Source organism: Falco peregrinus, chromosome 4, assembly GCF_023634155.1.
Source record: "Falco peregrinus isolate bFalPer1 chromosome 4, bFalPer1.pri, whole genome shotgun sequence".
Taxonomy (NCBI): Eukaryota; Metazoa; Chordata; class Aves; order Falconiformes; family Falconidae; genus Falco; species Falco peregrinus.
Genome location: NC_073724.1, coordinates 4901474 through 5045652, shown reverse-complemented (window position 1 = coordinate 5045652; position 144179 = coordinate 4901474). Strand labels below are relative to the sequence as shown.

The 144179-nt window shown below is 43.2% G+C and overlaps 4 protein-coding genes and 1 long non-coding RNA gene across 14 annotated transcripts; 2 read left to right on the top strand and 3 right to left on the bottom strand.

Moving 5' to 3' along the window:
- Positions 1-40066: 40066 nt before the first annotated feature.
- C4H3orf38 (chromosome 4 C3orf38 homolog) lies at positions 40067-48317 on the bottom strand. The gene is made up of 3 exons (XM_055801679.1): positions 48072-48317; positions 45898-46118; positions 40067-42735 (listed from the first exon to the last, which is right to left on the bottom strand). Exons 1-3 carry the CDS (start codon positions 48202-48204, stop codon positions 42169-42171), a joined length of 921 nt encoding a protein of 306 aa, XP_055657654.1. The 5' UTR covers positions 48205-48317; the 3' UTR covers positions 40067-42168.
- Positions 48318-54946: 6629 nt separating this feature from the next.
- Positions 54947-90957, bottom strand: ZNF654 (zinc finger protein 654). Of its 3 annotated transcripts, XM_055801666.1 has the most exons (9): positions 90793-90957; positions 79361-79506; positions 74936-75017; positions 72856-72991; positions 68617-68819; positions 67714-67853; positions 62809-62950; positions 58809-61125; positions 54947-58407 (listed from the first exon to the last, which is right to left on the bottom strand). In XM_055801666.1, exons 5-9 carry the CDS (start codon positions 68731-68733, stop codon positions 58400-58402), a joined length of 2724 nt encoding a protein of 907 aa, XP_055657641.1. In that variant the 5' UTR covers positions 68734-68819; positions 72856-72991; positions 74936-75017; positions 79361-79506; positions 90793-90957; the 3' UTR covers positions 54947-58399. The 3 variants fall into 3 exon arrangements, with proteins under 3 accessions (XP_055657641.1, XP_055657642.1, XP_005239105.1); XM_055801667.1 differs by lacking the exon at positions 74936-75017; XM_005239048.4 differs by lacking the exons at positions 67714-67853; positions 68617-68819; positions 74936-75017; positions 79361-79506; positions 90793-90957.
- A 477-nt stretch (positions 90958-91434) lies between these two features.
- Positions 91435-98775, top strand: CGGBP1 (CGG triplet repeat binding protein 1). Of its 6 annotated transcripts, none has more exons than XM_055801677.1 (2): positions 91435-91507; positions 94028-98775. In XM_055801677.1, exon 2 carries the CDS (start codon positions 94060-94062, stop codon positions 94561-94563), a length of 504 nt encoding a protein of 167 aa, XP_055657652.1. In that variant the 5' UTR covers positions 91435-91507; positions 94028-94059; the 3' UTR covers positions 94564-98775. The 6 variants fall into 6 exon arrangements, with proteins under 6 accessions (XP_055657652.1, XP_055657651.1, XP_055657649.1 ...); XM_055801676.1 differs by having other exon boundaries at positions 91446-91511; XM_055801674.1 differs by having other exon boundaries at positions 91474-91595.
- A 2951-nt stretch (positions 98776-101726) lies between these two features.
- LOC129784290 (uncharacterized) lies at positions 101727-110078 on the top strand. The gene is made up of 2 exons (XR_008746814.1): positions 101727-104716; positions 108361-110078. It is a non-coding gene; the product is annotated as an uncharacterized LOC129784290 (long non-coding RNA).
- Positions 110079-112965: 2887 nt separating this feature from the next.
- LOC114012624 (uncharacterized) lies at positions 112966-140848 on the bottom strand. Of its 3 annotated transcripts, none has more exons than XR_008746813.1 (9): positions 140143-140496; positions 130854-131084; positions 129753-130230; positions 128319-129073; positions 126650-127056; positions 122464-122618; positions 121084-121403; positions 116630-116763; positions 112966-113492 (listed from the first exon to the last, which is right to left on the bottom strand). XR_008746813.1 is itself a non-coding variant. In XM_055801673.1 (5 exons), the coding sequence occupies exons 1-4, from the start codon at positions 140208-140210 to the stop codon at positions 128833-128835; spliced, it is 609 nt and encodes a 202-aa protein (XP_055657648.1). In that variant the 5' UTR covers positions 140211-140848; the 3' UTR covers positions 123051-127056; positions 128319-128832. The 3 variants fall into 3 exon arrangements, 1 of the variants encoding a protein (XP_055657648.1); XR_003555193.2 differs by having other exon boundaries at positions 140161-140495; XM_055801673.1 differs by lacking the exons at positions 112966-113492; positions 116630-116763; positions 121084-121403; positions 122464-122618 and having other exon boundaries at positions 123051-127056; positions 129753-129839; positions 140161-140848.
- Positions 140849-144179: the final 3331 nt, after the last annotated feature.

Sequence of the window (144179 nt, the reverse complement as noted above, 5' to 3'; positions counted from 1 at the left end):
GGTCACACTTGTCCAAGCACAGGAACTACTGCCAGTACAATACACAGTGCTGTGGGAATTGGGACACAGCAGCAAGAGGTGGTGCAACTGGACCAGACAGTTATTGTAGGTTCTTTCTAACTGAAAATATTCTATTCTATTCTAAAACAGCATCCGTGTCCTCCAACAGCAGGTGGCCAGCCTGTCCCCAGGGACAGCTCCAGAGAGTGCTGCCCACAGCCACAGCCCCCTCCAGAAAGCCCAGCTCTCGGGAAATCCTGGCAGGACCTCCCCGTTTGCCACAGCTAGAAAGCCAGTGATACGGGGAAGAGCCTTTCCTTCGGCACACGCTCTTCTCATCCAGCATTTAAACATTAAATTGTCTCACGAATTGCCATTTCTCACCACCGTGGCTCCAGTCGATGGTGTCAAGCTCACCTAGGTGGTGAGGTGGTTCCCTTCTTCCTTCAGCAGAAATCAGAAACAACCTTTGACCTTTCATGTCAGCTGCTAGACAGGCTGTCCCCTCTCCTGATGCTGACACATCAAGGACAGAAATGTCCCCCTCCACAGGTACAGTTACACAATAAAACAGCTGGCAGAGGATGGCTCCTGGGAAGGAGGGTTCCCATGACAGGCTAAACCCCCAAGCTTTGGATGCTGGAAGCCAACTCCAGACATACTTCACATCACTGAGTTCACCAGATTGACACCTGTCCCCTCATCTGCACACTGTGCTTGGACAAGGGTCTTCAGACTTGGGATTTAACTCCTCCTCACAGTTAGTTCACTGACAGCCCTGAAAAACCTGGCAGCACTTCGCAACCCTTGAAACTTTATAAGCACCTTCAGTTCCTACTCACTAGAAATATTTGAAGGTTCAAGAATGCTTAGACTGTGTCCCAGGGCACGCTCATGCCACTGTCCCCTCCAAAACGGCTGGCTGGGGCACTTGCAGGGTGTGGACGGGCTGTCAGACACCTGACCTGGGGCAGAAGCGCCGTCTGTGGGGTACAACCCAGCTCCTGAAAATTGCCTTTCCTTCCAATCTGCTGTCTGCCAATTGGAGCTCGTTTTGAATAACGACACCTCTCAAGAGGTAGAAGGGGAGGGGGGGAATAATTCTGAATCAGGAATATGAAGTTACTGCCATAAATGAAAGGTCATTTTGCCAATTATCTCCTGCGCATATTTTGCATTAAATTCTGCATTATTCATAGCTTCACTGGGCTTTCTTCTGATTGCTGTATGGAGAACTGAATATTTACGCAGAGCATAAGGTTCAATTACAAGTCATTGAAAAATTATGATGATGGATTTCAGTTTAATAAGCAGTGACATAAGGGAAAAAATATAAGCATGTATATATATATATATATATAAAATAAATATACCGTGCTTAATTGAGTGAAAAAGCCTGCTTTCCCATTCTAAGTGCTCTCCCTCCTATGCAAGGAAAGCAGTGTTAAGGAGGGTTTCAGTTCAGAATAAGCACTATCCTCTTTAGTGATTACGCATTCCACATTAAGGCAGTTTAAAAGAGTTTAATTTCCTTTCAGACTTATGTTCTGATGGATAAACTTTTTCTCATTACGTCGTGCCAATATTAAAACCACCTCCATTTACAAATTTCAATACCGAACAGAAGCCTCTGAGGCCATATTTATAGCAAGCATCCCTGCCCCCCAGCCTTCCCCACTTCTTTCAAACCCACCCACCGCCTTGCAGCAGTGGAGCTGGAGGGGACCAGTCACCCGCTCACCTGGAGCTGGTGGTGGCTGGGCGGAGGCCAGGCACGAAGCCCATGGGCTGCCAGTGACAGAGACAGATGCCTCTCTGGAACAAGCACCTAGCTGTACAGATGGCACCAGCGAGAGATCTTTGGCTTCTTTAGCTAGGGGATGTTATCCCATGAAGAAGTGTCTCTGAATAGAGATAAGAAGAGCAGGGTTGGAAGTATCAGCTTGCCTATCAAGTGGGAAAGATTTTAAGCCAGATTGAATAGCTGTAGATAAGAAAATTCGTGTTCTAAAAGCAACGATCTGGCCCAGAGGGCTGAAATCTGGGGAAGTGATAAGAAACTGGAATAGAATCGATCAGAAGTAGCAGCAGTGAGACACTTTGGGAAACTTAACTTAGATGTCTATACAGTAACCCTATGAGCGTGGAAACGAAAGGGAAGGATCAGAACCTCTAGTATCTGAACCAGTACTAGAAGAGATATTCTTGGGCCAACACTGCACAGCTGAGCATAACTTACTTTGTAGGAAGAAAGCAGAAATTTATTACATTAAATGTCAAGAACATATATAAAGTGAAATGGGGGGGGGGGGGGGGAAGGAAGATAAAAAAAGAGAGAAAAAAAACCCCAAAGTGATGTTATTACAGGAATCTTACCATGGCTAGATCAAAAGCTAGAGCAAAACTGCATCAGAACAGAAGCCACTGCTCCCTGATGCGCCGGGCAGACAACTTCACTGAGGTGTGCTGGTAAAGCAGCACAGCACCATGCTGACAGATTGGAATTCAATGGGATAACCTTTCAGCTGGATAACCTTCCCCTCTGCTCCCCTTCGTGTGGCCCACCCCCACCCCCCCAAAAAAAAAAAGGTTCAGAGAAAGTACTAAGTACTAGAGGCGACTATTTCAGCTCCAGTCCTGACTAACAGGAAAGTACCAATAGAGAACTTGACATATGAGTGTAACAAATAACACTTTGGATTCAAGCAATCAAAAAAGTAGGTATATATACATACATAATCATTGCAAGCAAAACAGCTTTTCTTCTGATATAAAGGAACAGAATGTACAGCAAGACCATTGAGACCGTGCCAGAAGGAGGCACTTGAAAACGGAAACATAAATCATATGTCAAAAACAAGTATACATGACTGAGGAATACAGAAGAACATTAATCAAACTGCATTAAAGACCAGGCACAAAGCTAACTAGAAAGGCACAAAAGGCATTAGGAACAACTTTGTTGACATACGATAAGAGGAAACAAAGGAAAGCAAGATCTTCTTCCCAAAGAGAAGATGGTGAAGCACTTACTCCCTTATGCCACGGCCTTCACCAAAAGGGGGAAGCATCCTCAGCCTCACAGGGTACCCAATGGCAGAGGAGACGGAGGGCTGGATCGGTGCGTTCCACACGGGCTGTCGGACACAGACAGCATTCCCCTGGACAGTGTTGGGAGCTGCAGGATGCATCTCCAAAGCAGGTGGAAGCACCCTTACAAGCCAGCAGGGCACACAGAGACTCAAGGGCTGGAGACAGGCCAACACAGCACCAACCTGCTTTGGGGAAAGGGCACCCACCGCTTGTACGGGGACAGCCAGCTGCCCGGCCCAATGCTGCTGCGAGAACTACCTTGGCTCTGTCAAAACCTGGGGCTCCCCATACCTGATGCTTGGTGTGATCAAAGGGGGCAGAACAACCTCTGGTCTCTTAAGGAGGCACGTCACTTTGATAAAACGTGATTGACTCATTTGGTAGAGTCCAACCACTGATAAGCTGGATAGCTTTGCAGAAATTACATTCGTAAATTGGGACAACAGGATATAAAAGTCTTGTTTCCAGGCTTGGCTCCCTCTCTCCTCCTTTTCCTCCTATCCTTTGAAAGGATAAATAGACAGATACTTCTCTGCAGTTCTTCAGCGTCTACTTGATCACCATAGGAAGTTCTTCATTGATATTGGATAATTAGGAAGTTTCATGCTGCTTGGACCTGTAAGAGCACACATCTCTTTCTGTAGCGGTTAGGAAGTGGTAGGTTTGCGCCAATAAAACCTAAATTAGGACAGCGTTCCCCTATCATTATCTTTGACTTCTCTGGGAAACCAAATCACAGAGAGGAAACACTTAACTGCCATCACTAATCCAGCTGTGTTTGCACAACCAAAAAGGACCCAAAGCAGTCTCCCGGCTGCACTCAGGACCGGAGCCCAAACCCCACTTGCCTCACAAACACACAGCATGCACACATCTGGAAAACAAAGAAAAATTTAAACAGCGTTGGGAGGTAAACTACAACCAGTAACAGATCTTAAAGAAAATTATAGTCATATGGGACATGTGAGAAAGCACATTTTGAGACGGTAGAAGCTGCTTTTAATCTTGAACCTCACTGATGCGCAGCTATGTGTTGTTAGGTTAACGCATTGCACATCCAGTGAACGTTACGGAAGGATTTCTGAAAATGCTCCTTAAATTTTAAGCAAACATTAAACTCTTTGGCAAATGAAAATGATGGAGGATTTCCCTACATTTTTTATTTAAAAAAACAGTAGCTTAAATGAGTTTTCATAGGAGAAATATATTTTCATGATAGTAGATAGAAAACATTGGACTGAGTTTATGCTTTGAGCACGTTTAACTATGTTCACCATATGAGTAATGTCAGGAGTGCATCAGAACTGACTTTGTTCACCATTCACAATTTAATAAATTTAAACTGTTGTTATCAAAATGGTAACTATAGCCTCTTCATACTTACTTTAACTTTTCATTTCTTTGAAAAAATTTATTTCATTAAAGCTGTAGCTCACAAACATCAGTTCCAAAAGCTTACAACTGCAAAACGGCTTGATACCATCTGGTCACTAGCAGTTACACAAGGAGAGGATCTCTCATCAGTATCACCTCGATAGCAGTAGAAGGCAGACCAAAGGATTTTGGCACGACACAAGAGGCTGTAGACATTAGCCAGATGATTTCTACTATGCGGTAGGGCATGTGGTCCACACATTCAAGGGCAGACAAGCTTTCATTTGCATCAAAAGACACAAACCCCAGATCTTAGGAAGGAACACCATAAACAAAAAAATAAAATCAAAACCAAGCAGCAGCTAAGGATCAGATCAGTCAGACATCCATCAAGGATGACTTCAGCATACTTGATTGCACTCTGGTGGGCTCTTTTTTTCCCCCAGGTTCCCTCCATCGTTGTACTTTGACCATTCTGCCTCAAGATCTTCTAGAAATCAGGCATGAGATGTTGCGGCTGCAAGCCACAATTAGGCATGAGAGTGGTGACATATGGGAATTGCTTGTCATTATTTGATCTCAAATGATTTTCAATAATGTTTTGCTGTCGCAATAATTTGCATTCTTATTAAGATGAATTAATGTCATCATGTTGTATCATGACACACCTCATTAATACAAAGCAGCTTTGTACCTTTATCAGTAAGATACGTTTTCACAAGAAGCCCGATGTCCTTGCACTAAAAAGCTTATAATGTTAAGTTACCTATTCTATATTTTCTCTGCGTGTGCATGAGAAATCCTTTCTATGGCTTCTTTGTATATTATGAAGTATTACATGTACAGAGAGGCAATGTTTTGCTTAAAGTGTAGTGGAAGCACAAGTGTTGCATTAATACTAACCTTGTACTGTTCCTGGCTTTCATACTCAGAGGTAACACAGTGCATTAACACACTCCAGTGGATTTAGGTTAATATCTATGTAATGAAAAGATAAGCATTTATAAAAACTTGATATGATATTGGATCCATTTGGACCGAGAACAGGTCTAGTTGCCCCATGTGAAAGTAAGCGATGGGGAACAGGAGAACTTGCCTCTACCCCCATACACTATTATGTTTTGACATGGGAACAAGATATAATTTGAAATACACACTCTCCAAACAGCATGATGGAGAAATTTCCTCTTTAAAAAGCAGGAAGCTATTTTTCAAGTGCTACCTTTTAATTTTGAAAAAGACTGCATTCAAGCTAGAAGATCAGCTACCAATATTTTTTAAGTGATCTGAAGCATGACAAGCTTAGCCAGCAACAGAAAACCCATACAATCTATCCTCTATTGTCTGAGGGTTAATATAGTTATACCAAGCCTATTACTTCTGAGCCTCCTAATGAAAAATGTTCTATTTAACAAAATGAACATCAACATCCTGAAGAGGTTCCTCTGCTATCTGTCTTCTACCTTTAATTTTAATTAAGAAAACAAATGGACAGTAAATTTGAAGTGAAGAATCAACATTAATCTCTAAATCAAAAGGATTTATATTGAGATTACAATTAATCACATGCATGAAATATCTTATTTAATAGGGTGATGCCCTCAGTTACTTTGTTTAATCACTAAAACAATTCAATTCCCAAAATTAGAATTTGGAACCATTCCAAACATATCCCATTAAGATTATCAATTCAGCAAGAACAGTGACACTAAAGCTCTGAAAAATAAACTCTTCAAAACTTTTTTATTCCTACACTGAGCAATGTAACGTATGCCCAGACAGAACGACCCTCAGTTAAAAACAGGGAGGGGTAACACAACATCTAATCAAAGATGTGACCCCAGGAATTTGCACTGAAACTTGTTGGTGACATTACTCAACCCCCATTCAAATAAAGGCCATTAGGTCAGATTTTAGCCTCGAGTAAGCAGATGAACTTCACCATATTCCTGGGTTTCCCCTCCAATTACAGTGGATGCGATTTTGGCTAATTAACATAGAAAGGATTTTGCCATCATCCTTAATAACAAACAGAGAGGACACGGTCTTAGATTGACACTCAGAGTTACCAGCTGCCACGTGGGATACTGCACAGGGATCATCAGGTCTTGGCCCAGATGTCACCAAAACATAGGCTCCAGGGTACGCCAACGACAGCTTCTACAGCTGGCTAAGCCTTTTATTCAAGCTCACTTTAAACCTTGTTTTTCAGCCACCTTATTCAAACAGTTACCATAATCATTTTCCATCCCCTCCTGCCGTCAAAGAGGGACGACCGAATAGCCCTAAGAACCCCCTGTTGTCCTCAAAAACACGGGAAGGTGAGCGGTGGGACTTGGGAAGGCAAACCAACACAATCAGTTTGGATTTAACTTAGCTGTAATGTTCCAGCCAGGCACATCAAAACACAGAACACAGAACAATTCACCAAAACATGAATTTACACGCACAGGTCTTTTACCTCAAGCCAAATGCCATAAGTCTTCAGATATTGCCTCAGCAAGATTAACGCAAGACTATTCATTACGTGATCAATACGCCTGTCCTCTTACAGGCTTTTTTCCTCTTGCCCCACTCAGCTTCCACTCTGTGGCAGGGTGGATTTATTTAAAGGTATGATGTATATATTAACTGAAGACTGCTGAATGATTTCTGATCTCCTCTTGTACTCTAGCACTATGTCTCCCCCTTTAAAAACATAAAAGGGGTGGGTAGGGAGTTGTGTGGGGGTTTCAAGAAGAAGCTGGGTTGTGGTGCTTTGGACAGCACAAAGTGTGTTTGTAGGATAACGCCGGTGTCATATTTAATAGAGATGAGCAGTCGCATACTACTTTCTTATTTAAATGGCATTTCTCATTTTAAAAGTCATTCTTCTAGTAGATTTTCTTGCTCCACGTGCTCAGAATCACACTGCCAGCAGAGGGGAACAAGCCCTTCTGGCTCCCTCCCCCCCTCCACTTGCCAAATCTCCAGTGGCACCTCAGCCACCTTCTTCTTTCCCTCCTTCACATGGCTCCAGCCACTTACTGCCCTGCAAACCCACTGGCAGACCCAGAAAAGCCAAAAGTACCTCCAGGTCCAAAGCCAGACCTGCCACTGAGACACCCCAGCATATTCCCACCTCTAAACTGGCCACCGAGACCCTCACTAAGAGACACCAGTTCATCTCTGCCAGGGGACAATCCCAACCACAAAAGACAACAAAATCTACCATTACCCCATCCCACTGCTCAGAATGGGTGAGTGACTTCCTTCTTCCTCTAACTCTCAGGAAAATACAAGTTTACCCACTAGAGCAAGGAGCCCAAAGGTGCTCTGGGACTAGCGTCAGACAAAAGGAGGCATCAGCACGCAGGAACACACTCTGGCTGTTTTCCTCAAGGACATACTTAAATGCACAATAAACCCAATGGAGGTGCCTGCTCACAGAGACGAAGGGACAGAATTGAAGTCCAGACCCACCACAGACCATGACAGATCAGGGCGTCCCTTGCACGCTGGTGGAGGGGGAGGCTGGATCGCAAGGGGGAGCCTCCCCACACCCCACTCTGCAGCTGGAGGTAGGGATTGGAGCAAAAATACTGCAAGCAGCTTAAGCAGCCTTTTTAATACAAGCCTTGCAGGGAAAGCCGTAAGTCATGGTTACCCAGGGCAGGAGCTGAGGGGCTGTGCAGATTACAAGCCTAAGCTCTCACCAAGTGTGTATTGGCTGAATATTAACAAAATGCAAATTGCGTAACAAACCAGATAAACTCGCAAGACCAAGGGACAGAACGACAGACAACCTAGTGAAAAAATCTAGCAAAGACATGCGAGGCTTCCATCGTGCTCAGTATTTCAGTGCTGTATTGCATTCCAGGATTTCTACGAAGCTTCTGTTTATGCATCTTCCTCCTAAAAGCTTCTTAAAGTAAAAAAGTTATTTTTACATCACCTACTTCTCTTTAGCAGTCCTTTTTGAAAAGATGACATATGCCACATATAAAGGATTACAGTTAGACCTCTTCCCTAACCAGCCTTCTCATCCGCTGAGAAATGTTATTTTGTTACCTCCAGGGACACTATAGGCCTGAATTTCCCTGGGTTTCTGATGTGTGTGGAAGAAGTACCAGCAGTTAATGCAAAAATGGGACTAGCTACTGGAGGGGGCACCATTTTAGAGAGGAAAAAAAAAAAAAAGAAAGAAAAAATCTTCTCAGCCAGCTCTGCAGCTTGTCTTCTTGATGTGTCAGCTACCATGTTGCCTTCAGGCAAGAAATGAAGAATATTAACCAACAAATCAAGTGAACACATCATCTTGTGTGCTTTTGGAGTGCATCAAGGTAACGGCTTCCTAAATAATTCTTGGTTTTGCTCGTGTAAAACCAAAGAAAGATATATGAAAAAGCAACCCATCTTACCTCTTTGGAGCACCCACGGCTATTTAAAGGGAGTCAGGAACAAAGCATTAGGCTTCTTTGTTCCATAAAAGCTATTGCGATAAATTCAGCAAGAAGATACAAACATCTGAAACCAAGGGTGGTGACGAGAGGGCAGCCCACTTCATGAACCCGGGCATTTGCTCCAGCAGCATCTCTCATCCTTCCCACCAAGCCAGCATCCCCCCCAAAGCCGTGCTCACTGTAGGCTCCTGGGGGCAAGGAGCAGGCACTGCTGTGTTGCCCATGCTGCTTTACGGTGGCCGTGCTCAGCTGGAAGAGACTCAGCTAGGCAGCCACTGCCACCCCGTGTGGCTTCCTTGTGCCCACAGAGCCAGGGAGGGCTGATTGATCGCATTAATGGGGGAAACAGGACACCTCACACTGGGGAAAACCGATCCTTCATGGTGGCAGTAGAGGCCCTGGCTGGAGCAGCATTGATGCTAAGGAAAGCAGAGTGATTAATGAAGAAGAATTGATCCACCCAGTCCTTGTCAGGCAGCCAACTGCTGCCTTAAACAAAGAGGTCTATGTGTAACACTACCAGGCAGTCACTCAAATCATGCCACAGCTTATAATGCCTCCCCATATATTCCCCCACTTAAGTCCGCCCTTCCTTTTTAACAGCTACTTATGCACTAAACAACCTCCTTTTCTATGCACTTTGAAGACTGACAGTGGAAAAACATCCTCGAGGCATGGCAGCCTTATCCACCCAACTGCCCCCAGATCACATCCCACTTTCTCTTAGGAACAAGGCCATAAAATGTTTTCAGAAAAACACAAGGGAGTCCAGGCCAAAGAATAGAGGAAGATGAAGGGAGGTCTTGTGTCCCTGTTTGAGATAAAGCCAGTCAACAGGTAACAGAGGAGCTGGGAAGGAGGGTATGCATAGCTTTCAGGGCTGAAGCTTATTGTGCCAAAACCTACCTTGGATGAGACACAATGAAGTATTATCGTTGCCTGTTGCCTTTTGGCAGTACATGTCACATCTATGAAATTTATTTTTTTCATCTTGATTCATTTTCCCAAATTAACAAAACCCTTTACTTAATTCCTTGGCGTGGTCGGGCAAGAGAGTCTCATCAATCCCTCCACGAAGGGCAGAAGCACAACTCTCCTTCAGATTTGACCCTCAAATCTCATTAATTGCAACAGCATCCTTGGGGCCCAATGTTTGCACATAATGTCCCTGAATGGGGAAGGGGGGGGAGAAGAGACAAGCGTACCCCCAACGAACAGAAGGCTGACTGCTCGATCTGGCTCCCCTCCACCCCCACTGTAAAAGTCCCCAGGGCAGAGCTCTGCTAACAAAAAGGGGCTTTGCAAATACCACGCTAGATAAGCACAGTAGCATATGCAGCTTTTGGCATCTGTTTATCATTAAAGATAACCTCACCTGAATGGCTGGGGAAACAGCCCACCTGTTTTTAAAAATAGGTTTCATCTTTTCTCACAGCAATCTGCCTGTGCTGAGTGATGCTTTAAAAATACACCAAGACATAGTGCTAACACTGAAGCATTTCCTTACCCAGCCGGGCAGGGATAAGATCTGCATCTCACAAAAGGCCAACATATGGTGCTGATAGCTCCCTGATTATGTCAACATTTATTAGTTAAGTAAAAATCACCAGTCTTCTTTAAAGGAAGGAGCCCAGATGCCTGCAATTAATATTTCTCCACCCCACTGAAGAAACTGTAACATAATTCCTAATGTCTCTACTTGAAAAGGCTCAAAACTCACAAATTATGTCATTAGAAACAGCAACGGGTAACAAGAGGTTCAGTATAATGTATTTTCATTAGCTGAGGCTAATTGGAGCCAAATGAGTAAAACAATGCTGTAAGGGTGAGCAGCAGAAATACTTGGGTCTTTAGGAGACAAAATAAATGAGGGTAATCAGCGGCGTATGCAGAATACTGCATGTTCAATTAATATAAATAGGATAGCAGTCAACTGCGGCGCTCCGCCGGGGCGCAGACGAGTGCTGGTGGGCAGCAGATGGCTTCTATCGTACAAACACAAGCAGTATGGCAGCCTAAACCAGCAAAATCCCTCAGGTTTGAGGGACACCCAAGACATAAACCTGGGGGGTTAAAAAACCCACAAATTGCCACAGGAGGAAAATCTGCTGAGCCAAGCGGAGGTGTTTGGAGAAGCCAACAACGCAGACCTGGGGAGGAGATGGAGAAAGGGGAGGAGGCAGCTGCCTGTCACATTAGAGGAGAGACAGTCGTGGCAGCTCTACCCTTGGCAGCTCTAACACTTGCCACCTGCACACACAGATATTTTGTGGGGGTGGATTATCTGATCCATCCTCCTCCTCCTCCATCTTTTCATCACGTCAATTTAATTGTTACAGTAACGATAGTAAATTGATTTTGCAATTTCAGCTTTCAGACCCTTCTGAAGCGAGAACAACCAACCTTGTCTTTCACTTCAATCTTCTTCTCAATAAGATCAAGGCTGCCGTCCCTCAATTTTCTTTTCTTTTAGAACAGAGAATAATGATGAGATCCCTCTTCAGCATTTGCCTCTAATCTAATCTGTGGTACAGCATGATTATTATTTTTTTTTTGTTCCTATTAGGCAAACCCCCTTTTTTAACATTATCCTTTAGGGTTTAAGGCTTTAGAGATTGTCATTTTATAGCTCAAAAGCCATAAAATGCATGTGCTTTTCCAAGTTACTGGCATTTCAATGCAATACCCGATATTGTTTGTTTGCAATTCCCAAATAGGAATTGCCAATATTTCTCTTAGTGCTCTCCAAGTACAAAGCTCAGAAGTTCATGCCCCTGAGCAGCCAACACTGAAGTCTACTATACAAAAACTACTGAATTTAACCAAACGATGAAAGCTTAGTGCGCTATCTATCACTCACATCTACAGACATCCTGCCTACTATTCATGTTCTGCAAAACAGTAATAACCTTCTGCAAACACTAATAAAATTAAAATTTCATGATCAGGTCCACACTCACTAATTTTGGCTTTCATCATTTAGCAACACTAGACGATGCTCTAGTGACTTAAGCAGTGTACGATACAAGTGTTTTCAAAGACTAATTTTATTTTTTTCCAATTCATTAATTTTTGTCTTAGCATTTGATACACACAGGTTTTTGAGGGGGTTTTTGGTCTTAATTCCAAGATTTCTCCTCTCTACTTACTCTCCCCCAGAAGAAAATAGCTTTCACACTAAAGAAATGTGAGGAAAAAGATGTTAAATATTGAGAAGGTCAAAAAGCCATATCATTATGAAACCGAAGGTGAGTTAGCATTTTTCTTTTGTGCTCTATATTACGTGGCTGGCATCTGAAGATTAAGGCAGACAGCAAATTACACAAGAGCTCTCTGTGCACTACGGTCATAAGAAAAAAAAAATAGTCAAACATACGAGATGGCGTATTGGGAATGGTTTAGGAGAGTCGCATACAGGAGCAAAGAGTTAGAAGTAATTATGTGTAGTAAGTCATGCAAAATTACAGCTGAACATTCATATCCGTAAGCTGTTTAAAATACATTCCAAGTTCCTGAAGTCTGCCTAGACATTTCTCTCTTAGCCCTGTTTGTTGGTTCCAGAAATCTATCTGTCTATCTATACTGAATCCAAAAAAAAAAATTTACTACTGCAAAATCAAACAGCCCTAATCCTGCAACAAATTTCTGGAAGAAGCTTGAGGCTGCATCATCCGAACAATACTTTAAAACCCAAGTAGAGGCCAACTCATAGACACTGCAGCTGCTGAATCTAGAATAATTACATGAAATCCACAGCAAAAAGTTGAAGTCGAAAGAATGAATCCAAGTAATCCACTAAACACTTTGCAGGCAGCAATTGCTGGCGCCATTTTCTTTATTCTGCACCAGTCCAATTCTGCTGAAAGACACAAACTTTTTAGCTGTCCTGTGTGAAGGAAATAGAGTGTTTTATAGGGCAGACTATGCAGATCACCTGAAGTAAGTGAAAGTGCACGTCTGAGCTGACCAAGGTTGTTGGCAGTGCAGACAGACAAAAGATCAGCTCCTTGGATCACTTAGAGATATTACAAAAGAAGCCTGACTTAGGTTTAGATTATTTTTTCATAGGAAAAAAGCATTCCAGGGATATTTCCGTGTGAAATATTGGAGAAAAAGAAACAGACGACTGATATCCATGCACTTTTATTGGTCCTGAAATTGTTAGATCGCCACTAAAAACAAAATAATTCTGCTCCCTTCTTCCTTCAGTGGCTTATGCCAAAGAGAAATCTGATGGAAGATTCCACATATCCAAAAGGAAAATCAATAACTTTTTTTGAAGCTAGAGAAGAATCTGTAAGGATAGGAGAAAAACCTCAGCGCTTATTTGAGATGAAATCCTGGTGCCAATTAAGATAGCAGCGAAACTCAAAGTCTATAGATTTGTCCCTTCTCCTTTCTTGTCCTCCTCCCCACATTTTGAAGTAACTGATCATAGAAATGGTTAAAAGAAAGAGCCTGAAGTATTTCTGTAAAACAAGAACAAAATGCCCTCAAAAGACAAAACCACAAACTCACACTCATTTTAAATAATTAGCATTTCCAAAAAAATCATGACAAAACATAGCAACAGTTAAAAATGTGTGTGTGCATACTTTCAGGTGGACAAACAACTCTGGTGACATTAATTCCCATTTTAGAAATTACTCAGGATGAGTATTTCTAGTAATAAATCTATTTTTTTCAGATGGAGATCAGAAGAAGGAGACCACAAAAAAAATATGTTAGAAAGTGTTATTCCCAAGCACAGGATCTAAACCACCTTCAAAGTCAAATCTTACAGATTCTGTTATTCTCTCAGTATTTACCTTTCATATGAAATAGCTGGAGAAGGGGTAGGAGGATGGTCAGAGGGAATAAGTTGCACATGTTTCAGCACATAGCCGACATCTACCTTTGTAAACACATTACCTTAAACACCTCTGCTCAGTCCCAGCTAGGAGAGGCTTGAAGGAGCTGCCTAAGGTCAGAAATCAGCCAGACTTCAGCTCCAGGAACCAATACAAGCAACCTGCAAGACCTCAGCCCGTCCTGCCCTGGGACAGCAGTGCCCTGCTTGGCACCAGCCTCCCCAGCAGGAAGCCCAGCGAGAGCTTTGAAAGGAAGAGCAGAGAGAAGATGCGGTAAGCAAAGAGAATGAAACCTTATATTTTGCAATAGAGTGCATCTTCCTTCAATCAATCTTAAATCAGTGTGTTTACTACAATAGTGAATGCAACCCAAACTTACTTTTCAGTTTTTAAGTTGCTGCTCTAGGATCTTCTCCCTTCCCCAAAATAATCTTATCAGACACCTCAAGTTTTCCAGACAAACAAAACCTGTTGAAGCATCTCTTCTTCCACAGCATATGTGCAAGTGTGTATAATTAACTTTACTTAGCTTTAACTATATAGGTCTTATTATGTAGGACAAGTAACTTGTGAGCAGGTCACTGTGACACCAGAGGTACTACTAGGCAGTCTACCTGCAGCAATTTGTTTTTACCAACAGCAATCCCATCCCAAAGGTTTATCTGATAGATTGCTTAGGTTAAACTGTACTCCATCTCACATTAATGCACGTGTTTGGGCATCAGAAAGGCTCCCTATTTCCTAGCAGTTCTGCCTCCTTGCCCTATATCGTCTTTGCTGTGGAGGTGAAGGAAAATAGTGTCTTTCAAATACAGCAATAGTGATTTTCAACTAGCATGCCGTCTTCTATCTTGAGCTTGGATATAGCCATGGAAACTACAAGGGCTGGCCTAGTGACCTTCAGCAGCCTTGCATCAATACCAGCTAGGACTGGGATGTTGTAAACTTTTTCCTCCTGGGGGTGGGGGGGAAGCTCTAAATACTACTATTAAACCCAGAGCCCTGTATACTATATAATAGAAGAATAGTGCAGGTATATGGTGTTTGCATTTTACCATGTTGCCACTTCAATGGGACAAAAACCGTCAGTGAGCGTTTCCATTGCACCACAGTCAGAGAAACCCATTGGACACTTACAATTATATTTCACAGCCAAAGAAGATGAACGTACTTAGTCCAGCTGATGTTTCTTTGACAGATTCACAGCTGAGGGTCCACCTCTGCAGTGCCTAACTAGCAAGGCACCAGTGACTGTTTCTCTGCAGATGCTCTTTATTTGCTGAGCAGGAACTGCAGCAGGGTAAGGCCTTCTGGCATGACAAGCTCTCTCGGGCTTTCAGTTTGACTCCTCACATTCCCTTCTTTGCCAGTGAATGCAGAGACACGAGTAGGCTGTGGGACGAGTGCTGTTCCCCAGCAAGGAGGCTTAGAAGTCTCCAAGTGTCCTCACTCTGGTCGTCATTCAGGAGTTGTGTGTCTGATATTTCCAAAGAGGAATATTTCATTCTCCATCACTCATCCCTGGAAATTATGTCAATCATTCACCTTTTCCCCCAAAGGAAAAACATCTCTGCCAGTTCCCTTCAGCACTGCAAGACTAAAAACAGTGTTATCCACAGTTCATTGCTTTGCTTTGACATATTCAGCATTTTTCCCCAGAGAAGAATGTTTTCTTCAGGGACAGGGGGAGACCCTCAGTCACCATGATATCTCAGACACACAGCTTTCCTTTCACAGATCCTTGGAAACACACAAGGAAGCAGTGCTGCTAGCATCACAGGCCATCATGGTTTAAACCCAGCCAGCAATCAAGTACCACGCAAGCTGCTTGCTCACTCCCACTCACCCAAAGGGACAGAGAGGAGAATTGGAAAGGAATGTAAAAGTCAAGGGTTGAGATAAGAACAATTTAATAATTAAAACAGAATAAAGAGGTAAGAACAACAATAACAAAATGGAAAGGTGGGGGAGAAAAAAAAAAAAAAAGGTAAAGCAAAAGCTGCGCACACAAGCAAAGCAAGAAATTCATTCCCTCCTTCCCATGGGCAGGCAGGTGTCCGGCCATCCCCAGGACAGCAGGGCTCCATCGTACCTAACAGTTACTCGGGAAGACAAATGCCATAATGTCAAATGTCCCCCCTTCCTTCTTCTTCACCCAGTTTATATATTCAGCATGACGTCCCATGGTATGGAACACCTCTTTGGCCAGTTTGGATCACCTGTCCTGGCTGTGTCCCCTCCCAATTTCCCGTGCCCCTCCAGCCCTCTCACTGGCAGGGCCCAAGGAACTTAAAAGTCCTTGATTTAGTATAAACATCACCCAGCAACAACTGAAAACATCAGTGTCCTATCAACTTTGTTCTCACATCAGAGCCAAAACACAGCACTGCACCAGCTACTAAGAAGAAAATTAACTCCATCCCAGCTGAAACCAGGACACAGGCATTTACAAGCATGAAGAAAGTCTTAATAGAAAGTTACAGACAGTAAGAAGGGCGATGGGTTTTTTTCCTCACCTTATTACCATCAAAGTGTTGATGAAGTTGCATGTCATTACCACTTTCCTCTGCACTGACTCAGCTACTCTAGTACATCTTCAAACTCCAATGTCACAGATACACCCTTACAATGGAACCCGCACTAATGGCTTTGTTTAAATCTGTGTTTACTACGAATGGAAGACCGTTTTCCTATCACCACTGGTATGCCACCCTTATCCCGATTTCTACCTTGCACTGCTAAGTCCACCTTTCCAGGCTACTTACATTATATGAATAAAAAACACCCTGGACCTGGCTAAGATGAAAGGTCTCAAAACTCTCATAAGCAGCTTCTACCCTGATAAACATTTTACAACTTTCAGGCATGAATACAGAGTTATATTTCACCTGTTGTAAAGATATGTGCATTTCAGCTGCCGTTTTCACAGCTTGTGCTTTAAACACAAAAGCGGTAGATGAAGGTCAGCACGGTTTCTAACGATCCTGTTAGCATACAAGTTTCAACTCTGATTTCTCTCACCTTTCTCTTACAACAAGAAGCGATTCTCTGTCCTTTTTATGTTTAAAAAGGAGATTGTTTTGATCTTGAACAACACCACTCGTAATTAAAGCTACAAAGAGAGTAGAGAAACTAAGGGATGGGAGCAGGAAAGAGAAAGAAAGAGCCAAGACTTTGTGAAGGGACTTACCATAGACCATACAGAAGAGGCATTAAGGTTTTTCAGAAAGGTTAGCAGCTGTGTAAAAGCACCAACACAAACAGAGGCTATATTCATTTCCAAACAAAGCATATAATCAAAAATGCCTCATACTCAGCAACACCAGGACAATAGCAGAAAACTCAGTAGCCACTAGCTAACAAACCCAGAACTTCATTGCATTCAAAAGCACCATAGCAGCCTTTACTGTCATTACTCCAAGGCAGGTATCTCTCACAGCATGTCCTCAGACCTCTCGAATTCAGAGCACTTTAAAAGACAACGTTTTGTGTTTAGAATACACCAGAATTAAGACCTCAAGACTAAGTTTCATTTCTGTAACTCCTAAATAATTTCAGAATTAGCTTATTGCCTTAGCTCGGCGCTGCTAGCCGCTGTTCAGTTCCCTTTTTTCTGCAGGCAGAGGGAGAACAAAAGCTACCACAGCTGCTGCTTGTCAGGCCTCTTCTCTTCAGGCAGAACTTTCACCGTGACAGTGAAGAACAGGTAATCTCATCTCTCCAGCCAGTGCCATCTTTAGCTTGTTGAGCTACGCTTGCAAGTTTTATTCCAATAGCTCACCATAAACCAACTCAAATTTGTCTTTCTCTCGACCTCTAAAAATAACCAAAGGGGCTCCCTCTAGCAATAATCACTTTCCCCGGCCATTATTGTTGTCATCATGTCAATTCTGTTAACCAGACCCACTGGACACCTGAAAGACCAACAAGCAGGAAGAAGCACAAGGCAGCCAGCTCACACAGATGGTGTTGGTGGCTATTGGGCCACGCAGAAGCATTCTTACCACCCACAGCTTTTTCCCCAATCTATATTCAATTCACAGAAATCATGTGGGATGGGATTTTATGCCACCTGAAGTGAGACATCTGCCATGGGACAGGATTGTTCAAAGGTTCAGGCAACAGCTATTCTTTACTCTTTCATTTTTATCTGTACTATCAGATATTGGTATAAAGCATATATATAACGAAATAACCCTTGCACCCCTCTTCACAAGGGTCCCACCCACTTTCACTAACCTTCTCCATGCCAAGGGAAAACCAGGGGGTCTTTCTGCTTGGTGAACAGCTTGCTCCACTCAGACAGGGCATCTTCTAAAAAAGTCAAAGTAAGCCTCAAGAAAAATCTCCTCCTACTCTGGAGGAGAGAAAGAGCTTGACCTTAATTGCTGCTTAATTTTTATACTACACTCCCATCAGTCATTGCTATTGACAAGTCAGCTGTGATTAATCATACATGATTGCATAAACCAAGACACTCTGCAAAATAATAATTAGTAGATTAGCATATACATATAACTTTGCACTCTCAGAAACACTTTACAAACATTAACTAATCAGGGTTTCTTAAACTCTTTTCACCTGTCTCTCACCTAGCTCCCTCCTTCCCTATTTCCCTTCCTCTCTTGCAGAGCTCGTGCTTGCTTGCAGGGAAGGTCCTTCCCCTCCCAGCTGTAAAAAAAAAAAATCTGCATTCTGTCCTTTCAAACCACACCTTTCTCCCCTACTCACTCCCTTGTCTTCTCTTTTCTTCTTTTTCACCCTCAGGCATCTTTGTTCCAATTAAAAAACTCAGCTGGAGCAGCTGGAAGAGGCCTAAATACCCTAATGAACAGTCACATGTAGCAAAAGAGAAATTTACGTTTTATGACGAGGTGAGCAACACAGAGGAAAGGAAATATGAATGACAGAAAGTAGGGTAAGACCTGTTTGCCTAAAAGTGGGGACAGCAGAGAGCTGTGGAAAAGAAAAAATTAGGAGAAAAGAGGAAAAGAACTGTACTCATTAACATTTGTATTTTTTTATCAAGAAGGTTTCAGGCATGGCGAGCTCTCTTGTTGCAAGCTGCCCATGGAGACACAGCACTATGTGAGCCTGTAGCAAAGACCTGGAGCTGATACTGACAGACATGTAAAATGCATGCAAATTCAGTAGCTCAGGTTTCATTATCAATTTCCAGACATCCATGGAATTGAAGTGAGATGTGAATAAAATTCACTTTGCATCCAAGAAAGAAGGAAAAGAAGTTGTAAAATAAATATCAAAGATGCAATTTTTTTTTTTCTGTTTAGTATGGCTTTCTAAAAAAAAAATACAACAGGACAAATTTCAAGAGGGATAAGATTCATTTAATTTGAAGGCAATACATGCACAAAATTGGTTTAACTTCTTTATGGATCAATTTTAAAGTAACCATTTGAAAGTTCCTAAGAATCAGAAAAGTGAAGCCTTTCAAAAAGCCTTTCAAGCAAGATGATAAGGAACCTCTGCTGCATCAGCTCAAGTCTGATAACCTGCTGGAAGTAGTTGTACAGTGAAATAGAGAAATCTATAAAGAAAGAAAGTTCAGCTGGTGATACCAGACCCCCAGTCTCTCCATGGAGGTTCAAAAGCGGATCACTCTTAGTTTCCCCCTTGTTCATGCTGCAATGGGCTTGACACTTCCAGGTGCGCTGTGGTCATACACAGGGTCCAGCACAGACCACGTTTCTTCCCTTGATACATAACTTGGCTTTTTCAAGAAAATTTCAGGGTTTCTGTGAAGTGTTGAAGACTGACCAGACACGTAAGGTGCGAATGTGCTCATTCTCATACTACATGCTTTTGATACTCAGTGCCTGCTTGTCAGGTTTGAGGTAAGGAGACTTCCCGAAGGTGTGAGACCATGTGGGGCGATTTTGTTTTTGACTTTCTTCCACAGGATACAGCACAATTGGATTTCATAGGATAATCTGGGAATTTGACATAGGAAACCACCCATTTTCCCAGGGCCCACAATATTTGTCGATGACATCCCCCTCCTCTGCCCTCATCCTGTGGCAAAAAGGCAGCTGTAGCTGTTGGTCCTTCCTGTGAGGCTTTGTGTGCATTAAAGCATTTTGGAAAACACCATGGAGCTCGCGGAGATGTTCTGCAGTCAGAACAGGAGGAAGGAAAAAAAAAAAAAGAAAAAGAGATGCTCATATTTGTAAAGGGAGAAAGGAAACTGCAAATTCATTTCTATCTGTTCTTCCCAGGCAGCAGGGCAATGTGCTTTGAGCTTCCAGCATATTCAGCTCCGTTCAAATCCGACTCACTTGTTGCCTTTCTGAGGGGCTCCCCTGGTGACAGAGTCCCCAGCCTGCTAGCTGTTCTCATCCCCTGCCTTCCCAGGCGACTGCCACAGCGCTTGCAGCAGCTGGCTGGCTCTGCAGGCACCACACGTATCCCGTCCAGCCGCCTGGAGGTCCATAGACAGGGCTCAACAAGGAGGTAACCTGCTGCTTCCTGGCACTGGGGCAGCACATCTGAGACCTTCCTGCTCTTCCACATGGGTCCTCTGGCTGGAGAAAATCTCCAAAGACACCCACGGCGGAGGCAGGGACTGTATGGTGGAGCAGCATCTGCCCTGTTTGCACAGCGTAACGCTGATTAAAAACCAACGTGTGGGATGGTCATGCTAGCAATGACTTCTGTTTTGCTGGTGATGGGAAACAAAAAGAGTACTGTGGTAAAACTGGCTCAATAAATTACGTGCAGCAGAGTTAATGCAGGTGTGCTTTCTTGGCTGGGGCTTTATGTGGAGCAGGCAAGGGACTCAAGTAGGAACTCTGAGGCAGGGAAATTTGAGATTAGTGGGTCTGCCTTCAGCAGAAAACTGATTATTTGGAATTAATGTTAATAAATCTAGCTTTCTTTTCCTATACTTACCCTCCCTTCTCCCACCCCTTCCACAAAGACTCCCTGCATGCTGCTGGCTGATTACAGTAGCCAGCACAAAACAAACCTCTTTCCTTTTCTTTGTGTCACGTATATCCAATGATACAAAACCTTTGTGTCTCTTGCCATGGCTGACATGCCAGCCAGAGCTAGCAATCTTCACTTGGCAGGAATTTCCATGTGAAAGGAATATTTTGAAGAAAGCCTGTGGGCCAGAGCCAAGGTAAAAGCTCCTCACTCCCTCTAGCAAATGCTGCTTTTCCAGTGTGAAAGCACGAGCCACTGCCCTCCGAACTGCTGTTCCCATGGATTTGCCCCAGGTTGGAGCCTGTCATCTTCACAGCAGGAGCGGGATGAGGGTTTTACAGTGTGATGGGGATCGCCAACAGCACAAACATTGTTTCTTCATGAAGGAAAACAAACTTCAGTCCGAGGTTTCGGCCAGCAACGTCTGCCTAATGCAAACACTCCTCAGTCACTTTGCTCTACACTATATAAAGAGCCGTCAAGAGGAGGAAATGCCAGGTAGCAAAGGGTGACTCGGCTTAGCAGGGAGAGCTTTAATCACAGGCAGTGGCTGGAAGCTAAATCCAGGTGATTTAAAATGAAAAGCAACGTACACATTTTTAACAGTTACCCATTGAAGTGACCTGCCAGGGGGTGAAACTGGGCGGGTTTTGTTTTGTTTTCCTTAAATTTCTCAGATCAAGACTAGATGCCCTTCCCTGTGTCAGAAGTTATTGCGCCTGGAGGAAAAGCAGACCTGAGCGAGGCATGTTGAGTCGCAAATATCCTTGCATGGGGTGAGCCCTGCAAAAGAATGAAGCTTTGTAGAGCCAGGGTTTCAGCAGGAATATTAGAAATGACCAGCACTGGTGCCGCTACTCTTTCAACTTGAGCCATTAGTCGGATTTGGAGTCTTGCCAATAACGTCCCTCAGGAGGGAAAGCAGGCGATGGAGTCAGGAAAGTCTTCACACAGCTTGTCCCTGAGGGCAGAAAGAATCGTGCAAGAGCAGGCAGCGACTTTACTGACGAGCCAAAGCTCTTCCCAGTCACCTCAGCAACAAAAATCCTCTCTTGGCTTTCACTGCAAGCATGCCACAAGCATCACCAACAGCTTTTCTGCCACCTTCTCGGCGCATCTGATACCTGTTGCTCAAATAATCACACTGTTGTACCCCAGGCAACATTCATCCCTAAGTTTGCCTCCAGACTCTAGGGTGAAACTGCCTGGTTTTTTGGTCAGTAAATCTTACTGTTTCAGCCATAGATAGGATCGCAGTGGCTCCCCACTTGCACGTGGAGTGAGGAAGGGGAAGAGGGAGTTACACACACAGCTCCCACTACAGCCGAGCGGAACATGCAGCGCTGATTGAGAAGCTGGCTCAGTGGCAGGCAGCGCTAGACAGACAATTGCTAAAAAAACGCAGCGCTTTTGTCAAACTATGCACAGCTAGGTGCCACCTCACCAAGTGGCTCCCTGCTCCTGTCCCCCGAGGGGAGCTCCGCACACCGCCGCCGTGCGCCCACATGTGTCCTGGTTCATTTTTTCTTCTTAGTAGCTGTGTTTTGGATTTGGGGAAAGAACAATTTTGATAGCACATGGATGGTTTTGGTTGTTGCTAGGTAATGTTTACACCAAGTCAAGGACTCTTCAGTTTCTTGGGCCCTGCCGCTGAAAGGGCTGGAGAAGCACAAGAAATATGGAGGGGACACAGCCAGGACAGCTGACCCAAACTAGCCAGAGGGATATTCCATAGCATAGAACGTCATGCTTAGTGTATAGAAGCTGGAGGAAGGGGGTGACTTTTGGTGTTACGGCATTTGCATTTCCAAGACCCTGTTCCACGTGCTGGAGCCCTGCTGTCCTGGCAATGGCTGAGCCCCTGCGTGCCCATGGGAGTGGTGAATGAATCCCTGGGTTTGCTTTGCTCACATGTGCAGCTTTTGCTTTACCTATTAAACTGTCTTTATCTCAGTCCAGTTTTCTCACACTTACTCATCCAGTCCTCTCCCCCATCCCCCTGTGGGGGCAGTGAGCCAGCGGCTGCATGGGGCTTGGCTGCCGGACGGGGTTAAACCACAACAACATGGAAGATGCCGTGCTGTGGATGGACCCCTGTGACAGGGTCCATGCTGGGTGGGAGGCCAGGGGTGCCATACTCTGTGTACTGCTGCCGTCACCCCGTGGCATGTGCTGTCCGGGAAAGTCAACCCCTCTCCGGGCACTGTCCAGATGCAGGTGGGAAGCGCAGGGGTTGTGGTGGGTTCGGCTGGTGCCCGCAGCAGGGCAGGCGATGCCGCCACACACCCCGACACTCTCTGCCATACCTGCGGCAAGCAAAGCAGCTCTGAGGGCGACTGCCCTGGCACAGGGGTTTAAAACACACACGGCCACTTCCATCCCTCCTTACCCATGGCACACAATTCAACACGTGTAAGGTGGCAGATGCCACAGTTGCACTGTAGATGCATTGTTCCATAAATTAATTACAATAAACACTTTTTATTTTTCCGTGGGAGCCAGGGGGAGGCACACTGCCGGCCCCCCCCGCCCCCCCTCCACACATGGCCCCGCAGCTTCCCCCAGCCCCTCAGGGCCTGGCTCTGCCATGGGTGCGCGGGCGGCCGCAGCCCCTTCCCTCAGGCGGCGGGAGGGGCCGGCCCGCGCCTCCCGCCCTCCCGCCGCCACCGCGGGGCAACAGCGCCGCGCCGCGCCCGCCGTCCGCACTGCGCCGGCACCCGGGGCCCGGCAGCCGCCCTGCGCGGCCCCGCAGCCGCCCTGCGCCCCTCAGCCCTCTCCCGGCCCGCTGCGGGGCCGCGGCGGCCGGTACGGCTGCCGGTACGGGCGAGGGGGCGGCGGGGGGCGGCTTGGTGCTGAGGTGGGAGAAGCGCCGCGTCGCTGTGCGGCCGCCTCCTCCTGCTCACCCAGCCCCGCCGCCTGCCCTGCGGGCTGAGGGCTGGTTTGTCAGGGGTTCTGCAGGGCCCTAATTTTACAGTAAACGTCAGTAAATCGTGGATATCCATCAGCAGCCGGGGGGGTGAACTTTCCTCTTTCTAACTCACCGCTGAGCGTGGCTCTCTGAACTACCCCTTAGCGCAAGGGGCATTTCTTTTCCTGACTCTAATGTTCCCATTCTAGTCTTGTAATCCCGCTTGATTTATGACAAATTGCAGCTGAAAGGCCCTTTCCTGGAAAGAGATTCGTTTCTGTAGAGGAAATTAGGTTATTGCAAGCTTTCTGCGGGCAATTACTTGGCCCATCCTCAAAGTGAACTTTGGCTGCGTGGCATGAGGGTCTTCTGTGCTGGTGGCCGTGGGCATTAGCTCATTGGCCCTGAAAGAGATTGTAGATCACCTTTAAATATGTATGATCACCTGAACCAAGACTTTCAGGGCTGTCTCCTAACCCCTTGTGCTGAGGGACTCTTGCTTGGAGGGTTTTTCATACCGACGGGCTAGCGCAGGTGAAGCAGCCTACAAAAACGCTGCTGGTACCTCACGACCACCACGCTTTCCATCGTCATGAGGCTGGCCAGACGGAAGGCAGTGTCCCACAAACGCACACACCCCGCTCAGTGTAACCCCTTACACACACAAAGGCACAGTGCCCCACCACGACCCTAGAAGCCCATCCCTGTGCCTATTTGTGCCAGCACCCAGCCCAGCTCAGCCTTCCACCCTCCTTCCCCTGTCAGCAGATAACCGGTATTCCTCACCCTTCTGGTTCCTCTGCACCCTACTCCCTTCACCCTGTCAGCCCAGGTAATCACCAGAGAGCTCCTTATCTCTGTGATGATCTCTGGAATTGCCTTTTATCTCCAACAGCTAATCGCCCTGCCCCTCACCTGCTAAGATCAGCTGCTTTTGTATTGGGAAAAAGAATAAAAAATGAACTCTGGGAATAATAAAGAGTTCAGAAAACTTTCAAGTTCAAAAACAAATAACAAAGGGAAGGAGAGAGGGAGAATTGCATGCTTCTTTTGATTAATTCCCTTTCTTCCCACCCCCAAAGACCGTGTGGTAAATAAAATGAAGTACAGCCCCGACAGACACAAACCTTGACTGTCTGTTTATAGACGGCGTGAGTGCCAATATTCCAGCGGGACTGTGCAAAACGAATCTGTCAGTGAATCAGAGCACATGTTACAGAGTGTGAAGGTACATGCTTCACATTAAAAACAAATCCTTCAGAATGTGCAGAATACCCAAAATCTACATCTGCCACACTAGTTATTTCTATTACGTTCTTAAAATTCATCCTGAATTTTATTTTCCACATCTTGGAAGCGTTAGATCTGCAAAGCAGTATTATAACTGCAGCTGTTGTGAAGTTCAGCTCTGAGTAAGTATGTAGCTGAATGTTGGCTGGAATTCTGATTTTTACCTCTGAATAATTTTCCAACCATCTTTTGGAAGCTACCCAGTTAGAGAAACCCATCACTTCTGCTACCACTTCTGCGATCACCAATACCTACCACATTTCAGGGTGATCAGAAAATGCCATTTTTTCATGCTTGGCTGTCCCCAGCTTCATCATCATCTTTCCTACTCTCCTCCTTCCAGTCCCTCAGCACACAACCCCTGTGCTGCTGCTGCTGCACTGCCATTACTTTGGCCCAAAATTCAATGGCATTGATGCCACAGCCATTAGAATTAATTACAAGGAGCAGAAAGAAGCCTAACATTGCCAGGCAAGTGACTAAATTATTTTGTTATATCCTTTGTCACCATTACCACCTACTGACAAAGGAAGCAGACTCGCGGAGTGTTTATGCTGTACAGCAATTTGCAGTGTAAATTAGGAGTAAGGTCTTTGATCATACCAGAACGCAGTCATCTGCATTGCTAGGCAAACACAACACAAAAGAAACATGTCCAATTATAAGATATGGTTCAGTATCAGCTAATAACCCTATTGACTGATTTTTTTTCATAATGAGTAACAGCTACCTTATAGACAGTCACTTGCATTGGATTGCGGTTGCGGTTTGATTTTCAGTGTCATTTTTCAGACATGAGATTTTTATAAAAGCTTTCCTCACAACAAACCCCACACACTTTCTATCAACCTGATAGGATAGTGTCACAAGTTCGTGTCTACAATTCAAAAATAAATTAAAATATTTAAAGTTTTGTTAATCTGCATGAACATGAACGTAGGTTGGAGCACAGCAAAAGCCAAACCCCGCGGCTGTTCAGAGCTACGGAACAAGCCAGTTTCACTCCCTCTGATCCCGTTTTTACTTGGAGGTAGAGGAGAAGACATCTGAGCATTTCTTCTCTGCTCCTACACATCAACAGAGCTGGAAACTATCACCTTCCTCTGGTTGGACTTTGCCAATTGAAATAGAACAAAGCATTTTAGCTCAGCACTCCTACTTTAGCTCGGCACTCCTAGCTCACAGCTCTTCCTACAGGACTTTGTCTGAAAAAAAATCTGTTTCCTTGGGAAAATATTCAACCCTTTCCCACCCTCCGGCTGGAGCTAACAGAACCAGCCAAAGGAATGAGCACAACTTTGCCAGCTTTGAGCTGTGTCTCTGCAGAGTGTTCGAAGTCCTGAAATGAAACAGATCCTAAGAAAATTTTTGAAAAGAAAAAAAAGAAGAAAAAAAAAGAAAGGGGGTGGGGGGTGGGGGGAAGAACCCACCCTCTAACTTGTTGCTATGGTTTCCAAATCTTGGCTCATATATCAATTAGAAAGTATGAAAAAAGCCACATGGAAGGAAGTGCTGGAAAATACTTTTCCCTGACTTCTCAAAATCAAGGTCCCTAGTGCTTACTAAAGTTTTTTATTATATTTTTACATTACTGCATTTTCTCCCCAGCTGTATGTCACAAGCTGAGAGACCTCCCTTGCCCCTGCGGTTCCCCGGGGGTCAGAGCAGAGGGAACCATTCCCTCGCTATCAGGCCTACAGTGGGTCATGGTCCACTCACAATTACGTTCCCACTTTGTTTCCTTCAAGGAAGAGTGATCAACACCCTGACCAAGCAGCCTGCTTCCAGGTTTCCTTCATACTCCAGCATCACCAGGAAAGCACACAGGGATTGCTCCAACGTGCTTTCTCCCGCTGCAGCAGCCTGGGAAGGACTCCCTGCAGCAGCTATTGGCAGCGTATGTTTGTATGTTTGCATGTCAAAGCCTGTTGATACTTTCAGGACAGCCTTTAGCAGTTCTCCCCTACGCACACACCAGGGACTCAAAGGAAAGGCGCCTAGTTCGCCCTGCGATGTTGCTTTCCTGACTGTGCCTTCCTGCGTTAAGGCATTACCTGCACACGCAGTAATCATGTTAGATGAATACTGCAATTACAAGGTTATAAACGTCTCTGTACTGCCCAGGTCACGTTAAGTCAGGTTCACTCCAGCATTCAAACTGGTGTTTGCCAGATCAACAGATATCCTGCACAAAGTGGCCTCACCTTAGTGAGAAAGATCTTGCAGAACCATCATGGATGCTGTGAGAGTGTTCCCTGCCCTGGGTGCATACAGAAGACATACCTGCTGCTGAAGGACAGGAACGGAGGGGTTGGTTTGCTGTCAGATCCACCCATCAAGGAAATACAGAGGTCGCAGTGCTGTCAGAGATGTATCATCGACCCCAAGAAAAAGGTCAGGCAAGGAGTTGTGTGAATAACTCTTCAGGGAGAGCAAAAAATTAGAAGAGGAAAGCGACATGATCAATGCAAAAAGCTATTTCAGTTGAGAAGAAAAAGGGTCACTTCTGTCTGAACATTAAATATGAGAACACATTCAGACACAACATTTGACTTAACAACTAAGACAGCAATCACCAGCGCTACTGCAAGAGACAACTTACTTCCAATTCTACTCAGGTTTTGCAATACACTTCTGGATTTAAAATGAAAAGAAGGAAAAAAACCAAACAACCCCCCAAAAAAACCAATAAGCTTGCAATATTCAGCCTGGCACTGTTCCTTGAGGGTATTGCCTGGTGTGCACTCAGCAGCTGAGGTACTCCACAGGGCACCAAAGGTAGAGGATAGGAGAGTGAGCAATATCCAAGTCAATAAGAAGACCAGAGTGCTGGCCACATATACATCCAAAGAAAAGAATGAACATGAGAAAATGAGAGTTTGAAATTAAAATGTACTAAATACCATAATGCAGGACCACAAAGTTCATTTGACAGCTTCCACCTGCAGAGATCAAACCACACCATGAAAAAATACTTACAAATAGAAATCCAATCTAGCAGTCATTCATTTTTGGCCTGGGATCTGAAGCTGTACTTTTCTGGCCCCATTTTAGTTCTGTTCAAAAACTATAATACTACAAAAGGCGTATCTCTACAGACAGTAGCAGACATAGTACTCACTTTTGTACCTGGCAAGTCTACCTAACCTGCTTAGGATTTGCCAGATTAAAAGCAGACATTGAAGATTTGACACATGGCAAGTGATTCAAGTAACCACTGTCCCCCACAGAAAAAAAAAAAAAAAAGAAAAAAAAACCCCAACACTTCCTTTAGGTGACAGAATTTTTTGTTCAAATGGATCTGGGACAGATATGCAAGCCATTTTCTTACTGGAGTGAACTATGGTCTGCAGAGCAACAGAGGACTCTCCATGTTAATGATGCTGCACCAAGCACTCTGTGCATGGTGGGAGGAAGTGCAGAGCCATCTTCCCTCTCGAGGGAACAGAAAATTAACTGAAAGAAGCAGAAACTTTCTTTAAACCACCACTGGGACTGGGGAAAGGGGAATAACCTTCCAGGACTACTGTTTCTCTTTTGCACACTGAAAATGTTAGTGATTTGCCAACATGGAGTGTATTACTAGCTTGTGGGGACACACTGAGACCAAGAGGAATCTGTGTGAAGCAAAGAGCTCAGCATTTCAAGGTGAAAGGGTTAATCTCCTTTTGTAGCTAAATCTTTCTCTTGTGTTGAAGAGGACAAAAAAAAAACCCCACCACATAGTAAGGGAAACAACCTGGAAATGTATCTAGTATGCAAGTTAAAGTGGTGAGAGAAGATAATGAAAGTAAAAATAACTTCCTTTTAAGTCTATTCCCTGAATTTTAATGCTTTACTTGCTGTAAGCGGGTAGGAAGATACAAGGCTTATAATTCTCTCCAGCCTTCCACAGGGTGTATGAGGTCAAGGGAAGCGCGGGATGGGACAAAACATGTGCTTTCTGATACAAAGCCCAGATTTAGGGCACTCCGTGTGCAAGTGAATTAGACACACACACACACACAGCTGTCCCCAAACACTGCCTAGGTAACAGCACCACCTCCGTCCAATTGCAACATGACATAGTTACTAATTCAACTTCCAAATGCACAGAATGCTTCTGTCTTCCAGGAGATGAGAAATCACAGCCTATTTCTTTGTGCAGAAGGAACCAGTACGCTGCAAGCAAGCTGCAGGATGCTTTTGCTGAGCAACTTCCTGCACGGGGAGTCACCCATCCAAGAAGCGCATTTCAGGATAACCAGACACCTCTGCCCAGGGCTGTCGGAGGGCAGGGTCTGTTCAAAGGAGCTGCAGAGCTGTCTCTTGTGTCACGGGACCACTGCAGGGAGTCATCTACAGACCAGTTTCTTCCTGTGGAACCTTTGATTACATGGAGCCCGCAACCAGATATTTTCCATGACAAGGTATAAGAAAAATGTTATATACATCATACTTAGACGTGTCAGCTGGCTGCCAAAGTTTGTCAGCTATAGCTTGCAAGCATCCAACTTTCTTTGGGCTTGAATCAAAGACCTCTGTTAATGTGTATAAAAACATTAGGGCAAACACGGTGTTAGCACTCATGGTGCAAAATTGCTTGTGGTTGGTTTTCCCTGATGCAAAAGCAGTGTTTGACTAAAAATACTCTGTTAAAGCATTCTACGAACTAATTGTTTGTCACCGCTCGGTATACCAGTGACACTGCTTATGCATACAGGTCCGTGTTACCAGCCAGCTGTAAATGGGTGCCACGCTGGGCTGGAGCGGGTGCTGTCTGTCAGCAGCTTTCCTCTCACTTGTGCTGCAGCCTGGCATCCTGTGCTCCCACAGTAAAACCTGCCAGATTCATAAAATAATCCCAGTTCGGGTCATTAATATGGAGGACCTACTAGCACTGAATTTCAGCTCTTCTGGGGAAGAATGTGCCCTTCTGTTCCTCTGAAAGCCCTTGTCCTCACTATTAACCCTTCACTGACTTCAACGTAAATTGTATATTATTCTCCTGCCCCCAGCAGAGTCCTTTCCCTTTACGTCTGGGGAAAGCTGCTTTTGAAGACCGCTGGGAAGCGACTTTATTATAGTAGCTGCAAAGTCCTATCCCCCATGGTAGCACTCAGTTATCTACCAGTTTCTGTTGCAGGCTCAGCAGCACCAACTTTTAATCTTGTTTTAATGCAGAAATAAGTGCACAGGCAGCCGGGGCAGGGAAACCCACGGCACCCCAGCTCAGACACATTCCAGAGAGCGGCAAGAGGCTGGCAACACCCTGGAAGATGCGGGAGACCCGTGGAAGGAGACATTGCTGGGGACACAGCTGGAGACCCACTTGGAAGGAGGTGCTCCATGCCAAAGCGGGGCACAGCTCAGGGACCCCCGCTGGGGCAGGGGCAACCCTGAGGGACAGCAGCCAGCCCACACTGGGGTACAGACATCCTTGAGGGGCCGTGGCTCGCTGGCCACCCAACTCCAGGGCAGGAGCACTCCGAGGGACTGAGGATAACACACAGCAAAAGCAAGGGAAGGGGAGTCCAGGGAGATGTTTACTGAAGCTGATCCTGGGGAAGGGGGAGGAATGGGCTTTCCCTAAGTGGGTTTTCTTGTTTTTATTTTATTTCTTTCCAACCCTCAAATCAGCAATTAAAACTTTGTGTTAACTGGCACTAAACCCCGACACATAAAAATTCCTCAAGTCAAGACAGTTCTGCCCGTGACTCATAATCCCAAATTAAATTTGCCCCTACCTTAGAAGGCTTCCACCTTATTTTATCCCATTGTATACAAATCTTTTGCAGAGGTGCTAGTCTAACACACACAAAGTATTAAACCACAATGTCAGGCATCAACAAGGTAGATGAGTAAAAGTATTTCAGCTACACATTCCTTTACCGTAGTAGTCAGTGGCTAAGATGCAACAGGTAAATTTGGTCCTTATAACCCCTCTAGCTGAGGCATGCAGCTCATGGTGAGGATGCACACGCCACCGTATCCCTTCGCAACAGGCCAGCACAGAGCTCATAGTTTGGGCACTGTCAGTCTGTCCCAGATGCCGTAACACATGCCACATGCGAAACTGAAAACTGAATCATAAATTGAAAATACTGACATCCTTTTATAGGGCCATAACAACTATTTTTAATAGCAATGTTTAATATGTTTGCATCTCATAAACTGAAGTCTCTCATTTCAGAAAAAAATGGCCATTCATCTGAGCATTTCAGATGCACATCAGTTAGCACGTAACTGAAGACAAAGTGTTTTTCTGTAGTAAACCTCCATAATGAAAACACCAGAGTAAAATCCTAAAGTTCAACGCAATACATCATGCTAATCTTCAGAATGGGATTTTCTCGCCACTAATCTTGTTAGAGCCAGGGCGCTGTGCAAATATATCTGAACCCGTAATTACTGAAGAGATATTAAAAGGATCGATTTATTTCAATAAAAAATGCAAACTTTGAGAAGAATTCATTAATACTCAAAATCCAGCCGTGCAATAAATAATACTAATGAACTGAGAAAAAGGAATAGATGAACAAGTACTGACATGATGTCTTGTTCTTATTGCTGTTAAAGAAGAATTGACAATTACTCCATTTGAAATGTAATTCTAGTAAGGGAAATGCTAGAAAGAGAGAGAACGGCTTGTTAAAAAATACGTATGTGCATATATATACACATTTAAAAATGTATGATGATGGAAACTCACTTAATTTAGTCCTGAGGAGGCTATAATACCATTTCCAACACCCTTAAGCTGTGTTTACATTAGCAAACAGTGCTGTGCAACAGGAGCATGAAACAGCTGTTGCTGAGATGGTGCCAGCACACAAACTACACATATGTTGGGGGGGTTACTGCCAGCGAGCTCCAGGCGGATCCCGAGGACTGCCTGCCTCGCAGCGAGCAGGGTGCCTCAGCTGCAGGGCTGGAAGATCTCTCTAGTATGGTTTTGTCCAAAGGGAACTCTAAGCGCATGCTTCAAGGGCACTCTGTAATGTGAACCAGAACACATAGGCTGTGTACGGCAGCAAATAGGAAATTTTCTTCCAAAATAGCCTCCTGACTTGCACTACAACGCTTCCTCCAGCAAAAGCACTCAGAACACTGTAGACGGTTCACTCTAGGACAAAACCACCTAGACACAGCAGAAACCTAAGTGCAGCACTCACCCACGTTACCTAGATGATCCGATGACAATGAGGGGTATCTAAAACAGCCTTTTCGGTACCAATGGGCTGTGATAGTTGTCAAGACAGAATGTAAACCCATGTTTTTCCATATGCTGGTGAGCTTCTGCAGTTTGCTAAGGGAAAAAATTAAACACTTGGTTTGGTGTTTTGGAATTGTAATATGGCTATTCAAACCACGCACTTGGAGTTAGCCCGGCTGCTTCAATGGATACTCGCAATAATTTTCTATAGGATTCCAGGGCAGACTGAGAAAAATTCCACCAACACCTGAACATTCACTGCTCCTGAATTTCACTGAAGAGAATTTCTGGTGCCTCAATTGTGATATGAAGAGCAGATTCATATCACGACGGGATCTGCACTGGCCACAGGACATGCTTCTTCACAGGAAATTAAAGCTTTGTATACTACAAGACCTGGTCGGCACGCTGTTATCTTTGGGGAGTAAGTCAAGAGAGAGAGGAAGGAGCTGGAAATGCCAACATGCAAAAGACATCTGTCACAATTAGGCCAATTGCCTATTATTAATTTTACTACAAGAGCTGTTTCTCCTCCCCATCCTATTTGTGTAGTTGAAAGGAGGCAGAGTACCTAACGCAGAGTATCTAGGTCTCCTCAAACAAGTCACAACACATCTGAAGACTGAAAATACCTGTCCAGAGTGCTGGGATACTGCGATCTCACTAGACAGGAGAGGCAAAGAAAACAAACGGCAAGTATAGAAGATGCATTAAAAAAAAGGGGAAAATACAAAGATTGAAAACTCTTCCCTGACACTTAACTAAGTGGAAAGAAGCATCTCCTCATTGTTCTCTATCTGCTGCATGCAAGTTTTACTCAATTCCCCAATTCTTACAGGGGAGGAGGTGGGGAGTTACCATTCCCTGCTGCCACCTCTCCTGGTGGAGGAGCCCTAGTCTCTTCACTCATTCCTTGCCTGAAAGCTGCTCCTGCCCATCATTAGGGACAGTAGCTACTCTTTTTTTTCCTTCTTCTGAGGTTCTCGGACACAAGTCACCAGGCTTGTTGCAGCCTTCAGCAGCTCAGGAGGGAGAAAGCTGAGATAAATGATGAGCCTCTCCTTCGCTCTGGTAAGTCATGGTCAATCGATTAAAAATCACCATTTCCTTTCTCTCAGTAGTCTCAAAAGTTGACAAGGCACCAAAATCTCTTTTAGGTGAGAAGCTTTGGCATTTACTGGTTTTAAAATGAGAGATTCTGGGTGGCATGTACACCATGTTACTCCCCTTGCAAATATGCTCTGAGAGTGCAGAGAAGAGGCGGGTGCACATGAATTACACGTCCCTTGCTCCTTCCAGCAGCTGCCTGCCTCTTCCAGAGCAGGGTCCAACCAGACCAAAGAGCCGAATGGAGGAACCACCAGGCTGCACATCATTCCCCCTCTCCTTTCTAACTGCACAAACCTGCCTGGCAAGCTGCACAACTACCCTATACCAAAGCCAACTACAACTACAGCCGCTCTGACAGCTCATGACAGTTGGTGGCTTTCTGGATGCTTTTCACTGCAATTTTACTACTGAAGCCAGTACAGCTTGAGCCGTTGCCTCTGCACGGAAATAAAATTATCACAAAAGCCTCTGCTTTGTTCTAATCCATGTGTCTAAAGAGCCCCTGTAAGGGCAATGACTACTGGCAACATGCCCAATAAGCTTTATACTTTTGTTTCTCTGTAAGTTTATCAAAGCAAGATAGGCAGCATCTTACTTATACTACTCTATGCAAAATGTGACAGGCTGGGCACGTCTAGCTTCTCTGCTCAAACATAATTTCTAATGCATTTAATTTGGCTGTTTCCTTGACTTTTGCAATAAGGGGGGTGGGGGTGGGGAAAGGATGGTACACTTTGAACACAGCATGGCAGAAGGCTACAGACTCTCTGAATGAGGGCGATCCTCCTCTTGTTGGGCCTGAGGGGTGATTAACATTTGCAGGTACCAGCAATATTGAGGAACAGCAACTGGGCTGCTTCAAGATCTCAGCCACTTGAGCCAGGCATTCTGGGGAGAGGGGAAGGGAAAAAGAAGGAAAAAAAAAGAAAAAAAAAAAAAACAAAAAGAGAGAAGCAGATGCCAAAAGAAATGCATAATGCATTTGTTAACAAGTCAGCTGAACTTTTATTGCCTGGAAGCCGCCTTATCACCCTAATGTTTCCCCCTACAACAACAGGTTTCCTGAGTATCACAGCCTGACATCACGGATGGGCTGAAATCCTTAAAACATCCTTCAGATCCTTATCAAGGGCTGAGGGATAGCCTTCAGGCCTTCCTTCTGATCTAGGCAAGGGAGTCACTGGCAACTTCAGGCCATTTCTTTGCCAGCAACGAAAGTGTGCGAGTCCAGGCAAGGGGTGCCTCTGCCACCAAGAGGCCACCGAGCCCAGCCTCTGGACCTCCTGCAGGCAGGCGTGACTATAGCCATGGCTATTGCCCCTACAGTTACACCAGCTCCTTCCTTTCTACTACAAAGAGCTGAAAATTACTTTAAAAAGGAAGGAATCCTTGGAATCGACTGGCATCACGGCGCACTCCGTGTTTACGTATGTAGCATACCGGCTAATTAACCTTTCCAGCGAGACCCTTAACTTCATGTCGGTCACAAACTGAAACTCAGCATCTCAGATTAAAGATTTTAAACGCCGCTGGAAATGTTGTCAGTATACATAAAATCCTGCTCTTTAATGTCTTCCCCTCCTGGATTAATGAGGCACTCTGGCAAGCACTGCTGTGGTCACAGCTATCAGTTGCCAGCTGCTCATCCTCCAGCCTTCCTGTGCATGGGCTCCTATGAATTGCCTTACTTACCCAATTTTTAATCAGTCTTTACTGATGGGTGGACTGAGTTTCTCTCTTTCCTGTCTCTGGCTGCTATGGTCCCTGCTATTAGTAGTGTCTGAATTGCCAGCTGCACTGTAGTCTCCCATCACTGCACAGAAGGTAGGAGAGCCCTACGTTCTGTGCTGGTGAGCGTGTCAGGCTCAAAACCAGAGCCTGACGGTTTGGGGTGAAATACATCTGGAAGAATAGTTGCTGACAGCAGTTCCTGTTAGTTCCAGGCTGGAGGAGAAACACTACACTTAATTTAGATTTTCTACTTTGTATCCTGAAAAAAAATAAATCCACAGTAAGTCTTCAACAACAAAATCCTTTCCACACTGAAGTACATCGCACAAGCTAAAAGCCGTATCCTATGATTTTTGCCCTCTTTACTGAAGGCCTGTATTTTTTTTACAGAACTTGATCACCTTGCAGAATTTAAGCTTCTCAAACACTTTTGGGGAAAAAGAGCAAGCTATCGAGATAGATAAAAGACTGCAAGAAACAGCAAGCAATGCAAAAAGAAGCAGAAGTGCCTTTCCTGCCGTAACAAAGACAATAAGGGAGGGGGGGGTGGGGAGGGCAAGCGGAACAATAAATGCTAAAGTTCATCACCCGAAACACCATATTTAGCTGCTTATGTCACTCACGGTCTTGTAAGTGCTTCAACACTGAATTTCAAACATGAGCAGCATTAGAGGAAACTGCTAACAAGAATGTGGCATTACTTACCCATCTTTAGGCTCCACTCCAATAAATGTGTGACTCTTTAAAACCCATTTGTCGAAAAGTATGTGACACTTGTCCAAAATTACTGGGAATGAGAGAAGAATCAGTATTTCAAGCAAACATTCTTTTCCTCCAGTTCTTCATAGATAAGAGTTAAACCTGTTGAGCTCTCTCAGTTGAGTTTGAAGAGATCAAGAATTTAGTCACAAGGTAAAAAATACATTGCAGCAGGTGATGCCTGAAGATTGATACAAGGAAACACGGCAGTTCCTAGTAATGTCATGCTGGCAAAGTAGCTGCATTTGCACATTATATGTAATATTAGATCTTCACATGTAATAAAATACATAGAGAGGGTAAAGATACAGTACTCCGCAACGGTACAGTCTTGCTGCTGCAATCGCCTTCCACATTTTCTAACGCTAGGATTTCTTCTGCTACCAGTTACTGCCTAGCATCACGCTGTACAATGAACTTACTCTACACATTCTGTCACCATCTTTAGATCTGTTGATCTCTTTAAACAATTGTATCATTCATACTAAATCATGTTCAGCTACAGGCCCCAAAAAGCATTTGATTTACACAAATTATTTCAACTGCTAAAAAAAATGTTAGCAAAAATTTTACAAATAGAGTCAAACTCATACTATTTGAAAAGCGTAAAAGCCATGTATAAGGTGTACCGCATTAAGACAGTTTTCTACAGCCTCTTCTGAAAAAACACAGCACAAATATCTGTTGAAGGGTTAACACAGCTGATTCTGCAGGCTCCTGCCTGCCCCCACCTCCTGCTGCAGGCTTGACTTCTGATCAGCAAAGCCAGTATGACCCCTGGCTGGAAGAAACGTCCTTAGCAGCATTTAGGGTCCGACATCCCATTAGCTTCCCATTTCGAAATAACACCTACTAATTAGGAGATCTGTATGTTTCTGAAGGCATCCAGACAGAATTAAAAACCTGCACTTTCATCGAGTGCTGAGCAGGGAAACATTTAACATCTCTGTCCTGCCTGATTTCAGTTAAAACACATGAAGACGACTGTCGGCACTCCGCAGCCGCTGTGAGAAATGCTACTGCTTGCAAACACTTCAGGTGAGAAAATACCACAATTCCAAACACCGTTTTCCTCAAGCCAATGGTTTAACTGACGTGCGGAATTAGACTCTATAACTCGAAAGTTACAAAGTAGGTATGTTTATTGCGCGCAGATGCACGGGGGATCGCTCCTCCACAAGCGTGCATGCCCGAAGTGACGAACCAGCTCACATTTATACAATGAAACAAATGAATATTCAATTAACGCCTATACATATTCGTTACCTAAACCCCGCTTCGTATGTTAATTAGCTTATCAGTCTGTTTCATGGAATGTGGTGGTCTTGCAGGTTTGTAGGTGATTCATGTCCTTGGGACCATCCGATCTTCTCCAGCAAGGAGACTTAGCACTCCCTCCCTCTAGATAACGTTGGAATGTCTCTCATCCTTTTCTCATCCTTTTTATAAATAGCCCCTTTGTTAGAGGGAGAAGGGTAGGTGTCTCCTCAGAGCTGTGTGCCTATGTGACCAGACACCGCACCCATGGCCAGTCACCATACCCACATTCCTGAGCAGACACATACAATCACCACCGATGTCCATTGTCCCTATTTCACACTATTTCTCCGTATCATAACAACAGAGCTCCTTCTGAGGCCACCACCAGAGGGTATTACAAGAAGTTTGTGAACTCGATACAAAGACCTGCAGCACCCAGCGTGCCCCCTTGCTCTGTGGCTTGGCCGTCGTGCACAGCCCGGTGCGGCTGGTGAGGCTCGGGCAGCACAGCCCCTAGGCACGGCCTTCACCGCCGCGCTGGGGCACCGGGGCAGCTCTGCCGCCAGTGCTCCCCCAACCCCGCAAACTTTCAGAGGCTATGTACCATAAAGTTATACATAGCCGTGAGATTTCCTAGAACCAAATGTCTGGTCCACGCGTGCAGTCGTCTCTCCAAGGGGTCATATGGGTCTCAGGTTGCTGCCATTCTTCTGTAACTTTTTTATCTTTATGGTCCTGCACACCTCTGGAAGGGGAGATTATCCAGGCACCTCCTTAACTCACAGCCATCAGGAGCCTCTTTTGTTCAGCCAAGTATCTAGTGCTCACGAGTTTCCTTGTTCTCCAGGTCTCCTTATCTCATAACCATCCCACAACCATCCCAGGAGCCTCTTTTGTTCAGGTAAGCATCTATGGTGCTTATGCATCTTCCTGGTTCTTGGGCCGTAACCCTTTCAAACCAATAAAGAGATGTGAAAAGGTCTTTCTGGCAGCAATGAAGAACCCACACCTTTTGAAACAGCAGGTGAAATCAGCATTAAGTTCAGGGAACTGGATGTAGGAAGCAAGAGTCCAGCTGACAGCTCACTTAATGGGACATTACCAAATGTTTAGAAAAACACACAGTGAAGTCTGCAAAGGCAATGCTCATCTACCTTTGCAATGTATGAGGGCCGAAAATAGAACTTAGAAAATATTTTGATGAAGTCTAGTCATCAGCCTTAAGATTGCCTCCTCAGATTGCTAAGCAAGCAGAACACAGGTGAAGAATCTTAGGCACCTTTTACAAATTCCTAAATACGCTTCAAGATTTAATTCCACGGGGGAAGCGAGCATCCAAAGAAAACATGTTTCTTTCATTATTGTTACAAATTTGGTAAAGAACATGCAGTTGAGCACCGTGGGATATTCAGACCCCAGACACAAGTCAGAACTCGTTTAGTGCTCTGTGTCAGGTGTCCTTGTGATCACTTTTCTGCATAAGCAGAGCAAGCGCAGCCGAAGCCCCAGCACAGCCTGCGGGGAGGTAGCTGGCCTGGCGGACCACGGAGGTTCTGCTCACACGCTGCTTTAAGACATCAAGCTTCCTACTTCAGAGTCAAAAAAATTAAATCCATCTGGTGTGGCTGATTAGAACAGACGGTCACTATTTCCACTGTTCAACATTTATACAATTCAGAAAGTCCTGTCTGCTTTGTTGCAAGTCAGTATTTTGCTTACGATTCAATTACTTTCCAGAAATAACGTAGAAAATATACATCTAACATTTCAGCTTAAGTAGTAGTGATATATGTAAGAAATTGTTAGCGAAAATATCTGTCTTGAGCCTTGATTGAATAGTGATAGAGGAAAATTGATGAAAACAGTTTTAAAGTTTGTTGTTTTGTTTTATTTTAACGTCCTAAATGCAACTAAAAGGACATTGCTTCCAAAGGTAACCCAGCTAGAAGTTACTTCAGCTCCCAACAGCAGCATCTAGAGGCAGTGATGAAACCACTTCCATAAACATTTCAAGTTTTTTGGCTGTACTCCATTTTAAAAAGTCCTAACTTTTTCCTCAAAGCCAAGGTTAAGCTAAAAATACCTTCTAAAACTTACCCTGCCATTAGTCGTTTTTTACTCTTAAAAAAAATAAATAATTGTGCACGACAGTGGTTTGAAAATTGAACTCTGAACTCCCCGTAAGGATACTTATTATAAACAATAATCAGAACAGCAGAAAAACATCTGTGATATCCTGTGGTTTGGTACCGCAGCTACAACCTCACAACTCTCACGGGGCACGAAACGGACACACTTCTACACAGATGAAACGTCAAGGAGCAGAGGCACCGCCGCTCCTCTGCCTCTACCACAACCTGACGGCGAACGGGTCAGCCTGTGCCGGCTGGGCAGCAGCTTTCCAAACCCAGCTCGGCCTCCTTGCGAGATGAAGAGCCTGAAGAACCAGTATAAAATGGGAATCCTTTTCTTTCAAGTGGAAATCAAACGCATTTAGAAGGCATGAGCATGCTTTGAAAGCAGGCATGCAGGCCTGGGAGAAAAACAGGAACGTGGTGTACCACAGGGTGAAAAGCCATAGCAGTTATTAACCCCAAAACCCTCGTTACCCAACATCAGCTGCCTATCAGTGCCTACCAAATATTCGGGTGGTGAGACAGTGAGAAGATACTGAGTGAGAAGCAGGCAGATACTCAGCGAGGAGCAGATACTGTACCACTCCTGCACTTTGCAGCAGCAGCCTGCGATCACTGCTGCTCCCCAGCAGCCATCAACTGCTGACAGCAGCTGCGACTTGGTAACTGCAACTTGAAGTAACTCCTAAGCATGTGTCAAAATCAGTTGCTGCAAAAATCAGTAATCATTCAGCAGCTAGAGCACAGGCTAATGTACGCAGATTCCTAACAGCCTGATGGACAATGTAAGAGCAGCAACTGCATCAACAGGTCATTAGTAAATCATACAGCACCTACTCCACTCTGCAACAGATTAGCGATTTACACGGAGGTCAGGAGGCTATGACAATTAAACATTTTCTTGCATACTTTGTGCAGGAGAACTGAAGGAGTAAGGACAACTTCATTAGGTACCAGCCTTAGTAAAAAGCAGATTTACAACAACGCTCATTTTATTCAGTATTTTGAGGTTATCAAGCATAAACATTTAGAATGTTAGAATTAACAAAGACTGCTACTTGATCACTTTCTTAATCCCACAGAAATTCAGGTTATCACCAAAAAAAGCAAAGTCTCACTTCTGCTCCTCAAGCTGATGCGTCCTCAAGCATTTGTGCGTCCAGCCTTCTTACAGAGCTGATCAGCCTGAAGGGTCTGGAGAATGAGTGAGTTTTCACTGGGATCAGCCTGCGCTCCCGCTAGCTAAGAGTCAGCACAAGCACCAATGCGGACGCAGACACGGCAGGGACACCACCCGAGCTGAGGAAGGGGACCACCCACAGCGCATCACCTTAAAGCAGTAATGAAAACTACACCCTCAGCCAGGTTCATATTTAACACAGTGACTGAAGTAACGGCTACACTGCTAGTTACAAAGTACAGTTCTGCACAGGACAAAATATTTAGTTGACTTACAGACTGCCCCTCTGAATGTTGAAAAGGCACCCATTTAAGGCCGTTAGGTCGGCTTTTGTCCTCACCTGAAAAGCAATGCAATTCTCAGCGGCATGGGGAAACTACTTCTTCTAATTTTTAAATTCAGGTTCATTTTTGTTCATTTTTGTTCATTACACACCAGCAGCTGAAGAAGGAACAACTCAACTGTTTATTGGGAAAGAACATTCCAACACAGTATTTGAACTTTTGCTTAGAAAATAAATTATTCCAACAACTTTTGAAGAGAACTCAAAATTCAGACTCTTAATAAAAATCAGTTCTGTCCATACCCGAATCTTTTTGTTTCCCCTCACCCACCCATACTTTTACCATTTGTCATCTTTGGCAAACATGGGAACAGTTCTTTTGGTTTTGATATGTTGCAGGGAATGTTTCCATTTTCACAGATTGTATTGGTGAAGCCACAAAATTAAAACAAAACTCACAAACAATCCAAGCAAGCTGCAGAAAAAGTTTTCATCTCGTTTCACCTCTACTCCTTTATAAATTAAATTTAAAAAAGTAAAAAGAATGCAAGTTCTACAAGGGCAATAATTTCAGTTACTAATTAGTAATCACATTACTTATTAAATATCACCTGTGGTTGCTCCTGCCCAGTGTTAACAAACTGACTTCTAGTCAGTGTAATAAAGCAGCTCAGAGAGGTAAAATTCTTATTTTTAGAAAACATACAAAACCCACTACTGTAAGACAGTACCTACTGTAATACAGTACTTACAAGTTGTAAGCATATACAAAATAATTATCAAAGCATTTGGTTCGTACACTGCTGCTGCAAGTCATGAAATCAACTACTTGCTCACAGAGAGCCAGTGCTAGAAATGGATGCCTGGGCAACCACCTTTAATTTGTCTGCTCAGGACATAGAACAGCGAGTTTCTCTGTATTCATTACGAATTTTGAGCCATAAGGTAAAAGGAAAGGAAACTATTGACCAAAAGGAGGAAAAAAACCCCAAAACATGAACAACGTTAAGTTCCCTGCATTGTCCCATTGATCTGTTTCTACTGTTCGGTGATGGAACCACATTTAGAACACCCATGGCAGCAGTCTCCATTCACATTATTTTGTCTGTTCTCTCCAAAAACACCTAAAGCAGCAGATGGCTTTCTGGGGACATAGATGCCCGTTTGGACGCTCAGCACTCCCAATTTCCAAAAGCCAGATGCAATGACTTCCTGTCACAACTCAGATAAGAGTTTAAACTGGTTGACCTGAAGAGAAGCAACTTACACATTCTGAATCCCAAGTCTTCTAGTTCATTACATACTGCTGCCAACCCATATTTAACCGTAACCATGTTTTGTAACCAAGAACAATTGAAGTAACTCTACTCCTAACAGTACAAAATCTGAAGTAATACTCTGAAATACTTCTTAGCTCTTGGAAAAGTGCTCAAAATCACCTGTGTGCCCAAAAAACTATCACCTGATGCTGTATGCACCACCAGTCACTTTAGACTCTGTATCTCAGTTGTCATCCAGCAAATCTGACTCAAAAAAAAAGAGACATCATCACATGGCTGCAACCATCCCTCCCTCAGCCAGTCACTCAGTTATGAAAAAATTGCTGAGAATTTCTAAGGTTCAAACACAGTCAGTTCTTTCCCGTCATACAACTCTTGCAGTTGGTTTGCCTCAAATTTTATGGAAGGTTTTTCAGTTTGCATCCCAGGCTCCAGAGCGTTCTGTCCAACTATTTTAAGATTCACAACTTTTATTTTCCAAGTATTCTCCACAATGGGACAGCTAATCAGTCCGAAAATTTGTTCAAAGATGCCCAAACAAACGTTGTCTCTATGAACCGTGCCAGCCACCGCTACCAGCACTAACCCATGCCGAGACATGGCACATTTCAGTCCATTGCCGTGCAAATTAGGGTTGAATAGAAGACATTCTTCTTTAACCAAGGAGAGCAGACGAAGGCTCACCATTTCCGCACCAACATATTCTTCCCTGTTTTTTTCTAATGTGTTGTAACAGAACTTCATTTTGGCATCCTCCCAAAAATGCTGTGGTCCCCATCTTCCTTCAGATTTTACTCCCAAGGGATGTTGAGAATTCAGGATTTCAAAGAACCATTGACAGAATTCTTCTCCTAGATCATGAATGTCATCGTCTGGTAACTTTTGTCTCTCTCCGTGACTCTGCAATCAAGCACATTTTTTTCTTATAACTATTTAGCCTGAACATACCAGACTACCACTTAAAACACCACCAAATCATGTAAATACTTATTTCAAGCATTTTAAGCCTTCTTCAAGTGCTCTGAAGTCAGTGTGCCTCAAGAAAAACAACAAAGTAAAATCTCATTTATTTTTAAGATCATAATTATCTTACCTAGAGAATCAGGATAGGTTCTTTGAAATACAGTTAGAATAGTCCTTCAGTTTTGTCTCTGTCTACAGCTTATAAACAAAGAGGAAAATCCTGTTTCTACTTAGAAAGGGCAGGGAAAAGATTTTTGAACAACTTCCCTGAGACCAGGATTCTCTGAGACACAAAACTTCTGCTGAGTAAAAAGCACCTGGGCTAGTAACTTTTTACTCCCCTTTACATTTCCGGAAGGTTACAGAAAAACAAAAAGGATACAGACCCAACCTGAAAAGCTAATCCCATGTTAGAGAAGAGCTACTTCTCTAATTGTGCAACTGATCAGTTAAACTGAGATAATGCAACACTGGGATTCGAGGGCTGCAGGGCTTTTCACATAGCAACATAGGCTTAGCCTGGAAATAAAGACAAGTCCATTCAGCCTGTCATAAAATCCTTCCTTCAGACTGTCACAAAGTCTTTTGTTCAACACTGAATTTGCTGAGAAATTATTTTTAAGTAGCGAGACACAGTAAATAAACATTGCTAGCAGACAGCCAAACCTTCAAAGAATATTTTGAAAAGTCTCAAAGATTCCTTAGAAGCCTTAGAGAAGAACGGGCCAGTGAAAGAAAGCATGAAACTATCCAAAACACATTTTCCACTAGTTCCCCATAGGTTATGGACAAGCCACTTGTGCCCTTTTTTTCCTTGTTTTACAGAAAATGACACACACATGCTCCTAAAACACATCTAAAATGTAGGGGGATAAGAAACACTTCAAAATAATATTTAAGTTTAATGATGGATTGCTGAGACTGACAACAGAGTGGTGGGTATGAAGTTTTGAAGCCCAATTCACAGTTAAGTGGCAAAAGCAACTACCAGTGAGGAACCAAGGGTCATGTTATTAAAACCGCATCAGCAGAGGGTGACAAACCACTCCCAACTGTTGTATTGATAAATATGTACTGCAACAAAGCAAGCAGTAAGATTTTTTTAGACACTATTATGAGTCAAACTAAGAAATCTGTTCCTTGCAGCTGGAATTCTTGGTCTGTCTACAACTATGTGTAGAAGAACAGCAAAGTTTAAGCACAAGCATTTAGGAAACAAGTTGCATAGCAATTAGATATTTAAGACAGGTTTTAAAGTGGATTATAAAAAACACAATTGGTTTAGAGGGCACTACTTAATAAAGGAAGTGTCACTGTAAAAGGCAACAATCAGATGCTCAGGTAACAGTCCTGTGAGCCTATTTAATTGGCACATACGGAGTTTGTTTATCATCTGCTTTCTCTTGCAATAGGTAAGATTTTTTTACTTAAGAAAAATCACCCAAACTTTCCAATGTAAAGATACATGACCACCAACTGTAAGGCGCCACATTTTTTGAACGAGAACTAAACGTACAGTTACTTTGCAGGGCTTCTCAAAATTTGCAACTTGACAGCAAGACTTTGAGAAGTAAACCAAATGTCAAGTTTGCTAACACCAAAGTCTAGTAAGTATTAACTTAAGTATGTTTTAAGTAGGTATTAAGTAATTAATTATTAAAAGTTTTGAGATTTCTATATAGAAATGTTGCATTTGTTTCATAATAAACCGTAATTAATTTCTAATTCTGTTACGTAGGTTCATGTTACCTGTTTCGTCAAAATGGTGAGGGCCACAAGAATTAAGAAAAAAATAAAGGCAAAGAAAAACGTGTATGATAAATAAACTAGCTGAATTTGTCATTCTTTGTGAACGTGCTTTAAGTACTTTGGAGAATTTAATTTACCTTCAGTCGTAACACTTCACTATGGGGTAATACTTCGGAAGACTTCTTGCAAGAGCAAAATTCTTTTTTCCCCCCAATGTACACACGCAAAAAAACTGTATTGAAAACAATTCTCAGCTAAATCATCGTTCTCATGCAGAAATCCCCGTGAGAGCGAGCTCAGTGCAACAGGTTATCAGCAGCTACAGAGCTCTAACAGCCCAGCTGGTGGGGCTGTTGCCCGTTAGGTCTCTGAAGTACAGCACTTGAAAGAGCAAGGTGGCTACTGACACGGTAAAAGATCCAAGACAAATAAACCACTGAAAGTTCATTACACCGCGAGGATTTGCTAAATGTCAAAATTCTGAACTTCAAACACCTGTAATTGCCTCAACACATTAAGTTACACTGTATTATGTGTTACTATTATCAAGGGGGGGGAAAAGAATACATGGACCTGGCACTGCTACACACTTTACATTTCAATGATATAAAAATATGCTAAAATCCATTCTGCACTCTAACTGCAAGAGGTAATAAGGAAAACAGCTTACAGAGAGTACGCTACTCTCTAGAAGTAGATGTCTAGCAGTAGATCAAGGCCACTTACAAAAAGGCAGTTTTCTCTCCATTCCCTCCCTCCCCCACAACATTTTAGACCAGAGCCCAAAAGATGTTTCTGGCCTACGAGCTACTATCAACAGCGTCTCTTTGCTCTGCTCTGGGATGTGCCCTACCCGTGCTATTGCTAGTGCCTGGTGTGGCTGCAGGATGACTGGAATTCTACACCAAAAGTTTAAGAAGATTCACCACATTAAAAAAAATGACAAGGGGTGATGCAGGGTTTCTGTACCATTAATACTAGTTTTAGTTGTCCTTGAATCCACAGAATTATTTGTGAATACCCTCTACTTTAGCTTAAAGTACAACTTAAAAATTAAAAGCACGAAGACCCCATACATTAGAGTTCAAATGCACTAACATACTTTGCGAAACAGAACAGAAGACCATGCTCTGCAGGTGATACGTTGGCACGGACACCTTTAAATGATTAATTAAACAAACAAAAAAAAACCCAAAACCCCAAAACAATACAAACCGAGTTAAAGAGATTCAGAACGTCCCTAAATACAGGTGAAGAGCCACATTTTGGATGTACATTAGAATGTTAACACTGGTTATCCTGCAAAAGAAACGCTAAACATCCTCAAGTCTTTCAGAAAGCAGCACTCACCTCTGCGTGTGGTTTTCTCTCCCTTGACTCTGAGGCACATGTTGTGAGCTGCCCGCTCCAGTACTGCTTTACACGATCAATAAGTACGTGTTTGTCAGAGGAAGGAGACACTGGAATTCCTTGTGCTGCCAAATACTTAAAAATTATTTCTCGGTAAACTTTTCTACGTTTCAAAAGTTCTTCTACACTTTGGCTATAAACCAAGACGGCATGAATGGCTTCTGCAAGTAAAGAAAAATTTAAGTTAGCAGTTGCTTCCCTCGTGATCAAAACCCAAACCTATGCCATTTCTTAAACTCCTGACCAGCACCTCCAAACACAGTACAAGACAAGCTTAAAAGAAATGCAAACACTTAAAAGTTCGTTTGTAAATTGAAATCTGACTTAATCATATTAAACACAGAAGATACCCAAAGACTTGGGAACATGTTTAAAAGACTATGCTGTTTTTGCTGAAGAGTTTACTATCTTGTAATACCTACTTCCAGTACAGATGACTACTTGGAACTTACTATGTATTTTTTGAACTTGATGAAAATGATGCAACTTTTTTTTCTTTCAAATAAAATTACTAATATTCTTCAAGTACTTTCAAGCTGTTTAGAAACTTCAAATGCTTCAAGAAGTATAAAGATTCTTGCACATAATGCATTTCAGCTATACTTCCTGAGATACAGCCAGCCTTAACTCCAAAATAAGTTCATTTAACAGGAAATCATCTAGGGCTTCCTGCTTCGTGTCACCATACAGCACCTTCACTTAGCAAAAGCTGAGCTTGGTTTAATTCCCCATTTGAAATGCTCTGGGATATTCCAAAAGAAGCTATCCACCTGTCTTCTTGGAAGCAAGATTACACAGAGGAAGAAGAACCAGACACATCTTTTATGGTTCTTCTGAATATGGAATGTGAACCTTAATGTCTAGATCAAATGGGTAGTCCACATGGTTTGGTCAGAGAACACACTGTTATTTTGAATAATATGTAAGTTTTCAAATGTTTCCTGTGAACAGAAAACTGACAGAAATACAGCAGGGAGGTAACTGAGGTAATCTCTGATTCCTCGTATGTTGAACGAGAATTCTAGCACCAGAAGCTTGCTGTTCTGCAGACCATATGCAGTAGCTTGTGCAAGTGAGGTTCCATCTAGCTTCCCAAACACCGACAGAAATGGAGTTACACCTGTTTTATTTCCACAGTAACATAATTACCAGTCCCAGGCTCATAAGAAAACACCATGTGTTGTAGCACAGCAACAGTACATTGAAATGTAACGTTCCAAAAAAATTCAGCTATAAGGCTCTGTGACAAAATTAGAAAACATGACAAAATTGAATTCATTTTTAAGGTACTTGTGGTAGCCAGTTTTCACCTGAGCTGAGGCTAGGTACTTAACATGTTACCGATAAAACCTGTACATTTAAACAAGACACTAAAAGCTGAAGTAAAAAAAAAAATAAAATAACACCTTTCAATTTAAGTTACAATCACTGCCAAAAATAGGTCAAAAAAAGAAGAAAAATACAGGCATAAGCCCTTTTTAAGAGATGTGTTTGACAAATCTTATGGATCTGAGTTATATCACATGAAACTTATCCAAGGCTTTTGGACGACTATATTTCAGGACAATACACCGAGTAGCCTCAAGTAACTCACACAACATCTTTCTGAAACAAATCTCAACATCTACAAAATCTCAGGGGGTGGTCACACCTGAAAGTGCTCTGTTCTACAAAGAAATACGTTCAATGTTAGACTTGTTTCTTTCAAAACGTGAAAGCAAATGTTATTAGCGCAAATGGCAAGAGACACTTGAGTTTCCAATACGTTTCTCAATACCGGCAGGGCAAAGAGCAGCGGCACAGCAGCGCTGGAAGCTCACCGTGGGGTGGTGGTAGGGGGGTCTAAAAGAGAAAAACAAATCCTGGAGGCCTACAAACGCGCTACGAGCCGCTCGCAGCCGCAAGCTCCTCGGCCAACACAAACCGCAAGCTCTCCGCGGGCAAAGCCGGGCGCCGCTCGGGGCGGGCAGGCCCACCGGGGGCCACCACCCCGCAACGGGCAGCCTCGGCGGGGCAGGGCGAGAGGGCCGGGAGACCCGCGGGCAGCCCAGCTCCCCCAGGCCGGGAGGCGGCCGGGCCCGCCGCAGGAGCCCGCGTTCCCGGCCCGGGCGCACCTTGGCGGCTCTCCGGGTGCACCAGGCGGTTGGTGACGGTGTCCGTCAGCGCGATCAGCTCCGCCGTCTCCAGAAACTCCAGCAGCTCACGGCAGCCGGCTTGCTCCTTCTCGCTCAGCCCCAGCGACGCCATGGCCGGCCCCGGCCCGGCGGAACCGAAGCCGCCGCCGCCGCTTCTCCAGCCGAAGCGCGTAGCAACGGCGGGTTCCGGTACGGCGCCCTACGCGGTCCGCGGCGCCGCGGTCGGCGGGCGCCGGGTGGCAAGAGAGGCTGGCGCGGAGGTTCCGGCCGGAACTGGAGTGAAGGGCGGCGGGGCCGGGCTGGTTCCCCCCGGCCCTGAGGGGAGCTCTTGCCCCGGCCCTGAGGGGAAATGTTCCCCTGGCCGAGGGGAAGCCTCGCTCCAGCCGTGAAGGAGACGTTCCCCTGGCCGTGAGGGGAAACCTCCCCACGGCCCTGAGGGAAAGCGCTCCCCTGGCAGCGAGGGGGAACTCTCTCCCGGGCGTGAGGGGAAGCCTCGCTCCAGCCCTGAAGGAGGGCTCCCCCCGACCGTGATGGAGCTCACCCCCGGCCCCGAGGGAAGCCTCCCCTCAGGTTGGGTGCCATGGCCCCGGGGTGCAGCCAGACGGGGAGAACCCGACAGCTACAGCCCAGCCCACCTCCGGGTGGGGGAAAGTGAGCTTAAACGTGTACACGATGTATACGAAGAATGTGTAGTTACCATCCTTCCCTCCCATCAGGCTGGGAAGCCGTCAGGCAGATACGACTCCGCAGCCCTCAGGCCAGCAAAGCGTTGCCACTGGCCCTGCCTGCCCCCGGGCGCTGGGCCCCGGCCAGGGGTGCTGCCCCTCACCCCTGGCAAGCCCGGCGGCGGATGCGAAGGAGAACAGAAAGCAAACCGCCCACAAGTGTTTAAGGGTGGTTTTCAATCACCGATGCAGTCTCATCCCAACCTGCCCAGAGATGGAGGCCTTACACAAAGCAGGCTCCCAGCAGGATGGGGCTGTGCACCGCGGCCACCATCGGATCCTTAAGGAACGGCTCTGCTCCTCCTAAGGTCCAGGCAGATGCTCTTGGTGGAAAAAGCCTTTGGAGGTCTACTGAGAGGCCTCAAGCTGTGCTAACAGCTACAGCTGTCACTTCAACTGGACTGACTGAGGCACAGCCCCTATGGCGTTGTCTTCCACTTGTGACCGAGGGAGCTGCTGGACATCTTGGGAACTAACAAGCAAGTTATGTGTGTCCACAAGAATGGGAAATCTGACAGCACAGCACCCACCCATGGAAATGAAGCTCTACAAGCCACAGCTCTTTTCCACTACATTCAAGGCTTGAACCTTGGTGTCGCTCCTCAACTTGGCAGTATGTGTTGTGTCAGGGGCAGAATAACCAGTGACGGTCACTTTACAGATCATGGAGAAAAAAGAAAAAGGAGGAAAGATGACTAAAAAAAGGAAAAAAAAAAGAAGATAGCAGAAGCAATCACAGACCTCACTGCGGCAGAAAGAGTCAGCACTCTCAGCAAACCCATGCTTCAATACCGGTAAAATGAGGCCATCTTTTGGTGCTAAAGCTGCCTGTGGTTTCGAAAACCAGAAGACCTAGATTTTTTAAGGACACACAGACTGTCACCTGAAGACAGCAGTTAAAATTACTGGTGATGCTTTTGCAGCAACAATTGAACACTTTGTTATGTTAGGGTCTGTTCAGATCTGAAGTGACAAATGCCTACCCTCAACAACTTGCAAACCTAAGATAGAACACCTACATGAACAAGAGCACACATTCCTACCCACCCCCCATACTACGCGTACCTTTTAGATGACTCTTTTCTCTTTGGGATCTAAAAAAAATGTCCGTGCAGATCTCCCAGGTTCATCAGAAGGAAAACGCAGCACACATTCAGCTAAAGTAACAGCTACTCTCTTGAGCTACAGCAATGAATTCAAAATAAACCAGAAACAGCTGAACCAGCTTTGTCCATGAATTTTCAGTCCAACTTTCAGATAAAAATTAATTCCTAAAGCATCTGGAAAGATTCAACACAATAACGCTTACTGTCTGCACTGCCAAATTTTCCCTCATACGTACATTGATTTAATATTTTTTATGCAGTTAAAGCAACATGTAACAGCTTCTACTGACAAGATCAGCCTCCTGCATAATACACGTGGCCTTGCCACAGAGCTATTACACGCTCTGTAAAACCAGTTACTCGCACGCTCTTCTCATAGAAGGCCTCCCATCACAAAATGAGGGCAGCATTCTGCATATCCGTATTTAGAGTTTACAAAGCAAAACTGGCTCATCAAAAATGGGACTACCTACATACTACCAGTTTTGCTGCTGAAATTTTGAAATTCTTAAAAAGTTAATCCTGCAAGCTTACAATTAGAAAATGCATCTGAGAAACATAAATGACCTTTCCTTCATTTTACCTATGTTTCAATAAACCTATTTAGATTTTTAGCCTTCAGGGAAATAATATCTAACTGTATATTCTAAAATTTGGGGGGAATAAGTCAAGATATCATTTAAAAAAAAAGATTATTTTGAGATGTTTGTTTCCAATGAATATTGGGCGGGACACAGGGGGGTGGGGGGGCACAGGGGCAGGTTGCCTTAGAATGGTTACACTCCCATTAATCCCGAGAGAAGAAAAGTGCATTGTCATCACAGAGATTGGAGACACTCTCTAATACTCAGAACTGGTGTCCTCCCAGCCCACTCTTCTCTTTTTTCAACCAAGGCCAGCCCTTTGCAGCAGCATTATATGTATACCTTGTCAGTGCTTCCCCTTTGGAAGTGGGGGTGGGAAGGGGAAAAACATCTCAGAAGTAGGTTTTATTTTATTTCTTTCTTTCCCGTAACTCACAATTCCCTATAGAGTTTTTATTCAAGCTTTTTCAGTTGACTTTGATCATTGACCAGGAATGTAAACTGGCATTCCTAAAGGAATAAAGAAAAAAATTAATAGCCTATATAAACAAATTCCTAAACAGGAAAATTATTAGCCTATAAAAAGAAAAGGTAAATAGAACTCTTGTAACATGAAACTGCTGTTGTAATTCAAGGAGTCACTACAAGTGATCCTCCCTCTCCCCATTCCGTTCAGAATTTTAATTTATTGCAAATTATATCCCTAAAATGTCAACCATCCTCTTATTTCTATGAGCACAGTGCAGAAGTCAGGCACTGAGACAGAAAGTACTGGATTTAATGATACCGACACATAGGAATACAGCTTCAGGCAGTGCTAGATACTGCTCCAGGTCACATCCAAGACAACTGCACTAATGTATCTGAGGCTATTTGGGTTGGCAGGAATTGAACTGAAACGCAGTTACAGGCTTTTTTGTTCCCCTCCTCCCTCCCTCCCTCCCTCCCCTTCCTTTGAAAGCTAATAAAAATAAATGAGAAATTACTGACTACAACACAACCAACCAAACTACACCTAGAAGTAGCTGTTTTCTAGGTGGCCACTATCGCAAACTGTAACAACTGAAGTATATCTACACACATACTTAAATGACACGGGCCGCTGCGTTAACTCATTTTACCACTGCCATCCTACACTAAATTTTCCAGCGAGTTCGCTAATAACGACGTTGCTTGTGCTGATAGACAAAGATGACATGTATGGCCTGAAGGAATGTTATAGAAATGGAGAACAGGAGCTAGTCACCGTATAAAGCACATGCAGTTTAACCGTGTCTCCCAATCAATTATACTTCATAACCTTGAATTAATATTTTATACCTCCTACCTGTCATTGTTGACATCGTTAATTTTCTTACACAGTTCTAAAAACCAGGAAAAAAAACCAAAAAAGCTTCCCAATCGGACCTTTTCGACTTTAAACATACAAAATCCAAGTACGTGCAAGGTTATCTGTATACTCAACGACCTCAGCGTTGGCATTTGTTTTAAACTCACGCAGGCTATTTTAAGCACCCTTGGCTGTTGGGTGCTTCGTTCACCCTGGCACCTCAGCCTCACCTCAGGCTCACAGCTCGGGATTCAGAGCAATCCAGCTGTGTAACACCGGACACCAGCCAGCTGTGCAGCGGGCCACGGGGGAGAGAGCTTCAAACGCTGCACTGGGCTACCACCTCTGGGTACAGTTCTGCTGCCTGAAATGCTAGCATATCAAAGGAATTAAAACAATATCCAGGGCATAAAAGTTTACATTCGGTATGTTAGTGTATTTTGCATTGAATTTATCAAATGGCTTACATATACGTTCCCATTTTGATACATATTGTGCCTGCCATGTGCGTATGCCATAGTACCAGAGACTTGAGACGTAGACCCAAACTTAGTAACTTTCTTAGGTGAGGAGCTTGTCAAAATTATACAAAATAGAAAATAAGCGCAAGTTTGAAGTTACACCCAAAAAAAAAAAATAAATCACCATTCAAAATTTTGCAAACAGTCAAAATCTGCAAAGAACATTAAGAATTTACAAGACTGTGAATAATAAATCTAAGTAATCCAGCATTTTCAGATGACTGTGTTGTTTGAAGCAAAAAAGCAGTTACACTGCCTTTATCTCTGGACTACAGCATTCAATCAAGGGGACCGAGCGAAGCAATGGAATCCGAGTGTATCACACCAGAGGTTACCATCTCCGTAAGCAGCGTTACCAGAAACAAACATCAGCTCATAAAGTGCAGCAACTTGGGCTCAGCTCCACGTATTAGTACCAACCAATCTTCCCAAGAGGTTTTAGGACAGCATTTGGTACTTGTAATGTGCAGCTGCTGAAGAAATTCAATTGTACGCTGAAGACAAACAGCTAGAAGCAGAGGTCATCTTAAAAACTGCTGCACCCGGATTTGTTTGTGGCCCCAAGCTGGGCTTTCAGGCCCCACACAGGAGGTTCACAGTGGTTAACCTCCCCTGAGGCTTGAAGCCAATTGCCCCCCAGGGGTAAACAAGCCATTAAAATGATCACGGGTGGGTCTGCTGACTTCGTTACGCACCCCATGCAGCTTTTCCTCGCGAGCTTTATTCCTCCCATCCCTGCCGCCTCCGTCCCTGCCCTGCCAGCTTTAGGCCACTCTCTGTAAGCATGTCACCACAGCAGGAGCCCTTTCTCACCATCAGATTACTCACAGGCCTGTCCCCCCCCCCAGATCCTGGGTGATCACTGAGCAGATCCCCATTCCTTCGTGTTCTGATCGATTCCGTTACCAGCAATTGTATCAACCGAACTATACGTGATGCCTGTAAATTACTTGGGTATACCCACGAACTAGGAAGTCTGGTTCTCAGTGCACGTGGTGGGCTACTTCGATAAATGATCTTACGACTGCCAGCATTTTGAGGATGGTTATGATATGGAGAAATAGTGTGAAATGGGGACAATGGACATCGATGGTGATTGTATGTGTCTGCTCGAGGAATGTGGGTATGGTGACTGGCCATGGGTGCGGTGTCTGGTCACATAGGCACACAGCTCTGAGGAGACACCTACCCTTCTCCCTCTAACAAAGGGGCTATTTATAAAAAGGATGAGAAAAGGATGAGAGACATTCCAAGGCTATCTAGAGGAAGGGAGTGCTAAGTCTCCTTGCTGGAGAAGATCGGATGGTCACAAGGACATGAATCACCTACAAACCTGCAAGACCACCACATTCCAGGCAAAGGACTGATAAGCTAATTAACATACGAAGCGGGGGTTTAGGTAACGAATATGTATAGGCGTTAATTGAATATTCATTTGTTCATTGTATAAATGTGAGCTGGTTCATCACTTCGGGCATGCACGCTTGTGGAGGAGCGATCCCCCGTGCATCTGCGCGCAATAAACATACCTACTTTATAACTTTCGAGTTATAGAGTCTAATTCCCCACGTCAGTTAGAGCCGGTCAGACCTGCGGAGTGGATTGCCTGGTGTCTAAGGTTCAAATGCTGGTGGAAGCTGTTTCTGCAGTAGGTGTGTTCTTCACGTGTCCCTGACTGATGACCAAAAAATGCTGTTCCTCTCCCTCACACACAGACATGCCCCTCTCTTCAGCAGTCATCTAGCCGTAAAGAACTTACCAGAATACTACGACTTTTTGAAGGCTTATGTAACTAAGAGGTCCAAATTTACCAGAGCAGGTAGATAATTAGCTAGAAAGAAAAAAAAAAAAGGGGGGGGGGGGGGTTTGGCACGCAGTGGGAGACAGAGAGGAGTTTTGTTTTAATTTCCTTGGTGATCCTGGGTATTCTTGGATTTACCTCACTAGATTTAGTCTATTCAAATACAAACACCCACACACCCCCCTGGAACATTAAGACCTGGCAGCTTTACACAGGTACTGTGCAACAATTAGGTACCAAATGTAACACAGCAACTACAAATATCGCAGCAGTATTTTCAGAGCGAGCCCCCAAAAGACAAGATCGATTTCTAACAACAACAAAGACAATGTTTTATTGAACAAATCTATGTACAGTACAAAAAAGTTTTTAAAATGAAACACTACTGTTGATTTATTGCAGTTTGATGGCTCAGTTTTAATTTGTACTCTTATAGAAAATGCAAAGTAAAATAATTTAACATTCAACAAGGAAGCACAAATTTCCTTTCTTGCTGAACCTGTAACAGCTTTTACAAATTAAAGTCCCAAAATGCATACACTGCATTTAATCAGAAAGGTGTTATACAGTACCAAATAAATTAAGAAAATAGTAACACTACCACCCCCTTTGAGTCTTTTGTCCATAGCACTGGTGTTAAACAATAAAAGAAATGAGTACAGCTGAACCTTCAATGTGATAGTAAAATCACAAAGTTTAATGTTATAAATTATCCAAACTATACAATTTATATAGTTTTAATGAATATGGCTAAATAACCAAAGTACCAGTGACCTTTCCCCACAGATATGACCACTTTCAGCATTTTTTTTTTAATTTTTTTGTGAAAGGTGCCTACCAAGCGGCAACTCTTTGAAAATTAGAACATACATGAGCTTTACAGCGAGCTGTGATCGGGTTAGAGTAGACAGTCTTACAAGGAAAGTCTAAATCCAAGTTATAGGCACCTGGAGGAATGTTACTAGAATAAAATTATCAGCAATGAAATGCACAAACTTTGATCCAACAAAGCCCCTCAGCTCATGTATAACTTCAGGCAGCTTTAAGGTATCTGCATGCTTACATGACACATGTACTTCAGTATTTATTGAATCAAAGTGATACAGCTTGAGTATTTCCAATTATGTCATTCAATGCTTAACGTCTGGGGAAAAAAAACCAAACTCAACAACTTTCAAGTCTAGATTGGGAACCTTTTTTAGCCCGAGAAGTTGTAGACTTAGTGCAGGGTAATACTCAACATACTAAATAAGTCTTTAAAAAGCATGTAGAATTATCCCCTACACATTACAAGTTACCTTTTTGCTCCTAATTAAAGTTCCTTAATATTGCAACTATCTGACAATACCAACAGGTATCAGAAAGTAGTTTAAAGAAAATGCAATTTCTTTTGAAGTAAAAACCCATTACTTAAAACCAGAAATTGTTACCACCCACGTGTAAGTCAATTTAGCATATTTCTGATAGGTGTTAGGTGATGTTAACGTTCCCCTACATAAGAACTTGGCTTTCCAGTTCTCCAAAGCGTATATGCTCAACACATGGTATAAACAAATGGTGGTGTCCAAAAAAACGCATCTTTGAACAAGAATGAGTTTAATGCAGGTACAAAAAATTATGGTCACAGTTTATGCATGTCCACAGATGTACTTATATCTGCACGCTTAAACCAAAGAAAACGCAAGATTCAACCATGTTTTTAAAGCATCTTCAAACACATGGAGCTCCAGGAAAAGGCAAAAAAGCACCAAAGAGTAAAAGTACATTGAAAAGACTTTACACAAACATTTTTGTCATATCTATTGACTGAGCTTTCAAATTTTTAAAACTGTAATACTTTAACTTTTGTTTTCCAAATATATTTAAGCAAATTTAACTAGATTAACAATGTTAAGCAAAGGGGAGCCTGGGAACATTCAAGATGGTAACTGGGTCCTTAAAAATTAATTGGTAACTTGAAAGCAAAAAATGTGAAAGTGCATTTGGCTGGTAAGGTCCCCATCCATTTCACGTTTAAAAACTTCTAATGTATTTATACATGTAAATATATATATAGCGTGTATATATGTATATATAATGAACGATGCATTTAAATCAGTTTTGCAACTGCAAAAAAAATTCTTTGGTGCCTCAAATGTCATATGAACCTCTGAAAGCGGGCTGCTCATCAGTATTAATGTAATGCACACATACCTGTGATCATAATTTTATAACCTTTCACGTTAATCCAACTCAAAGTTAAGGCAAAGATTTTCTAGAATTCCAAAGACTATGGTTTGGAATTTGTGTTCTTTTTACCTCCCAGGAGGGAAAAAGGAAGCAGAATTAATGCAAATATCTGTTTAATTTCACAGAGGATTATTAGCAGAGGCATTACTGAACTATTAAGTTTGAGTTCCAGGACTACTTAACAGCCTATTTTACAATTAAACCCTTAGGTTTGCAAGTGTGAGCCATTGCTACAATGAAGAGATCTTTTAGGTACCTCTTGACTTTTTTACTCATTAATTTTTATATATCTGTTGATTTAAGCAAGCTGATCATCTTATTATGCCATACACACATGGTGATGAAATATTCAGGAAGCAAACTAGCTGAGCGGGAACAGTTGGTCTTCGCTGCCCTACATTTCTGGGACGACTCCATCTGTACACGCCAGTTTTCAGCACTATACCTTCCGTGCCTACAACCGCATTAAATTTTTCAGCTACCCACACAGAACAGGATCCCAAATCAAACATTTTTAGGTGGCAAGACAGTATATGTTAAATTAAGAGGATAAATTAGCACAGTAATTACACAATGTGCATGTTTGCCACACCTCTGTTTGGGGAGGGAAGCCCAAAAACTACAACAGCATCTTTTTGGTTTCCAAACGTCCTGTATTTCAATGTTACAGAGAGAGCTCAACAACTCAAATTTCCTGTCCTCACATTCTGATTGTTTCTATAAACAGTGAATTTTGGATAAAGTGCTTAACATTCAAGTCTAACTCACTCACTAACTTCTGGGAAAGGCTCTCCAAGGGGTGCTACTAGATGGGGTTGTAATGTGTCTTAAGGTTGAGTCGATACATACTTTCTCCCTTCCTGTAGACAGTAAATAAGTAGTTACGGTACTGAGCTGCGACCTACCACCACTATGCAATATCACCTATGTGAAACAGGCTCTTCCGGATCTTTTCGTCCAACTTGACATGTGCTCTGCTTTTGTCTGCCCCTTTTTTTTTTAAAAAAAAAACCAAAACAGGAAGCCATCTCAAGTTCTTTTCAGTCATACCAACAGCTGAAGGACCTCTGTATTAGCATAAAATTAGTTTAACTCTGCCCTGTAGTGCAAGTTTAATGCCTTTCACATTCTGTATTTATTTCAACCTGGTTTTGTTAATATCCACACAATCCGCGCATGTACTGCTTGTATTAGTCTTCCTGCACTTACAACAGATGTTTTACAGGACGCACTTAACATACACCTTTACCATAGTCTTGCAAAGGCCTTCTCTTGTGTGCATCTGATATCCACTGTGTGTAACTTTCACACTTCATATCACATCAACTCACTTTTCCTTGCATGCTCTGTACTTCAGGTTTTTGGCTATTTGAGCATTTCATCCGTCTTGGATTTCTTTCTACATTCCACTTTTTGGATGCTGAGCGTAGGTGTATTAAACGAGCTCCATGCTTTTGAGCAGATAATGGAATCACATACTCAAACTCTGAAAGAAGAATGCGTGGTTCCTCTATGCATTTCTTACCTGTACTATCATAACGTTAACACCTCCTTGAATGATTCCTTCCCAGGTGTGTGGATGGATACCCTTTAACCACACATTTTCCAACTAAAGCAGCTTTCAGAATTGGTTGTTTTTATTTCCATAAGGCAGTTAACACCTCTGCTTTCTCTGCCTGCTCGACTGTATGCCTTATTTTCCTCAAACCTTCACGCTAGAAAGACTGTGCCGCTAAGCTTCAATCACACATTTGGAATGGATGTGGCTTTTCGGATAACTGGTACTTTGGGGATTTTGTAGCAACCTTTCTGGACTCAAGACCTGCAGAGCTCTTATACCTCTGTGAGTTTTGTCTAGAAAATGTGCTTTGTCTCTATCAAGGTCACGTTTTTCTTCAGTAATTTGAAACTGCTTTATGATTAAGGCCAACTGGGGAACGAACTGATGCTTCTTCATGTAGTGTTTTCTTACACCACTCCTCGTTTGATGCATTTTCCCACAAACGTTGAATCAGGCACCTGTAAAAGAGAAGGCATTGGGATCAAAATAACCAACATCATCATCCTTTCATCTAGAACACTGCTTATGATTTTCAACGTTTAGTTTCAAACGTGCAAGGAAAGAGAGACTGAAGTACCCCCTCCTGTTTTACGAGAAGCCTTTTCCATTAGTTGCCTACCAGTCCTCACCTCTTTCTTATTCTGCTCATGACCTCTTTCTTATTCTGAACAGCATGACCAATTTGAACTTCCAATTTAGCACAGTACTGTGACTGAAGCGTCTAAGTTCTAGCACACTACAATCGCTTAGAAGTCGTTTCTGTCTTTAGCTATTCCGTCTGGTTGCCTGTTTTCAAAGACCGTTTTCTGGTTGGTATTTACCTCCAAACAAACCAACCCAGAAGGACTGTAAGACTTACTTTCATCATCTGAATCGAATCCAAAGAGCGTCTGACACTTCTTTTGTGCAAGGTGAGCCTCAAGTGCTTCTGAATTACAGTAGATGGTCAAGCAGTTGCCACATCTAAATCTTTCTGTTGATTTGCTACAAAATTTATCTTGTTCAGAATAAGCATCTACTTCATCATCCAAAATTTTTCTACGTTTTGGCATGCTAATGTATCGTTCATCAAGATAACTTGGAGGCAATGGTCTAACGTACGGTTTTGTTAAGATGACACCATATGAAGTATTCTCTGTTGTTTGATTTGGTTTAGAAGGTGGCTGCGAGGCAGCAGCATTATTTTGTGGTATATCATGACAATTCTGTAAAACTGGTAACACTGACCCATTTTCTGTCCTTGTTTCATCTGCCACTCTGTCCAAAGGTATTTCTGATGACTTAGATGACGTCTGATCTAGGTCACTGTGCCCATTGACCAGTTGGTCACTAGCAACATTACAGTTTTCAGAATTTGGCTGTAACACAGGTGTCTTTTGGTCTATTAAACTTAAAACTGTAGCGCTACCCTCAGATGAGCTTTCATTTCCATTGTGAATTGCATTATTGGCTTTTTTCTCAACACTTTGAATATATGTCTTTGGTTCTGTAGAATCTTTCCTTGACTTCCAAGTTGGAATTGGTAAATCTACGGTTTCTTTTTCATTAACAGATTCATCATCATCTTGGTAACTACAAACTTCTGAAGGATCATCTGAAGAATCCTTTTCACTTGCGTCTTCTGAACATTCTGCTGTTTTACTTAAATAATGCTGAGCCTCGTGTTCATACAGCAAAGGGAGCTCCTCAAACAGCTCACAGCACTCTGCAAAATTGCACTGAGCTTTAAAAACACTATGACTTTTTGTATGTTCCGCAAGCTCAGTTGACAGCTTAAATCTCTGATTACAATTAAAGTGTAAACAAAAGTAAACATTTGGATACACATGTCTCTTCAGGTGGTCTATAAAATGCTGGGAATCAGCAAATTTTCTCTGGCAGAACCGGCATTTTCCTTTATTCCATTTCATTATATGCTGCTGCACCTTCAAATCAGTTGGATGAGATTTTCTTGCATGTTTATTGAGGAATCTTATCTTTTTAAACACTCTAGCACAACCATTAGCAGGGCACTTAAAGCTTCCTTCCTCATCCAGAGCATCAATGTCTTTTTGAGAGCAAAAAGCTCCGTTCACTTTATGCAGAGTAGGTGACTCTTTATTGGAGCTCTCATCATCTTCAGGCAAACTTTCCGTACTTAAAGCATCAGGAACATTATTAAAACAGCTGTCGCTACTATTTTCAGTAGCGTCATCCTGGTCACTCAGATGGTTTTCCACAGCCTCAAATACCTGTTCCGCATTCTCCTCCTCCACTTGGACCACTTGGTCAGCACCCGGAGCTACTGCAGTCTCTGGTTCGTTATCTTTGGAACCATCAGAATTTCCATTTTCAAGAGACGGAGAAGCATCAGGACATTCTGCTTCATTAGGAGCAGGAGCCTGCTGACCAGCCTCAAGAACTGCAGCCAGATGTTGCCTTTCTATCTTTCTGACATGATTCTTTAAGTGCTTAAGCATAAGTCCTTTTTGCCTGAACTTTCTGGTGCAAAGTACACAGGAAAAACTGCCCTTTTTTTGGTGAGCTTGTGCATGTTTCACAATGTGACCAGCAAGAAATTCCTTGTTGCATATCACACAGCGGTGCCTTGGGACATTTTGATCTAACATTTCAGATGCCTCAAGAGCTTCATGGTTCTTTTTGCCATTACCTTTGGACTGGGCTTCAGAGAGGTCTTCAGGGTCAAGCTCCCCGTTGCTGACATCTGTTAAACAGACACGTTCCTCACTCAGAGCCCTATACTCCGTTATCTTCTCTGTGTTTGCAGTAGCGTTTTCCAGTGTGCTTTCACTTAAGCCAACAAAGGCTTTATCCCCCAATAATGCTAAACAATTCTGCTTGATCATCAAGAAATTCCAAAACTCGGGATCAAAAAACAAACCTTTTTTCAAAATTGGAAGCAATTCAAAACGTACACGGTTTTGAACAGAGCTAGTGCACTCATTGTATTCTTCATCTGCACATTTATATAAATGTTCAACAGTGTAGTAAGATTCCAAGGTGCGCTCAAGAAAAAAGATTGAAAGAGCACAAATTCTGAGGATCTCTAGGTCATTTGGCAGAAAATGAGCAATTGCTTTATAAATAAGACTCTTCATGTTGGGATCTTCACGGAGGTCCAACTGTAGAGCACATCCACATATCTCAACACATATCTGTAGACCATCTTCACCAACCTGCAGAGAGGAAACAACAGTGTACATAATTATAGAGTATGCACATTGATATTTTCCTTATGGGCTTACAGAAGTCTAGAGCTTGAATATAACAATTAAAAAAAATAATCTAACCCACAGAAAAACAAAAAAGAACTACTATAAACAATGCCCAAACATCAACTCCATGCATTTATATTCATCAACTTGCAAAACAAGTCAGGAATTCAGGAAGCATCCTGCTAGTAAACTTCACCTGAAGGCACATTTTAAAATAATGCTCAAACAAGACTATGAAATGCAGATACAAAAATGCTCAAAAACAACATCTCATTTGCACTGAGAGCTACACAGCTGCTGTCAACAAAGCTTCAGATACTTTCACCGTGTGCAGTTCGTTCTACAGTTAAAGACTACTAATTATTTGCAGATATAAAACAAGACTCCAGCAAATCATATCCGATCTAGCAGTTATGTTCTGCCTGCATCTTCATTATCGAGGCTGCCTCGCACTTTAACTGGACAGCTGCTCTTTATTTTGTCCCTGTTCCAACTCATTCAACTTGCATTGCACAAAAATACAAGTTATAAAATACTGCCCTCAATTTTGAACAATGACCACCAGGAAAACCGTAACAACCCACGGCCTGAAGGGCCTGACTTCTCAAAATTGACAAACTATCTTTCCAATGAGCAGAAATCCAATTCCACACTTTAGGCTGGGGGGCCCTGCCATGAAAATGTAATTTGGAGGGATGATCAGAAACATACTGCCCAACAGGCAGCAGATGAAAGACTTTCAGAAAGTTTAGAAAAAATTAATACCTACCCATATTTAAATGCGCATAAACAAACACATATAGTGCTCCCCATGTAGTGGGTTATTAAAAAATACAGTCCTTCAGACATAAATACAAATAAAAGTTATTCATGTCGCAAGTATTTTAGAATACATACTGACATTAAAATCTTGAACAGCAGCAACCTTGTTGCATTTAGAATTGTACAGCAGCACCCGTGACAAAATAATTTACCATTCATTTAGGGCATAGAATATGAGAGCGCTCTGTTCAGTCAGGTCAATGATAATAACCAACATTTGTCTGGAAAAAACATGCACTCCTGTGCGCAAAGCATTGCACGTGGCGTCTTTTGCAGAAATTTGTACGGGACACTGGAAGACTAACATCTGAAGCGTGAAACACAATGTATTTTTCTGAAGCAAGATTATGCCTTCTGTCTTAGTCTCGCTTTTCCTTTATGTTACGTGAAGCACTTCAGATCTGATGAGAACTGGTGAAAAACTTAACAGGGTGAAAGGTGATACAACGGCATTACACAAGTCCTATTTCCTTAAGGAGCCAGGCTAAAGGAAAGCAATCGTCTGATCTTTTACGTTTACTCTATGTATTTCCCCATTTATTTGAAGGATTACATTCCTCAAACTTACTGCAGACAGAAAAACTCAGAATTCAGTACAAAAAAAGCCACCAAATCTTCCGAATACACATCAGATCAAGAGCAATCATAATGTTGAAGCACATTCTGGAACATGACAAAATTTTTAAGAAAATATTGTGTCCTTTCCTATGCCCTCTTAACTTTCCACAAAAAGCACTCATTGCATAATATAAACATCACTTTGCTTGACTTTAACTAGTTACAAAAAGCATGGGAGATGGGGTAAAAAGAAACAAAACTTACTTCATCCTTAATGACCTTCATGAAAGGGAAAATTACTCTGACATTTGTAGCAATTCTTAAAAGCTGGTAGCACTGGTCGACAAACACTTGTTTTGATGGGTTAGATTTAAGCTGCAGTTTACTCCAAATGAAGATCAGGTCCCTATAAGTACAGAACAAAATATTTCAATTAGATAAAGTTTAAGAACTCTATCACCAAGCATGATGCATTACTAAGAACAGCTATTTGCATATCCTGGAACTAAAATCATATTTGAGGGCGTACTATCAATCTTGTTAACACCACAGCTGTACACAATGTGCACAATGGAAAGTGCAACTTAATTACTTCATTAAAGCATTCAGGGTATCGCCTATCGCTGAGGCAATTAAATATTCAACAAAATATTAATGTATTCAGCTTAGTATCAGGGAACTGCATAAAATCAGATGCTACAGCATCAAGCCCTTAACGCTACAGGCACTAAGCGTCAGGCTGAACAGCGAGCTCTGTGTGCTCTTGGGATTAAGTTACTTTCACTGCAAGGATGAGGAGTCCTTCAGGAAAAGAAGTGTTAGAATGTGGAAAATGGGAGCACTGTAGAAAGCTAGCTTCTGCTGCGGTCCACTGACAGGAAATACTGATGTTGTCCAGTTACACATATTACAACACAATTTCTCTTTACTGCCGTCATCACTGGTCTTTCTAGCCAATGGCAGTTACATGAAACTATCAGGCTCTACAGCTATTCATACAGCCCTGTGATCTTCAGTCAAACAATATTTTTGCCTGCAACACAGAAACATAAGAATAGGTTGCTAGACATCTGTGGCAGAGCTCCCACACAGGTCATGTGTTTGGTATATAAAATCTAGCTAACTGAGATTTACAGACTGTTCTATGCACTTTAAGAGACTCAGAAAGGCAAGCGGACTTAGAAAATTTGCCCAGCACTAAGATTTTTAACACAAGAGTAGATACAGTTAGGATTAGGCAGAAATCCCACCACAACGTTACAATGCAAACAGGGGACCAATCCACTTCCATTTTCTGAAGGAAGACACTTTTTTATTCTACCAGCCTCCTCCCTCAGAAAACACAAACCCACTTACTGACAAAATATTTGGCTGTTCATCCAGAGTCTCTAGTCTGTGCCAGATACAAGTCAGACAAACCTTTTGAGATTAGGCTTGTCTAGTGAGGTCAGTGCCTGCACAAAGTGACAAAACACAGACTTCCCTTTTAACTTTAGGACAGCTCTACAATTCTGCTTGACATTTTGAGAGCTAGACAAGAAAGCTGGATTGTTTTCTTTCATTCAGAACCCCAAAAAACTGAAGTCAAAAGAACGACTTAGCCTACATGGGGAAAAACTCTAAAAAGGGAGTCCTATAAGCAGCTCTACCCACAAAAAAAAAAAAAAAAGTGTCTTCCAGGTTTTCTAAAGATACAAGCTGTTTATCTCTGCCTTGACCAGGCTGGAAACCTACGTTACTGAAGCCTTTGCAAACTTCTTGTACAAGTTTGAAACTAGCATCTTCGTGCACCAAACCATTCATAAAAATTCAGTGTAATCTCAACCTGAAGTACAAAAAAACCTAACCACTTTTGCTGTTAAATGTTACCAGAATTAAATAATACAGCTTCTGCTTGGCTTTGCCTCATAGCATTTCAGAACAAGCCATTTCAACGCTAACCCCAGAGAATCTGAGAAAACTTGAATTATTCTTCTGAGAGATCAGTGGTTAAAGTGGCTTGCCGTGTGTTCAGACAGGTGTGACGGCTGGCACAAGGAAAGAGCTGAAAAAGGAATGCAGAAAACTGAAAGCAGGAAGAACAGCTCCATGGGTGAAGAGCAAGTTGTTAAATCAGTTCAACCACCACTTGACTAGATCCTGATGTGAAATAGTATTTTAGTCATATTCCTCCATGCAGACACGGAGGTTTCTCCTTCTCATTTTGATAATCATTAAGGATTAAAGCATTCTTGAAGAGCTTATTGGACACTACTTCAACCACTTAAATGCTCTGGATACTAACTTTAAAGCTGAAGTCAGCAGCACTTGGGGTATTCCTGTGCCACTGACCACAATGCAGATGAAAAATCTGAGATAATACAGGCAGGGGTAGTTTTCCATTTGCTTGATTATTCTGGCATAGTAGTATAGTACTTAGTGACATTTACTTCTTGGGTAGTCTAACAGTTCACACTGAGGCCTGTGTCAAAACTCTTGTCGACACGGGCTAGGGCTATTTAAATTATTCCTGTGAGATCACAGAGCTCTGGTACCTCCTCTTTACCAGAGGCAACCAGGTATTCCAGCCTGTTAACGCTCTGCAAAGTACCGAAACCGTTGCGTGCCTCCAGGAGAAACAAGAAAGTGGTGAAGCCACCCTACCTTAGCTAGACCTAAACCTTTGCTATTGTTTGGTAAGTAGAAAGTCTGTCTTTCCCTGGGTATAAATACCACACTTTACCAGTGTTATCCAATTCACAAAAATTACCTAAAGGTGAAAGACTGATGGAACATGTGGGAAAAACTCGGACTTCCTGAACGTACTGCACAGAAACCACCTGAAAACAGCCAAAAGAGCATTTAAAAATTGCCTGACAGAGAGGGCAAGCCATTCTGCCACACCTGTTCCACAAAAATCTTGGCCGTCTTCCTGAAGAGACATCACTTTTTGATACTAGAAAGTAATTAATCACATCATTATGGACTGATCTCTTACAAATACCTTGCCACAAATATTTCTAGTAAGATGAAGCACAGCTTGCTTTGTGATTAATTTGTCAGTGGGCTTTCACTTCAGAAGAATAACTCAGATTATCTGAATCCAGAATTTATTCTTAACATCAACGAAAACAGTAAGAGTTTTGTGACAGAGCTGCTTAAAGTTCAGCTTCCTCTGAGATAATGAGAGCTAATGGCTTCAACTTAAGATTTCATATAGGTCGCTCCACATGAAGCAGTAGCAAGTATCTGCTATTTACAGCTTTCTAATCTACTTTGACATCTTATCGTTGCTAGTAGTCCTTGCTGCTAGGTCCCTGCAAGGTCCTCAATTCCAAACCAGGCAAGATGATTTATACTGTGCTGAAAAAATTAAAAATCTTCTCTAGGGAAAAATACATGTCTTGGATTAATTTAACCTGGCTCCTACTTCAGAAATTTGAATTACAGTATAGTCATGCCTTCACAAGATTTGTTCCAGTTTATATTATCTATTAAGCGTTATGCAGAATTTTCTTGTTGGGTACACAACTGTTAAGGCTCAGCATCTGTAAAGAATGAAACAGCTGTTGTAGTAGCTGCACAGGCATAACTGCTCTGAATGGTTTCAAAGATCCTCAAATTCTACATTCTGAACATAAGATTAAGATACTAAGAGATGCCAAAACTGTTTCCTTGCTGAATAGGTATCAAACAGTACTTTAGCACGTTCTGGAATTTCATTTTTGATATCCACTTTGCCAGAACATAAGGACAGACATCTTGTTTTGAACAGCAATTTTAAAAATGGATGATGCAAAACCTAATTATCAGCTGGGTAAGAACAAAGTTAACATGTTACTACAGCGGAAGATGTAAAAAGTAGGTTTAATTCCAGTATTTAAAATGCATTTCTTAGAAGACTAGATTCCTGAAACACAAAGCACTAACTGTGTCGCTAAGATGTGTAGGTTACATCTGCAAATTTCCTAGCAAGTAAGAAATCGGGAGATGCAGCACTGGGGCAGAAATCAGCAAAGTCTGACTCCATGCCGAAGTTGATGCCTGGCCTCACACAACTATGTACCTTTTCGGTTAACTGCTTCATCTATCCTATGGGGACAGTCACATTCACCTTTTTCTGGACAGACTGAATGAAAAATGCCACTAGGTATTGCCAACACATTGCATTCTAAATGTCTCTCATAATCATAATACCAAAGGTTTTGATTCAAAGCAACCAATTACTCATCCAATAGTTAAGGAAAAAAATTATTAACAAACCAAACGTTATCACTCTGACCTTCATTACTTCCTCAAGAAAAAAAAACAGAAAGGCATTGGGAGACATTACTTTTCAGTTCCCTGAAATCCGGGAACACAGAAATCCTATAATAGGTTTTAAACTCCATGTTAGTTAATTACACAATAATCATTTTATCTCTACTGATTGAAAAAATAAAAATCCTCGCTGACTCAATCTTTTTGCTTCTACTACATAATCAAACAAATAAATCAAGCATACTTTATCAAGAAACACAGATGTTACTTAGGTACAGAAATTATACAGAAAGGCTAAACAGAAGGATCACCTTTCTTAGCCATCTTTCAGCTCTCAGAACGATGAAAGTTTTTTTAACAACACTTTAGAAAATGTTTCTTAGCCATAAAAACTATCAAGATGATTTAGCCTGTATGACAATATTCTTACTTAAATGTTTTCTAGAGGACCACCATTTATATTTTGGCTCCGTTGATGAAGTAAAAGCTTCCATAACAGCACATTTTCAGAACCACATATTCTCTTTCTAGATACACTGGTGACATACTACAGTTTGGTTACTGTAAGGACTTCTCTAAATAGCAGGACAGCAAAATATCTGCCAGAGCCTACAGACCGCATATTGTTACACATTGCTAATAACAAATGCCATATTTCTACATATTTACAGCCTCAAACATGTAAAGGCTCTCCGTTCTGTTACTCTGAAACAGTTGAGTGTTATGTAGTATGTAGGCTACCGCTCTACATGATAGTGTGTAAAAAGGCAAACAGGCATAACAGATGTACTAGGAATGTTTAAAAATCACATTAGAATGTTTTTATTTGGTATTTTAAACTTGAGCTACATCTCAAACTTAGCTGAGTTTCATTTTGGCAATAAGCATTTATTATCTGCTAAGCTGCTTCACCAGAAATAAAGTATTTACCATATACAATACATGTCCCCATTTTGAAGCTGTGGGACTAGGAACGATTCACACAGCTGTAAGGCTAAGGTAGTCTTCCCTTCTTTTTCAGTGTTGCAGATGATCTCAATTCCACTCTTGCAATCAGTCCTCAACAAGTGCTATACAATTAAAATAAAATCAATTTAGATAAATTTGCTAACATGAAATAAAAACCTATCAGACCTTGTATATTAAAGAAGCTATCAAAAACTTCCAGAATCGCTATTAACATCGGATTTCTTTGGAACAGCTTTTGTGTAGGCGTGTAAACTGAGATTTTTGGAGATATTTAGAGCTCTTTCATATTTCTTAGAGTAATGACAGAGTATTGTCTGAGAAATTAAAAGATTACACAAAAGCACTTTTTTGCATGATGGCAGCTTGTTCTAAAACAAGGTTAAGAAAAGCAGTTACCTAGTAAGTGCTATCAGTGGAAAAGTAGGGCCACATTCAGCTACTGTGTTATTTTACATACCGGGGCATCATTAAAAAAAAGACTTCACGGCTTACAAAACTATATAATGTACATAACACGGGACTGACATCAATTAGGCTCAAATGCTTTTTCTAAAATAATAGTCAATAATAATATAGTCAATACACGGAAGTTACAAAATATTAATTACTCAAGTTATTTAGGGAATATATCTACAAGTAAACTTGACCAAAAAATTGTATTTAGGTCAAGCAGATTTGTAGGCACTTAACATTTAACTTTCAAGAGCTTAAGCCAGCACTAAGTTAAGCAACACCGGTGTAGCTGCCTGATTTTATGACATTTTGTTCTACAAAAACAGAGTTCCATATGTTCCTCTTGACAACTTGTATACAGCAAGTATAATGCACCACTTCATTAAGAAAATGTATACTGACAAACAATACCTCCTGGAATAGCTGATCTTCTAATGGTGACATATAAAGACAGGTGAAAAGAGCTTGATGGAAATACAGATCTTTACTGATATCTGGATGATTTATGCAAGATTTGATAAGAGCCATTGCCTCAGGGATGCGTTCACAGGCAATAAGGTATCTGGCACGTAGTTCAAAGAACAGTGGATTTTCAGAGCTTAAATATTTGTTAACTGTACAGAAAAGAAAGATTTAAAGGCAATTAGAATATGAAGTCCAAACAACAAATATTTAAATGTAATGTTGTTTTTAATAGTGCAATGTCAACAAATAATATATAAAAAAAGGCTCTGCTAAAGAAGCTATCAAATGTTAAATTAAATACCATCAAGAATCTGTCTTTCTGCTTGGGAACAGAAATTGTTATTTCTCTTACACCAGTACTCTACTTCAGTATTTTGTTTCTAACAGATGAACACAAGATGCTGCAAAGGGTTAGTATAACATACACTATATAGAAGCAGACACAAACATTTTTAAGACAGAAAATTCCCTCAGCGCTGGAAACTGGGTGATTGTCAGAAGTGTAAGATTGACATCACTTCCAATGCTAAAATTATAAATATTTAAACAACTCAGGATACTCATTACCCATTAAAATGGAGAAGCTTGGAGTGGTGAAAAAGTTATCTGCAATTCACATGCTGTTGCTTTAAGTAGTTTTGAACACCTTGACTTTGCCTGGAGAAGTGGAAAATACACTTTTTCTTCCTCTAACAGTGTTACTGGGCACAATTCTAACATCTAAATCCCTGAATACCTTTGAATTCTAGCCCGTCATTTCTGGAAAACTGTTTTTCAGATCTAAAAGTTAATTTTAAAGCTAACATTTGAATGAAATAGTTTCAACTGAGATAGTCAAAATACTCAAATGTTAAGTAATTAGGAAATTACAAAATAGATAGAAGACACACTTTAGATTTCCATTATAAAAGTTCATATACATTCTAGTATCTCTTATGGTTAAAACTTAAAATATCACTCCAGGCTACAAAATACAATAACGCTGCTTTTTTTGAAAACTGTTTGCACCTTGTCAAGTAAATGCACACCCCAGGCTGTTAAGAGCATGGTAACATTTATGTCAAGTACTGGACAATGTGGCCTGACCTTCCTCTTATACTCTCAACAGCTACCTTAAGAGAAACAGTTAAGATCCCACAATTTCTAGTGCATACCCTGTAGTACTGTACAGTGTTTCATATTTTTTAATAATAAAAAAAGATATTATCAATTTAAAGACAATGAAGGCTGTAAGTGAGCATAGGAAGTTTATACCTTAGAAGGAACCTGCATTAAGAATGTTACAAGCAAATTAAAAGTGACATCTAACAAGATAAAAAAAAAAATAATAGAAGTGGTTACTGGAAACCACAATCTGAACAGCCAAGAGAATTTTTTTTTCCAAAAAATAAAAAAGATTACTTGTATAACAACCTTTCAGTTAAACCTTTCTTTTTTTAAAAAAATAAAAAAACCCCAACGCTTGGTTTGAAACACACTCTTTATGCTCAGGAACAGGATTTCTCCAGCACCTTTATTTTTTGGCAAGCTAATGGTATTACATGCTAATGAACACTTAAGGAATAATATTCAAGGTGATACAAGGTTTTAGATAAGATTTGTTAATAGATTTACCATAAGGTCCACCATACAGAGAAAATCTCATTCCCCCTAACCATTAGCACTTCAAAGTACAAAAGTAGAGAAGTTGGCTTAAAGAAAAGCCAGTGTCTAACAGCAGTCATTAACTGCAAGAAAAAGTGATTGTACAGAAAAAATCCTTAAAGCCAAGGGCCTCTCCTTTTTTGAATTAGCATACTTCAAGACAACAAGCCCCATCATCCGTTTCACATGCAAACATTACCCAACAGATGACTAAATATTCACATGGACAAATCAGGCCAGAAATGCTGCACATCTAACAACTGGCTGTAGTACCCTTTTCCCTCCAACGAGGGAACACAGCAGGCCACAATCCAGGTTGTTAGATCATTCCCACTTTCTACCTGCGTGTGGAACTCTTAGGTCAGAATGCCCCTCTGCTCCGTAAATGAGAATCCCACCTCTGACAGCACCGGTCTCCCAGGGATGGGGATCTCCTACGCCCTCCAATATGTTTTTAAACAGACTGCAAGTTCCAGTTACACCACTGGCAGGACTGTGCTCCCTCCCTGTAGTGGAATGCCCTCTACCCAAGGCAGCATTTATAGCTCTTCTAACCCCTCAAGACAACTGCTAAGTATAGTAACATTTAGCCAAGTCATAGTACATTAAAAACAGCTTGGGGAAAACATCTATTCTTGTCCAGGCAGCGTGTGTGGGGCTTTGCTTTACAGCAATAGATGCCAAACATCAGCTTAGAAACTAATTAGCTGCTTACATCTGAGTGTACCTCTGCCTACAATATCCTCTTCTAGATGTTCACAGCGGGCTGCCTTATTCTCCCTAATCTATTCGAAGTTTATTGCTCCTGTTTCAAACCTGCTATTTTTCTTTACAGCCAAAGACCGCCTCCCTTTCCAGCCATCTCAAAACAGAATGCAACATCTCAGAGTACACTACCATTCAAGTAAAGACAGACACAGAGAGGTTTGTCTTGGCCTAAGCTTCTCCGTGTAATTAACGAATCCAAGACAGGATTATGTAGTTCACACAGCACATATTTATCAAACTGACTTTTGCAAGTAATGGTTGGTGATTCAGCAGTAATAGGCAGTTTTCCTCATTTAAAATAGTGATTCCCGAGGGAACTATATGGCCAAGTTTCAAAACGTACACCAAATACTGCTAGCCTATAAAGCAGCACAGGAAGTTTCACGTTAAGACTTCAGAAGAGTCAGAATTTAGAGGAAGTGAGACAAGAAAGAAAGAGCTTCCAAAAGATATTATGTAAAATAAAATGTTTGTCATCACAGATGAGATATGCCAAGGGGTTGTGTGGGGATATCAGAAGATAAAAGGATGAAAGATACCTCAGCAGAGGGCAAGGAGATGTGGCCTGCAACAACAGGAAACAGAAGCATCATCTAGTGACAACAGGCAATCTCTTTCCTACTCTGCCAGGTTAATACCAAGTAAAAATCCTCAAACCATTACCTAACATAGAGGCTTCATGATGATCAAAGGGAATTACTAAAGCAAAGGACTAAACTATTCTTTGCTGGAGAGATGGAGATTGAGACCTGACCTCAAATCTTAACCACCAAGACTTTTAGAGTTCTTCATGCATTGCAGAAAAAAACCAGGATAATCTCCATTTTCATTTTTCTTTTTCTGTTTGACTAGAAGTTTATCAGATATAATAAAAATCATGGGTAAACCATGTTGCTCAAGTAATTGCTTCACAAGAGACAAAACCCAGCAAAGACTACCCACTTAATCCCATTAATTTGCTATCAGAATACTTTCTCTGGTTAAGGAGGCAGCTCACTGAGCTGTTCAGACTTTATAGTCCTCTTCCTCTACAGAATGAGCATCTCGTCATAAAGACAGTAATGAATTTGAACCATGCATTATGCCACAATAACTGGAGAAGAACTAGTATTTTCTACCACTATCAAATAGAAACAACTTTTAAGAGGTCCTCTGTGAACACTGCTAGCAAATACGTTGCTTAAGATGTTAGTAGAAGACTTTACTCTAGATTGGCAATATTGCTCCTTATGGACTTTCATTAACATTCTAGTAATTTGTTTCCACGTGCTGTATCTTTCTCCTCCTCCCAACTCTAGGAATTACCTAAACAGAAAGCAGCTATCAGGTGTAGTCACAGGCACCATTCTGAACAGAACCAAGAAAAGCCACAAGCTCAAGTATTTACAATTTAAAAGAAAATGAGTCAGAGTACCATGAGACAGATACATCAGGTCCTCCCCTGATCGTATTATTCCAGTTGTCTCACTGAAGTCAAGTCACTCTCCATGCTTTTTCAAGGACTGAACACCTAGTTTTGGTCAATTCCTTTTACAAGTGACTTGCTCAGTAGCCTCCTCAATCTGATCTCTGCACTATAAAAGTAGACTTATATTACCAGCAAAAAGGTGTAGTTTTCTTTCAAATAAAAAAAAAAGGAACCAGTACATTTCACTACAGAAAAATAGTTAAATTGTGTGCAATGCCAGCTGACAACACTTGACCCTCATATCAAAAAAGCATTAAACACATTTTTCAGTACACTAAAAAAATTAACGTGGTAAATGTAAGTACCTAATTCCTGTGACACAGGTTTTGCTTTAAGAATTGCTTGTAATACTGGATCCTCCCATGGTCCACCATCTCGGATGATTCGAGTCACTAGTTCCAGGTTCAAATTCCTGTATCTATTTAGAAGATTCTGACATTCCTACACATAAAAAGAAAAACAATTAGGAAGAAGAAAACAATGTTGTCTAAAAATAAAGTTGGGCCACCTGAAAGATATGAACCAAGAAAACCCATGCACATTTAAGTACCACCTCAGACAACAATTCAAGCTAGTCTTCTATTGCCCAGGCCTACACAGAGCCCTAAAGCAACATCTAATATTCTCTAAAAACAGTAATACAGAACTGTGGAAGCCAGGATGCTCACGTCTTCTAAAGGCATGCAGCAAGAGCCTGCCATTTGCATAACGATGCAAAACCATCTTTCCTTAAATTATAGATACTACTGGGGATACGCTTTGGGAGAAATCTTCGCCTTGCACCAGTCTGCACAGATTTAGACATGTTGATGCTGGATTTCAGTGATGGTGTCTGAATTCCATAAGGGAAAAGCTGAATTAAGCCATGTGAGTCACCAGTCCTCAAGCAACCATTTTTCTCCGAATCTCTATATAAGTTACACTTGTTTAAAATAATCTGGAATGCTTTAGCCACCCATAATTTTCACATATGCCAAGCTCACCCCTGCCCCATGCCTTGTGTAGACATTAAGGTTAATCAACAGTAGAATTTTAATCACGAGGAAAAGGTATCTAATTTTGAAATAAAAAAAATGCAGCTGAAGAATGGTCTATGCATATACAATTAACTTCTTAACATACGCTTTTTTGCTCTAAGTTCTTTTAGGTTCAATTTTTTTCTTTTATATTCAGATGAGTATGTTTGATGGTAAAGAATGGTTAAGTAACTGAAAGAATGGTTTTCGCTACCAGTTTGATTACACAGCTGATTCAGAAATCCATCTAGAAAACTGGGTAAAGATATATTTTAACATATTCATTGTTTAAAAGTCAAAGCAATTGAGAACTGCAATACAAAATCACACTTTTTCCTACAGTCTTTATTGTTCATAGAGTGTTTTTGAAAAACACTTACTGTAGGACTGCCAAAATGTTCAAAGACTCTTATGCAAGAGACCCTACCCATTCCTGAGGCTCCTAAGCCACTCCTTGACCCCATTCTTCTACCAATTCTAATCAAGCACCTAATGGCTGCTGGTTTCATATTTAAGGTAAGCAGTGTTGACATTTAATTTGTAGCAGCAGTAACAGATGGGTATCAACATAAAAATGGCAAAGGGATTGCTATTTCTCAAACTGCAGTTCCATGATCAATATTAACAGAAGAAACAACTCTGGTTTTCATCCTTTCTTTCCCTGTAACAGTTTCCTCTTATGGTGGCACAAGCGTTTGTGTTCCCGTGCAGTGAACGCCAAGTTTCAATCTCAGTTCAGGGGAAAAAAAGCCACAAAAAAAAACAAACCACCAAAATAAACCAAAAAAAACTTATCAGGCAAAAAAAGGCAAGTTTTTAAATCCAGCATCATTTATCTTATACAGCTGTATATAGCCATACAAATTGTCTTGCCAAGAGTATGAGTTTTAAACAACGCAGGTTTATGCTGATGTGAGGAGCTCACTGAGACAGAGCTTAAATTTTAAATTTACTGTTTAACTTCGCAGAGGGAAACTTGAGGTTTCTTGTCACGAACTGCTACACAACACTGGATGACATTAAGCTCTAAGTAGATATAAACAAGCAGAGCTTCCCTCTTCTATATGGGAAATGCACAAACCAAGTCTTTGACAAGACTGGTATTACAAACAAAGGCAAGTTCAGTTTACTTAGTAAAGGTAGATTCAAATAGCAATAGTGATGATAAATCTAAGAATTGATGGCTTCCCCTTCAAATATCCTCCCCCACCACCTTTTTTTGGGGGTGGAGGAGGGTATAAATGTAAGTAAAGCAGTTAACTTCTTCCACTATAATGGCATGTTTTCCCCAGGCTACACATCCACAAAAACTGTCATTACATATACTAAAAAATATATTAAAGTTTTATATGAAAGCAGGCAACACTACCTGGATTGAACCTAAAATATCTTTCAAAGGATCTTCATAGAATTCATCCTTTCCAAAGAACAGCAGCAATTCAAAAAAACTCCTAAAAAACAGAAGTAGTGACAAGTCAAACTAAAAATGTTCATTCAAAAAATGAAACTACCATAAGTCTATTAGTTTTCACAGTGCTAAAACCAAAATCAGGACTTTCCTAAGTTCTAGACCCACGCCACTCACTCTAAAAAGTTTGGTTAACATCCATGCTATCTAAATGCACCTCTATTACAAAAATTTTGTTAGTCTGGTATTTTGTGCTGGATTTTGGCAGTTAGATTTCCCCGCGCATCACGCAGACACACATCATGCTTCTTTCATCTGGCATCAAGTTGCAAACACAAATACAGCCAACAAGACCAAATCAGCAATAAAACAGTTGATACTTAAGCACAATTTCAAATCCCTTCTGCTGTACCTTCTTCATAAGTTTGGGACATTCAGACTCACAGTACCTGCCTCATCATCTCCCCCAAGATTTCTTATATCCTCCATAGTGCTGTTCCACATTCACAACTACAAAGTGAACCTTCCTCAAAAGCCAAAGCATTTGTCAGATATGCAGCAATTTTGAGGAAGAAAGAGGACAACTGTAAAATTACTATGGTATGCACAGTGTATAAGGAGTTACATTCAAGGAATAGTAACTTCACATGAATGCAGATTCCCAAAGATTAATATTTTCATGTATAAGCATTTTCTACTAATACATTTTATTCCATTTCTGCCTGTTTTGCTGTAACGCCCACTTAAGTCTCTCTACAAAGATGCAGGTTTAAAGGTGTTATTGATTTCGTATTTCCAAATAGAAGCCTTCTGCTGTTAAATACTTTTAAAAAAAGCTTTTGAAGATTATTTTCAAAGGGAGAGCTTCTGCACAAATACACAAACGGCACTACATCCACCTTCTGTGTGGCATGCAAAAAAATTGATAAAATTTCAATTTCATCACCACCAAGTTTTTAAGCAAATCAGACCTATACGCAGCAACACAAATTCACAAGTGTTACCTCAAAAAAGGTGGCAGATAAGGGAGAAGGCAGGACTGATCCTTTCAACAACAATCTAGATTCAAACTGACCTGTGGCCTCCGTGTTTTCCATCCTCTTAAAATACTTGTCCAGCATTTTATTTATTTTTAATAAAGTGACTGAGACAAACAATCATGGTAGCAGAATCAGAAAGGATGGGTCTATTTAAGGCTTCATTGACAGAAGCATACTTCCAGATAATACTTGTCATTCAGGCAATTTAATCAAAAAACTACACAGTTGGATCCTATGGATTTGCAAACAGCTCCAGCGCATCTGCTATTGCTCTGCCTTAAGATTCAGAGAAATTTAATTTCTTTTTTGAAAAGGTAACTGCCAAGTACTGCACTAACATAACAACTCTTATCTAGGGCATTTTAGAAGCAGGACTGAACAGCAAAGGCTTTGGTCTCGTAACAGAAGAAAATAGAAATAATTTTCTTTAAGATTATTCCAGACATTTTTTTCCCAATGAACAGGGAGAATAAGGTGGCAAAGAGAGAGAAGGCAGAAGATGACCCCTGAAAGAGGTTCCAGCACCCTTCCAACCTACAGGATTTTAAATCAAGATCTCACTAATGGCAATTTCTTTCCTGACTATACCACTTAGTCTTTTATTGTGACTGTTCTTAAAAAAAAAAAAAAAGGAAGATTTTCATGAACAGATGAACAAGGAACTCTTTTGTAGAACAATTACGTTTACTGCAGTTATTGCCAAATTTAAAGTCAAACTTCAATATATTTGAAGTTAATGCCTGAAGTATTCCTACAAAACCTTTCATTTTTAATAAAGCTAATTCAAAAGAAGTTAAAAGAGCAGACTTAAGGTAATTTTTCCTCTCAACATTTTCAGAAATACTGTGCATTAAAAGATCTTAATATTCACACAAACAAAATGAAGTTATGTGTGGGAATAATGCAAAAGTATCATAAAATTATGTTGTCCTTAGATTATGCTGCAGTAGTTTTTTTCCCCAGCCAGTGACAAGCTATGCCAAAGAGACCTAGAAAATTTAAGATACACAATCATTACATTCAATGACAGAATTTTTCTCCAGATTAGGTCCTTCAATCTCAACTCAGATATGGAATGAAAAAATAACTAGTACCCAAATAAGCACTTCGTTCTGAAAACCATTATCTCATTTCATGTTGGTGTAACAAAATTTTGCAGCATACTTGACTCTCAGGAAAGGTCAGACATGAGTCATGTCGTGATCTAGAAAGCAGCCAAACCGGAACTTAAATAAGACAAAAATAGTTATAAAAATGGATACATGCATCATTTGCTATTTGTTTTGACTGATTTTAAGAGAATAGGATCTTGAAAAAAAATAAATCTGGAAAGTAATAGTGAACCAGTGTAAACAGTTTTCTTCCCTATCAATGCACCTGCTCCACACTCTTATCAGACTAATAAAGGAAGCTATCCAAATATTTCTATTTCCTCATCACTGGTCTCCATTCAGTTAAATTCCAGCTTGGCCCAGTTACCTTAAAAAAGAGCATTGCAATTTGTTTATAATAACGGTGCTTCCAAATTTATCACATCACTACCTTGATATTACTGGCATCAGAAGATTGCCTAAGAACACTAGAATGCTGGCACGATTATTAACCCCCCTGATATTAAAGGCAATACAGTGCTGCTTCATTTGTGCTGAACAGCACGGCCGGTAGTTTATTGTCCGGTTACCAAGGAAATCTCACTCAAGTATGACAATACAGGCAGATTTTTGCTCTCCAAGAACTAGTATGTACACTGAATTTTCAAAAGAGATTCGAGCGATGTTTCCCAGGTAACTGCAACTACAAAGCCCCAGGCCCCCTTTATGGTATCACATGCAAAACTATGCCAGTCGAGCAGAGTCAGAAGAAAAAAGTAAGCTGGCATTCTAGAATGGAAGAAGCAAGTAAATCCAGCTCCAAAACCCAAGACAGACAAGGGTGACAGGAAACCAGTGACCAATTCACTTCTAGACTATCAGGAAGTAACTATGCTACAAACAACAAACATGTGAATTTCTACCTTTATTGCACCCAAGCTTTGATATTTAAAAGTATATAAAAATGTGGTTTGAAGTTTATGAGTTGAGTCACCATGTTTTGATGCAACTGCTAGTCATTCTCCAATACCTGAGCATTACAGTTTTAAAAACTGTGTTCTAGTGAGTCTGTAGAGAGTCCCATGTCTCAAACATGTTTCAAACACACACACAGAGTTACATCTCTTTGGTGAAATCTCACCAACACTTCAAGATAGCATACACTCTGCAAGTGTACAGAATAAGGCCTTGCCCCCTACGTAATTAGTACTAATAGCTCAAGAACAGCTGAAAGGATAAGCAACCCAATCCTCCTGACCAAGTCAACTGAAAGAGGAAGACCAGGACAGAATTCACTGCTGATGACTAGATGGGGCAGAAGTGAGACGTTTCCACACAAAATTCTGGACTGAGATCCTGAGCTGTATCGGAAAGCGCCACACAACAAGAAAGCAGTTTAAACAGCTGGACAAGTAAGTCCAACTTACTCAAACCAAACCCTCAATAAAGCTAGATTTTAGGGGTTTTGTCCCCACCTATTGAGAGAAGATCAGGTACACTGCATCTCTGTTAATGTATCTAATTCGCTGAAAAGATTATTTTTCTTTTGCTTCCATTCAACATCGAGGTTTTGAAGCCTGAAAAGTAGGTTTTTAGAACGAGAAAAAAAAAATAGGACTTTTATATACTGATCATTACCCTGACACTTTCAGCCTTCACATGGGGAAAACGACCAATGCATCAAGAAAATTGGTATTATAGCGAGATTTATGACCCAACATTCTGCAGTTCTTGAAGTTGAATATGACGTTTGGTCGATTAACTGTATAACAGGTCATTCCCACAAGCATTTTGATGACTCAAACATAAAAAGCCATTTTAAACCAGACTCATTTCTTAAACACTAGAAGAAATTTATCTTAATACTTAGCATATTACATCACCAGTGATAGAACAGTAAAAACTTTAGACAAGTTATTTACAATTATGTGCTGTCAAAGGCTGGTCTTCGAATGCTCTACAATAAGATTTTCCAAGAAGTCTGTATAGTGATCACTTATTTCTTTAGATTATTAATTCTGCCAGAAAACCTGTATGACACAACACTGTAATACCCAACTCGAATATTTAACAAGGACATAAAAAGAGTAAACTACATTCTAGGGTTTGTATCCTCAGTCAGCGATTCTTGGTTCCGCATATCTACATCACCTGATAAAACCACTCTTAGAAACTCTGAGAATCTCTGAGACCCTATCACCATTATAAAAGCGACACGGTCTATCTCATAATAAAAAAATTTAAGATGTACTTACAAAGCTAGGCTACTCAAAACGTATTGTACGTGCTCACATTCAGCTGGGAATGATACACAGGCAGACGTGAAACAACAGAGTGCTGTCTGAAGCACCTGAAGCTGAGGCAAAGGAACCTGCCATCTTCCAGCATAGTCTTCAACAACCTAATGACAAAAACATTGAAATATATATTACAACAGAAAACATTCTCTTTAGTCAGAAATAATAAGTAGTTAATACTGTACCTGCCTTATCTCCCCTCCTTCTCCCTCAGAAGTAGGGTTTGCAACCAAAAAAACCTGACCAGTTTGCACTATCAAACTGAAAAAAATAAACAGAAGCTTTATGACCTGCATTATAAAAGATATACCACAAAGGACCTTCAACTCTTCTTTTCAGAGGGTAAAGCAGGAAATACTTTTTTTTCTTACACAGTTTCACATTAGATATTACACACTGCACTTAAACGCAAGTTTTTAATTTTGCAAAAGGACACAAATTATAGAGTCTACAACAATATCCAGACTTTACATCCTAAAACTTTCAAAGAGGGGAATGACCAGCCTGCATTCTTCTAGCCTTTATGTCAGCAGAGAAAGGCACAAACATACCAGTCACACTTTCTTACCTGATCAAACAAGTAAATTCGGCCCTTTTTATCCATTATGATGGAACTAAGGCAATTATGCCCTGATCTACAGTTATGGGACTGCAACTCTATTTATGGAGAAACACGAAGGTGAAAAATAGGTTTTAATGGAGAAAAATCCTTGCCTAGTCATCTAGTCAAATCTTGTTTGTATTAAAAAATGGAAATTTCTGGCACTGCCTATGACCACATTGGGAGGCTCATAAGCCAGCATCATCTGATATTTCTACACAGGTCTCCTTAGACTGAAGTCCTCGGAAGGGCCCAGTGTGTTTGGAGCACTCCACGAATAAAACATGGAGCACTGAGTTCAGCACGCAGCACAGCCATAAAACAGATGTTTGTAAAGGCACCCACCAATTCTGACAGACTAGCTACGCCGCAGTCCCCCAGCAAGCAAAAGGCCAAGGGCTTTGGGTCATCTCCTCCTTTAATCAACAGCTAAGATGTGACTCATGCAGTACTGCAAGCAGAGACTGAAAACTGTATTTTTTCCTTGCTCTGGCACATAGCTTATCTCATTGTGTCCCTTTACTCACCTACTCTTGCCTTATTTTCTTCATCATAATGGCACAGCTTCAATATAAGCAGAAGAGTGGACCAGTTACGCTTCAGGGCCTAGGGCATTCTTCTCCAGCTGAGCAAACCTAACTGAGATCTACATCTGAGAAGGTGAGAAGCACGTGGGGAAACACCATGCCACCAGCCATGTTGTAAAACACTCCACAGCACATGGAAGAAGCAAGTAACTGGCTTCAAGAAAGCTGTGAAGCACCAGTTCTAGTTACACCCGGCCACCTATCTCAAGAGCCAGGCTGGCCCACACAGCACAGACTAAACCAAAAATCAGACATATGTCCTTCTTCAGGATTTCTTTTTAACTCAAAAGTCTGTGAATCCCATTTAGAATTGTCTCACTCCCCGTGAACTAAATAAAGGGTTTATAAATCAGCTTAAGTGGCCTACATTTTTAGTTCCAAAGCTGCATGCCTAACTTTGTTTAAGGCTCTGCAACATGAACAGGCCACTGTCCCATTTCTGACATTTTGATTGTAGCTGCTCCAAAGCAAAACAGTTACTGAAAACGGGACCAGTAACTTTCTCCTCACTAACAAGAGCAAAGACTGATTTATATTTTGTAAGTAATTTTGACTTTCCACCAAATTTATTCTAGTAACTCCTGTTTGAAAAATCTGTTAGCTTAACACAGCAAGTATCTAGGTCAACTGGAAGAAAATTAGCAGACTTGTAGGTAAAATACTCTTCCTCCTAAAAGGAAGAATAAACACTTTATAAAATAGTACTGCCACACACATCTATTGCAAGTTCTCCGAAAGACAAGGTCCCTTGTATAGGAAAACACAAAAGCCTTATCAGAACCAAAGTAGACAGAGAGAACAAACGTCCTTAAGTGCTTTTAGCGTCCAAATGATCAAACAAAGGTAGAAATAAAATATCAGTTCCCACCACTGTGTTTCACAACACTTTGACCTGAAAGGCACAACACAGATATGTTCATGAACTATTTCAAGCAACGAGACAACATATTGTGATGATACTGGTGGGGTTTTTTTTGCTAGCGTAAAGTGTTAATTGCAAAGAGCTTGTGACAGTGCACAACGGAATTCAGCAGAGCCAAGTGCAGTGGTACTTGGGGAACAAAACAATCTAAACGTGACATTAACATGATGGCCTTCAAACTGACAATTGCCACACAAGAGAAAGACTGTTATTATGACAGATGTTTTAATGAAAAATCACCTTAAAGCTCATTTCAATGGCCAAGAAAGCAAGTCAAGTATTAGGCGACTAATAAGACAAAACAAAGCAGAGCATTAACTGCTCAAACACATAGCACATCCCCACATCTATAAAACTGCATGCCTGGTGTGCTGCCTACAAATTCCTCTCTCAAAAGACAATACAGAAGGCCTGGGGGGGAAAAAAAAAAAAAAGCAAGCTTTAAAGAAGGGCAAGCAAGGCAAGAAATGCAAAGTAGAGGATACAACCTGAAGCGTCCTAGTTAGTTGCACAGAAAGAAATGACAAGTGCAGGGGGGACACCAAACAAAGTTGGCAAGCAGGATCAAAATAAGTTGTAGGAGGTAGTTCTTCACACAGGGTGCATTTAAGCTGTGGAGCTCCTTACTAAAGGGATGCTCTGGATGCTGAATGGCTACATGAGTTGAAACAGACTGCAGGAGCTGAAAAAGACATCCACCAAAAGTTACTAACTACAGTAAATTAGCTGAACTGAAAACAGTCAGAGGGGAAAGTTGCTGTATTTGCTTGTCTCCCTCTTTGGTTAGACATATATGAACTTCTGATAAGATTCTGGACCCAATGTCAGTGTGCCACTTCTGCAAATAGTCAGCATTCAAAAGCAACACAACAAGGGCTCATGCTGACATTAATAGACACTGCAGCCTCTGAAAGGTGCAGTCCTACTGCCCACACTTCACAAAGGCCTATAGAGTCCTACTAGTTACCCTTGGCGCACCTACTGCACTCATCTGAACCCAAAGAAAGCTAGTTTAGGAACTAACTGGCAGAGAACAGCCTCCTCTCCCAAAAAAACCATCAGTCACTGTCTGCATCAACTCTTTGAACTGGCCTGCCACAGAAGTACCAGAGATGCACAGAAAGCAAGACCCCACACCAGCCACACTGTCTCAGTTAGGCAGTTGTTTGCAACTCCAACGCATTCACCAAAGATTCACGGCAACCAAACTGTAATGCAACGAGCAAACCTCCCCACCCCAATATGGTCACAAAGAATATGAACAGCATACTTTCCACGCCCCCCCCCCCCCCCCCCCGAGTATGGATACCCGAAACCACACATTCATCAGTCCCAGGGTGAAAGGGGGGGGGGGGGGGGGGGGGGGGGGAACCCCAAACCAAAACCCGCTAAAACTGGTCAACCCTCAGCAGATTTGCAACAATTAACAGTAAAAGATGGGGAGAGGGGGAGCACAACTAAGTACAAAATAAATCCCAAACCACACTCTACACACATTTCATATGGGTGAGTGGGGGTGGGGTGTAACATATGTTTGTTTTTACAATTCTATGTATATTTCACTTGCTGTTTTTAAGTGATCTCATTGAATAGCTTTTCCTACAATAGAAACTAACACTTTTTGTCCGAAATACTTAATATGCCAGGCTTTGAAACAGGATTGTAAACCAGAACATAGGTAAAGGTTTATACTAAAAAGAATCCCCAAACCAAACAAAAAACCTAAATGCTTCATGTAAACTTAATGTTTATTAGCACATTTTTAAACACACACACAAATTTCAATATAATGAAGTCAGCCAAGCAAGAAGCACATAACATTGCACTTGTATTGGACAAGGGACAGGCCACTTTGACAGAAAACCAGAAGGGAGGCGACATTTTTACTTGACTTTCTGCAAAACCTCCTGTCAATAATTCTGTTCGGGTGCAATTTTCATATAAAGACACACCACCCACCATTCCCCCATCTGTCTTTACCTTTTAAATTACTACCATCCATGAAGAAAGAGACTGTGGGGCCTTTTGTCTCCCCTTCCTCATTCAGTGCAGACTGAAATCCACACATATATTTTAAGGGATTAAATATAAGTATCTAAAGTGATTTGACAATATTCCAAACACTTAAGAAAAACAGCATTGCAAATATGCAGGACACAAGAAACACATGTTTTATGCAGTGGCTAGGCCTGAAGTTGCTACAGCTTTTCCTGTCCCTCCCCACAACAAAACAAGAAAGCAAAAAGAAACAAACCCCACCAATTTAAAAGTTTTGCCACAATTAAGATTTTAAATGAAGTTACTTCCATAACATTTTGTGAGATGTAACAGTAAAGGAAATCACCACACGATTAAAACCACAACCATTCTGTGAGTACTTCTGTTTATAGTTTTCAGAAACAGAAAGCTAGTTTGGCAAGTACAGCAATTGTCACAGAACAGAACGAACCAAAAAGGATTTTAAATGCCAAGCTCAAAAAAAAAAAAAAAAAAGAAAAAACTCTCCTGAAAACTAGAAACCATAATTAAAAGCAACACCTAACATGGTTGTCTGTTTAGCAGAAGTACCAGAGAGAACTGCTTGGATACCAAAGTTCAGTTCTAGAACCGAACTTGAGTACCACTAATTTTTACTGTACTTGGAAACATCAAAGAAATAATCACTCCTTTTTTTATTGTCTTTTTAACCTATTTAGTGAATGATGAGCATTTTCATCTGTTTCTGCATATAAACAAGCTGTGCTCTTTCACAAGAAAGGATTGCATTACCCAAACAGAGAGAAGTCCTACAAAATAACATTAAACTTGTATCTATTAAGTAATGTTTTAAATGTTTTTATATAGTGTAATTAAAAAAAATTTTAAAAGTAAGCAAAGGCTTTACTGCAATTCACATGTGAATATTACATAAGGAGTAACCAAACATAATCACACTTCTGGCAAAAGAGAAAAACATCACCCAGCAACAGCATGACACATCCTACAAGACAAGTTTCTGCCAAAGCTCTACCCCTTAAAGCTAAATGCTTCCCCCCCCCCCCCCCCCAATCGCCAAAATCTCATCCACTTCATCAGCCTGCTCCAGGCAGAAATAATATCTAAGCCGAGGTTCCATACACCCATTACATTTAGCTACCCAGACAGCCAATTTCCATACATATTTACAGTCTGTCACTTGTACAAAAGTGAAAAGTATATATTAATTCTACAAAAGCCATTTGGGCTACTTGCAGCACTGTAATGAATGTCCCCGTGTAAGATTTTATGACTGAAAGATAAAAATTTACATTGAAAAGCAGTAATATTTCTCCTCATCTTTTGATTAGCGCCTCTCTGTCAACTAATTTAAAGAATTGTTTAAATCATATATGGAAGAGAACTGACAACCTTGTGAATTCACACATTAATACCTACGTCCACAACATCAGAAATTTTAGTAAAAAACTTTAAATGCTTTTCATATAAAAATTACAATTCCTTCCCTCATCTGAACAACTACTACCCAAAAGGACACAACTTTATTTTTGTATTACCTACTGCAAGAAGTGTGTTTTCTCTAACTTGAAAAAGCCCGTGTAGCAAGGCTATCAAACTTTGCTACAGAAGCATCATTCAATCTGCAACTCCTTTGTACATTACAATCTTGATGTATTTTGCCAAGCAAAAGGGAAAGCTTATTTTCATAAAAAAAGCCAGACTTTGAGACAAGGCATTAAAAACTGGAGAAGTAGCAACCCTAAGAAGCTTGAAAGCGTGAAACAAAAAAGTTCCAAAATGCATTTGTACATTTGTGTAACTTTTATAGTAACTCCTTATTCCCACTTTTTTTAAAAGATGGACACAATTTCTCAGGGCAAAGCTAAAGAACAGCAGGCACAAAACCTGAGAAGCTGGTATGAAGGGAGAAACGAGTATGTGAATAAGAAAAGACTTCATAATGTTAATGACAAAACAAGAACACTGAAGACTGTCTCCTTCAAAGCACCTATCTGCCGATAATGAGGCTGCAAATCCACTACTATAGTGAATTCTCCAAGAGGCTGACCAAAACCAGCCAAGCGCTCCACAAATACCACAACCTCCTCTTGCATGATAGTGGCTTATCAGGCTTCCCATCAAGTGTCAAAGGAAAGAGTACCACCACCTACCTAATCCAGGCCACCCTTTCTTTGCAGACAGGTAATCCTCCACAGAACCTAACCCTCACAACTTTTGTTTTCAGTTTGGGAGTAAAAAGGACCTGGTGCTTGCCACAGCTAATTTGTAAGGATTTCCTTTCAAACCTGAACTTCATTTGAATCTGAAACAGCACAATACTAAACTGCTGTCTAGCAAATTGAATATGCTTGTTTTTACCAGCCATGCATGGAAAAAAGTCCCATTAAATAGAGGACACAATGACAGGTAGAATTTTAAATTTAAAACTTTTCAGGTAGTTATGGCATTCTTTGATACACAGGTAAATTTAGTTACTGTAAAGCATAGCTGGCCCTTTGCAAGTCTTCACACATTTAAAACCAATGTCAGCCAAGTAAGTCAAGAGTGACTTCCAACCAGGCTCCCAAAATTTGAGCAACTAACAGGTATAAACATCTTTATTCAGGAAGATACAAAAAAAAAAAAACAACCAACCAAACCACAAAACAAAACCCTTAGAACACCACAAATGCTACAAGAGAAAACAGGTGGTTAAAAATTACAGATTCTGAAGGTAGAGAGAAAATGAAGGAAATAAATAAGCTTCAAAGAAATTTAAGAGATCACTTTCCACTGCTAGTAGTCATATGAGCTAAACTTTAAAACAGTGTAAGAAAATCAAATATAGAGCCCAAAGGTCCAAAATGTAATAAAAGAAAAGTCTAGCATAACCAAAAGGTTTGTTTGTGGGGCTTTCCGTTTTGGTGTTCTGAGTTTGTTTGGGTTGTTTGGTTTTGGTGGTTTTTTTTTAAATGTAAACGCAGCTTAACTATTGACCTGAAGTTCAAAGTAAAGAGTCAAAAGCAAGTACTTTCAAATTTAAGCATATTACAAAAAGTGCAAAAACGTAACAATCCCAAAATCAGAAGCACAAACATTCAGAGACTGGCATATTTTTCTACCTTCATCCCCACCAAGCAAGGCAGACAACAATTGAGTCATACATCCATGTATTTTTCTTTTTAACTCCACTAAAATAAATCCAGAAATCACTATCTTTTCTAGTGTGTTACTCTATTTTACTTCTTGGCTTTAGGGTTCATAAACCCAAGAATTATTTTTCCGGCGGTGACTCAAGATACCACCGATTAATGTAAGCAGACTAGGTAATCTTTATTTCAAGAAGTTAAATCATACTGGGAGGCCATAAGCTGATGCCACAGTAAGAGTAGATCGAGTAGTGGTCACCCCTCACAGTATTACCTTGGCACTTTAGATCAGAGTGTTTGTTTCTGTCAGTACTGAAAAACATAAATTAACATCTTGTACAGTTATGCAGCCATGTGGACAACTACAGAAGTGCTGGGAGTAAGTTGTAGTATTTTGATAGTACTCAGTGTTATGAGAAAAGATTCTGAAGAGAAAATGCAATTTCAAGCTAGCTGAGAAAAGTATACCCACTTCAAGTGCAACAAAGTATAAACTACTTACATTCTCCAGCTCACTGTCAAGGTCTGTTTCCAAATCAAGTAAATTTGGAAAGTCAACCTTCTACTTAGAAAAGTTCTCCCCCCCCTCCCACACTCATACCAAAAAGTTACCATCTACGCTAATTTCTCCTCCCTCCATCATTTGTATTTCACTCACATAGGAATCACTCAATGGCTCCGGTCCCTGAGGAATCTCATGACAGAATTCCAAATCCTGCATGTAACAAGTTGAAACTCATGAAGCTCTTCCAAATGTTTAGGCTTGACGGGGTTTCTGCTAGGTACCACCTTTCAAATGGGTTTAAACCTACGAAGTAGTTAGACGCCTTGCTCTTTTGCTTGCCAAAGCTGAGAACAGTAGACACTTTTCCCAATGTCTGAGTGGTTTCAATACGTGGCAAACTTCACAAATAAGAAGAAATGCCAGATCAGCAGTTTTTAGTAAGTAACATAGAAACAGCTGATGAGATACATAAGCTGGGCACTTATCTTCCAACTGTCTCTTTTCATTCCCAACCACAGAAATCTTGATTTTTGTTTCCCTCATGTCATCAATCTTAAATACCAATCTAAGAAAAGAATAAATTTTATTCCACTTTGCCTTAGAAGATTCGGGCTGTAATGACTCTGTATAAGCATGCACACCTACAACACAAAAACAGATCCCAGGAACTACATGCGAATTTAGAGACTCCACGTTCCAACCTCATCTTGTACATGAAACTGTGATTACAGATATATTTAAGGAAAACACTCTGCTAATCCACCTTTTGTAACTGTTACTTAATCTACTGTCTGAGAGGTTCAGCTGAAATACTCCAGGCCTCAAGAGCATTGAATCTGGCTGTTTACAGCAACATTTTACCTAACACATTTCAAGGATGAAAGACATGCGTATGCCACTGCTTCTCAAGGTCTAAGCTACTCTCTTACTCTTTACAACCAGTGAAGTGGTCTTTGTGCTTCTATCTACAGACCAAAAAGGCTTTACACTTTGCTTCATTTTTCCTGTAGCCCTTACAGGGATGTGGACGTGTGTACACTTCACACAGCAGCATAACTATAAGCAATCTAAACGATATTCTTTTCAGCTGACACCAAGCTTCATCACTATGACTGAAGCACAGCCATGTTATTTCAATAGGCGGTTATCCAGAAAATAAAAATGTTTCTTTGGGGTAGTTCAGACTCACAGTATTATCACTAAGCAACAATTTCTACAACTGCTGTTCAACTTTTGACACAAAACCAGGAACATAGGATGTGAACTCTGACATTTAGAAATGCCAAACAACCATTAAGACAAGCAAAATTGTGTTACCAGTGTGGACTGGAATGAGGTGGAGAGGCTTGATCTGCACAACAGCCAAACACGACGTTCAGAAGATGTGGATAGAAATGTACAAAGAAATAGGCTCTGGAAAAACTAGAGCTGAAGGGAAGAGTTGCACTAAAAATGGGGGGGGGGGGGGGGGGGGGGGGGGCGGGAAGGGAAGCTAAACTCTCATAAAGTCATTTAGGTGAGGGGTTTTTTTACAACACATGTTATGAGAAAGAGGTGACCTAAGCTTCATGATACTTTCTGAAGAAGAAATTTAAGTATGCTTCATCACTTATTAAAAAGGCTGAGGGCCCGGTCAGCTGTCTGTATGTACAGGTATATATAGACCAGTATAATTGCACCGCTGTCAGTCTCGTGAGGGTAAATGCGCTAATGTAGAGCATGCACAACTTCATTTGTTGTCAAACCACCACTGTCACACAGCTACTAGCTTTTCATACGAGTACACTACACCAGTTAAGAACTTGTATTTATATAATTAAATCAGTAGAAGAATCCATTACTAAAAAACATGTTTAAACAAAACATGGAAGACTATATTTTGAGTGAGCACATGACTGTGGATCACACCAGGCCAATTTTTTTTTTAAAAAAATATCCCTGGAGACAAAGTGTTAATATATTAACTCACTTTCATTGGGATTATTTAAACTATGCATTATTAAAAAGAAAACTTAAAAGAAAAGAAACAGAGCCCTTTATATACTCAGAACATTGGCTGCCCATGTGGAGAGTTCATAAACTCGAAGCAAAACAAAGTAGGGGAGAGGGCTTGGCAATCTTGCTACACAAAAGAAACTGCAGGAGAAGTCAAGGTCAAACGACTTAGTTACTCTACTAGTAATAACTGTTATACAACTATTTTATAGGAAAATTCCTTCCCTGATCTCATCCTCGTCTGTTCCTTACTAACTCCTAGCTATGAAGCTATCACCGTGCCCACAGTTCCTCTTTAACACAATGAATTCAACACACAGTAAACGTAGCTACAAAAATCTAAGATGAAGCTCTGTGTTCAGGAGAAGCAAACATCTTAGCCACATGCCAATTTTATCAAATATGATTATGATTTCTTACAACTGTAGTTTACACTATAATTCCCCAAACATTCACTTCTTTTACTGGCTTCACAATTTTTTTCACACATATTAAGTTTAGAGAAATCGCTGAACAGAAGAAAATATAAAAAGGAACGATAAACCCAAAAAGCAACCTATGGACTTACTGACAGTATGCCACCCGAGATGATTGGTATCATTTATTACAGTAGATAATATTTCAAAGAAATATTTCATTGAACAGTAAAACAGGATGAACAAAATAAGAACATGAAAACACGTTTATTTAAATGGAAGAAAACAATCGGCGTGGCGAGGGAAGCAGCCAAGAAGTCGATGAAATGAAGTAATGGCATGCAAAACACCGCTAGTCTGCCTCGGAAAACAGCAAGTAGAGTGGCTGAAATCCACCCGGCATAACTAATGGTTCATCAACACCTGCTAATGAACGCAACTTGGGAAGCAACCTGTTGGTGCTCTTTCCTCTGCAAGGCACAGATAAAAGGGGCTGCAAAGAGCACGAGAATTCCGGGCCCGCATGAAGAAACGCTGCTTTCCGAAGGGGAAAAAATAAATAAATAACCCCCAACAAACCACACCACCCTGGTGTAATTCAGCAACCGCTACGAGAGCTGATCCCGAGGCCCGCCCGCCCCCCGGCCCCCCCGCCCGGCTGCCCAGCCCAGGCAAAGCCACCCGGAATTGTTTTGCCCGCAGCACCGCCGCCCCCGGCGGCACCGCACGTGTCCCGGTCCGCCGGCCCCGGAGCGGCGGCGCCCACCAGCACCGGCGGGACCACACGCCCGCAGCGCCCCCCACTCCTCCTCGCCCGCCCCCACCCCCGCTCCAGGAGGCGCCGTCCCTCCCCTCCCCCACACAGGCCTCCCTGCCAGTCCCGGCCTCCACCCTCCCCCCAGGCCGGGCCGGCGGCACCCGGCGGCAGCCCCCCGCCGCCTAGCAGCCAGCGCCGCCGTTCCTCCGCCCCGCCCCAGAGCCGGGGAGCGGGTCCCCTCCCCCACTGACCCCGCCGAGCCCTGCCCCGGCACTGACCCCAGGACGCCGGGGAGCGGCCCGAACCCCGGCCCCGACGAGCGCTGAGGGGTAGCGGCCTCGGCCCCGCGGCGTGCCCCCTCCCCGCCGCACCGGGGGAACCCCCGAGCCACAGCGGGGGGACCCCCGAGCCCGCCGCGGCCCACCCCCACCCGCGGGGGGGAGGGGCGAGGAGCGGGCCGGGGGGGCGGGGCGGCACTCACCTGGCAGAAGCGGCGGCAGTAATACTGGCTGTTGAGGAGGGGCCGGCAGCCCGGCCGGGAGGCCCGGCGTCACCAGCGCCTCCAGCTCCTCACTGAGCCGCTCCGACTCCTGATCGCTCTCGTCTTCCGCCATGCTGCTCCGGCCGCCCTGCGCGTACCGAGCACCCCCCCCGCCCCGCCCCGCCCCGCCGGAAGGGGCAGCCCCCTCCCCGCCACCTCACGTCCGGCCACGCCCACCCCCCGCGCTCCTATTGGGCCAGCCGGCATGTCGATCAACGGACAGCGGCGAGGGAACTCGCCGGTGACCTTTGGCTCCTCCCTTTCACCCGGCCCCACCAAAGTGTTCTTCGATTGGCGCAAAAGTCTTCTCGTTACTTTGCCCCCCTCTTGCTATTGGCTACTCACCCCGTCTGTTACACCGCCTTCCACCGCCTCCCGTCGACGACTGGCCGAAGCCCCCGTCCGCTAGACGCCGCCGTCTCCCTCCCGTGCTCTGACTGGCCGGAGGGCGCCTCTATCACGGCACTTACACCCGCCCCCCATTTCTAATTGGGCAAAATAGCCGCCCATCTCCGTGCTCTTAGGCTGGGGAAAACCAATCAGGGAGGGCTTGCTCCCGCTCGGCCGCTATGTGGCGGCGGGCAAGAGGCGGGCGGCGGGCGGGCGCGGCGGTTGCTAGGCGGGTTGCTAGGTCCCGCCTACCGCGGCCGCCAGGGTGGGTAGGTCCGTCTGGCTGCGGCGCGGCGCGGGGCCCAGCGGAGGAGCGGCGGCGGGGTGCGGGGGAGGCCGCGCGGCCGGAGCGGGTAACGGCGCCCGGCGTGGGGCGGGCGGGGCGGGCGGCGCTGCCTCGGCGGGGCCCCTTCTCTGCCGCCTGCGGGGTCCCGGGGGCGGGAGGGGGCTGCGGGAGCTGGCGGCGGCGCCTCCCGGCTCTTGCCGCGGAAGCCTACCCCCGTGCCTAGCCGTGTCAGGGCGGGCCGTGCGGCGGGAGGGCCCGCACCTGCCTGCCGCCGCGGCGGGGAGCGAGGCCCGGGGTGCGGCGCCGGGGGCCGGGCCCTCAGCCCCCCGCGGGGCGAGTGAGGGGGAGAGGCGGGGCCGCCCCTCAGGGGCCCGCAGGGGTTAAATGGCGCCGGCAATCCGGTGCCTGAGCCCGCGGGGAGCCGCTGCCTAGCTTGCGGGTGCCCCGCTGGCAGGGTGCTGCCCAGCGCTTGTTTTTCGCCTACCCTGAGGCGCTGTGGGGCCCGCCGGCCGTCCCGTACACCCGTGGCGGCCCCGCGGCCGGCGGCACGCTGCAGGCACGGCGGGCGCTCCGCCCTGCCCGGCTCCCGCCGCTGGCCCGGCTGCAGCGCCGAGCGGGGGTGCCGCGGGCAGCTGTCCGGGCCCCCCGGGCTGCACCCCGCCTTCCCCGGCACTCCCGAGCCCACAAGCAGTCCAGGCACCGGTAGGCATCGAAATCCACGTCGAAACTTGAGACAAAAAAACCCACAAACCCAAACAAAACCCAGCAGAGATCCTGTGTTTCGGTGGCTGTACTGCTCAAGGAGTTCCTACGGGTTTTGTTACAGCACGAGTGCAAACGTGTTTTGACGTCTCAGAAGCCTAAGCAACAGGTTTATGTTAGGTTTAGACTTGGTTTCCGCTTGATTTCAGGAAAGCTCGCGGGGATCAATTGCATAAAACAACAAAAAGAATGGAATTGGTGCCGAAAAAAGATGTTTTCTTAGTCTGTAGTTTTATGTGGTATCAGTCAAGGCTTACAGTTCTGGAAAGTATTGGATAGTGTAAAAAACAAACTAGGAAAGGAGCTAATGGCAAGATATTCATCTCCTTTTTCTCAGAAGGTTGACATATCTTAGCATAACTTTAAGGAAACTTTGAAGACTTTAAGACAATTTTGAAGACTGAGTTACTGTTCCTTTATTTCCAGACAAAGCAAAAGGCATTCTGGACAGCAGAAACTCCCTTCGGTCCTTAGAGCTGGACAAGCTCAACTTACTGTTAATTGGGAAGTTCTGGTCTTTTAGAGGCAGCTCACACCTACAGGCATTCCGATCTCTCAGTCTGCCTTGTAAGCACAGGCAGTGCAAAATTCTTGAAAGTTGTCCATGAGTAAATGCCCAGGGAACCTATTATATTTCCTCCAGGTATTTGCCAAAATAGATTTTTAAGAAACACCTGTTGCCCCTTTTTTTGTTAAGGGAGTGGGTAGTTAATGTAATGACCATTCATTTTGCCCAGAAAACCTCAAACCTGAACAGACCTGTTTCTTGACTTCAGCTTTACCTTCAAAAGGACTTAAAATATCTTGGCTGAGATTTATACCAGCTATTCCATTTCTTAACAACAGAAAAAGACATAGGTCCTGTTTGATTTTAAGATGGCTTGACTAGGTTATTGCAAACTTTGGTCACATAGTGTCATTCAGAGTGATGTTACAAAGTGTCTGGCTCTCTTGCCCAGAGAAGCTGTCTCTTTGAAAACACAGGTTCTTACTTTGCATTGAAACATATGCAATTTTCTGTTTACATTAGGCTGTTTCAGCAGTCTCTAGTTGCAATGACAAAATGATTTGCTTTTGACTCTTGAGTTGAGACCCAATCTAATATTGGTGGTTTGAGATGGTGCAAAAGGGAGGGGTGTTTCCAAATGAGTACTGACAAAGCTCAGGTTTGGGTCATGTTTTTTGGTTTGTTGGTTTTAGGTCATCTGTCTGTCATTCCCCCCCAGCTTTTGTAAGTGACAGTAATGGCTGCCTTGCCTGATACTTGGACAGCTAGGCTTTTGCTAACAGAATTAATACACATTTTCAGGAAGTAAACAGAAAAATACTGACTCAACGTAACTAAGAAACTGTCAAGTATGTTGAAAATACCAAGAAGAAAATACCCTTAATGCTAAAGAGTAAAGGATAAAAACTGTCTCCAACAAAAAGCCAAAAGCCTTTCTATTTGACTTTCAGTGATGAACAGATTCAGTTTTTAGGGTTCTGCTGAGCTTTGTAGCTGTAGAAACTAAAAAGTGGTTTACTCTGACCCGTGAGGAACTTCAGTCTCCTAAGTTCTTTGGACTTCAAGATGAAGAGCCTTTCAATAATGGTTTCATATTTGTATTTTATATATAATTATCTTTTTGATGTCAACAAGCGCTGTATTGGATATTGACTAGACTGCAAACCAGCTGTTTGGTTGAAAACATTAGCATACTTAAACAGCAATTTTTTAATATTTTTTTTTTTAAGCTTTCAGGTGGTAAAGTTGATTGAAGGCAGCAATGGAACGATTTGGAGTGAAGTCCGCTCCGTCACGTAACCGCTCGAAGACTGCTTTGTACGTAACTCCCCAGGATCGCGTAACTGAGTTTGGCAGCGAGCTGCACGAAGACGGAGGAAAACTCTTCTGTACTTCCTGCAATGTGGTTCTGAATCACGTCCGCAAGTCTGCGATCAATGACCACCTCAAGTCTAAAACACACACAAAGCGAAAGGCAGAGTTTGAAGAACAGAACATCAGGAAGAAGCAAAGGACTCTGACTGCCTCCCTTCAGTGCAACAGTACTGCTCAGACAGAGAAAACCAGCGTCATCCAGGACTTTGTGAAAATGTGCCTGGAAGCTAATATTCCACTTGAGAAGGCTGATCATCCATCTGTGCGAGCCTTCCTCTCCCGCTACGTCAAGAACGGCAGTTCCATACCCAAGTCAGACCAACTAAGGAAAGCATACCTGCCTGACGGGTATGACAATGAGAACCAACTCATCAATACTGAAGATCGTTGAGAATAAAACTGTTTTAATCATTGTTGTGAAGTTTTACATATTGATGGTGTGGTTTATTTTTATATTCATGCATATATACAGTGTTACATACTGGTTTTACAAGCTATTTTGTATTATTGTAGAAATGACAATCTGTTTGTGAACTTAGCGGTATGCCACAGACTGTTGCTAACCCTGCTGTAGACTTCAAAGCTACATTGATGTAGAACTCATGATGAATGTAGGGAACATACCTGGCATACAGCTTATCCGTGTTCAGTCCAGCTGTGACTGACGCTGAGGAAAAGGCACTTGGATGGAGGACCTCCCTTACCTAGACTGGATGTCTGCATACACGAGGAAGATGATGCAATAGGGATTGTTAATCATGTCAGCTGATTGCTTTGTCCAGTATCCTGTCTGTGAGTCACCAAGAAGAAGTGCTGCACATTTGAAATACAAGAAGCTGTAGAATGGTTCGTTAAAACATAAGCGCTTTGTTGGGGGAGGATTGTTGCAAATTCCTATTCAAGTTCGGTTTACATTCTAAAACGGGAATCGTTTTTTCTTCTACAGTACTCTTGTCCTATTTGGTGCAACTGTGGATGTATTCATTATGTAGCTTAAATAGCTGGTCTCTTCTATTGACCTCTGAACTCCGCTATTCTCACAACACTAGGAGTTCTGCAGATTTACCATGCCTGCTTTTTTAAAATCGCTGTTTTCGTTGTCTCAGTTTGACATGTCCCCTTCAGTTTCGGAGACAATCTTTTGAAAGCTGAGTAGACAAACCAGTAAGCAAGCGTGGTTTGCTGTGCAGCTGTTGGCAAGTGAAACTTATATTGGACCAAGATCTTAGTAGAGAGGATTAATGCTTTTTTTCTTACTAGCAGGGCAAAGAATGCTAAATCTAAATTGGGGGTGGGGGAGGCACTAAATTGTGGAGCTGGGAAAGCTTTTTCACAGTGCGCAGGAGAAGAGTCTCCTCCACCTTTCCCTGAAGGTCCTCTACATCTCTGGCTTTGTCCTCAGCCTCTGAGTCAGGGGAGGTCAGGTGACTGAAATAGTTTTCAAAATAGTTGCTGCAAAGGCTGTTCAGCACCTGTAAGCGCAAATAGGAAATGATGTATACTTTGAAGCTATACTGGAGTTACAGACCTGGACTGAATTTCTTACTCTGTGCCAGGGCCACATCTATTGGACTGGCAAAAAGTAAAATGGAGACACTGAAGAATTTCAGTGATGTGTTACCCTCTCCAAAATCTAGAAAACTATTACTGAGCTATTCCAAATTATTATGCCAAATAGTACCCTCGATGTTAAGTGCTCTACGAAGTTTTTGAATGGCATGAGGGAGCATTGTGCGAAGTGCTGGAATATGACCAACTTCTGCCTGCTCTAGATCTGCTCTAGTTTTCCTTGAGGTGCTTTGGGTTCAGGAAGGTGCCAAGCATCTTCTAGCGACACAGAAATCCTCCACTCAGTGGACACAGTGGTGTAAGCATGCTTTAACTCCGTCAGGCGGAGCCAATTCTGTTCAGCTTCCTTTCCCCAGTAGATTTTCACAGTATCTGTTTCTCAATATTTCTTTTATTCCAAATACTTACAGCAATACTAAGTAATTGCTAAAACCAGACAAAATAACCTTCTTGTTTTGTTTCTGTAGCTATTTCCCTAGCTATTTCTAGAGCAGTCTCTTTTGCTGGATTGAGAGAGACTTGCATACTTAATAACGACTGGTTTTTGTGCAATTAGCTTCTATGGAAATGCACTTGTGTTACATTTATAACCATGTCTTGTAGCCTTCTGCCGCGAGACCTGCTTGAGTAAATGCACAGAACTAAAAAGCAGAAGGTTGTGTACCCATGTTTACCAGTACGTGGGTACTCGGGACACTGCTGCACCTTTGGGCCCTGTTGAAGCTAGCGGGACTCCATGCAGTCATAGCAATCCTGCCAATGATACTGGTTGCTGGTTTAGAACTTCAGACACAAATAACGGTAGTATTTTTTTTTCTCTAATTCTAGATATCAAAACATGCCTTCCAAAATATTGCTTGCTATTGCAGATGCTTGGTTTACCTCAGAAGATGATGAACTGCCTTGGGCTAGAACAGTTTTACAAACATTCTTAAGCCAAGTGAAAGGTACACTGCCAACAGCCTTTTTCTGTCCTGACAATAACTGAAAATGTTCTTTTACAGCTGCTGTTTCTTTACAGTGAAACAGCATCCTTGCTTCAATTTTTTATTATTATTTTTTTACCTTGGAAATGCTATCTTAGTGTTGAAGCAAATAGGAAATAATGAAGTATTGAGAAAACAGGCTTCCATTAAACAAAATCACCTAGAGAAGATGGTATGACTGGAAGGTGTGAATTTGGGCTAGTTAGCTCGGTTGTTGATGTGGGATTTTGCAGGCTGCACCCCATAACCATTTTATATAGGATTCAGTGCTGTGTGGTTTTCCTTTGACTGACAAACTGACAGACATTTGGAAAAGCTTAATGGTAACATTAAATAGCTCTTGCACAACTGAAAAAAAAAATCACATTACTTTCACTTATATGGTTTTACATAAAAATGCAAGTTAGCAACATCAGCAGCTTTTATAAAAAAGAAAATCAGTTGTTTTCAATAAGGCAAAGCAGTATTAGGACGCTTAATTTCTAAAAAGCTTACTGTATGTATAAAGCAGTCAGTGTACAGAGCCTCAATTTACAGAATTAATACAATTCTGTAAGTATATTCAGTAATTATTCTAGTACCAATTTAGTTTTTATGCACAATTACTGCAGAGGGTGTAAGCCTGGTGAGGAACCTTATCAGTGTAGCCATACACTGCCAACTCGTAACGATTTGGAAGCAAAAATTGGTCATCAGGATTTTGAATGGAACTGACTTAATTCCAATGCACAGCAGCTTGTAGGACACTGGTGTCTTAATAATAGGACAATTTTGTTTAAAAAAAAAAAGAAAGCACCATGATGCTTTTCAAGCTTTTTGAAAATCAAGATACTTACCCATTGCAACAAATATTCATCATGGAGTAAACCAATGAAAAGTAAAGCACTTGCAGGACATCTAGAAAGAATAATGAGTAAGTGAGTTTGTATTCATGGACGTAACCCAAATCGTCAACAGGACAGTAACACATTATTATTATTATTACACAGTAAAAATGGTTCCACTCAGTCTTGGAACAGAGTCCTGCAAACACGCAAATTCAAAGCATGATTTTGCCAGCGTGGCTATAGTTGGATGAAGCATAACCTTTGTTCAGTTGCTGTTGACCTTAGGGAAGATTTACAACAGAAGTTTTCTGGTATATAAAAGCCTAAGTAATAACTAATTCCTAGAACAGAGGCTGTGATTAAGTTGTTTAACAGTCTCCATGGTGTTTTCCTTTGTCCTGCAAGAACACTGCATTATTTTTTCGGTGTATTTCCTGTAAAAAGTACTCTCACAAGGGAGGATGGTAGCAATGTCTTCTGCTTTTCATTTTACATACGTATCTAGGGACAAGCTATAAGGGATGCTTTCTGCCAGGTGGTTTTCTTAATATATTTGAAGCTCTAAATGTAATATAAAAAAAAAAAAAAATAAATAAATATTTTCTTCTCTGATCATGTACTTATATTAGTTTAGCCAACTCACAGCTAAAATTACTCCGAAATGCTTTTGTTGGAACAACACTTACAAAGAGTAAAATACAAACAGGAACATTCTCTGTTTTGTTACTACTTACTTGTATGCACGTTAGTTTCAGCTTGCATGTTCTTGAAAAAAAACATGAACAAGTTCTAGTATTTTAAAGCACTTTGAAGCCTGTAATTTGACAGGTCCCTAGAGGAGATGAAACATTTGACAAAAGGAAAGGAAAAGCTGTTTTTCAATTGAGAGAGAAGCTTGGTTCTGCAAAGTATGGGATATTCTCATGATAGAAGGACTATTTTTAGCCAGAGCCCCTTTTAGCAATTCTGTTGAACTGAACAGTGAAATGCTTCCTGCTAGGTTTTGCAGCATAATGAGCTGGTTTTCAGGAAAAAAATAAAAAAAAAAAAGCTGGAAGTTTGGCAAGGATAATCTCTATTTATATTTACATATAAACAGAGGCAAGACTCACTGTTGTTGTGTTCACATTGTACTCACTGCTAACTCTTTGTGTAATTTGAGTGCTTGTTGTCTTTGTACAATTTTAAGGTTGTGTCTAACTTTCAAAATAAATTTTTTTTTAACAAAGCTTCTCACTGTAATAATGCTATTAGAGTTTAGTCTCTTTTGGGCTAGTGAAGATGCTTTATTTTTGGACTGGTGGTAGGGATGTTTTGCTGATGGTAAGTGACCACAGAAATGGTTCTTTTTAAAGAAGTGGAGAACTTATGATTAGATACTGGAGTGAGACTGAAAATACCTGGGTCCTGCAGTGCCACAAAACTTCCTGTTAGAACAGTAAGAACAGACTAGCTGATTTAAGTTTTTATATGAAAATATTATTGGGAGAGAAATACTTTACTTTGTAAAGTTTTCACTTGGTAATGGAAAAATGGTTCTTTTTTAAAAAAAAATAAATGAATTCCTTTTTCATAGACTTTATGGATGATCTCTTATTTTGCCAAGAAAGCGGATAAAGAACATTAACATATAATGGTAATGTAAGATAGCAGAAATGGATAGTGACAGGAAAAATTAAAGTATCTACATGCTGCTGTTGTAGTTTAAGGTAGTATCAAGCTATATGTTGAAGCAGTTTGTTGGTGTGTCTGTACAATCACACTGAAGTCTGTTTCTGGACTGGTTATACAGAACTCCTGCTTCCTGTCAGGTGCGTGACTTTCTTCACGGTGACAGAAATTCCCTGGTTATGCCTTCTGTTGCAAGTGAACACCAAGTGAAATAATTGTTACGCATTTTGATATTGCGGTAAGGGATGTGTAGGTATAGGATCGTGCCAGCTCCCTAACGCTTTCAGGAAGGGCTTCTGCAATGTGGAAGAATCGGGTCTTTCCAAACTATCTGCAGAAAGATCACAGTTTCCTCTCTGTCTCCCTTAGGGACTTCATGAAAATTGAGCAAATACTATCAGCCCGTCAAAATTATCAAGTGTAGGTTGATTGTTGACACATTTCTTTTCCTGAATTCTTATCTGACGTGACATCTCACGATGGATCACAGATAAACTTGTGCAACCGCTTGACTCAAATTTATTAATCATTATTACTTTTAGATCACAGCACATTAAGATCAAGTTGCTTTGTCGAATGGAAAACCAGAATAGAAATAGACATACCCTTTTGTAAAGTTTTCTTGTGTGGGCTATTCTTCTCTGAAACAGCTTATGTGTACTGGTAAAATCAGCACACCAGTAAGGATTTGTGTGGAAGGTGATGCAGGATCGGGTGAAGTACATATTTAAAGTGTAGCATTTAGGCCATGCTAAGTTCTTAATGATGACATTTTACTTTCCTGACGGAATCACACCATTTAACCCCTACTCAAGACGCAGTAGGATGAAGTGTACATAACTGCTTTTAGGCCACATCTATACTGATAATGAAGTCTGACATTTGCATTTACATAGGCTGGACAGCAGAGGCTGGAGGATAGACAATCTGTGGCAGTTCTGCTTAGGGCAGGGGAGGGAAATCCCACCCTCACACCACTTTCTTTACAAGGAGTTTTGTATTTGTGGGTCTTCTGGTGGCAGAGGCCACCTCTTTTCATATTGAAAAGCAGGTAGCAAGGTGCAGGCTCTGAGACAGGCTGCGGAGAGCTACCGCAGCTGGCCCTCAGGCTTGACAGAGCGTCAAGGCCCTCAGGCCCCAAGACCAGCGTCACCCCTGAAGCTAAGTGTTACCTATTTAGTATGCTTAATACAGTTCCATCCTATAAAATAAAAAAAGAAGTCTAAATCAGAAATGATAACCAATTGTTGAATAGCTGTTTTGGTCCAAGTTTAGCTTCTAAGTGCCCTAACTCCACGCTCACTTTCGGTTTCAGAAGCCAGAAACATTTGAAGATCCAGTCTGACTAAACCCCATCTATTTTGCTGTAAGATTTCCGCCAGACCTGGAGGAGGATGCGAGGAACGCTACTGGTTTCAGTTGGTACACAAAGCCCGCGTTCAGCTGAGGCAACCAACCACAAGCAGTGTAGATTTATTCGTGTTTTAGATGTATCTAAGCACTTAGCACTCTCTGTGTGTCGTCTTCTGCCTAGTAGTGCACAGGAAGGGGAGGGAAAGGCAGGGGATTACTTAAACGCAGTGCAATGACCGGTACGCTCATGCTATACATACCCCATGAGCACCCTAAAGTAATCTGCACATTCATTAGGACATTTCTACTGCCTTTCAGTGGGTACTTCTATCTTTTCCTCCTGTCTGATCCTTCTGTTCAATAAGAACTACTGTGTCCCTGAGGAAAATAAGGAAATCTTGCATTTTCTCCTAACCTACAGAGTAGCTTACAGCAATGTAGTGGAGAGAGGGTATAATTCAGCAGTTCAGGTCAAAGCTGGGAGAAACATAATTAGGAGCTTTAGAGGTTCTTAGGGGTTTTTTGTATATTGGTTTGCCTGAAGTGTGTGGAGTTTTGGGTTTTGGTTTGGTTTTTTTTTTTTTTTTTTTTTTTTAATCTGTCCTTCAGTGCACAGAATAGCTCCCAAATTCAGTATTAGATTTCACTGCAGGAAATGAGACCTCCTTACCTTAATTCTTTTGTAATTAGCTTTAAATTGCTTCCTCCCTCCCCTTATTTCTAAAGCCTGTCGTTACCATAAGGGGAATCAAATTAACTAAAATACCCATGCTTACACTTAATGTTTTATATACAGCAAACCCCTGGCTGAACAGATTCCTTACCAACTCTGCACTGAGTGAACCGACACTTCTTGCACGAGCATCCAGGTCGGTGCTCAGTCTGTGCTTCAGCACCTGCTTCAAGATGTGTTCTTTGATTTAACAAAGCTTAGCTCATCTCGCTACACTGAAATCGCCCAGGAAAAAAAAAGCAGGGAGATGCAGAGAATCTCATATCCTGAAAAAGGAAAGGGCTTGCATAGAAACGAAGTAGCTGATCTCTGCTTTAGCAGGGAGTCACTGTAGTCAGGCGTGAGAACGGGCTGCGGGGGTCACCCCCCCCCATGCTCCCACAAGCTGCTGGTGGGAGCAACAGGCAAGGAGCACGTTGGGAGACTAAACCGCTGTTGTTCCTTTCAGATATTAAATCTTGTAGTGTTACGAAGGCAATTTTCAGCAGTCTTACTGGAGCCTGCTAGCTAAACCCCGTGTCTCCCTGTGGTCAGAGCCCACTGCCTAACCACCTCCAAACAGGGAAAATGCAAGCCCAAAACACAACCTTCGTCTTGTCAGAAGGAAAACTGAGGTGGAACAGAAGGAACATTGCATAGATTCGTTATTTTGGGTTTTTTTTCCCCTGCTTGCACTCAGTAAAGAAGCAGCAGATGTGACAAAGCTGACTGCATCAGGTGAAGAAAGCTTCTATTAACTGCAATCTTCAGGTCCAAATTTTACTCCATATTTTTAGAGCCTCTTCCCAAAAATAGTATCCCACACCCACAGAACTGTGACAATTGTCGTGTTTGAATTGCATTTAATTCTTTTAGTTCTTTAAGTGCTGGGTGTCTATTAGGGTTCAGCTGAGGTCTGATTTACCTCTAGCAAAGAAGTTGCTGAGTTTCTGCAGGTGGTGGCAATCAGAGCCATCTAGTGACATCTTTTCCTGCCATCTTCAAATGATACCTAGTCTTGAATGAAAAGCATACGTTCCTCCCTCTCCTAGTTACACAGTTTTAGATTGGGACTCTCGTTCCTTCCTTTTAAATAGTGATTTAATTAGTATCTACTATCCTTTGAAATATGCTTTCAAAGGAAAACTAGAATATTGTCTCAAATTCAGGGACCAATTATCTCAAAAAATCAGGTTGCAAGTTGCCACTTGGAGATCTAAGAGATATCATAACTTAGTAATATCACAAAAAGAGGAAAGCTCCCAGGAATGTCTCAAGGAGGTAATACAGTCTTAACAAGAAAATATGAAAAACTCAGATTCTTTGCCATCTTCAGGCATGTTCTCAAAAAGAAACCCACCCAAAAGCACCCCCACAACAACCCTACTCCTAAGCAGAAAGGAGATGAAGGAATGAAGTGTTAGCAGCGATAGTAGAAGTCACATTTGCCAAAGTCTATTTAAGAAAGGGGCTCCAAAATACAGATGGGTGTCCAAGATATTTCCTACTAAAAATACAAAGTGAAGAATCCTCGCAAGCCTCATACAGTATATGGACAGCGAATACACGCTCCGTCCTGCTGCTGTGACCCACCTTGCCTCTCTCAAAAGGTCAATGTATGACAGTACCTGTCTTAGAGTTCCAAACACTTCCACAAAGCTTCCAACGAGGAATTACCCGCCTAGGAAGCCGATCTCGAACCACCATAGAGAACAGACAAAACCTTGTCTTACTAAAAAGCTTCAGTGAGTAGCAACGGACTCAGCACAAACCAGTTCTTGTAATAAGAATACAGAGATTATTAATAATAACCAACTGCTCTTGAATTCCTGGCATGAGCTTTGGGTGACACAACAACAAGACAAGCAGAAAGTACACTGCCGGGAAACGCATCCCTGAAAGATCAATTTTATTATCTAAGCTAGCTTTGCATTCAGCCACTAGATGTCTTCATTCTACAGAAATACAACCTGCGGTACTAGTACTTTGTCCCAAGTGGAAGGTGCTGTGTGTGCAGTTATACTCAAGGAGTTGCCTTTCAGAAATATTTCCCTTTTAGGCTGGATTGTAATTTTTGTAAGGCTTTCAGTTTCTCCCAGATATCAGTATGATTCCCCTGACCATCACACACTTAGCCAGATGCTTCCAACCATGAAATTTTGGAAAGCTGTTCAATTATTTTCTTCAAAACGGTACTTTGGAAAAATCCTGATAATTTAGATTTTGGTTAGAGCTTAATATGCATATATTTTGTATAGAAAGCTTGAAATATTTAGAATAAATAGTTCAGCTGGAAGGCATCTACAACAGCCACGTAGTCCAACTGCCCCGACCACAAGTTATCAGGGGCATTGTCCACGTGGCTCTTAAACACTGGCCGGCTTGGGGCATCGACCGCGAGGAAACCTGTTCCAGGGCTTGGCTACCCTGTTGGCAAAGAAATGTTTCCTAATGTCAAGTCCAAACCTCCCCCATTTTAACTTAGCATTACAAAACTGCATTCATTTCTTTTCTGGACTCTTATTTGTGGTTGCTGGATTTGAATTATAAGAAGAAGAGATAACTGTCATGTACAAAGGTTCTGTTCAACCTTAGTTCTGACTTTATGAAGAAACTCTATTGGTAGAATTTTTGGGAAAGGTTCTGCTAAATGGTTCAGCGTTTTAGAAATATTTAGGGGGGAAAATTATGCTGAGGACATGCTGAAAAAAACCCCACAAAATCCAGACCCAAATTACTTGGCCTTATGTTATAAGGACTAAGTAGTAGAAGAAATCATCTTTTATAGTGCAGATTATTTTAAATTATTCTAAGGCAAATTAAGACCATTCAGACACATTGTTTCTGACATCTACCAGCTTGAGAATAGTGAATTTGTTCAGCTTCTTAATTTGTTAATGTTTAAAGTAATACACAAGGACCAAACAACTTTAAAATACTGTCGTGCATCCCGTCTCTGCTATATCGCTGCTTGGAAAATCAAAACTTTAAATGCAGAAGCAACTTAAAAATAAATACATAAATAAATAAAATCTGCAGTTCTGTTTGCTACACTGTAAGGGGAGCCAGAGAAAGGTGAAAGGTGTTCTGCCTTGAATTGCAGAGGGGTTCTGAGATGATGTGAAATGACGGTTCACGTTTCAACCACACTGAAAGAGAGAGCTGTGTAACCCATCGGATTTTTGCAGATGCTTCCCTGCCCCTTTCAGCACTGTCTCTCTGAAGAACTCAAAAAAACCGGAATCAGATCAGACGTACACCCCAGGTAAACCTGACAGGCTGCAAGAGGCCATCCGAACTGCACTTCTCAAACCTCTTCTCTCTACCATGCCCACAGAACGAAGGCTCCTGCCGGCATGTTGATAAAAGGGCTATTGCCGTACCTCCTTCTAGTAACGCTGGCTCGGAGCAACTGTCAACTTTGCGGTAAGATACGGTCTTATAATTCAACCTGTCTGTAGTTATGAAACATTGCGGGGGGCAGAATGGAAACCAAAGCACTGCTCAGTGTACCTTGGAGATAATGTGTCTTATTTTATTACCATATCAGATACTTCTGTTTGATTGAAGAGGATGACAGTGATAAGAACTGGCAAATACTCAGTAACTGTCTAGACCAGAACTCTGTCACTTGGGGACCAAATCCATCTTGCTTTGTAGCCAAAGATTCTGCCTTCAAGGGATTTGGTAGCATTCAAGCCTTTGCTTGAAATCTGGGAATCCCACTAGCTCTGAGCTAGGTACTGTTTGCAGTCAAATTATCCTTAGCACATAAGTGTACCTTCAATTATTTAGCTTAACCTCGCCTAGTTTTTATCACCCTTTCAACTCTGAATCTCAACAGTTTTTAAACAGAGAGGTGCTCCCGATTTAGACTGATGTGATGACTACACTGTGCCCAGTATACCCCTGATATTTTTACTTCGTTTTGCTTAATGAGATTATTTTGTTTCAGGTTCTTCCCTGCTAATATCATACAGGAGACTGTGTTGGCATTGGAAGGCAGGCAGGCAGACAGAAAGGAGAACAGCTGCTGCAGTGCATGTACTCAGCTGCTGTTGATACATTTCAGATATGTCAACTGATAAACTGATCAGAGTAACACTTGTTATAAGGCACTGCTAAAATTACACAAACGATTTGGCTATATGAAGCCCAGTTGACATGTGTGACTAGCTCTGCACATCTATAGCGTCTTTTGACACTCCTTGTTTTTACGCATAAAACCCATTATTAATACTAATCAGAAAGGTTAAGCAAGCATTCAGAGCATCTGCCTGGGAAGGGAAACTCAAGTGTTTAGTTTAAAAGACATGAATTGTCATGTCAAATGCAGCTGTTTCCTAGTGAGGGTGTGATCTGAGCTCACGGAGGCTACTGAAGTGCTTTACACTTGATTTTCAAACGGATAAACTAACACGCTTCTGAAGGGGGTGTATTAGACCTGACAACCTCCTTCGTACCCTAACCAGAGGCTTCTTCTTTTCTGCTAAAAGCGAATGATGATTTCTGTTCGCTTCAAGCCTGCCTGTGCTCAGTCCCTCACACAATCACCCCTCTGCGTCCTTCAGCGTAGTTCATTAATACATGGACGAACTTCATTTATAATTCAAAGATTAGAAGGCTCAATTTTTAGCTATTATTTTCCTACTAATGGGTTGAGTTAGGTAAAGGGAAAGGTATCTCCATTAAACCTCCCTTGTTTGCTTAAGATGACTATGCTTTCTAGAACATAAGAATGAGAAATATTTTTTTTTTTTTGGTAGAGGAAAGTATTCCCATGGGTCTTTCCTTATTGCACAAGTTATGGGATACACACTTTCTGTTGAAGCCCTTACCCTGGTAGATTTTCCTTACCTGCGTGAGCTAATTCCTGGCACAGCGGAGCCTGGCTGGCTGCAGCCGGTGCAGGAACACACTCCAGCGATCTGAAAGAAAATGGGATTTTAGTCAGCCTGACCCTTGCTGAGGGGCGCAAGTTTGATGCTCCCAGGTGTTGAAGCTCCTGCGTGGTACAGGTCCTTGTACCTCCTTGCAAGCTGCACATTCAGGTATCCATCATGACGCCCCATGTGTGTGACACTGAACACTGAAGACCCTGCACAGGACCTTGTAACTGGTTCTGGTCTCAGCTCAGAACGGTGTTTAACTAAATCTAACTCGGAAAGCACTTGCACGTACAGAATATGCTTGGCTGACGGCGTCTCTACCATTGACTTCTCATAAGCCACAGGAGGCAGCAGACAGAAAAAAAGATGCACTGGCACAGAGAAGCACGCCCAGCCACGTTGGTGCTCATTCATTAAGTTTATTTCATGTTTGTCTTTCTAGCGACAACCAATGAATACGAAAGGTTCTCTCTCATTATCAGGTGTACTGAATTTTTTTCTCCTTCTTAAAAAAAAAATCCCTCCTACTCTAGGATATTACAGTTTACATTGTTACTTAATCCCAAATCTTCACTGACACCTATTCCTGCCAAATGGCCTTTGCAAGAAATCTGCGAAAGATATTTTTAAAGTTTGCCTGAAATATATTATTCTTTACAAAAAAAGGTCCCAAATATTTTGGGGTTTAAAAGGATTTTCTCCACTGGTTTTGATCCACTTAAATTTTCTTGCAAGTGAGGTGTGATTCGAGAGAGAGAGGAAAGGTTAATTAGGAATTTCAGGGCATGTTCATTGTGAATTCCTATACTTAATTAGTAGAAGAAAAAAAGGCTGGATTATAGGAAAAGGCTTTCTCTAGCCCAGTTTTGTAGTTCTTGAAGTTGAACAAAATAGTTCAAACTAAGAATTTCTCAAAGCCTAAGAAAAAAGTTGAACTTTGATTCCCTCATCTTTCTGATGCTATTGTTCTAGAAGGTCCCCAGCCTGATGACTAACAACATTTACCAAGGACCAGGTTCCTTCCTAGTAAAAATTCGAAAACCTAAAGCCCAAATCATTCAAGGCATGGAAATGGACAAAAGCAATTCTGATCATTTTTTCATGCATCAAGAATTGTCTCGTAACAATTAAAAAATTAATTAAAGGCAGCCTCAAGTCAGGTTGCTTTGAGCCTCGAGAAGGAAGGCTCTGTCACAGGCTCTGAGGGCAGTGTGCACATTCCCATACCCCCGAAAGGCAAGCACCACTCATCTAGCAACTAGCTAGAGAGTAAAAAAAAAAAGTTGCTGTATTTGACCGACAAATAAACAAATAAATCATAGAATAAAATAGTGTGTTTACCTAGCACCCACAGGCTCCTCTCAAGGGATCCACAAATGGCAACTAAGAAAATTAAATCCCTTTTTCCATAAGTTAGGTTTCTTCTACCAAGTCTATAGCTACGCTGGAGAAAGAAAAAAAAGGAAACCAAAAAAAAAAAGGGAGAAAAACAGACAAAAAAAAAGGGGAGGAGAACAGACAAAAAAATGGGGGGTGGGGGGAGAAAAACAGACCAAAAAAAAAATATGGAGGAGAGCAGCCAAAAAAAGAGGGGGGCGGGGGGAAAAAAAACTGTCCAAAAAAAAGGGAGAAAACCAGACACACACACAAAAAGGGAGAAAACCAGACACACACAAAAAGAGAGAAAAACAGACCAAAACAAAAAAAAAAGGTAGGGGGGTAAGAGAAACAGACCAAAAAAAAAAAAAAAAGGGGAGGAGAACAGACAAAATAAAAGGGGGGAGAGAAAAACAGACAAATAAAAAGGCAGAAAAACAGTGGAAAAAAAAGAGAAAAATAGAAAAAAAGAGAAAAAAGAGAAAAAATAAAAAAAGGAAAAAAATTAAAAAAAAGAAAAAAAGAAAAAACCACTATAAACCAGAGGACATGGAAGACACGGTTTTAAGGGCCAAGAGGAGAGGATGGGTGCCCCGGGGCTCGCTGGCCGCGGGCATCCTGCACCCGCACGGCAGCAGCGGGACCAGCAGTGGGATGGGGGTGGATTGCCAGCAGCCAGGTGCGGGTGCGGCGCAAGGGGGGCCGTGGCTCAGCGGTGACGGGTGGGCAGCGGCGCTCGTGGGCTGGGAAGCGAGCGTGGCCCCAGTTTTCCCACATCCCAGAACTCAGTAGCATATTCCATAGGTGACCTTTCGGAGAAAGCAAGGCTGTTGGAGGCAGGTCTGCTTGACGGCAGGGAGTTTGGCTTTGGAAACAGAATTTAACCTGATTATCCTGGAATTAATAAGACAAGTGAATGATATAAAAATATACGTGCATGATCACCACCACAGAGGCATGTGTGAAGATGAAGGAGCAAACCCGTGGCACGTGTTGCCATAGGCACTCAAGTTAAAAAGGGAGCAGCCCTATCCGAGCTCCCCCGATGACAGATGTGCTAGCACGGTTCGTTTGGGCTCTTAAAAATATACGATATGAGCAAAATTATACAAGCAATATCAATGCCACCGGAGGTGGTGTTTGCTTTTTTAGAAAACAAGCTATAACCAAGTAAACCGTCTGTTAGCTGTGGAATAGCTCCTCGTGACTTCGCTAGCAGCAGCGCAGGGAGCTGTATGGAGGGAAGTTTCTGGCCGTGGTATCAGTGCAAGCATGTAACGCTTGAGCTGCTTATACCTTCCCTTACAGAGCAAGGGCTGCACAGAAGCTACTCTATATCCAGACCTCAGTAAGGCTTCTGCTTGGGAAATTTCTGTATTCCCACCCAGGACGTGGCTACAGGGTAGTTCAGAACTTTCCGTGCCCCCCCGGCTCACGCCTGTCTCCTCTCCCTGGGAGGTTCTGGAGGTTATGCTGAGGGGTGCGAGACAAGCATTTCTTCAGAGCAATATTTAACAGCAACGAGGCAGTTGCCTTTGCAACTCCCAGTGCAACTGATGTGCCCCGGATTCCATGGGGATCAGCAGCCCTGTCCCAAGTGAACGCTGTGGGGTGTTATAAAAATTGCCCAGTGCTGATCAGGTGATTCTTCCAAAAGTGACGGTGGGCAGCGGTGCATACGTGGTTGTAAAAGCACCAGATGATTAAAAACGAAGGAAAACACGACATCCCTGCGCTGGAAAAAGCTAACAATGAGAGAGGTACAGCAGTTCCTGCGCCTCTCCCTGGTTAATAATGATGCTGAATGAGTAAGTGTCACTGAAATCTGTTTTAAAACATTGAGGGAAATTGGACTTTTTGAACCTAGAAAAGTTTTGGGTTTGGTATTGTTGGTTGGGTTGGGGTTTGGGTTTTTGGTTTTTTTTTGTTGTTGTTTTTTTTTTTTCAAAAAGAGAATTTTGAAAAAGATAAAACTATATGATAAAATAATGAGATGAAGGAGATCAGAAGATATCTATCCCTCAGAGACCTGCACATCCTTCTGGAAATACCTGTTACATAGGATTTTATCAGAAAGAAGGCTGCTGTCAGGGCACAACCTGAGCTTTATAGATACTTCCTGAAGCATTATCATCCATGGCAATCGTTACTCAAATAATTGAAACCTCTACTTTCTAATCTGAGCTTTTAGCTTCCACTTTCAGACTACTGATAATCATCTGTTGCTAGTGCGGTATGACCAAAGTAGATCTGACCTACTTGCCTTAAAACAAATCATGCTCTCTTTTAACCAGAGATGGAAGAGTCAAAGTGAAAGATAAGTGATCCTGCTTCACAACTGAAGTTTGTTGTGCAGAACGATCCTACTCAGGGGGAGCAGAAAAGGGAGTAGATGGCTGGGCAGGGCATGCTGACCCAACACCTGAGTGCTACCTGGTCAACATGGCCAGGATCTACTGTTAGAGCTATTTCAATATATTTGCCACATCATATACATTGCAATAAATGTGTGTATATATATATATATATATATATATATATATATATATATATATATATAATGTGTGTTTAATACATTAACCACTAACTTTATTTTATTTACATTAAATATCATACAATGTGTGGAATGTTATATTAAATATATTGCTATTGCTCCTGCATCCAGATGGATGGTCCCTGGGAGAGTATCTTCTCCTGTACACCACAGATTTATTTATAATCAGGGGCTACTATTGAGGCAGTGCAGAAAGCAGATCATGAGCTTACCTTATGGATCAGTGGAGACCACATAAGAAGTGCTGCACTGCCCGGGCTGGGTGCTCTGACTCTGGCAGCAGCAAGAAAGGCTGTCGGGGGAGAGCCCATGAGCGTGGCCGCTTGCTGTGGGCCCTTCCCCTCCTGCCCCCCCAGCAACGGAACAGCTGCGCTGGGGACATCAGCGTGGACATTCTTCCCAAGTCCTTTCAGTATGCATTGATGGACCTGATTAGTGTGATTTTGTACCCCGAGAAGTTTAAGAGCAGGAAAGATTACAATAGCTTTAAATGATCTTAAAGGTAAGTGGTGCCTTCACGTTAACTTAGGCAGTTGGGATGCCAAGTGTGGATTATGATGAGCGACGTCTGCCCTCCTCAATGCTGCTCTGCAGCTGAACAGTGACCTGTGTGGCCGTGGTGTCCTACTGACCTAGGGCAGCTGAGCCGTAAGGTCCTCAGCTCCTCTCCTGGGAAGTCAATGAACTTCAGAAACTTATTGCAACACGAAATGCTGCAACAGAGGGAGCAACATCGAAACGGATGTGCTGCGCTCGTGATGCGAGTTTCCTTTGACATATGTTCTGCTGATGAATGCCAAAGAGGTCTGAGAGAGATGGCAGCAGGAGACCAACGCATCGTTCCCCCTGCCCCCCAACACCCCACCCTTTGCCTGTCACATTTTGTTCCCTCTTTCACCAGCAGACTGAAGGGGAGGCTTGTGAAGACTTCAGGACACGGTGCAGAGAACACAACTGCAGCGCAAAATGTCAGGTTGCTGTTTCGTTTCCCTATCTTGCCTTTCTCTTTCAGAAAAGCCTGAAAACATTATCACAACTTCACCAGAAAGTAAATTCTGATTATTATTTCCTCTTTAAGAGAAAGGAACTACCTGTCCTGCCATGAATTTCTGGTTAGAGTGTTTTGTGCAGTCAAGACAAATTTAAACTCATTGCTGAACGACAATTACTTTCTTCCCATTTGAACAAAATAGTCTCTCAAGGTCACAGTTTTCAAGGCTAGGACGGTCCAGCATTCAGCAGCACTTGGAAAAAGCCAACCACGTTACCTCTGGGTGCTATATTCCACGCTTCTGACATGCTTTGTCATATCCCACTCCTACATGGCTTACACTTGCAAAGTGTTAGGAATCACGCTATACTATCACTTTAACATAGGCTGAAGCATGGCTTTTACTCACAGTTGGTTGCTGTTCATAATTACAATCGCAAAAAGATATTGGAAGTTCAGAGCAGTGCTCTAATTCTGACCCCTCTTTCCTTCTGCCACGCACCACTCATCAATTACGCTTTCCTGTGCAGTTTTCCTTCTAGTATCCCCATACTTTGGTAGAATGCCCATGGAGACAGGGTTATCTCATGACATGCTGTACCAAGCTGCAGAATGTTTAAGTACATTAAGGAGCCAGTTGCTCAAAGAGATCTAACACTATTAAAAAAAAAAAAAAAAAAAAAGAAAGAAGAAAAAGAAGAAGAAAAAAACCCAAGTCAAATATTTCTGTACGTTAATACACGCTAATGCAATTTTTGATACCACTAGTATCTCAGAAGAGCCCCAAGAACCTGGAAACAAGACACTGTACATCATTTATTCTTCAGCATCCGTGGGTCTTTATTGTCTCATCATCGTCGTGTGCACGTTTTTGTGCCTAAGGAGGCACCACGGTAAGTAGTTTGACCACCTAACCTTTGCCTGGATGCATTTGATTCCACTCCTTCTCACAGCTTCACAGAAGTTGCGTTCAAAGCTCTATGAAAATCCCCATATAATTATCCCAACTGATCGCTGAGACGTCCTGATCGAGTGCACCAGTTAGGATACTGAATCTTTACGAATTTAATTTCCCCTGTGTATTGTTCCCTTCCAGAGACGGGGGGGGGGGGGGGCGGAACTAAAGTGAGAACAAATACAAAGTTCAGACTTCAGAATAATTGGAATTTTTTCTCCTGTTTTGCAAATAATCAAGTTAGAAATAAATAGGAGTCTCAGCCACTCAAATGCAGTCAAGTTCTATCCAGTTACATTTTCTATTCCTAGCTTTCCCTTTAAATTATCAAATAATTACAGTATTAATCTCTCCTGCTTTGCAGGAACTCTCACACAGCTGCTGGGTCCTAAACCAAGAGTGTAACTTGGGGGTCCCCCATATGTTAATTTAAGTGATCTCACATTTTTCTATTACAATCCCATGGATCTTTTTAATGATTTTATTAATTTCTTTTTAGGAAAATGAAATTTTTTCCTCTTCCATAAAATTTGATATGTTTGCCCATAGGATGGCTTTAGGATTTTCCATGCCTTTTTCTCCCTAACTAGTTCACTGAACACAGAGAAAACCAGCCACAAATACACTGGGAATTTTTCTGCTCCTATTCAGAGGACCTCTGCAGAGCACAGGAACTCGCTCTATAAATATAACATTCTGTGTTGATTAGCTTTCATCAGAATAGCTATTCCCAAATCCAGTTTGGAAACAGATTTTTATTCTTTGAGGTCCACTCAGCAATGCAAGGTCTCCTATAGTAATTAATACTCCCTCCATAAGCAGAAAGGCACCTTCTCCATGCTGATTTATTAAAACATCTTTCTTTTTCCCAGCAAAGGAGAACTCCATTAACCCAACAGAGACACAAGAGCCTGGTATGTTTCAATTTTTCCATCACCAAATCCTGACCATGTCCTGCATAACCATGTCCCGAGAACAAAACTTTGTGTAGCACAAAATGTGGTGTAGGACCAGAACTGGACCTAGTGACACCCTCAGTGCCCAGACAGCACGGCTTGCCTGGTGTGAGACATCACCCCGGCTGAGCTGAGGCGAGGAACCAAGGCTCTTCACCACAAAGGTACTGTAGGCACCAAAATTCCTGTTAAAACATATTAATTTGTAAGTACTGTTCCAGTAAGAGTTTAGGCACCTAAAGCCCCTCTCGATTTGGTTCAGACCCTGTGCGTAACACAAAAAATGACCCGCAGTGAGGAAAATGAGTGAAAAGAAAGACTCGCATATGTGGCTAGCATGAACTCACCCAGGTGTTGCAATCAGTTGCAGAGAAATCAGACGGGCAGAATGCAGAAGATGTGACCGGAGCTGTCAGTCCAGGGGCAGGGCTGGGGGGACCAAAGGGCACCAAACGGGTTGCAGAGCTCCCAAAGGGCAAGCTGGAGGAAAGAGGATTAAAAGCAATGTATTCTAAGTGGCTAGAAAAATAGATGGCAAAGGAGGACTTTGTAAGAGAGATGAATTGTTGTGGTTTAACCCCGGCTGGTAACTGAGCCCCACACAGCCGCTCGCTCACTGCCCCTCACCCAGAGCGATGGGGAGGGGAATCAGAAAGGAATGGGAAACTTGAGGGTTGAGATAAGAACAATTTAGTAATTGAAATAATATAAACCAAAAAAACACCACCACAACAACAATAGTAATAACAACAACAACAGCAGCAAAGTTGAAGCGAAAAGGAGGGAAAAAGGGAGAGGAATGAAATCCAAAGGGAAGAGATAAAGGAAAACAAGTGATGCACAACACGATCGCTCACCACCTGCTGACTGATGCCCAGCCAGCCCCCAAGCAGCGATCAGCTGGCCCCGGCCACCTCCCCAGTTTATATACCAAGCGTGGTGTCCCATGCTATGGAACATCCCTTTGGCTAGTTTGGGTCAGCTGTCCTGGCTGTGTCCCCTCCAAATTTCCTGTGCCCCGCCCCCCCCAGCCCTCTCGCTGGCAGGGCCCAGGAAACCGAAAAGTCCTTGGTTTAGTATAAACATCACCCAGCAACAACTGAAACCATCAGTGTGTTATCAGCGTTGTTCTCACCCCAAATCCAAACCACAGTAAGGCACCAGCTACTAAGAAGAAAATTAACTTCATCCCAGCTGAAACCAGGAGATTAATTTATAGATAAATTTGCAGATTTTGGAGAAGGATAAAGATTTATTTGGAAAATAATAAGACAAATAGGTAAGAAGCAAGAGACCAGGAAATGAGAGAGCAGGGGCAATGAGGAAAAGGTAGTCTGGGGTTCAGTGGTGATAATAAGAAAGATTTCATAAACTGAGTAGGGAAATCCTGGAACAAGTGGCACAAGGAGAACTAGGGGACAGCACCACGATCCTGTTATCCCTTCCATCCCAGTTTCACCTGGAAGCCCAGATGTCCTCACATAGGCTGCGTTAAATCATTCTGCTGCTGCAGAAAGATGCCAGAGAAGAGAACTAACTGTAGAAAATGAATTTACAGAACATGCCTGCGTTAATGTAAATAAATAAAAATGGCAAAGACTCCTGCAGACAACCATGGGGCATGCAGCCCCAGTTCTAGCTTCTCACCAGTACATTGTTCCGTTCTCTTTTGGGAAAGCTTCCCTTTCGTTAGGAAGAACCTACGGATGCTCCCCCATAACGGCAGAATTCAAAACACAGCCTGTGTCGATGGGTGGGTATTTGCACTGTGTGTTTTTGTCTTATATGGGGGAATAAAAGCAGCCAGCTTTCTCGTTTGCTTTTTTTCAGGATCCTGTTTCTAGTCTGATTTGATTACGGTTTGAATACGGACAAAGGGGAGAAGGGGAAGGTTTTCCTAGGATACAAACATGTAAAATGAATCCATGAGGAAGACAATACGAGTCAGGTTAATTTCTCCCAAGTAAAGGCAAGAATGCTTGTGGGAGAATTTTTCTTTGAGTTTCTAAGAACATTCTTCCAAGGATTCAGGTTTTCATTCCAGTTTATCTCCTTGCAAAGTTCTTTGAGCACCACAAAAGTCTAAAGCCATCATTAACCAAAATCAAGTGAGTACTTGAGTGTGTGCGTGTGTTTTGTGGAAGACAGGGAAGGAGGAGAAGGGTATTTTCCTTTTACAAAGAATTCTCTTAAATAAGGAGTGAGGAAATATTGAAATATAGCACACACCGGTTTTCTCTTGATGGGATGATCGGTTAGCTAAGTTATCGCATATTGCTTTTGTCCACAATCAATCAATGGAAATAACAAATGATCAGCAGTGACTGACCCCGGCCAAACTCAATTTTATTTTTTTTTTAACAAGTAGCTGTGTATAACTGCATCAAGCTAAGTTTTCCTCCCAATACTGGCACAAAAAAGTGATTAAGCTGCATGCTCAGGTTTGCAGGAAAGAAGATAAAAAGGAGGTGAAGACCAGGGTGCCATTTGAAGTTTGAAAAGAACGCTCACACCCTTCTTCTGCACCACTTCTTCAGCTCTCGCTTGGGGACCATCCATCTGCTCTTGCAAAACACCACTCTCAAAAATTACTCTTATCAATATTTGCACCAGAGGTATACAGCAGTGAGCAGAGAGTCTTGAACTTGCTTAAAAATTTCCATGGCATCTGGAAAGGAAGGATGTACTAGGTCTCAGGCTGCACCTAACACACCAGATGATTTGCACTCAAGTTAATGGAAGAAAATAAGACACTATCTTTGTATTTTATCTTGGTATCGCTCCAGCTAACACCATAGCTGTTACACACGGTGTACATTCACCCTGCTGTTTAGGTAAGCTGAATGGTTTATTACACACACGGTACACTTGCTCTGCCTCCCCCCGACCTTTAAACTCAGTCGCCGTGTCTGTGTACATAAAACTCAGCGGTAATTGTTTCTGCACTAAGTTGTCAGTTCGAGCCATTAGACATGTTGACATTTTAGTTTGGGTTTTGTTGTGGGTTTTTTTGGGTTTTTTGTTTTTTTTTTTTAATATATAAATGATCAATTTGGTAAATCATTGGTAATCCTCACTAAAAAAAAAGGAGAACTGTCTCTTAGAAAAATTCAGTTTGAACTTTTTGTTTTAGTGGGCCAGTCCTTGCATGGCTAGAGACTAATTATTTTAGGTGAAGGAATGGGAAACTTGGAGCAAGTTCGGTATGAATAAGCCCAGAAATCGACCTTTAGTTGCATTTATTGCTCAGCTGATAAAGGTACACTTAGTTTCATAGTCTACAAGTAGCTTTCAGAACAAGAAAAAAAATGTTTCTCTGAAACAGATACTACCTCAGTGGTCTTAAACTGAAAAACAAGGACAGCCATTCAGTGGAGAGCTTAAATGATTTGAACAAAAGGCATGAAACTTCTCCGATTGCTTTCCACGATCTGATACAGCCTTTGCAGGCAGAAGGGGGAAAGTAAAAAGTCCATCCTTCCAGAGAACAAGTGCGTGCGAAACAATACAGTTGGCGAGGATGCTTCGCAATACTCTGCCCATACCATAGTATGTATGAGGAAGGGTCCAAAGACCCTCAGGAAGGTAAGGAGGGGTGCTGGGGACAGGCAGGTTACCTGTCTGAGTTTCCAGCTAGCTCGGCAGTGCATCCATCTGGGCACGTACAGCTTTCCCTCTGTCATCCCAGTGAGCTGAAACCACCAGCAGGTCGGCTCAGAGCAGCCCCAGGATGATGACTGGCAGCTGGGACCTAGAACGAGACCGAACACACAGGGAAGAAGTGTTGCAGCATCCAGAGGACAAAGCCTGGCAGAATCTTCACGTGGCTTGTTTCACCTGTACAGCAAAGCTGAACTTCCTCAGGTCCCCAGGGAGCCAAGTCCGATTTGGACAATGAGATTCTGGTAGACAGGCAGGAAGTACCTCACCACCTCACCGTCAGACACACTAGCATAGACAAGTGAAGCACAGGAGCCTGCGGTAAATTCATCTTTTAAAGCAAACGATTTGAAAGGCTGTGCCTTTTGAAGCAGGGAAACAAAAGGTGTTGACTGAAACCATCTGCCTCTTAAGGTGCAGATGAGCCATTCAGATCAATCACAGCATCGCTCGGTTTTCACCACCTTTTCCAAGAAAAGAAAAAAGTTGTTATTTCCACCGTCCATCGGCTTTAAAACTGGCCCATGAACGGAAGGGCTGTACTATGTCACTTAAGCTGCTACATGTTCATCTCGATCCTCTAGCGCACCTCTCGGTAACATCATGTCACCCCGGAGACATCGCGCCCAACGGCGGCTGTGTTAGGGCTCGGTGGGTGGGCGCCAGCTTCTGCAGAGGGGCAGGACCCCAGTGGGAGCCGGGCAGCCTCGTGATTCCCCTGTGCCCTCAGCATGGGACTGAAAGGAGCCGGTATTGGGTTAAACCCCGCGGTGAAACGGCTGAATCGCGACGGCGCACTGAAGGAAATGACGGCAGAATCGCGACGGCGCACTAAAGGAAACAACGGCAGAATCACAACGGTGCACTATAGGAAACAACTAGGCTCAGGACCCATTCTGTGGGAGGTGTACAGCACCTCTGCAGCCTCCCTAAGACATGGTCAGAGGGCCTCCGATTTATATTACAGAATTTTCTACTTGTCTTTCCTTTGCTGCTTTTGCCCCAAATACGTTGTATGGGTACGGTCACACAGGAAGCCCGAAGAACAGAAACACGGCTCTGCAGCTCTTCGTTACACCCACAGACCCGCGTGGAAGGCAAACAGCAAAGCCTGAGGAGCTGAAGGGCTCAATGCCAGTGAAGCACGTTACTGCTCGTCACTGCCATCTCTTCTTGCACGGGAGGGACACCTGGCTGGTTCCACCCTCCCAAGCACCAGCACAGCACACAAACCTCCTACAAGGCCAGATGAGATGATGAGGCTTGTGGTAAAACACATCAGCCATCCTCATTTTGCTTTATCCGTTTATTCCCCCCATTGTGCTTCCTTATAAAGACATACAAAATTTAGAAGAGCGTGAGGCTTAAACATTTGCCAACTCTTGGCCCCCAAATGCCTATCGGATGGGGGGCTGCTTCTGGCAAACCACAAACTTTTTCATATTGCCAGACCAAGCAGCAGCTCGCCGAGCCTTGCTTCTCCACTTACCTGCTTTGCAATACTTCCCACCACAACCCGGCGGCAGCCTGACCCCACTGCAGCTCACAAGGCTCTCAGGCAGCGAGGAGAGCGCCGAAGGGAGCGCTACAGCGACATGAACGTGAGAAGCAGAGCTCGCGCCTCCAAGAAAAAGGCATCACCCTACGTTGCTAAGTTTCCTGCTGCTTTCCCCCTAAGAGTGTCCAGGGCTGGAAGTTGTAGGAGTGCTCCCAAGGGCAAAGAGACAGGGTGTACAGCCAATGCTCGCCCCTCGCTTCGCCCCACTGCTCCACCTGGGTCCTGCAGTACCTGCGGTACCTGCACCGCTAAGGCAGTGGGTGCTGGAAGAAGGGGCAGCACAGACAGATGGAAACATAGGATGGGTCGGGACTCAGCAGCCAAGCTCCACGCCAAAGCCTTGCTCCCTGCACCCCCTGCCATTCCCCGTGTCGCCTGCTTGGATCTTTCCAGCCTCCAGGCAAGTGCTACCATTCCCTGGGTCTCCCTATATCCCACGTCCTCACCAGGGGATGGAGGATGCAAGCCTGGAGCTGAGCCCCGAGGCTAGACCACAGCACCTGCAGGCTGAGGGAAGAGGCAAACACCCATGTCCCTGGGTGGGCTGTTCCCCATCCTGCTCCTTGCACAGGGTTCCTCATTCTGCGGTCTCCATGGCTCTGGTTCCCTACCCCATTTCACATCAACAAATGTCCGCCCAGGCGAACGGGAACCAGGGAGAGAGGCAGACACACGGATGGTGGCTGGGGAAGAGAGGGGAGCAGATTTCAGAGGGAGACAGACAGCAGGAGAGGAAGACCTGAGCGGGCACCCAGATAAAGATCCCCAAGGAGACCACCCGAGCCTAGGGGATGGCAGAGTTAACTATGAAGCTCGAGATGAAAACAACCCCACGTCCCTCAATACAGAGTGAAGAAATCTCATTTTCCTCTGAGTTTTAAGTGGCAACTACTATTTTGCATTCAAAAAGCCTCCCCCTGGGCCAGGCCTGCTCATGCTCATTCCTGCTCACCTAATGAAAAGGAAAACGCCTGGGAACCAGGTAACTCCCCATTTCCACCCACACAGGTCGGTGGCATGTGTCAGTCACATGAATTAACCGCACTCGTACTCCCTGTTTCCTACAGGTAACCAGACTGTGCCCTTTGCATCACTGACCAACACACCTACATCGCTCGCCCCAACGCAGATTTCCCTTTCTGCCTCCTCGCACGTACACACAGACGGATGGGCCACGACTGCCACAGCCACTGTAGGCAGCCAAAGGAGGAGAGCCAAAGCAACAGGGGATAACCAGGTCTGGAAACACATTCAAGAGGCTGAGCTTCTAACTGTTATGAATCGTGGCCTGTGGGACAGGAGTTATGCTATAGTGGACTTGTATAATTAATTACGTGTCTTGTACAATTGGTTTTAGTCAGGCTGCATGCTCCATCAGCTGAAGTTTGGAGTAAAGGCTGTGCTTGGCATGGGATGTAACCGGACTTAACTGAGAACACGGGAGCCATCGTTTAGCACAAATGAAGAGTAAAACTTTGCTGGCTTTAAGCTAGCAATACGTTGGCTGGGTTTTCATCCAAGTGGCATTTGTTCTCAGATAAACCAACTCAAATTCTCTCTTTAGATGAGATTTTCTAGACGAGCTAGTGCATAGGCACTGGTTTCTAGTTATCAGACGCCCGCACATAGCATTGCCAAGACTCCCCTCCGCAGCAGCACCGCGGTGTTTGCTGCAGCTCGGCCACCTCTGCGGCGGAGACACAAACTTGTCACCTGGCAGAGAAGCACACACCCCCAGTTTTCACCATGCAGCTTGGGAAAAGGGGAAAGGCAACCAGAAGCAGGGGTACTCAACAAGCATGCTACTGATGTACGGAAAGGAACTTTAATTATTGTTGGTTACTAACCACAGTATCGTATCAGGCAATCTCCCCAGTCCACCCCAGCAAGACACATGCACTGGGACTCAGCACTTCCTAAAATCAAGCTGCCTTGGCTAATAAGAATCTCTTGAACTTATTAATAACTACCTAGCTATGTCTTGCGATCTGAAATTGTGGCTAATAATATTTTCTGGGGATGACTTGCCCCTCAGCTGGGTAGTATCTGGAAAAAGGCACACCGACTGCGTGCACAGAGTGACTGCACCCAGTCAGGTGCACCAACACGGGTCTGCACAGCGAGACTTGGGACTGAGACCATGACTCCTCAGGTCTCAGCACCGTTCGTTTTGTGGTTGCAAAGAGCTGGTTTTTTACCCAACACAAAGGGATTCAGCACCATCGAAATCTACAGAGCTACTTCACCTCACCCCACCTGCTGTGTGGGCATTCAGGCTTCAGACGACAGTTCTTCAAACAGAGCTCGAGGTAACCCGTGAAGTCACTACTCACACATTTCTGGCTGTAGTCACAAGGGCTGCACTTATTTTCTCTCACGTAACCTGTTCTAAACCAATGCACGCCTCAGTTAAAGAGAGGGGATAGTTGACTTTCAGTGCTCGCTATGAAACTTGCCTACTTTCTAGTGTTTCTGGGTTATGGGAAGGATGGTGGAGCAGGGGTGGCTTCTGCTAGGTTTTTTTAATTCCTCTTTTACATTGTTAATAGCCAGAAGTCTACTACCTAAACTTTACATCAGGGATTTAGCCTCATGTTGCTGCATTTTCCCAAATCCTGTGGAGGCCCAGAAGCTCTGAGAAATGCCATTTCAATTGCATTTAATAAAAACCACGAATTAAATAACTTGCAGCTCCCTTCATCCATGCCTTAGACATCAACAGTTGTGGTTTTCCGGAAGAAAACAGTAGGTTCAGTAGACCCTCCATTTTCTCAGGAAAATCACATTTAAATGGCTAACTACAGTGGCAACCTCTGTCGTGGTAAGAAAGCCAGACACAAAACTTCACCTTACATGGTTTGTGGTTATAGTGTCACCACCAGCTCCCCAGCTGGGGACCTCACAGGTGCACGAGATGGTCGGCTGCCTTGCTCGGGGGGTGCAACCCCCTGCGATGTACCAGCCTCCTCTTCTCTGCAGGCTGGGAACAGGCGTTACTAGAGCAGCAACAGTGGATCATAAGCAAGTGATGGGGTGTGAGAAGCCTGCTTTGATTTTGGTCACCGACTTGTGATGGAGCAAAGGTTGAGTGGGAACAGCTCTCAATACCCATGCAAGCTCTCATCCTCCAGTGTGTAGTTTCTTCTCTTTGTTGGAGCTTCAGAGCTCGAAACCTGCAAAAGAGAAAGGAAAGACAAACCAGAGACAAATGAGAAGTGTGAAAGTACTCTGGCTGACCTCAAATCGCAGGAGCAGGTGCCAGGAAGCAAGCTCAGTGAACAAAACAAGAGCAAAACATCTCCCTGGGACCCTGGAGAACCTCAAGTCTCCTTGCAGCACTCCTCCAGGGGTGTAGCCCTTGCTGAAGGGCAGGTTTCCACCAAGATGTGGAAGCTGACAAATGCTCAGAGAGAGATTTTAACTGGGTCAGGTGGACATGCAATGCTTCAGTTTCTCATCTTCTAAAGGTTTGCAGCACTTGCCTGTTGGCAAGAGGATACCTGACATCAGAATTAGCACTGCCGCATCTGCCACCAGCACCAAAAGCCCTGGGAACATTCTTCCCTACTCAAAAAGAGAAGAAATTTAAGTCATCTCCGAAGTAGCTTTTGCAGCATATTTCTCCACATTTTTAAAAAATGCACCTGTTCCACATCTAGGAAATGTGAGTGCTGATCGCTTGGAAATCAGACAATTTCTGGCTGTCAGTTCCAATAATGAAACGGAACTGCCTTCCTGAAAGGCATAGGCACACATTTTTGGCTAAATACGATGCATCTGCTCTTGGTAAAGCCACACAGGGCTACGCGTAAGATCACAGCAGATCTCTGTTGGATGGGGCACTTTGGCCACCCCTTTGTCCTGCCTGCACTTTAACTAGAGCCAGCTTTGAAGGCACACGGGCTTGCTCAGGGCCGGGTGCTTTCAACACTCCCCGTTTCCTATTTGTACATGTGAAAGAGACGGCGTTACAATTGCAGAGTAAAAGGCAAGAGAAAGGAGGCTGATCCAGGAGAAGACCACAATACCAAAGCCATCCTAAACAGGCTTTTCTCTGACTTGTGTCTTAAGACCTGTAGTGATGGTCTTGGCCACTCAAGACCATATTCCAGCATCTTATAACCTCTACCAATAGAGGCTTTTCCTAATATTGAGCCTGAAAATCCCTTCACAGACCTAAATCCGTTACTTCTTATTCTATTTAAAGTAGGTGTGGAGAACATTCACTCTTACCCTCTTAACGGGTTTGACTTTATGTATTTGAAGACATCACTTCTCCCAGTAGACTTAACGACTCCAAGTCTTTCAGCCTTTCCTCAGACCAGCAGTCTTGCTGCTGTTCTCCCTGCTCTCTCCAGCTGGTTGACACCTTTCTTGAAGCACAATGCCTAAAAAAAAAAAAAAATCAGACTTGCTACCTTCTCAGATCGTATTTCTCTGAATCAGCAAATACAGTTCTCAAATAATTCCTTGGTTGCTTTACAGGACAGAATAAAATCAAACGGTGCCCTGTGCTGGATAAAAGAGTGTGAATTCATAGATCTGGAACCCCCATTCTCGTTGCAGAAAACAGAGAGGTATTACATAATAGCACCCTAATATCACCAAAACAATCTTAGGGGCATCACGTCAAGGGAAGTATGGGTTGTGAAAACTCTTTATACAGCTAAAAATTGATTTTTGTATTACAAGCATGTATTTTGCCAGGAGTTGTGACAATCCTCAGCCTGAACACACCTGCCAACACCTACTGCAAAGACTGTTGAAAAAGGAGCTAGGAACACATAACTTCTTCCTTCCTTCCCCTGAAGAGATGGCACGGTATCCTTTTACCTTAGGAACCAGAGGTGTGCATCCTGATCAGGCCAAACATAGAACCGAGCTCTTTCGGTGGTGGGTTTGCACGTAAATAGCTCAGCTCATTGCTCTGTGGTTGGGGACTGCAAGAATTCCTTGCACACCCATCCTGACCAAAGGCGATCGAGACACATGCTCTGGCATCTCACTTACATGGGATAGGGTCTGAAGACAGACCAGAAAGAGAAGTTAGCTTAGATCTTTCACAAACTTAGCTAAAATCTGTCAAAGCTCTCTGGCCATCATGCTCCTAGATGTATCGGGGAGCGCGGGGAGCACCCTCACCACAGAGGCAGAGTTAGGAGAGGGTCCCACATGCTGGGGAGGCTGCACTGCCTGGCTGGACGCTGCAGCAGCCACAGCCACCGTGACCGCTTGGCAGGCAAGAAGGAGGTGGCTCTTCTCCCCGTGGTCCAAAACAACCACCATCAGCAAAAAGAGCACCTCTCTGCAAAGAACGGGGAAGGAGCATGGCACCTAATCCATCCACACCACCTGCTGCTGGGACCACAGCCAAGAAGCCCCAGTTCTGGCCACAATAACGCGCGTCCTCTCTGTGTCCTAGAGGGTGCATCCATCACCTGTGGCTTGAACAGTGGGGTAGCAGACCCCGCTCAAGAGCTGACATTCTACCCCTGTCCCCAGGGGGGTGCCTGATGACCAGGGTTGGGGCTGTCCATGGGGCATGTCCATCTCCTGGCTGCCCTGCTCCTGGATGGGGGCTGGGACAGGTCCAGGCTGCCAGATCCTGCCCTGCTGCCCCCAGCACAGGCAGGGAAATCACCTGCCCATCCCACCCCACTTCTAATAGATATGCTCTGATTTCTCCAGGGCGGGGATGGGAAAGGATATAAACAAAAAAGGCAAAGCAATCTCCTGTTTTTACTTTATCTCATTACCACAAAGGGTGAAGTGGAAAGTACCAGACTTTTAACACACACTGTTGTCTTTCCTTTTCTGCACCACTGGAAATTTTGGATGAATGTGTCAAAGCACCCTACTTCCTCTGGGAGGTGGTTTTCCTAAACACCCTGATAATCTGAACCTGCTTGCAAAAACACCACCCTGGATGTTACCCCGGTTAGGATTACTTTCACGCAGGGCCGCTGCTTGTGTAAAAAGCTGAACACAACTCGAAGTCTTTCCAGGGAAAAAATAATACGCTTGAAATCTATTCAACATACCGAAAGTGTACACAGAGAACAACTTTGATAGTCCCCATGAGTGGGTACAGAGGAGGGATGGAACTGTCGGAGCAGCCCATGCACCTGCATTTGCAAGTCACGTTTCTTCTTATTATAAACATTGGCCTCTGAGTTCACCATCCTAATCTAATAGTTATTTCCAAATAGTGAAGTGAGGGTAAAGTCTCACAGAAAGAGTGGATGCCACTGCGGGAACACAGGTCAAATATCAAGGAAGGCCCCGGGGGTGGGGGGTTGCCCTCACCAGGGAACTTTTTCCCAGTGTTTGCCAGTGTTTCACCCATTTGCTGCTATCAGGGAATGGCTGGTAGCAATGCTGGGAGCACACCTGTGGCCCGGCTGCCCACATCAGGGCATTCAAGCCTGGAGGATGCTGCTTCACCCAGTCCAGTAAGGACCAAAGGACCAAAAAGCCTGTACTATCTGTGATATCCCCATCCTTCACTTCAGCGCTGGCAAAATCCCTTAGTTATCCAGCAAGCACCCAAGGTAAAACTTTGAAGCTCTTGCCAGTCTAGACAAGGTCAGAACGAGTGACCAAGACCTCTGGCCGTCTTCTGAAGAGAAGGAAGATGAAAGGGCAGCGAGGAGCGGATGGAAGGATGCAGAAGCACCGCAGTCGCCTGGCTGTGCAGTGGCAGAACGCTCACTGCCTCTCACTGGGAGCATCCTCCCTCACTTCTGATCCTGCCGTAAGATGCTGGGCAGAAGACTACAGTTTTGGTAGACCACTAGATGGCAGGGAACGGCAGGGATTGAGCATCAGCATCCTCCTCCCCTGCGAGCAGGACCCCTTTTTTCGTACCCCCTAGCCCCCAAGTGCAAGCCAAGCCTGCAGACCAGCCCTCCTAAATTCAATGAGTGCATCAAAGCACAGGCACAACCCCTCTACACTCAACAAACCTCATTTTTTCCCCTCCCCTTCTTCTTTTTGAGTGATATTTTGGGGGTTCTTTGGTTTTGCTTTGTCTTCTTACAGTGCTGAAAGAAGACATGGCACCTGCTTCGACATGCCACTGAACTGTGGCACGGTGATGGTGCATGAACAGAGCTTGTTCTTTTTAGGGAACATCAGGTGCTTTTCTGCAATTCTTTGGAAGGAAAAAGTGGTTTCCGTTGATTAAGATCAAAATAAAACCCTTGCACCTTAAATTATATGCTTAATTGCTCACCCGTTTGCTCCTTCTCCTGAAGTGTTATGTGTCCAGAGGGAAAATCCCACAAAACTGTTGAAATTCCATGGCCACACAGGTTTACTCTGAGCAGTTTTCAGCACTACCAGCTGGGCTACAATTTTCATTTGCACTTTTGGCCAGGACAACTCTCAATTTGCTTAACGAAAAAACACCAAACCCATCTCACAATATTTATTCAGTTTCAAGTCTTTTCTCTAAGTCTGTGCTTTTTATTACTCTGACGTCAGTGAAAGACTATATAATCCAAAAAGTTATATTCCAAACAGAAATAAAGCAAAATTCTTCTTAACGGTATCTCTGCTACCTCCTGTCTCTCTTGACCCTGAGGAATGTCCCAGAGGGACAGAAGTTGCCCCCTGTCCCACCCTGCCTTGAGCCCCGGCTGTGCCTGGCCACATGAAGCCAAGGCAGGGAGCTGAGGGTCTTTGCTTTGGGTGGCTCCGCGATTGCCACAGGTCCCAATCCCCCTCCTCAACCTGCTGACAGGCTGCCTCATCTGCAAGGCTTGCTTCTACTTGGCTGTCCCAAATTACCTGCTAAAATAATTGACTTCTTTCTGTTTTCTTAAAATAACGTGGTTCTTTTGAATTCCATTTCTCTGCATTTTCTACTCCCATCCAGCTTTGTCTCTGACAGATGCAGTATTTCAAAACATGCTTATCTTTCTTTGGAGTTTTTTCTCCTCCCGGAAGTAACTAATTCAAATGTTAAATAAAACCTAATTTGCCACACGAGATATAATCACCCATCCCAAAACTGACCTTGTCATCCCCCTGGGCCACGACTCCGGTGTGGGATTCATCCCACCCACTGCAGAGAGCTACAGTGGAACGCTGAATCTGAGCCATCTACCACCAACTCCCTTAAGACTCGTGGGAGAAAAATTAATCATCTCTCACAATTTGCGCACATTACTGTTAAGTGGCCACTGGATGAATCACCATAAACAGGCTGACTGACTGCTTCGTTGTGAGGAAAGCCTTCCCACCCCCAGGGTAGGGACCCAGTGGCTTCGGTATGGGCTTCACCAAGGAGAATGCGACTTATTTTGGTCTGCTGTCATACACTTAGTTTCCATCATCCTCAAGCCTTCTTTCCAACTGCAGCAAAGTACATCTGCCTGGATTAATTAAGGCAGGTCTAAGAATGAGATCTGCTCACCTGATGTGTATGCTGGATCTAAGTTTGATCCACTCACTGGGTTGTGATCCAGGACTGAATATCCTCGATCCATGTTAACTTGTGGGCGTCCTGCTACCAACACTGGATAAAAACTGAGCAGCTACTATGAGCCGTGGCAGAAAGCGCCTCTCTCAGCCCCTCAGACACGAAGGAGTGGAAACCACTGAAGGTCCAGGGTTGTTCCCAGGAGCTTGGAGCAGTGAGCATGTTACAGATGACAGGAGGCAGGTGCCAGTGGGAGGGCTGGAGCGCATCCTCAGCAATGCAGAGCAGGCTTGGAGTGGGCTCGCCTTCTTCCCCACTAGCATCAAGTTAGCGGCAAATGGAAGTCAGAGATGGGATGGCCTTCTGGCCAGCCCATAGGTTTCCTCTGATCCCTGTAGCATCTGAAGCGAGATTACAGGGGTTTAGGTAAAAGAGGGAGAAGTAGGGTGGGTCTGACATTATAGCTTTCATATCAGACAAGGCGAGTGCAGACATCAGTTTGCACACAGTGGTTGGTGGCGATAGAATCCCAGTTTTCTGCCGCACAGAAAAACCATCTGATTGCAGCTTGTCCCAACCATGTTCTGGGATAAGCATCTCCTGAGGGCTCTTGGCAGGTGAGTGAGAAGGAAGGAAATCAATAAGAAGTAAAAAGAGTGTTTTGATGGTTTCATGCCTGCCTAAGCAGAGAGCATTTGAGGGGAGCCGATGTACCACGCAAGTGGTTGCAGCTGCAGTTAACCTCCTTCCATCATGGAAAAGGCCAACTCCTCTGCAGTATGTGGGGGCAGGGGTGTCGCATTCCTGGCATGACCTACTGTTAGAGCTGCTCTGTTAAAATAATTCACACATAAACCACTAGAAACACTCATCAAACACCTCTTGGAAAACCAAAGACTAAATCCCAAACTACTGCCTCCTTCCTTACCCAAGGACAAGGCTCCTGGAAAAGCCGTCATGCCCTTTGTGATCAAAGCATGACGTCCATGAAGCCAGGAGAACGTCAGGTCAGCCATTCAGCATAACCCCTCTCTGTCATGAATTCCAGAAATGGAGGAGGAGGAGGAGGAGGGGGAGGAAGAAAGGAAGGGGATTTACTCAAGGTCCAGCCAGCAGATCAGTGCCAGCAGGGGAAGTGCGTCCCAGGCTGTGGGTGACAGTGCACTCGGATGGGTGGCAGAGCTGGCAAGGACCGCCACGTGGCAATTTCCACCCTGCATTTGCTATTCTGAGCCCTGTAAAATGCCTTGCTCAAAGGACTGTCCCAGCGAGGCACAAAGTACAGCTTGCCCTAGCCAGAAAACACACTTATTGTCCTTAACTATCACTTATCTCCCAAAGAGTAGAAAACAAACATAACCTATTACAGGGCCCCAGAGAACCGTAATTCACCCAAATACGGGGGAGGGAGACTGTTCAACTCAGTCTTGAAAATTTTAACAAGATGTCTACAATTAATCTCCCTAGCATTCTCAGGGTTCTTTTTCCAGAAATAAACGTCCTTCTGCTAGCTACTGTTTTTCCAAAAGAAGGGCTATATTGCCAGCATGTGTACCTTTGAGTACTAGTTGCACAGGATTAGATTATCTTTACGTTTCAACCATTCTTGCTTTGCTTTAACACTGAAGTGCCAGATACATGCCCTAGTAGATTAGTCTGCTACTTCAGTGAAGAGTCTTGCTTTAAAAATCACGTATTTTCACAGGCAGCGCTTTGAAGCAGCTCCTACTTTTGAAGTACACAGAACGTAAATTCCTACCAGTATTCCCACCGTCGCTTCAACACCGCTACTACAGAAACACTTCCATTATAGGAACCATTGGATGTCATGGAGCAAATCGCATGATCTGAGAGGATACTGTGACCTTTGAGTATTTTTCTTTCTTATAAAATAAGAAATAAAATTTCTTCAGTCATCAGTGAGGGCAGCTGAGATGTCCGCATCCCCAAGGAAAAAGGGTAGTAGATAGTCAGAAAAAAAATCATGTAGAGGTAACTTTTGTGGTTCAGCCAAGCTAAAAGGTCTCGTTCCCCATCCATACACACAAGATTTGGGTTCCAGTAGCTGAGGCTTGCTGACTGTTAGAAAACACAAGTTCTCTGCGGCCACCTTGGGCAGTGCCCCTGGGGCTAACAACAATTACAGCTCACAGGAAAACTCAAGACCTCTCATTAGATTATCTGATCCAGCACACAGCTCTGGTGCAAGGGCTGATTTCCTCCAAACTCATCCAGGGGTCACGGAACCCACAGGAGCGTTGGCAGCACCCAGCGGGAAGCGTCAGGGCAGAGCGCAGGTGCTGGGAGTGATGGGCCCCTGGCACATCTTCCAAAGAAAACAGGTCTGAATGACGGAGTTCTGGCTTTCCTCTTACAGATGGTGACTGCACTCTGGCCCTCCCCGGGCTGGAAAGATTACTATAAGAAGAAATAAACATCATTGGTTTCTTCTAAGACAGTCCTGAGCTTGTAAAGTATTTTTTTTGGAATAATGAGCAGGCAAAGTACAGCTTTTCAGCTGCCAAATAGAGATTTTAATGTATTTCCTTTTCAAAAAAATATTTTTCTCTGCCACCTCATCTTTGTTTTCCCTGAATTTATTGCAAATTTAATTTTGATCGCAGTAGGAAGGTTATAGGTGTAGCGGATGAAGGACCGTATTCAGGGTGTGTTGTACACGGAGCAATACCCTATAATTTTCACAGACACGTAGGTGTCTGTGTCACCGCATAATTGCTTTGCTTTGTCTAAACCACAGGCCCAGCATCTGCCAACAGCCACAGAAAGAGGAGAGGGTGCAGAAGGGCAACTGGTCCCAGTGAGGCAGGCAGGGGTCAAACTGGGCACAGCCACACGCCACCCCAAATTAAACACCGAGGGGGTTGGGCTGACAGTGTGCCACACCGGCTCCAGCTGCTTTGGGATGGGAAAGAAAAAAAGTTTGCAAAATGTCCAGGAGTTTCAGGTGTATGAAAACCGCATTTTTGTCTAAAGAAACACAAAAGGTATTTGGCAGCTCTATCCAGAAAATCGTGCCCTCTAGGGTACCCCAGAGAAGGGGGATGTTTACACCGCTGCTTAGGTCCGTGGCACGTACCTGTAACATTTAATGCAGTCATCATAAATGCTCCCTTGACTTTCCCACAGGATAGCTTTACAGAGTTTTGTCTCCTCATAAGTTCTCCTAAAACGTCAACAGAAGTCTTCTGAAAAAAAGTATTTTCTGATGAAAAACACAATTTTTTTTTCCAGACAGGTTGCTTTGATTTAACAAATCACAAAGAAATGATTTCTACAGGAATGTAAGCTTTCATTTCCTCTCTATCAGAATAGATGGTTTATTATTTAATTTCCAAATGCTCTTTTAGCTCCTGTGCAGCTTTCTTCTGTAGCTACTGGAAATCAGCTGGCCTCTTACCGTATCAACCGTGATTTTAGATGTGGTTGCCTCAGTGAAGAAGCAACCGAGACCTTGGAAGGATAGGTCAAAGGGCTTTTATGGTAGGCAAACAAACCTTCTGCCATCTTTACGTTTGCATCATGGTAACATCGTTGTCCCCTGATGGCTCCAATTTCTTAAAGAAAAAGAAGACAAAGGTAGGAAGCCCTTCCAGCCTGGCTGCAGTCACTGGTTTCCTGAGCCCCCAGCCTCCCACCCTCCGCCAGGCGCACGGCCCACTGCCAGGCACCCCCCGCCTCCCAGGGGCTCTGCACACCCATGCCATCCTCTTCCTCGGGAGGGAGGAGGAGGGGGGGACAGGGAGCTTTGGGCCTCTGGAGCACTGACACAGAGCGCTCAGGGCAGTGAAAAATCGCTGAAACCCCCATCCTGAGCAACCAGAACAGCTGAGCGCTGTCTGTTCTGTGTCCCCGCAGGAGGGAGAGCCCCATGGGGGAAACAGGCCGAGACTGTGCTCATTCACACACCCAGGGAGGCCAATTCAAGATTACGTACATAAGCTTTTCATTCTCTCCGTTCATAACTTCCATTTACAGAAGGCTGTAACGCTGTTTTTCCTATTATTCATCCTGTTCTCTGGGCAAGACACTTTTAGGATCTCCTTCCTGCCTTTCGGTGTCGAGGGCAGACGGCGCTGCCTCTGGCCAGGCCTTTATCTTTTCCAGTCCTCATGCAATTAGTTTCAGACACCCAGCACAGAGGAGGAATTCACACACCCTTTTCCCGTGCATCACTTACCGCCCGTTCATCAGCTGGATCCTTTGTTGCCCATTCCAGTTAGTCTCACCAACAAGGTAACCGAAACCATGGTTCATCTGTTTAGGATAAACACCGTCTTTCCCGTTGACCTCTGTGAATTTCTTTGTGACAGCAGCCCGAGGGCAGTGGGCTTCCCAAAACCATATTTTGGGTCTTGCTGAGGATTTTGTGGCATGCCAGGCAAATTCCGCTCCAATCAAATAGAGGAAACTAAATAGGACACAGCCAAAAGTAAAAGAGTTAGTTGCCGCCTAGCATCTGGACATTCCAAGCACAGCTTTCAGAAAGTCCCCCTTTCCCAGGTAATCTAACTACTTACACAGTTTTAAGAATACAAGAGGGTTTTGCCTTTAAAACACAGACTGGTTTAAATAGGGCATAGAAGAGAGGATCTCCTTGCCGATTTCACTCAACTTCAGATTAAGCCCGCCAGGAAATGCCGCCCATACAACACATTTATAGTCTTAAAATGACACCAGCTGATAAACTAGAGCTAGGGAGAACTAGGAGGAGTTTTGCCAAGTATGTTAAAATAAATAGAAATGAGCGGTTTATCTGAGCTTTACTAATCCATCAAAGAAAAGGACATAAAGCCTTTTCCAGAACAGTTTAGAGAGTGCTGATACATAATTTTCATTTAGTTTTAGTGAGGCTTGTCTATCTTCATGAAAGAGCATTGCAGCTCAGTTCTCACATACTTTGTTGGTCACCTTTACTAGGGACATGATGTCTACAGGACTGGATGGCCTCTTACCATGTCAGTGTCGCAGGTTTCTCATGGGGCAGCCCAAGTATGCATTCCCATAAAAAAAACCCAACACGTTCTTTGTGGCCCTGTAAGACTGAACATATCGCCAATCTCATCTGAGCCTCACACGAATAATATTTTAATACCATTAACACCTCAAGTGAGCATATTTCTAGCTAACAGGCAAGAAAATTCTTCTCCTGGGTTAGGACTAAGGAATAGGCCTGTCTTATACCATCACATCTAAGATGAAGCTTTTGGTCCACCTCAGTAGACATACATGCATTTTTTTCCATGCAAGATTCTTAAAAAATTCTGGTTTGCCAACAGATTGTGTAATGGCTGTAAAAGTTCTGTGCTGCCTGGGACCTCTAACTTAAGTGTATGTTTGAATTTAGATCAATTTTACACAGAAGCCAAGACTATATACGAATCCCGTAACTTAAAATGAGTTAACTTTTTTGCATTGTTCCCTCCCATGCATTAGATTAATTTCCTGATTTTCAGTTTCAGCAGTAAGCCTGTAATACAGTAAACAAACTCCACGCAAGTAATTTTGCACAAATAACAAATGGATGGGAGACAGAATCAAGATGAGACATTCAACCTGTTTGGCCTTTATGGTACATTTGAACTTCAGCCTCTAAGTGGAAGACCTTCTACTAAAACATATGCTGCAAGCAGATCCAGGTTGCATATTATTTATTTGCTTAGGAGAGATTAAATCTCCTGTAGGTGTTACTCCAAGAGCGCAGCTAACAGTGAAAGTCTTCTAAAATTATTTATCTCGGGCAAATTCGTTAATACAGTCGTATAGGATCAGCTTAGTACCTTTGAAGCCCAGTCCAAACCACACCGCACACCTATTCAGCAGCGCTACAGTATTACCCCAACCAGTGCCTGTCACCCAGCTTCACGTGAGCTGAACAAGAGATCCAGGGAACGTAAAACCACGAAGTGGAATATAGGCAGCTGCTTCGCATGCCAGGAACGGAGGGGTTTACTTGATAGTGGAAAAATTTATTCCACATCAGAAGCCCCAGAAATCTCACCGAACGATAAAAAAAAAGGTGGTTTAATACCCTGTAACTGCAAGCTCTAATAAAATGGGCTATCAAGAAGGCTAAATCACGAATCCTCACTGCCAGCCTGTATCCTGTGAGCCAAGACATCAACTGGTGACACATGCAGTGCACACAACCTGCCCCGCTGCCTCCGCAGGTTGGCTTACAGGGTAAGAGAAAACTTTTCCACAAGAGAAGAAATTAGCCTCTGCTTCTGTCTCTATGCTGTGGTTGGTCAGGAAGGGATGGTAATTAATCTGGAGTTAGTCTGGGGACCCTGGCGTTCTCTTGCCAGCCTGCTGCACACTAAAGATACCGGGGTTTACATTCTCGCTAGCAGATCTCTCCCCAGTTAATATTCCACTTTACGAGGTTTCAGGCAGAACCTATAGAGTACAAGGCACTCCAAACACGGACCAGTCCCCCTACTTACTAATCACTATTCCTGGAAACCAAAGGCTGCTGGTTTGCCAGCTACGTAAAAAGAAATAACTTTATATTTTTTCTAAATAAATGTTTGATGACAATGCACAGTAACAAATAAACAGTTACCGCTTTTAGCTACGAGGCTGTGCTTGTCTCTAACTTTGGGAAAACTAAAGAGTCATGGGTCACTCCTCCTCGGACCTAGTGAAACTCAGACTTTCCCTGGAGTTTCCTGTAACCCATCAATTTGACAGTCCTTCCTGGAATATCAGTTTAACAATATCAGCCTGATTTTTATGGAGGCTGTCATTTCCACTGGAAGAGAATTAAACACAAATGATCAAATTAGATGTTGAGTTCCTTTGGGGATATGGAAGTGGAATAACTTTCCTTATAGAAAAAATGGAACAGAATAGCTCAGTTGGAAAGGACGTACAACAATCATCTAGTCCCACTGCCTGACAGCTTCAGGGCTGACCAAAAGTTAAAGCACACTATTAAAAGCATTGCCCAAATGCCTCTGAAACCCTGACAGGCTTGGGGCATCAACCACCCCTCTTGGAAGCCTGTTCCAGTGTTTGGCCACCCTCTTGGTACAGAAATGCTTCCTAGTGTCCAGTCTAAACCTCCCACAGAGCAGTTTTGAACCATTCCCACTCATCTTATCACTGGATACCAGGGAGAAGAGATCAGAACCTCCCTCCACTTCCCCTCCCCAGGGAGCCACAGAAAGCAAGGAAGTCACTCCTCTGCCTTCTTATCTCCAAACCAGACAAACTGAAATTCCTTAGCTACCCCTCACAGGACATGCCTTCCAGCCCTTCCACCAGCTTTGCTGCCCTCCTCCAGACGTCTTCAAGTATCCTTCTTACATTGCAGGGCCCAGAACTGCACACAGTACTCAAGGTGAGGTCCCACCAACGCGAAATACAGCGGGATAATCACCTCTTTTGATGGGCTGGCTACGCTGTGTTTGATGCACCCCAGGGTGGGCTTTGCCCTCTGGGCTGCCAGGGCTCACTGCTGCCACCCGTACTGAGCCTGCTGCCACCCAGCACCCCAGATCCCTTCCTGCAGGGCTGCTCTCCAGCCACTCCTCTCCCAGTTTATACCTGTGCCCAGCGTTACTCCATCACAGGTGCAGAATCTGGCATTTGGACTTGTTAAATTTCATCCCATTAATCATTGCCCAATGCTCCGATCTATCTAGATCCCTCTGTGAGGCCTCTTGTCCCTCGAGAGAGTCAACAGCACCTCCAAGTTTGGTATCATCAACAAACTTGCTAATGGTGCATTCAACTCCTGTATTTAGATCATTGATAAATACATGAAACCGAGCTGGCCCTAGAACTGAACCCTGAGGAACACCACTGGTCACCAGCCAGCTGTAGCCCCATTCACTACAACCCTTTGAGCCCTGCTGTTCAGCCAGATCTCAGACAGCTCACCTAGAGATGACCATGTACCTGCTCATCTCACAGTTGGATAGCTTGTCCAGAGGATGCTGTGAGGGACAGGATCGAAAGCCTTACTAAATTCAGAAAAATTACATCCGCACCTTCCCCTCATCCACTAGGCGTGTGCTCTAATCACAGAAGGATATTAAATTAGTTCAACAGGACTTTCCCTTTGGGAACCCGCATTGACCATGCCCGATGGTTGCACTGTTCTTTAAATGTCTTTCAGTAGTACCCAGTATGGTCTTCTCCATAATTTTTCCAGGTACTGAGGTTAGACCAACAGGTCTGTAATTGCCTGGGTCTTCCCTCATGCCCTTCTTGTAATTTGCAATAACCCTGGCTAGCTTCCAGTCAGCAGGGACCTCCCCACAGCACCAACACCTTTGGTAGATGATTGAGAGGGATCCTGCCATAACATCTACCAGCTGCTGCAGTACTCTGGGATGGATCCCACCAGGCTTCACGGACTTACGAACATTCAGCTGTTGCAATGGGTCCCTTACAATTGCAGTGTCCACTGAAATGGACAAGTCAAATTTCCACAACATGGAAAGCCACTGTACCTGCAGTCATGGTACTCTGACTCAGAGGACAGGGCAACCCAAGGTCTCTTGTTATTATTAGAGACTGAGGCAAAGCAAGCGTTGAATAGCTCCACTTTTTCTTCATCTCTATTTTTCAGGTGACCACCCTCAACAAGTAGCAGTTCAGTGCTTTCCTTAGACCTCCTCATTTTATTAATGTACTTGAAAAAGCCTTTCTTGTTGTCTGACAACACTGACCAGTTTCAACTCTAGTTCAGCTTTTGCCTTCCATGCCTTCTCCCTGCATACATGAACCACAGCGATTAGATTCTTCCAGAGTGTGTACAATTTCCTTTTCCTTGGGAGGAATTCCCTGTTCAGCCAAGCTGGCCTCCTGCCCCGCTTGCTTGGTTTATGGCACAGCGGAATTGCCTCCCCTTGAGCTTCTCAAAGGTGGTTCTTAAAAACTGACCAGCACTCATGGACCCCAAGCCCTCAAGAGCGGATTGCCAGGGTACTCTGCTAAATAGCTCCCTCAATAGCTTCAAATTTGCTCTCCTGGAGTCCGGGATAGCAACTCTGCTGTCCTTTTTCCCCATTACGCAGACAGTTTTAAACACAACCATTTTGTGGTCGCTGCGGCCAAGACAGCTACTTACCAGCACGTCTCCCATGAGACTTTCTCTATTCACAAATAACAAATCTAGGAGGGCATCTTTCCCAGCTGGCTCACTGGGTACAAGGAGTTATCATTAGCAAACTACTGGAATTTCCCAGACTTGCTTGTCACAGCAGTATGGCGTTCCCAGCTGATGTCTGGGAACTTGAAATCTCCCATAAGGACAAGGATTACCAATCCAGATACTTCTCCTGATAGCACTGATGAGTTACTCTGCAGGCAATCATCCAGCAGACACCACTACAACATCTGCTTCGTTTTCCACCCCCCTAATCCTCACCCAGCAGCTCTCAAACACATCATCCCTAACTGTGAGGACTGTACAGTTAGGGGTGTCCTGCCCTGCCTGTCCCTCCCGAGCAGCCTGCAGCCCCCCATCCCTGCACTCCAACCGTGGGATGCATCCTGCCACATCCCACTAACACCGATGACTGGGGACAGACCAGCGTTTCCAGACCCTGCTCATTTCTCATATTGCATGCGTTGGTGTACAAGCATTTCACATGAATAAAATAAGTATTTTGGTAAGCAGGAGCACAAAAGCTAAGGACTGCCATTTTAATCAACTATTGCAAAAAAGAACCTCCTATAGGCTGGCAGGGCAGGATGCGACTCACAACGTGACCTTGAATGATATGATGGCAGCGTTTCATTTAAATGCATAAACCCCCTCTTATTTTATACCAACAAGTAAAGGCGAGCAGTGTGCTTACTTCAGCCAGCTCTCATCAAAAACGTGCCAGGAGGGTACCACTGAGGCAGATGACCATTTAGCCTTGACTGGCAACCGAGGGTTGTCATGACCCAGTCACCATCTACCTGCCCCTTCCTTTTTGCATCTCTCCCTCCCTTGTGGGTCCTAACGTGCTGACAAACTTACTCTTTGAAAGACTTTCCAAAAGTCTAAGAATAACTCAGCCTGCCTCTGGGCAGGAGCTTCCTATGGGGATAGGGAAGGGACTGATGCTTATCAGATTCATATCCCCTGGAAAGAGGAGTCTGCTGTTGGTTTTTAATAAGACACTGTTCAGCAGCATCCCAGGACACAGATAAAATGGCACAAGTTACAGAATACACACTGCATCACTGCTACTGCAGGACTTCAACGTACCTGCGTTTACACAAGCAAAAGCAGAATGTGATACTATACTAGATCTCTGAAAATATTTCCATTATTTTTCTGAAAATGAATTGTTTTTCTATAATTAATTATTTCCCAGAATGAACCTCAACAAGTCCTGGCACAAAATGTTTCCTTTTTATCTTCACAGCTTTTCAGTAGTTCTCAGGTAAAAAAGGGAAAATGACAAAACATACATATAACCAAAAAACCGCACTGGAATAAATAACAAGGAAAGCTACAGTTTATGGTATTTACACAGAGCCTCTCAGATCTGGAAGTGGAATACTTTAAGATACTAACAGTGGAAAAAACAAGCAGTGCCATGAGGTATTTTTTCTGCTGGGGAGTGTATCACTCAGATAAAAGTCATATGTGAAATGCCAGGTTTGTTCAGCCTGCATTAGTTTCCTTTCTAATTATCTTTTCATCATGTTTACAATAACTCGTTCTGAAAAAAAATGGGACTTTGTCGCACTTTTGGGCCTTTTATTTGTAAAAACATTTTTGACCCACTGTTTTTTTAATAAATCTTCATCTAAAGGATGAGCTGATAACTTAACAAAATTGATGGCAGATACTGGACTAACCACATCCTTGCAGCATGTTTGTCCATGGCTGAAGATAAATGGCACGAGGCCTTCCTTTGACCTGTGTTTCTACACCCTTCTTCAGCCCAAAGCAAACCTTTCTATTCACCGCCACGTCGGTATGAAATTTGCCCATAAGAAGCTACAGGCTTCCCAGCAGTACTGGGATCCACTGGGCGCCAAAATGTACATCGCTCCGTTGTTCCCAGTGCACTATGTATAACCCTTGGGCATGACAGCTTACAAAGGCAAGGGCAAGAGAACAGCCAAAAGGCCAAACAAAATATGAGATGGGAAAACAAATATAAAAAAAACAAAACAAAAAAGGAGCATGTGGGTAGTGGAAAAGCTGACACAAGAACAGAAGAGACACAAGATGGGGAAGATAGAGAAAGCATGTCTGTGGAGCCGCACCATTAAAGTCACCGTACATCTTGCTATCCTACCTGTACCAGCAACTCACCATGGCTCCCACTCCCCTTCCCCTCCCTATCACTTCTTTCGAGCTAAAGTGCACAGCTGCACATTCTGTTCCTCCCTAATGATTTCCAGACACATCCCCTGGATTCAAGCAGCAAAGGCTACAAAATAAGACAGTAATGAGCCGCCGACCCATCCCCACACGTACACACCTTGCCCTCCCTTCCACAGCGCTCTGCTTGTAGGAAATGAGTGGCAGCCACCAGAAACCATTAGAAAAAAACAAAGGATGGGACTTCACCATTTTGAAAGCAAGACTAAAAGGGTTCAGCCCTCACCATCCAGCTCTGGACTGGGTCATTATATCAGGAGCAGTGCTCACAGGCAGCGAGGCAAACGGGTCTCGCCTTTTCCTGTGCAACTGCTTGGGAAGGGAAAAAGACATGCTGAGAAGAAAGTACTCCCAACTTTCTCAGGATGTGGGAAAGCTGACGGGCTCTGGAACCTTATTCTCTGGAGATTACGAAGCAGAAAGAAAACACACACTTAAAGAAAACACTGACAAATTTTAATTCCTACCCCCATGGGACAAAACAATTTTTCTTCCAAGTTATGGCAGAGAAGTGTCATTCCTAGTACTTTTCCTTTTCTGCACTACACTGCTTCAACCATATGTAGTACAAATAAGATGAGAAAGAAGAGCTAAACCTCCAGATTAATACCCAAAGATTTTTTCCAGCTTAAACCCACTGGGTTTACACACCTGGGTTATGTCACATCTCTCTCTTTTATAGGGAGACTGACAGTACTTTTCATATTGCATCTTCTACATCCACATCTCTTCCTCCCAGAAGAATCTGTGAACTGAAGATCTCCCTGCTGCCTGTGACAAAAGATTAAAATCTCTGATATGTAGCAAAAGCAGGCACTTTCCTTCTGGAAGACAAGGTATCCTGGACAACCTGGACTTGCTGCACACACAGAGAGCTGCTGTGTGGCACAGGGATAGTTGTACTCCAGTAGCTGCTTGTTGGGGGTCCTTTAAGACGGTCCCAGGCCATGCAGACGTGCCTTCCTCTGGCTTTTTAAAGAAATGAAATTCCTGATGTGCCTTTTAGGGGTTTGGGCCTTCCTTTTTGTTTTTTGGGTTTTTTTGGGTTTTTTTTGTTGGGTTTTTTTCCCCCCCCAACTTGAGCAGCATCTCTCTTTAGAAAGGGAGCAATTGCTTCAAGTGAGCACTTGAGAAGAGGAAGCCCTCTTTTTCTTAGAAGTAACTACAACTGTTCTAGAAAAGAAAGCTCCAGCCTGGAAATTATTACAGAGAAGGACCAAGCAAATTGCCCAGGACCTGCATCCCCTAAAAAAAGCGCCATGAGGAGCTGAGAGCACACAAGGGGCTGCTAGAAGGTAGCGTGCAAAATCTGACGTGAGGCAGAAAAGCATGAAGTTGTCCGAAATCAAACCTGGAAGCAAGGATCCATCTACAAGGACAGCACAAGGTGGGAACAAGATGTACACATACCCTTTATTTCTGTCTGTCCACCTCAGTCTTCTCTTTCTAGAATGTGAAGGCTCCTCATGTAGATACTAACCAAAACCTACCTTTTTTAATTTAAATGCCACGCTGGTTTTCAGTGGAAGACCTTGCCTAGAGAAAAGGGCTACTCAGAGTAACGACAAAGCTGGAGTCATCTCAGGATCATGTCACAGAAGTCAGCAAATTGCACAGAAACTTAAGGACTAGTTGTACATGCATATGTATGTTCACCTTAAAACAGAGGATCAAATAGGACTACATGTGTCCCAAGAAGGAAGCTGGAGCCCTCTTCAAGGTTTTCTGCAAGAATGAAAAGTGACATTTGTATTTCCACGTTATTTCTATTTGACCCTATTATGTAGAGCTAGGTCATATCTAGGACTAAAGCCATATCAACAGAGATCATCTTGGAAACACGAGAATTCGTGTGGGTCTAGTTTGGTGGCTTCTTTTTCTAGCACAGAAGCCAGCCAGCAAACCCACCAGTATTAGGTATCAGCGGTTCTGGCAACAGGCGAGCTCCTACAGGCAGCAGCAATCTGGAGAAGCCTCGCGTCAAGTTTCTGCACACTTGCTCTTCAGAGAGAGCAGCTGTCCTCGGACCTGCACTCCCCTCAAAATCCTCTCCATCACATAAAGAAGCGGCCTCCTTCGGTTCCTCTTCACAGTTAAACTCTTCCCTATAATCCTCCGTAATTACTGTAATTGCGTCTGCTACCTGCCATAGTTCCTCTTCTGCCCCACCGCCCAGTGTTGACGGCACCCCATATCACAGAGGGCAGGACCAGAATCGCTCCTCCGCCCGGGGGGGTTGGCTCCACCACCCTCTGTCTCTCAGGGCTCTGAAGACAAAGGCACAGAGTACTGCGGAGGTTGTTCTCAGCTCTTCCTTTAAGACAGTTCCTCTTCAGCCAAGGTGAGAGAAACCAAGGCAACTCCATTTTCAAATAGTTACTGGTTTGGAAATGTCACTGAGAAAAGAGATTCACAAAAAAAAAGCCAATCTCTACCTGAAGTCTCAGCGCAGCTTACTCAGCTTGTCGTCCACCCTAATCACTGCTCTGTCCCCTCTACCGCAGTCTCTTACCTTCAACCAGAGAAGCAAATCAGAGTTGGAAGATGCAGAATTTGACATGAAGTAGTGTTGCTCATGAGCTACCTATTCCTTTACATAAAATATTTTCATAGTAATTTATAAAGGTAAAATAAACCATTATGGAACACTTTAACTTAAAGACTTAGTAAACCTTGAAATACTTCCCTCACAAAATATTTATTTATTGCCCTGAAGGTACCTTCTACCATTTCAGTGAGTAAGGCAAAAACCCCAAGTGTTTATATTTACCCTATTTTTGGAAGGAAGACATCTGGCAGCAAAGACAGCAAAGTAATGTTTTCTTTTTTGACTTAACATTTTTTATATTCATCTTGTCACAGTATAAATCAAATCCTTATTTTTAAAATAGAACACACCATATATGTGCATGCCAGCAGAGAAGAATGATGTATAAACATCTAAATCATACGGTATCTGAACTAAGGCAGACTGTTTGGGGACAGGGCCATAGCGACAGCCCCACCGCTCCGAAACGCCCATCCAGGGGTATTTCTTCTTCGAGGAACAGCCCTAAGCTAATTATTTTCTCAAAAGGATCCGAATGCCTATAAATTCTAAACGTAGTTCAAAACCGACTCCCAAATATTTCAGCAGGGAAGGCTGACAAATGCGGACCCATACCAACAGTCGGACCGAAGAAACCTGTCACCGTGCGAGAGCTGTACCTGCCCTAACCCACCGCGTAACGGAGCGACCCCAGCACATCGCCCTTCTGTGCACGCAGGGCGCGCGAGGCAAGGACGGTAAGGCTGCTTCCACTATCCCGAGAGGTGTGAAACTACCGAGCCGAGGATTTATAGCTTGTGTTGAACAATTTGTCACATTATCCATCTAATACACATTAGGCTGATGGCAAATAAATTCGTGCTTATTGTTTACCACTTAGCCCCTCCAATTATCAGGAAGACCAGAAGAAACAATTGTGCGGTTTCTGGGAATATCTCCACTCTCGTATTAAAGTACCGACCTTCCAGCTAATATGGAGAAGCTTGGGGAAGGAAGACCTCGCAGAAACCTCACTTTAAACACAAGGGGAAAACATCCTGAGGGATGCTGCCAGGAAACCAGGGATCGTCCCATCGGTCCAGCTAGCTGCTCACACCTCAGAGGTTTCCACATCCGATCTTTCGCAATGGCTCTCTGCCTTTCCTGCTTTTGCGTAACAATTTTTCTAGATGCTAGGGCACCCATTCCACTTTCTAGGGCTAATTTTACCCCCAGGTTCTTTACATTGGCTAGATTAACGTGCCAAGCTGTGGCAGAAGGGAGTGGGAAAATATTCGGGCTAGCTGGCAGAGACACAGTTCCTGCTCCTGTGGGAACAGAGAGGATTTTTCCATAGGTGGGCATGCTGCCTACATACCAAAAAACTAAGGTATAACAAGTTCTTTATATCGACTATTAAGCACCACATTTATCCCATAGCAGAGAGTTTTGTCTTTCCCAAAAGTGACATCAGATTAAAGTTTCTCACCCAAATCTGGCCCCTGCAGCACTAACAGAGACCTGCCTGAAGGCTCGGAGCCCAGATCTCAGGCGACCCTGACAGCTAAGGCCAGCAGAGCGCTCAAAAAATAAACTCTTCGCAGCTCCAACAAGCGCTTCATAGGAAACACAGCCAGGAGGCTGCAGCAAAAACCTCAACCCCAGGTGCAAAACAAGGCTATGCTGAGTAACTCCTGCAGCCTGGTGCTGTGGGTCATCACAGGGCTTCACACCGCCTCCACTCCCTGACCATCTCACTCCCCATCAATGTTCATCGCTCTTGGTAGACCACCACCAACCCTCTACGTGCACCCCATGAACTTGTGTCATTACTCCTCCCTGACACTGGGATTTCTCGTCTTCCAGCAAAACCAAAATGTGCTTAGGAGACAGCCAGCCTGCTCAAGAATCCCAATTTCTCTAATTTTCCAGTTTCTCACGTGGCCGGTCGGCCCCTTCTCATTGGAGTTCCGCCAGCAGCCGAACCAAAACGTGGCTGGTCAACATGGGCAGAGGAACAATTTCTTTTTCCAGTGAACCAGGCGGGAAACATATCTCAGTTCATGGTTACTACTGCAAGTTGCAATAAGATTTAGCCCCTCTGGTGCCCAAATCAGTTTAGAGAAGGTAGGATTCTTGACTGCAGATTAGGAAGGGCTTCACTGAGGTGGGAGTGATGGGGGCAGAGGGAGAGAGGAGCTGTTCGCTACAGAAGAATCCTAGCCAACAGCACTTTTACCCTATCAACTATAACATTGCAACAAATTCCCTAAAAATCCTAAGATTAAAATATCAATCTCAGAAAACACTACACAGCTCAGTGCAAAAATATTCCCGAATACTTCATCTGAGATCCTACCACCGCTCCAGATCAAGCAGGATGGATTTACCTTCATTTAACTCTGAACCCCGTTCTTCCACATAGACTGGAAAACTTTTGATACATCTCTTCTTGAATCTCCCTACCTGTAGAGAAACGCAGTGGTTTAAGGAAGAATTTAGGAACACAAGAGGATGGCGCTGGGCTTGCCTGGAGGTGGTAGGGCAGAGCACCTACCGCAGCAGCACGCTGGCTGCCAGGCAGTCCTCTGGGCTGCTGCCCAACACACGTGCAGGTTTGCACCCAGGGCAGCCAGGACAAGAGGAAAGCACAGCTAGCACGCATGAGCAGCTACTTGACTGCAGGAACGTGACTTGGAGGCAGAGCAGGACACAGGAGCATACTCTCTCCTCTCTGCCAGCGCAACCACTCGTGCACGTTCCCGGGGGTACGCTCAGGGCTGGCAGGGAAACAAGCCAGCTTTCCCGCACCCCGAGAATTCCCATCTCTCATGCCCATCAATAAACCTTCCATGCTCTCCAGGAATATATTATCCAGTGTTTTCACCAAAGCTTCATGTGTTTTCCTAGTGCTGCTCTCATCACCACAGTCCAGCAAGAAAACAAGCCTTACCAAGTGGATTTCATAGTTACCTTTTGATTTCTTACCCCAGATTGCACCATGACAAAGGAGGCAGAACACCACCAATATTTATCACCCCTACGTAAAGATCTGTTAGCTGAAATCCCCAGCTGCTTAATATAAATCAAACTTAACATGAGTGCAACAGTGGTGAGAGTTCACTTCCCCTTTCCTCACAGTGAAACACCCATTACGTTGCTCAGTCGGGTCCACAGCTGTACATTCTCTCTTTTCCGTGTATCTTGATGGGACAGTCATGCAGCGCAGCAGGTTGAAGAGGACACGTCACATGAGCTCCAGGCGGCGTGTGCCTTGGATTTGAGCTCTGTGGAGCTCCTGCACACGGTTACCTCTGTTTTTCCCAGGTCTTTCTACTGGGATCCAGGTTATTTGCTTTTCCTAGAGGGGCTGCCTTCAGGTTTGGAAACAAGGACAAGCTTTCACCAGAGCTCCTTCGACTGTGACCCAGGGAGATAGCACCACCTTCACAGGATGGAGCCACCCTTGTGAACTCTTGGGTATCAGAGCGGGAAAGGGAGCAATCAGATGGACAGAGTGCCCAGATAAGCAAGAAAATAGCACGCTTGAAGCAAAACTCTTTGCAAAGAACAAAAGAGCACCAGGAAGGGACTTATCCAGGACTGAGAGGAACAAGAGGTCAGGGAAGCATGGA

What these genes read in the sequence shown, in the direction of transcription:
- ZNF654 (XM_055801666.1), bottom strand. Translation starts at nt 68,733, where the DNA reads ATGGCTCTTATCAAATCTTGCATAAATCATCCAGATATCAGTAAAGAT. An exon ending in AAGATCAGCTATTCCAGGAG is followed by an intron (nt 67,854 to 68,616) that starts GTATTGTTTGTC and finishes TTAATTGTATAG; the next exon opens with CACTTGTTGAGGACTGATTG. An exon ending in GGGGACATGTATTGTATATG is followed by an intron (nt 62,951 to 67,713) that starts GTAAATACTTTA and finishes CTGTACTTATAG; the next exon opens with GGACCTGATCTTCATTTGGA.
- LOC114012624 (XM_055801673.1), bottom strand. Translation starts at nt 140,210, where the DNA reads ATGGGGTGCCGTCAACACTGGGCGGTGGGGCAGAAGAGGAACTATGGC. An exon ending in ATCCAGCTGATGAACGGGCG is followed by an intron (nt 129,840 to 130,853) that starts GTAAGTGATGCA and finishes TTGACGTTTTAG; the next exon opens with GAGAACTTATGAGGAGACAA. An exon ending in GACTGCATTAAATGTTACAG is followed by an intron (nt 129,074 to 129,752) that starts GTACGTGCCACG and finishes TTCTTCTTATAG; the next exon opens with TAATCTTTCCAGCCCGGGGA.
- C4H3orf38 (XM_055801679.1), bottom strand. Translation starts at nt 48,204, where the DNA reads ATGGCGTCGCTGGGGCTGAGCGAGAAGGAGCAAGCCGGCTGCCGTGAG. An exon ending in GCACCCGGAGAGCCGCCAAG is followed by an intron (nt 46,119 to 48,071) that starts GTGCGCCCGGGC and finishes CTTTACTTGCAG; the next exon opens with AAGCCATTCATGCCGTCTTG. An exon ending in AGAGAAAACCACACGCAGAG is followed by an intron (nt 42,736 to 45,897) that starts GTGAGTGCTGCT and finishes GCTTGATTGCAG; the next exon opens with AGTCACGGAGAGAGACAAAA.
- CGGBP1 (XM_055801677.1), top strand. Translation starts at nt 94,060, where the DNA reads ATGGAACGATTTGGAGTGAAGTCCGCTCCGTCACGTAACCGCTCGAAG.